The 136,199-nt window shown below is 51.0% G+C and overlaps 6 protein-coding genes and 1 non-coding gene across 15 annotated transcripts; 5 read left to right on the top strand and 2 right to left on the bottom strand.

The window, feature by feature from the left end:
• Positions 1-32,631: 32,631 nt before the first annotated feature.
• On the bottom strand, positions 32,632-52,232 carry ARMC6 (armadillo repeat containing 6). Its single transcript, XM_036315549.1, has 8 exons — positions 52,094-52,232; positions 46,313-46,481; positions 44,939-45,021; positions 37,498-38,071; positions 35,842-35,987; positions 34,858-34,989; positions 34,345-34,482; positions 32,632-33,355 (listed from the first exon to the last, which is right to left on the bottom strand). The coding sequence occupies exons 2-8, from the start codon at positions 46,437-46,439 to the stop codon at positions 33,143-33,145; spliced, it is 1,413 nt and encodes a 470-aa protein (XP_036171442.1). The 5' UTR covers positions 46,440-46,481; positions 52,094-52,232; the 3' UTR covers positions 32,632-33,142.
• Positions 48,646-48,752, top strand: LOC118659371. The gene has a single exon (XR_004968507.1). It is a non-coding gene; the product is annotated as a U6 spliceosomal RNA (small nuclear RNA).
• Positions 52,233-52,267: 35 nt separating the features above from the next.
• On the top strand, positions 52,268-86,880 carry SUGP2 (SURP and G-patch domain containing 2). Of its 8 annotated transcripts, XR_004968480.1 has the most exons (13): positions 52,519-52,612; positions 53,936-54,067; positions 58,148-59,752; positions 63,786-63,906; positions 64,738-65,225; positions 66,241-66,352; positions 71,808-72,328; positions 76,327-76,388; positions 77,306-77,338; positions 77,441-77,577; positions 78,273-78,393; positions 78,891-78,993; positions 79,262-81,040. XR_004968480.1 is itself a non-coding variant. In XM_036315547.1 (12 exons), the coding sequence occupies exons 2-11, from the start codon at positions 53,947-53,949 to the stop codon at positions 78,391-78,393; spliced, it is 3,321 nt and encodes a 1,106-aa protein (XP_036171440.1). In that variant the 5' UTR covers positions 52,519-52,612; positions 53,936-53,946; the 3' UTR covers positions 86,793-86,880. The 8 variants fall into 8 exon arrangements, 7 of the variants coding, with proteins under 7 accessions (XP_036171436.1, XP_036171435.1, XP_036171440.1 ...); XM_036315547.1 differs by lacking the exons at positions 78,891-78,993; positions 79,262-81,040 and adding an exon at positions 86,793-86,880; XM_036315545.1 differs by lacking the exon at positions 78,891-78,993 and having other exon boundaries at positions 80,796-81,040.
• Positions 86,693-88,727, top strand: LOC118658553 (PRAME family member 9/15-like). The gene is made up of 2 exons (XM_036314060.1): positions 86,693-86,764; positions 86,864-88,727. Exons 1-2 carry the CDS (start codon positions 86,693-86,695, stop codon positions 88,373-88,375), a joined length of 1,584 nt encoding a protein of 527 aa, XP_036169953.1. The 3' UTR covers positions 88,376-88,727.
• Positions 88,728-104,688: 15,961 nt separating this feature from the next.
• On the top strand, positions 104,689-112,164 carry HOMER3 (homer scaffold protein 3). Of its 2 annotated transcripts, none has more exons than XM_036312734.1 (10): positions 104,689-104,844; positions 106,494-106,575; positions 106,657-106,813; positions 107,045-107,176; positions 108,689-108,796; positions 109,496-109,620; positions 110,221-110,377; positions 110,671-110,781; positions 110,891-110,977; positions 111,670-112,164. In XM_036312734.1, the coding sequence occupies exons 2-10, from the start codon at positions 106,562-106,564 to the stop codon at positions 111,859-111,861; spliced, it is 1,083 nt and encodes a 360-aa protein (XP_036168627.1). In that variant the 5' UTR covers positions 104,689-104,844; positions 106,494-106,561; the 3' UTR covers positions 111,862-112,164. The 2 variants fall into 2 exon arrangements, with proteins under 2 accessions (XP_036168627.1, XP_036168626.1); XM_036312733.1 differs by having other exon boundaries at positions 110,671-110,796.
• A 574-nt stretch (positions 112,165-112,738) lies between these two features.
• On the bottom strand, positions 112,739-119,846 carry DDX49 (DEAD-box helicase 49). The gene is made up of 13 exons (XM_036312732.1): positions 119,691-119,846; positions 118,759-118,882; positions 117,706-117,791; positions 117,496-117,617; positions 116,984-117,171; positions 116,690-116,830; positions 115,935-116,010; positions 115,582-115,658; positions 115,307-115,404; positions 114,214-114,288; positions 113,514-113,602; positions 113,348-113,419; positions 112,739-113,261 (listed from the first exon to the last, which is right to left on the bottom strand). The coding sequence occupies exons 1-13, from the start codon at positions 119,803-119,805 to the stop codon at positions 113,034-113,036; spliced, it is 1,491 nt and encodes a 496-aa protein (XP_036168625.1). The 5' UTR covers positions 119,806-119,846; the 3' UTR covers positions 112,739-113,033.
• Positions 119,847-120,132: 286 nt separating this feature from the next.
• Positions 120,133-133,616, top strand: COPE (COPI coat complex subunit epsilon). Its single transcript, XM_036312735.1, has 10 exons — positions 120,133-120,305; positions 125,567-125,629; positions 125,842-125,942; positions 127,638-127,790; positions 128,839-128,892; positions 129,362-129,443; positions 130,570-130,725; positions 132,111-132,179; positions 133,223-133,297; positions 133,396-133,616. Exons 1-10 carry the CDS (start codon positions 120,180-120,182, stop codon positions 133,441-133,443), a joined length of 927 nt encoding a protein of 308 aa, XP_036168628.1. The 5' UTR covers positions 120,133-120,179; the 3' UTR covers positions 133,444-133,616.
• The last annotated feature ends 2,583 nt before the right edge of the window (positions 133,617-136,199 follow it).

The raw sequence follows: 136,199 nt of genomic DNA, 5'->3' as shown, positions 1-136,199 counted from the left end.
TTCTCTGTCATCATTGATGTTTCTCTTTCTCCCTCTCCCTTTCTCTCTGAAATCAATAAAAATATTTTTAAAAAGAAAATTAATCTTTTAATTTGATTTAAAGATTGTGTGGCTGCATCCTCTTCTTGGCCGAGTTTATAGCAAAGGGCCCTAGTACTTGAGGATTTCTCACAGGAAACCCACATTTATACTCTGGGTGGAAGTGCACGCAAAGCTCAGCATACTGCATGAGGGGACCACAAGGAAGAAAAGGAAAGGCAGGTGTCACCGAGATGCCACTGTGCACCGGTGCCCTTTGAGGTCTTGGTTCCCATGCTTTAGAATTATCCAATAAAGAAGGAGCATTTGAGAGCTTGCTCTCCAGTATATGTCATCAGTTTGGCTCAAATAAACTCAAAAACATTCTCTGCAGGTTTGGATGTTATGTTGATACCTCTATGGGAGCAATGATGGAAAAACAATAAAAAAATTATCTAAATCAATACACCTTCCTGTAAAATGCTGCAAAGGGTGCAGATGTGCCCTGAGCAGGCCGTGGAAGCCACATCAGTGCCAGTGTGGAAGGTTCTAGAAAGCAAAGTGGGATTCCACTCCAATGGTCCTCTGCCGCTATTTCCTACTCAAAACAGGCCTGGCTCTGGAAGAAAAGCAGCTTCCAGGGCAGAGCAGGAAACAGGGATGAGACGAGAGTACCCCGAGGTGCCAAGGAGAAACCCAAACCGAGGGGGTGTGATTATACCAGTTCTCAAAACTGTCAAGGTCGTCAAACCCAGAAAGCCTGAGACACTGTCTCAGCCCAGAGGAGCCTACAACACACTAGTGATGACTAAATGCTATATGAGATCCTGGGACAGAAAAAGGACATTGGGGGAGGAGGGGGGAGGAAATCTGAATAAATTATGGACTTTAGTTAATAATACTGTATCAGTATTTTGGAACAACAACAAAAAAAAACCACCCCCAAATAGAGCCACTTTAAATTGGAGCCAGAGTTGCCATCCCAGAGGAATCGCCTTGTGTATCTTATCCCTCAAACCTTTAGAATGTAAAACAGCAAAATAACCCTTGGACTGGGCCTCAAGAACATTGTGTCCCAGGCAACTGTTTGCAAGGATAACAAGAAAGCCAAGGGGACTAAAAATTAAAAACATTGTTTAGGCCCTGGCCATCTTAGCTCAGTGGTTAGAGCACCAGCCTGCAGAATGAAGGGTTGCAGGTTTGATTCCCAGTCAAGGGCACATACCTCAGTTGCAGGTTTGGTCCCTAGACCCTGTCAGGGACACATGTGGGAGGCAACCAACTGATGTGTTGCTCTTGTGTTGATGTTTCTCTCTTTTTACTAGTAAGCCCCCCAACTCTTTTCTCCCTTTCACTCATTCTAAAATTCAATGGCAAAAAATATCCTCAGGTGAGGATTAAAAAAACATTGTTTAGAATGTGTCAGTCACTATGTTAGCTTATCTGCACTAATAGAAATGCCTTTTTTCTATTGATGTAATTGTTCCTCTTCCTTTTATCATAAACTAGAGGCCCGGTGCACAAAATTCGTGCACTGTGGTGGGGGGAGGGGGTGTCCCTCAGCCCAGCCTGCGCCCTCTCCCAGTCCAGGACCCCTCAGGGGATGTCCGACTCCCAGAGCGGGCCTAAGCCAGCAGTCGGACATCCCCCTCACAATCCGGGACCCCTCACTCCTTACTGCCCGCCTGCTTGCTGCTCTTGCTGCTCCTTAGTGCTGCCACAGAGGCGGGAGAGGCTCCCGCCACCACCGCTGCACTTGCCAGTCATGAGCCTGGCTGCTGGCTGAGCGGCACTCCCCCTGTGGGAGTGCACTGACCACCAGGGGGCAGCTCCTGCGTTGAGTGTCTGCCCCCTGGTCGTCAGTGCGTGTCATAGCGACCAGTTGTTCTGGTCATTGCACTGTAACAGTCACTTAGGCTTTTATTATATAGACTTGGGACTCAGTGCACAAATTTGTGCACCTTGAAGGGAACTGTGGGCCGGGAGGCTGCAGTGGGCATAGGGGTGGGTCTCGGCCCATCCTCTCCACCTCCACCTGGCCCCTCCTGCTGCAGCCCTGCTCCCGCTGCCGCTCCCACGCACTGACGGTGCAGGCCCCACTCACACCCACTGATGGCACGGAGCAATTGGGGCTGGTGCCAGCAGCGGGTGGGAGCAGCAGCTGCTGCCCCAATTGCCCCTCGGGAGCAGGAGAGGTGGAGAAGCCCTCAGGGGCGATTTGGGCCAGCAGCCGCTGCTCGCACCCGCTGACAGCACTGAGCAATCAGGACTGGCGCCAGGCGCCAGCAGCACATGAGCAGTGGCTCCAGCTGCGGGTGCAAGCAGGGCCGGCGACGGCAGTGGGCGCGAGAGGGGCTGTCATCGGCAGCAGGTGTGAGAGGCAGATCGATCAATCGCCCCTCAGGAGTAGGGGGAGGTGGAGAAGCCCTCAGGGGTGATCGGGGCCAGCAGCCACCACTCATACCCGCTGATGGCACTGAGTGATTGGGGCTGGTGCTGGGCATCAGCAGCAGGTGCGAGCAGGGCTGGCGTCGGCAGCAGGTGCAAGTGCCAGGCAGGACCACAGCACGAGGGAGCAAAGAATTTTCAGTAACTACCAGAGGCTCGCCCTGATGACAGCGACCGGTTCCCCACCTTGGTCTGGCACCCCCGCTCACCTGCTCCACCATCCCACCACAGCCGACGCCTGCCATGTTCCGTGTGCATGCCCTGGTGGTCAGCGCACATCAGTGACCGGTTGTTCAGTTGTTCCGCTGTTCAGTCTATTTGCATGTTAAGGTTTTACATAGAGAGATACCCATTGCCTTGTCTTCTAATTGGAACACTTTGGATTTCTGCCTGAATCAGTGCTTCCTCAATAGTTGCTCCTTTTGGTCTCAAATAAATGCTTGTTGCCTCTCACTTTGGCCTTTATTTTTAGGTTAACAATTTGTTCATTAGTTGTGACAAATATACCATACTAATGCCAGATGTTAAAATTGAAAAAACTGGGTGTGTGGAGTTTAGGGGCTGTGTTACCTTTGCAACTTTTCTGTAAGTCTGAAACTGTTCACAAACATAAACCAGGCCTTAGCAGTATTCCCAAGCCCACTGCTGGGGTGTCAGCCTGTGGGATGCACTGAGACTGCGTTACCATCTCTAGAACCTGCAGCTGTGGCTCACACCTCCCAATACTCTGGACCCTGAGGATCACCCTTGTATCTGGCATGGACGGTGCTGCATCCTGTGAGCATGCTGAATAGAACCTTCTTGAGAAAAGATCCAGCCCTTTGTACACCTGCAGTGGATGAGGTGCCCTCGCCCAGGTCCTGCTCAATGTTCCCCAGGAGATCTCAGTTGTTTTTTGTGTTTTTTTAAAAATATATTTTATTGATTTTTTACAGAGAGGAAGGGAGAGGGATAGAGAGTTAGAAACATCGATGAGAGAGAAACATCCATCAGCTGCCTCCTGCACACTCCCTACTGGGGATGTGCCCGCAACCAAGGTACATGCCCTTGACCGGAATCGAACCTGGGACCCTTCAGTCCGCAGGCCGACGCTCTATCCACTGAGCCGTCAGGGCAGATCTCAGTTTTGTAATAAATAGTTCCCTCAGGTAGGCAGGTGCTCACAGGCTCAGACCCAGGGCTGCTAGAGGAGCCCACTGGACTTTATGAGGGCCTGCCTAGGGTATCTCAATATAGACGTCTCAGACAGGGGCCTCAGTGTGGTAGAAACGATCAGAAACAAAATCACCACACAAACTGGTGTAGACCTATAACAGCATGTCACTGTAGGTGACAGAGCATTGAGGCAGGTCACTGGGAAGGTACCTGCAAGGAGCTGACCCCAAAAGACATGTCTACTTAGAACCTGTGAATGTGATTTTATTTGGAAAAGGATCGTTGCAGATGTAATTTTATTTATTTAAAAAAAGTTTTATTGCCCTAACCAGTTTGGCTCAGTGGATAGAGTGTCGGCCTGCGGACTGAAGGGTCTCAGGTTCGATTCCGGTCAAGGGCATGTACCTTGGTTGTGGGCACATCCCCAATGGGGAGTGTGCAGGAGGCAGATGAATTGATGTTTCTCTCTCATGGATGCTTCTAACTCTCTATCCCTCTCCCTCCTCTTTGTAAAAAAATCAATAAAATATATTTTAAAAAAGTTTTGATTTCAGAGATGGTTTTAGAAACTATCAATGATGAGAGAGAATCATTGATCATCCTGGATTTAGAGTGGGCCCTAAATTCAAGGACAAGTGATCTGTTAAGAGACAGAGGGGAAAGGAGACACTGACAGGGAGAAGGCCCTGTGAAGACAGGCAGAGATTGGAGTGGTGCTCTCCTTAGCTGGGGCCACCAGAACTCCTAGAAGAGACAACATTACAATTTTATTGTCTATAGTCTCTCCCTCCTCTAGAGCAAGGGTAGGGAACCTTTTTTTTCTGCCAAGGGCCATTTAGGTATTTATAACATCATTTGTGGGCCATATAGAATTATCAACTTAAAAATTAGCCTGCTATGTTTGGCCAAACATTTAATTCACTCACCTCTAATGCCTCGGCACGGCCAGACTAAAGGATTTCACGGGCCTTATAAGGCCCCAGGGCCAGATGTTCCCCACCTTAATTTCAAACTTCTGACTTCCCAAACTATGAGGATGTTTCTGAACCTTGTCTTAAGACATACAGTTTTATGATTTGTTATGGCAGTCACTGGAAACTAAGCTAGGGCCCTTTTTAGGGAAGAACCTGGGGGTGGGGAAGGGGTGTGCGCCAGGGCCCCGCCACCCCAGCAGAACAGGTAGTCTCAGCCTGATAGCTACTTCCATCAGGGCTCCTGGGGCCCCTTGGATTGCAGGGTGAAGAGAACGTTCTTGCCCTGGGGGATTGTGGAAGTGGGTGGGGGTTGTCTCAAGATTTTGTCCCTCAGGCCAAAGGCTAATTTCTCTAAGAAATAAAGACCTCTTTGCTCTTTCAAATCAGTTAAACAAACAAACAAACACACAAACAAATAAATCCAAGACAAAATAAGGCCAAGAAACAGCCAGGTCACCAGAATGAAACAACTTAAAAATATGACAGGTGCCTGCCTGTGCTCATGATGGGGAGGCAGGTGTCACCCTCAGTGAGGGGCTCTTTGCATGCATGGGGCAATAATGCAACTGTGCAACAAGGTGGGGGTGTGTAAGGAGAGGGGCTGAGGGTGGCACCTCTGCCTTGGAATGTGTGTTGTGCCCCCAATATGTGAGCATGAAGACGTGTGGGCCAGTAAGGCCACCGCCAGCTGCTGGTCCCAGTGAAGGGGAAGCAGGGGGCAGAGGGAATATGTGCCCTGTGTCCCCATGGGAGAGTGCCACCTAGCTTTTTACTGATGGGTGAGCCAACCTGGATCCAGGTGGGGCACTGCCCAGATGTGAAGACCAGAAGCAGACCAGTTGTTCATAGTGTGTTGTCAACAGTTATGGAGACTTTTGAACGCAGCAGGGGCCGAGGTAGGAGGGGATCAGACTTCCCCCCAATGACATTACCATATTATATTAGTTTCACAGATACAACATAGTGATTAGACATTTATATAACTTACGCAGTGGTCCCCCTGAGAAGTCTAGTATCCATCTGACACCATACATGATTACAATAGTATTGTCTATAGCAGTGATGGCGAACCTCTGACACGTGTGTCAGAGGTGACACACGAACTCATTTTTTTGGTTGATTTTTCTTTGTTAAATGGCATTTAAATATATAAAATAAATATCAAAAATATAAATCCTCGTTTTACTATGGTTGCAAATATCAAGAAATTTCTATATGTGACATGGCACCAGAGTTAAGTTAGGGTTTTTCAAAATGCTGACAAGCCGAGCTCAAAAGGTTCGCCATGACTGGTCTATAGTCCCTATACTGTAGTATCAGAGCTTCACAGAATGAACACAAGTGCATTGCTGTCTTCTGTCTTCTCCGTGGCTGACTCAGCCTTCGGGGGGGAAATGCTGATGGCACAGGGTCGAGCTTGTTTCTCCTGGGTGCGCTCTGCTGAGGATGTTTGGGCTGCCTTCGGAGCCGCAGTGTCCTCAGCTGTCAGAAGGTGGGTGACGTGCTGATCATTTGTGTGGCTGTGGACACCTTTCCGCACTGCTTTCTTTGCTTCAAAGCCTTGGCTTTGGCTTTGGGAGGGGCAGGGGCTTCCTTTTTCACTTTCGGCGCTATCTTTGTAAAAAGGGTCCCCATGACTTTTTATTTTTATTAATTAATTAATTAATTATTATTTTTTAAAATATATTTTTATTGGTTTCAGAGAGCAAGGGAGAGGGAGAGAGATAGAAGCATCAGTGATGACAGAGAATCACTGATTGGCTGCCTCCTGCACGCCCCATACCGGGGATCAAGCCTACAACCTGGGCATGTGCCCTGACTGGGAATCAAACCATGAGCTCCTGGTTCATAGGCTGACGCTCAATCACTGAGCCCCACCTGGCATGGGTGCCCCGTGACTTTTTATAATTGTTAACTTGTACGCCTACTCACTCAGTAACAGAGGGAGGACACCAGCCATGTGTGGATAACCCCCCCCACCCCCCATACACAGCTCTCTTCTGTGGTCAAAGCCCCTCCTACTGCATTCAGGGACCACCCCCTCCATGCTCTCCACTGGCCCCCTCCCCCTAAGATGCCACATAATTCTGAATTCATGCGCACCTACCCCAGGGAGGCCCTATCTCCTACTGCCCTGCACAGGATCCATGTTCAGAATAGTTACCAGGTCGCTTTTACTGCTGGTGTGGGGACACCCTGGCCGGTCTTCTCTGTATGTGCCCAGCCCCCAGGTCGGGCCTCTACATCTATGCTCAAGAACATGGGCTCCTTGAGCATCGTCCGGAGCTCATCATCAGTTAAACAGTGACCAACAGCCCACGTGGCCCAGGATGAGGCCTAGAGCACGGTGAGCGTCCTCAGTTGGCACAAGCAATCCACATGCCAGAGCCACCTGCGCCCATGCCGACGTCCTTCAGTCCCTACAGGACCTGCTACCCTCCCCCTCTCCAGGGCAAGAGCCCAGGGTTCTGCACCACGGTAGGCAACTGGGAGAGGAAGTTTCTTAATGTTCCTTTGTTTCTTCCCTTGTCTCTAGTAATACTGAATTTCTTTCTTTCTAAAAATATTTTTTCATATGTTTACTAGCTGAACAGCTATTTCTTTTAAAAAATTTTTCTTCTTTTATTGATTTCAGAGAGAGGAAAGGAGAGGAAGAGAGAGAGAAACATCAATGATGAGAGAATCATTGATCGGCTGTCTCCTGCACAACCCCTACTGGAGATAGAGCATGTAACCCGGGCACGCGCCCTGACTGGGAATCGAACTGTGACCTCCTGGCTCATATGTCGACATTGAACCACTGAGCACCACTGGTTGGGCAACTGTTATTTCTTTTAAGAAATGTTTTAAACTAGGAAATACATTTTACATCATACATTCACTTATACTCACATACACTCATGCATGCATGCCCTAAAGAAAACAAAGTTTCAGAAAGTAAAAGATATGTTTTTAGGAGCTCCAGTAGCGCAATCGGTTAGCGCGCGGTACTTATAAAAGATATGTTTTTAAAAGTACTATTTGCTCTGCCATTTCCCTTCTCCTCTCTTCTATTTAATTTCAATAAAGCTGATCACAACCAACTAAATTTATGTCGTAATAATAGGACTCAACCAGCAAACTCAAACTACTGTGTATAGGCTGTGATTAAAAAGGCAACCTTTACCACTTTATTGTTTAAAAAAAGAGAGACGACAACAGGCCCAAAATGTAGTCACCTGTGCTAAGCCCCAAATCACCAAACTAAGACTTAATATCTAACTTACAGTTTCAACCTCTCCCAGGAGTGGGATATTAAACCAGTCAATCTGGAATCACCTGGTCAGCACTAGTGAGGTTATCTGCTTGATACACACTTGCTATCCCCTTAGGGAAGGTGATCTTTCCACAATCTGCTCTTTGCTATTAACCTTCTTGTCCCACTCCTTCTGCCTATAAAATTGTACAGCTCCTCAGGGCTTCTTTAGATGGGATGCTGCTTGATTCATGAATGTGAATAAAGTCAATAAGATCTTCAAAATTTGAAGTTGAATTTTGTTTTTTAACATTATATATTTTGTATGCACACAAATACACACATTTTAAGCTCTAAGGTCAGAGTTAAATCCAAACTTTTTAAAAAGTTTTTTAAAAAATTGATTTTGAGAGAGAGAAAGAGGGAGGGGAAAAGAGAGAAACATCCATGTGAAAATACAACTTTGATCGATCGGCTGCCTCCTGCACGCCCCCTACCGGGATGGAGTGGGCAATCCTGGCATATGCCCTGACCAGGAATCGAACTGGCAACCCCCAGGTGTACAGGAAGACTCCCAACCAACTTAGCCACATCGAATTTCAGGGCCAAACTTCTTTTTAAGGTAGTAATACAAAATGTCCTTTAGATAAATTTATGTTTTTAAAAAAACACCATAAAATAACTCCTAGAATGAGGGTGCAGCTTTTAGAACTGGGAGAGGTCCGGGGGATCTCGGAGGTACTGGGCCCAGAAGCTGCCCTCTTGCGTCACTTGTCGCAGCAGAAAGATGCTCTCTGGGGTCACGAGTGCCCTGTGTTCTCTGAGGCTGAAGAGCATGAGGGAAAGGAACAAGTCATGGCCGGACCCTGGGACAAGGGTTAGATGCTCCATGACAAGAAACTGCACACCTGGCCAGGACTTTTGGGAAGAGGCGAAACCCAGATGGTACCTTGCAGGCATCATTTTGAAGGGAACACAAGACCTTTAGTTTTGCTTCAAAACCCACAGTTGGCTTTTTCAAAACAAGTCATCCACAAGCTCAAAGATGTATTTTTATAAAGAGTATCTGGGCAGGGGGAAATGGAACATTACATTAAGCCAGTTGTAAATGTCTGCTCCTAAAAAACAACTTTAACTCATACAACTCAATACCAAAAACACGATCTGATTTTAAAATGGGCGGAGGATCTGAATACACGTTCCTCAAAGAAGACATACAAATGGCCAGTAGATAATGAGAAAGTGCTCAACATCATTAATTATTAGGCAAATCAATAGAAAAAAATATCAGCCCTGGCCAGGTGGCTCAATTAGTTGGATCGTCGTCCCATACACCAAAAGGTTGCAGGTTCCATTCCTGGTCAGGGCACATACCTAGGTTGTGGGTTCGATCCCAGTCGGGGCTCATATGGGAGGCAACTGATTGATGTTTCTCTCTCTCTCCCTCCCTGTCTCTCTAAAATCAATAAAAACATATCCTCAGGTGAGGATATATCAACACTACAGTGAGGTATCACTTCACACTTGTTAGATGGTAATATAAAAAAGACAAGAAATAAGCATTGATGAGGATTGGAGAAAAGGGAACCCTTGTGCAGTGTTGGGTGGGATTGTAAATTGATGTAGCCACTATGGAGAAAACAGTATGGAGGCTCCTCAAAAACTTGAGAATAAAAATACCACATGATCCAGCAATTCCATTTCTGGATATTTATCTGAAGGAAACAAAAACACTAACAAAAAGATATCTGTACCTCCATGTTCATTGCAGCGCAACAGTCAAGACATGGCAGCAACTTAGGTGTCCATGGACAGATAAATGAACTTTTTAAAATGTGGTACACATATACAAGGGAATATTATCTATAATAATAAAAGCATAATATGCTAATTAGACCAGATAGTCAAACAACCTTCCAGATGTCATTCTGGACAAAGCTGCAGCGGCAGGGGCCGAGGCAGAGGTGGTTAGGGGTGATCAGGCAGGCAGGCAGAGTGGCTAGGGGCGATCAGGCAGGCAGGCGAGCAGTTAGGGGCAATCAGGCAGGCAGGCAGAGTGGTTAGGGGCGATCAGGCAGGCAAGTGGTTAGAGGTGATTAGGCAGGCAGGCGAGCAGTGGTTCTCAACCTTCTGGCCCTTTAAATACAGTTCCTCATGTTGTGGCCCAACCATAAAATTATTTTCGTTGCTACTTCATAACTGTAATGTTGCTACTGTTATGAAACATAATGTAAATATCTGATATGAAGGATGGTCTTAGGCGACCCCTGTGAAAGGGTGGTTCGACCGCCAGAGGGGTCGCGACCCACAGGTTGAGAACCACTGAGTTAGGGGTTATCAGGCAGGCAGGCGAGCAGTTAGGGGCAATCAGGCAGGCAGGCGAGTGGTTAGGGGTGATCAGGCAGGCAGGTGAGTGGTTAGGGGCAATCAGATCAGGCAGGCAGAGTGGTTAGGGGCAATCAGGCAGGCAGGCAGAGGTGGTTAAGGGTGATCAGGCAGGCAGGCGAGTGTTTAGGAGCCAATGGTCCCAGATTGCGAGAGGGTGCAGGCCAGGCTGAGGGACCACCCCCCTCCCGTGCACCAGGCCTCTAGTATCTCAGTCTCCATATGTGTGGCAGTCTGTTTTACAGTAGCCACAGGACACTGACACAGGCTGTCACAAGGAAGAGGTGCAGCTTTTGGGGGTGAGGGCCCTGTGGACAGCTCAAGGGAGTCACAGGGAGGCCAATTCCAGGTCAATGTAAGACAATGAAATGCCAGAGCAGCCAGTACTGCCTGAAGCCCAGCAGCTGCCTAGGGAGGATGGTCATTCACAATCTCCATGCCAGGCACTGATGGCCATAGGAGCACACAGGTGACTAGGTACCTTGTCTGTCTTCATACAGCAAGCAAGACAATCCAGGGAGTGAACAAAAAAGACTGGGTGGCTGGGGCAGCCTCCCTGAAAGGGGGTGTTGGAGCTAAGGCCCCAATAAACAGGGAGTGGGCAGGGAGTTTGGCAGTGAGACAAGAAGTGTAAAGGCCCGGGGTTGGAGCTAGCTGACCAGTGAGAGGGGGAGAGACTGTGGGTTGAGGAAGGCAAGGGTCAGTCTTTTGGGGCTGTGGGAGGGGAGGGGTGCAGCAAGGCAGGGAGGGCCAGAGAGTGAGGTCTCATGGAGGGACTCCGGAGTCTGCCCAAGCTCTGCCTGAGACCTGCAGGTGGTGGGCTGTTTTCCAGGAGGGCAGGCTCGGATGGCACCAATGTGGGAGCAGTAGGCCCCTGTGTGAGGGCCTCACCCTCAACAGGATTCTAACTCATGACCCTGTAAGCGATGAGTGGCCTTTGCTCCCCGTCCCCTCCGAACTTCCCAAATGAGAAGTGGTTGTCAGCACTTCTAGAACCACCTGGTCCCACTGCACCACCAGGGAGGGTATGAGAGCAAAACATACAAAGCACCTAAGTTTACTTAAAAATACTCTCAAAACTACCCATGTGGTCACTACCAGGGGTCACTACCCTCACCCACTCACCCCTGCTTCATCATCCCCTGATAAGAAGGTCACAATGATCATCCCGATGGTTCCTCATGGCTCTAGAGGTGGAGGCCACACCCTGCCCTCCTCGTATTCACTGGTCAAAGAAATGTCTCCTTGTATAACTGGGGAGGCAGTCAAGGGTCAAGGCTGGCTCTGCCCCTCACCAGCTCCTGTGGACCTTGTGGCACCACCTGAAGTGAGGGAGCCAAACACAGAACCACGTTCTCTTGACTCATCCTGCCAAGGTCTGCCTATACCTGCCCAGGGAACCCAGAGTCCTCACACACAGGGAATGTAGAGAGGGTGGCCACTGTGCAAATCAGCCTGCAGGCTCCTAGTTGAATGTGGAGTTGTCATATGACCCAGCAATTCTGCTCCCGGGCACATGCCAAAATTGAAGACAAGTCTTCTAACAAATCTCTGTACACCAGGTTCACAGCAGCCAGTCACAATCACAAAAGGTGGAAACAGCCTAAATGCCCATCAATGGATAAACAGATAAACAAAATGTGGTCCATCCATACAGTGGAATATTACCCAGCCATAATATAAGGAATGAAGCACTGATTCATGCTGCAATGCAGATGAATCTCGGAAACATCACCCTGAGTGCAAGAAGCAAGACACAAAAGACTACTGACCCCCTCTAAGTGACCCCATCTAAGGGACCCCATCTACTAGTAAGTGAAATACACAGGCACTAACACAAGGAATAAAGCTCTGACCCATTTTACAACACAGATGAACCTTGAGGATGTTATGCTGAGTGAAATAAGTCAGTCATAAAAGGACAAATATGGTATGATTCCTACAGTAGTCATCAGATTCGTAGAAAGTTGAAGCTCTAAGGCAGGGGTGGGCAAACTTTTTGACTCGAAGGCCACATTGGGTTCTTAAACTGGACTCAGAAGAAGGAGCTGTGGCCGTGTTTCCCGTGTTGCCATGTTAACACTGCTGCTGGTGAAGGAGCGGAGGGGAGAGCAAGAGAACCCTCCGCTCTTTCGGCTCCGCAGGCCAGATAGAACAGCCTAACGGGCCGGATCCGGCCCGAAGGGCACTTCTTTTGCCTCTGTAACTTGTTTCCTGAGCCCATTTCTTCTACCTCTGTCACTTTCTATTTTTTTTTTCTTCATTTTTAAAGTTTATTCTTAAAGATGTTACTGATTGAGAAATGCTGAATATTTCACTTGCCAGCTAAAAGTTTAAGGTTCGGATTAAATTGGGAAAAATTATGTAATTGTGGTAACTAAATGCCTTTGCTTATTGGTCTGATTGAGAAGGGAGGATTGATTTTGTGACCTCAACTGAAGATTTTTGATGCAAGGACCATTTTAAATTTAATTGATATTCTTTAAAATGATTATAAAAGGTATAAACAGCTAATGAGATTTCTGTTTGTTTGCAATACAGCCACCATTTTGAGATGCATGACGTGGCAGCCACCATGTCAGCCACATGGCTTGCCGCTCCCCTGGGGGCCGCCATCTTGAAACAGCCAATTTTTTAAATATATATATATATATTTTTTTATTGATTTCAGAGAGGAAGTGAGAGGGAGAGAGAGATAGAAACATCAATGATGAGAATTGTTGATTGGCTGCCTCCTGCACACCCCACACTGGGGGGTAATTGAGCCTGCAACCCAGGCATGTGCCCTGACTGGAATCGAACCTAGGACCCTTCAGTCTGCAGGCCAACACTCTATCCACTGAGCCAAACCAGCTAGAGCCTCTGTCACTTTCTAAGTAAACTTTCTCTTATAGTTTGGGGAAAAAAGAAAAGAAAGTAGAAGGGTGGGTGCCAGAAGCTAGGGGAGGAGGATGGGAGTTAGTATTTAATGGTATCAGTTTCAGTTTTGCAAGATGAAAAGTCATGGAGATGGATGGTGATGATGGTGATGGTTGTATAACACTGTGAATGTACTTAATGCCACTGAACTGTGCACTTTAAAATGGTTAAGATGGTACATTTTATGTTGTATATATTTAATCACAATTTAAAAAATTCATACACAGACAAAACACATCAGTGACAATAAAGATCAGAATGGGGTTACCTTTGATGGTTATGACAGGGAGGGGCGAGGAGGAGCCAGTTGCAGGCTTGAAACGCCCTGTATCTTGGTCTGGTTACATGTGTAAACACGTGTTACAATTCTTTGAGTTGTACACTCAGGAGTTATTCAGATTATTGTATGTAAATTATACTGTAATAAAGAAATTTTAGCCCTGGCCAGTGTGGCTCAGTTGGTTGAGTATTCTCCCTTACAACGAAAGGTTCCATTCCTGGTTGGGGCACATGCCCAAGTTTCTGGTTTGGTCCTGGATAGGTTGTATACAGGAGGCAGCCAATTGATATTTCTCTCTCCCTCTCTCTTTCTCTCCTTCCTTCCTCTCTCTCTAAAATAAATAAAAACATACATTTTTTAAAAGATAATTTTAAACAGTAAGAAAAAACCACCCACACCTGCCCAACCCCTCCCAGGCCCACTGACCCTGAGCACTGTGTTCCTAACTCCCAAGGGACTCTAATGGTACCAGGGGGAATGTGCCCTAGTTGCTATCACTCACCTTCCTCACCTGTGGAGAACGCCTGCTGATGGTTTTGGCAACGTCTAAAAGTTTAGAGGGCTTTTAAGCTGGAAGGTGGGCCACCCTCGTAGAGGATGTCCAGCCCCCTTCCTAGTAACAGCACCCTGGGCAGCCACCCCCTCTACCCTCTGTCACCTTGAAGAAGGGGGCCTTATCCTCCCCTTGACTCCATGGTAACCTGGGGGACCCTGGCCAGATCATGAGCCTCATACTCCCGGGCTCAGGGTGCTGGATCCAAAGAGATTTTTGAGGGGGGGCCTTGGGCCAGGGAAGTCCTCTTTCCCCAGGGAGGCGAAGTAGGTCAGCCTGAGGGCAGTGACACAGAGCCAAGGCCTGGAGTGGGAAGGCAATGTCTGCAGACTGGGGATGTCCAAGGACCAAACATATGGGAAGAACCTGGACTCTTCCACCCTGGAGCCCATGAAGCCCCCTTTCTGATTCAGCCAGTTCAGGATGGGTTTCCATCTCCTGCAGAAGCCTGACCTGTATATTTCCCTTACCCTCCTCCAGCCCTAGGCAGCATTTCCAACCACAGACACAGCATCCTGTGGCCACAGTGGGCTCAGCTTCATCTCACTCTCCAGAAGCACCTTTGACAAGTACCATGAACTAGGATTCCGGTGTGTCTTTCCCAGAAGTGGATAAGAACCAGGGGCCAGCCCAGCTGGCGTGGCTCAGTGGTTCAGCATTGACCCATGAAGCAGAAGGTCATGGTTCAATTCCCAGCCAGGGCACATGCCTAGGTTATGGGCTCGATCCCTAGTGTGGGGCGTGCAGGGGGCAGCCAATCAATGATTCTCTCTTATCATTGATGTTCCTATCTCTCCTTCTCCCTCTCCCTTCATCTCTGAAATCAATAAAAATATATTTGAAATAAAAACGGGCCAGGTGCAATGGGGCCAACCCCCCCACCCCCCACTTGCCACAGGTGGGTGGCACTTGCAGACCAGCCCCAGTGAACATTTATATTTTCACATAGTATTTCTGTTCGGGAATCTTTCCATCTTTCAAACAAAAATCCAAAGTGAAGTGGGGTGGAGTAGAGGGCCACTTCAGCGATATAACTGACTCAACAGCACTATCTAGAAACTGTGAACCTGGGGTCACAGGATCTTAGGGAGCCCAGCCTGTGAGCCCCACGCTATAGCTGCTCCTTGGGCATGACTGTCCTAATAGAGTAGAACCTCGTTCCTCAACTTAATTTGTTCCAGAAGGCTATTTGAGAAGCAATTTGTTCGAAAACCGAATCATTTTTCCCCATTAGAAAGAATGTAAATTAATCTGTGCCAGACCCTCAAATGATTCCGTTTTAACCTTTCTTATATACAGTACATGTCTAATGCATCATTTAATCTAGAAATAAACACTTCTTTTCTTAAATCTATCAAACCACCCCTACTAGCCCTAAACGAACTTTCATATACCAAAATTCTATCATGGGCTAACTGCTTTTCCTTTATCCAATAAACAACAGTTTTCTACCTATTCAATTGCCTGTGATTGTTGTTTTGTGAGCACTTTCACACCCTTAGCAATATTAGCACTCTATGTTTTAAAATTGTGCTAATCATCAAAAGCATTCTCCCCTTTGTTGCCTGAGAGACACTTTCTGTCCTGCTGAGGTATCAGCATGAAAGGGTTGTCAGGTCGAAAATTGAAGTTTTGGCCAACAACCGAGATATTTTTTTCTGAGAACTGAATTGAGATGGGAGACATTCGAGAAATGAGGTTTGACTGTATGTACACGAAGATACACACAAGCACACATTTGCACACACATTCATGCCAGGCTCCCTTGGAAGTTTCTTGCCCAGGGCCACCGTTCATGCCCAGTGTGTGGCGGGAGCACTGCACAGCACTGTGCTACACCTCTTGGGACATGTTTGCACAAACAGCAATTTCTCGGTTGATGGAGTTTACAAGCAGCTGTGGAACAGATACCCTAATGTCTTGGTAAACAGAAACCAATTAACATCCTATCTGCCTGTTGATAACGGCCTTTCCTTTTTCAAGTTAATGGGCATTAACTTTCACCTAAGAGAGCTGAAGCATCTTACATAACCACTGCTCCTTGTTAACCCCAACCCAGTCAGCTGCTGTGTGTTTCTCCTGGCTGCATACACTTCTTTCACACAAACTCTGGTCACTGCAACCCTGTGCTAAGTCTCTACAGGTCAGACATACAAGCATCCGCATACAAAAAGATCCAGAACATTCTAAGATTAATCACTGTCCTTGGTCCTTGCATTCAGTGAGTACTGCCACACTTGTTGCCAACTGGGAGTAACCTAAAACAACTGAGGCACTCAGTGGTACTAAAAGGGTACACTTGTGTAATGGCCAAATCCCAAAAGCCTTTTATTCTTGCCACACAGAGCCTAGCATAGCACTTTCACCTACTTAATTATTTACTGGGTGAATGAATTAATTCCCTGGACATACCAAGTTCTGCTTTGGCTACACTCCCTTTATACCTGACAAATTCCTCTGCATCCTTCAAAGCCCATCCTAAACATTCTGGCCGCACCTCCCCAAAGTTAGTTGTTCTGTCCTTCACTGAACACTAAAAAGTTCCCTGCCACTTTTCATTTGCTTCCCCTGCCAGGCTGGGGGTCCCAGGAAGGCTGGGGCCTGGGTCATGCTCAGTGTTCATGCCTAGCAAGGAGGCAGAGACACACACCTATAGACATCATCCTGCCCCAGGAAGGGCACCTCCTCAATCTGCCTCATTCCCCAAGCAGGAGCCCATCCAGGCTTCTTGCCATGCCATGTTGGTGTTGTGAGAAGACAGGTTTCAGTGTGTGCCTTTGGATTAAACGTCTCTGGACCTCAGTTTCCCAATCTGTCACTATCTTCCCAGGCTGGTGCTGCTAGGGTGGGTCACAGGTATTAGTAAGTACTGTTTTGCCTAATAAGGAGTCAGATGGGGCTGGGTGGGAGCCCACATAACACCACCCAATCTCCCAGCTCTCGCCATCCAGCAGAGCACCGACCTCTGGAATCCAGCCCCCTAACTCTCCCTCCTCCAGGTTCATCTCTCCAAACTGTTGAACAAACTTGGACAGCAATGCCCCGCTGCCCAACAAAAGGAAGCGCCTGTTCCCCACCAAGCACTCCACCACTACTCAGCACAACAGTGGTGCCATCTCTGACTGACATTCAGGGCTGGCCATCATTTGCTCTGGCCAATGTACTCCAGAAAAAGGGGCCGTGAGAAGCCCCCAAACCTGCTCATTCTTCAAGGCCTGGCTCTTATGCACCCCCTTGCCAGATCGAGGATAGGCCAGCCACAGGCTAAAGTCTGACCAGCAGTGGGTAGTATCTCCCCATAGTGCTGCAAGCCAGGAGTACCACCCTGTCCCCTCCCCTCTCATGGCCACAGGGATCTGCCAACAACAGGGGAGGGGGAGGGTCTCCCACATTCTCTGAGCACCGAACGATTCCACCAGGTGTTTCCAGGAGTGCCCGTCCCAGAATCTCTCTAGTACAGGCTCCTAGTCCCCAGCCCAGACTGAAGTCAGAGCCACCAGAGTGAGGCCCAGGAATCAGCCCTTTAGACAGGATGAGGGGGAGACACATTGGGCTGACAAAACCGAAGACGTAGTAGGTCTTGGGTCAGCGTGGCTGTAATTAACCCCATTCACCCTGTGGCAAAGGCACAGGGCCTGGAGAGGGAGCAACAGCTCTGACATCTGCAGGTCACATTTCATCATGGAAGCCTTGAAACCCTTCTCAAGGAGGGTCTCCAGTCCAGGTACCCAAGTCACAGCTGGGAAGGCACAGGCCATCAGAGGTTCTGAGCCTTAGGTCTGCTGACCACTCCAGTCCACAGTGGCTTCAACCTGAGCATCTCCTCTGCTGGCTTTTCCTGCCTCTCTCATCAGCACCACAGACCAGGTACCTCTCAGGACCCTCTTGGGCTTCCCAACCCCTTATCTTTCTCCTGGGTGTCCCATGTCCAGGCTTGTTCATTTCCTCTGCTCACAACACCTTGCCATCGAATGAACTCCTTAATGGCTTCAGATCTTGGGGAACATTCCTGGGCCCCTGAATTAGTACCACAGCCTCTGATCAGGATCAATTAATTACAGTGCCCTAAACACTTAGTGAGGGTCTAATCCACATCCACGTACCCTTCCCTTCTGAGCCCAGTGTGTCTGCTTCCTCTGCACCTGTCCCGAGTCCTGGCACACAAATATTTAGGTTGTAGAATGAGGCTTTGAGTTTGTTCCACTCCTGGAGGCCATACTGATGGCAGCATGTGTTTAACAGCAACTGAAAGCACAGTGCTACAGCTACTTGTTTGGATTCAGACGGACCAGCACCTGTCTGGGCTCCAGTCTGGGCTTCCCCATGTGTGTCTCTGGACAAAAGCCTCCTCAAGCCTTGGTCTCCTTTCTGTAAAACTGGGAGGACCTAGGACCAAGCTATCAATCCAGTAAGTACTTGCCAAGGGGTGACAAGAAGCAAAACTGAGATGTATACTTTCACTTCTCCGGGTCCTTATTAGCTCTGGGCAGATGCCCCCACCTGAGGGAAGGGAGTTGGGTGATCAAGGGAGCACACAGGGGCTGCCCACAGGGGCCATCTGGAGGGGCTGGGGAATGTACTATGACCCTGCTGGCCTCACCTTGCTGGAAACAGCAGAGGCAGCTGGACAAGCCCTTCCTCAGATAACGCCCTGATGAAAATGCTGGCTTCAACAGCTGCAAGGGTTAAACGGGGACCAACAAAGTTCATATCCACCCAGAATTTCAGAAGGTGATCTTATTTGGAAATAGGGTCTTTGCAGATATAATTAAGGATTTTTAGATGAGAGCATCCTGGACTTAGGGTGGGGCCTAAATCCAATGACTGGTGTCCTTAGTAAATACACAAACACAAGGAAGAAGGCCTGTGGATATGGAGGCAAGAGATTAAGGTGATAGGGCTGCAAGCTAAAAAACCCAAGGGTTGTGAGCAGCAGCCAGAAGCCAGGATGGATTCTCTCTCAGGGCCCTCAGCAGGAACCAGCCCTCCTGTCTTAATCTGTTTGGGCTTATGTAACAGAATAGCACAGACCAGGCGGCTTATAAACAACAGAAATGTATTCTCATAGTCATGGAGGCTAGAAGTCCAAAATCAAGGCTCTGATAGACAGTGGCTGTCTTCTCACTGGGTCCTTCCATGGTATAAGGGTCTAGGGTACTCTCTGGGGTCTCTTTTATAAGGCCACTAATCCTCATTACATAATTACCTCCTGATACCATCATACTGAGATTAGGTTTCAACATATGCATTTTTTAAAAAAATATATTTTATTAATTTTTTACAGAGAGGAAGGGAGAGGGATAGAGAGCTAGAAATATCGATGAGAGAGAAACATCGATCAGCTGCCTCCTGCACACCCCCTACTGGGGATGTGCTTGCAACCAAGGTACATGCCCTTGACTGGAATCGAACCTGGGACCTTTCAGTCCGCAGGCCAACGCTCTATCCACTGAGCCAAGCTGGTTAGGGCTCAACATATGAATTTTTTAAAGAATATTTTTACTAGGGGCTCAGTGCACAAATTTGTGCACGGGTGGGGTCCCTCAGCCTGGCTGGTGTCTGGGGCCAATCAAGGCCAGCCAGCCAGCTGGGTGGGGAGAGGGACTGCAGGAGGTTGGCCAGCCGTGGGAGGCTGACTGTGGGAGTGCACTGACCACCAGGGGGCAGCTCCTGCGTTGAGCGTCTGCCCCCTGATGGTCGTTTGGTCACTTAGGCTTTTATATATATATACAGATTGATTTTAGAGAGGAAGGGAGAGGGAGAGGGATATAGGAACATCAATGATGAGAGAGAATCACAGATTGGTCGCCTCCTGCTTGCCCCACACTGGGGATCGAGCCAGCAACCCAGGCATGTTCCCTGACTGGGAATCGAATCATGACCTCCTTGTTCATAGGTCGACGCTCAACCACTGAGCCATACCAGCCAGGCTCAACATATGAATTTTAAAGAAAGACACAAATTCAGTCTATAGCCCCTGCCAACACCTTGATTTTGGCCTTCTGGCCTCTACAACTATGATGGAATAAATTTATGTTGCTCTAAGCTACCTAGTTCGTGGTAATTTGTTACAGTTACCCCAGGAAACTAACATGGCAGAGTCTCTGAGACCAAACCTCCCAATACTGGCTTGTCCCTTGGCTAGTGACCTGTCTCTGGCCCTGAGGTCATTGCTCTCCTCTCTGGACCTCAAGGGCACTCTCCTGGCAGAGCTTCAGCATAAAACTTGGCTTCAGGGGAACTTTGTTGAGACCCTGAAATCCCAGCACTCAGCTGCAGCAAAAGGTACTCAGTGAAGAAAAAAAAACGTTGACAAGTGTATTTTAAAAATAGCACAGTGACACAGTGACCAGGGAGGGGCTGCGGGACACAGGGAGTCACTCGAATTCTTGAGTTGAGTGTTAGTTTCATTATTCTTTCTACCTTGGTTCTTTCCATGTGTACACTGTATACTTTTTATTAAGCAATAATAAAACCCAAACAAGCCCAAATAAAACTCAAAGAAGCTAATATCTTTGATCGTCACAGTATTCCTCTAATGTCCAACTTCCAAAATAGAAAAGAACAAAAAATCAGGTAGCATGTGGGAAAAGGCCTGACCTCAGTCTGATGACACCCTCCACCAGGCGCCAATAATGGGAGATTGCCAACAACTGAATCTTGAGACAGCTTCCCAAATAGATTTAGCATTTGACTTCTCTCAATTTCATCTGATATCTTCTTTCTTTTTTGCTGGATCCAAGTGGAAAAAAAATTTAGCAACAGCTAAACAGTTATTCTAGCTAATTGTTCTTGTCAAGGTACCTCATGCTTGTCAAGGTACTTTGTGTCAACATCTCAGGATGTGCCCTCCTGGGATTCCGTGCGATGCCCCATCAAGCACAAGATTTCCTTCAGAGCTTTGCAGAGTAGGAACTCAAATATGTTTTGGATTGAATTCTACTCTAACTGTGAAAGAGAAACAGAAATCTATAGTTTAATTACCACCACATGGGCCATAATCCCTAAGAGATGTACAGGAAGTAAAGAAGCAACATTCCAAAGGATCTTGGGCTGTTTTTTACCTATCAGATTGGATACAGAATACTTGATAAAAAAAAAAACACCCTGGCTACCGGAGGAGAAAACAGGCATTCCAACTTTAGAGCCGAGAGACTGGATATCTCTGGAGGAACATTAACCATTTTAATGGACATGCCCTTTGGCCTGGCCACTCCTAGGAAGTGGTTGCATTGAATGTAAGCACCATGAAGTCAGAGGTTTCAAAGTGCCTGCACCACACACGTTCACTACATATTCGCTCACACATGAGTCTATTTGTTCAGTGAAGCTCGGTTTGTAAAAGAAAATATGAGTGACAACTTGGTAAAAAATACTGGATATATAATCAACATACCCATTGGATAAAATATGATACAAATTTACCAGTGGTTTGAAAGGGGCAAAGGATATACTCTCCCCTCCTTCCCTTGCCCCCGCCCAACACAGACTATCTCTGAAGGAAACAGAAGAAATTAACCATGGTGCCTCTGAAAGGGGATGGGGTCCAGGTATGGGAAGACCTGTCTATTTACTGTATGCCCTTTACAACTGTTTGATGATTTTTTTTACTATGTATATGAATTACCTTGTTAGCTGGCATATATATATATATAGATATAGATATAGATATAGATATAGATATAGATATAGATATATAGATATATAGATATATATCCATATCCTATATAATAAAAGGATAATATGCAAATTGTCCCCTGAGCTTGACCAGGGGGCAGGGCCAGCCTGCCAACCATCCGCAGCCCCTCCCCCAGCCGGCCCCTGCCCTACTGGCCCCCACCTGTACACGAATTTGTGCACTGGGCCTCTAGAATATATATATATCTGTATATATATATATATATATATATATACACACACACACACATATATATATACATATATACACACACACACATATACATATACATACACACACATATATTTTGTGTGTGTATGTGTGTGTATATATATATACATATATATATATAAAATGTGTGTACAGTATACGTATATATAAATGTGTGTATATGACCCTGGCCCGTGTGGCTCAGTTGGTTGGAGCATTGTCCCGTGCACCAGAAGGTCCGGGTTCAGTTCCTGGTCAGGGTACACACCCGGTGCAGGCTTAATCCCAGATTAGGGCATATTTGGGAGGCAACCAATTGATGTGCCTCTCTCACACTGATCTTTATCTCTTTCTCTATCTCTCCCCCCCCTTCCCCTGTCTCTGAAATCAATAAAAAAATTGTAATTAAATGTATATGTACATATATTTATATATGTATATCTGTTTATAACATCTACATATACACATACACACAGCTTTAAATGACTCCTTTTGAATTTGAACAGAAAACTCCAATAGCTTCGGTTTCCATAGGAAAAGCTGAAAATGACATGGCCCTCTGGAACATTCCAGCAACATCTTTGCAGGGAGAGAAAGGGTGGGAGCCAGTCAAAGGGGGGATGGAGTGGTCGTGTAAGAGGTTCTATGCAAGCCTTACAGGAAAGGGCACCTTATTGCTTTTTTAACAACAAAGCCACGGTCTCCTCTGCTGCACACAGGCAAATCATACTCCCAGAATTGAAAAGTTCCAGAAAAATCATTACCGCAGCACTACCCCAGGTTCCAGTTTAGCAGTTTAGCTCTAACTGTGACATTAGCTCTCTCACTCTGAAGAGTGTTTGCTTACTCTGGATGCATCGGCTTTAAGGGTCTAAGGAGCTCCCTTGGGTCAAGGAGGGGCTTCAGTCTGCAAAAGTGGGGGCCAGAGGCCCTGCAACTTCCTTCCAAGTGACCTTGCTAGAGGCAGCACCCCAGTATTGAAGCCACACTCCCCCAGCACCCCCATCCCCACCCCAGGACTGGCAGGCTCGTTTTCCAGCAGCGACCAGGGGCTACTCTTCCAGCTCAGTCTTTCTGGACCCAGTCAAAGACATGATGCCTGAAGAACAGCTGCAGAGAGGGTGGGGGTCCCCTCCCCTGCCAACCCTTCAGAAATAAACACAACAGATGGGCAAAATGGTGGAAGTCCACAGAGAAGGATCAGCAATGCTCAGGAAGGGGTGGGCTCTGCCTCCCCAATCCAAGTCACTTTAGGTTTGTTCAATTAAATTAAAATGGAAATAATTCTGGGTTTGTCTGGGATGGGATTATTCTAAGTCCATAAGTCACTTTATAGACTACCATAAATGAAAAGACAGTTTGTGGGTGAGCTTTTCTTGGGAGGGGGGTGCAGTGATCCTCAGATTTCAAGGTTTAGAATGTTGGAGCGGGGTGGGGGGCGGGGGGAGTGTTTTGAGGATTACAGGAGGCAAACACAGGGGCAAGTAGAAGAAAGTACCCGCAGGTGCACTGACTGGGGGTGTGAAGCGACTGTAGCGTTGCTTAGGGGTACAGGGCAGGTGTGTGGGGGGGGAGGGGGGTGGCGGGGGGGGGGGGGGCTGAAGGCCCTGACCCAAGTTGCTGAAGGGAAGGGCAGCGAGAGAGGCACAGGCCTGGGTGTCAGCAAAGTCAGTGAAGAGATACCAACGGGCCCAGATGTTAGTGGAGGCCCTGAGTTTGGGGTCACAGGCTCAGGTGTTGGTGTGGGAGTGCAGGCCCGTTGTGGAGGCGGGGTAGGGTGGAGGGTAGGAGGAGACAGCTCCAGCATTATCAAAAGATACAGTCTCAGGAGATGTGGGGTGTCCATGAGTGGGGGCGCGGTCAGGTATGTGAGGGGGTCCGTAAGCGGGAGCACAGACTCAGTTGCGTGTAGACCTAACTGTGCTGGGCGCCTGGGGACGCGGCCCCGGAGGATGGCAGCGAGGCGGACAGTCTCAGGTGTATGGGGGGAGGGGGGGCTCAATGAGACTGGCGCGGTGTCAGGTGTGCGTGGGCTGACGGCGAGGGTCTCAGATCCGGCTATGGGGACCCCCAGAGGACACCAGACGCTGGGTGACGGCGGGGGGGAAGGGGGGGGTTGGTCCTCTCCTTGCTCCCGTGACGCGGTCATTCCCCACCTCTTCCACCCCCGCCCCAGGACCCATGACTGGGCCGTGCCTCGCCCTGAACTCCGACGCCTGCGCCGCCGCGCGCCCCCCGCGCCCGCTCACCGGCTGGGACGCGTCCCTGTCACCGCCGCCGCTGCCGCCTCCAGCCACCACAACTCCGCCTCGCGTACCCCTCCGGCGCGCGCCGCGGGAGGGGTCCATGACGCGCCCAGATTGGTTGTACGAAAACCAATCAGAGCTGGAGATGGTAATGACTGGTGGGCATAAAGCAGACGGGCAACCCCTAAAGCCAATCGCTGCTGGGGTAGAGGCGGGACTGTTGTGAGAGACTCGGAGTGTCAAGGTGGTCCCGCCCAGCGGAGGTGCTGGGAGGTGAGGGCCTGGAGGCTGGCGAGAATTGGAGCACTGGCAGAAGACAAGCAGCCCTGTCGACCAATCGCTGGGGAACAAGAGCGGGACTCCGAGGTGGCTGGAGCAACTGGCTCCAGTGAAACAGAGGGAGTAGCCTGGAGGGCGACGAGGATTGGCTGCGAAGCCGAAGAGGGGTGGCCAGCCGCAGGGGCCGTGGGCGGTGTGCCACGGGCGGAGCTCAAGTGTGCAAGGTGCGGTCAGGCCCGGAGCATGGCGGCTAGAGGTGCCCTCCTACGCCCCACTTGAAGTCCCCTGAGACTGTGGAGAGCGAACTTGGGCCATCTCGGCCGAAGGACTCGTGGATAATCACTCCCTATTATTCCGCTGCAAACGACAGGGAGAGGTGAACTCGCTGGAGTTCACTAAGGCTGGCACTGTGCGGCTCCCGGTTGGTGTGAAGACGAGGAAAGAAGTGGAATTCTATTCGTTCGATTTGTGATTTTCTGGAAGTGTTGGACTTGTCCGAGTTCAAGCTTTCTGTCCCTCGATCCAAAGGCATCCCAGTCCGGCCTCTTCCCTGCTATAAGCCTTTTGTAATCTTAACCACAATCCCATGATTTTAAAGCTACCATTGGCTCCCTTTTACAGAAACCAGAGCATACAGAGGTCAAGCTCCTTGCCCAACACCGCAACGCACTTCAGTGGCTGGATCTGGGTGTGAATCCAGAAGTCTGCTTTTTGGAAGAGGATAAGGCAAGTGTCAAAGAATAGCCCTGGAGGCCTGAGAGACTCAGGTTCCAATTCCTGTTCAACCATTGACCCACCCACCGCACAACCTTGGGCACTTTGAGCCTTTTTCCTCATTGGACAATGATTCTTACACCTGGAGAATTTATTTATTTATTTATTTATTTTTAAATATATTTTATTGATTTTTTACAGAGAGGAAGGGAGAGAGATAGAGAGTTAGAAACATCGATGAGAGAGAAACATCGATCAGCTGCCTCCTGCACATCTCCCACTGGGGAAGTGCCCGCAACCCAGGTACATGCCCTTGACCGGAATCGAACCTGGGACCTTTCAGTCCGAAAGCCGATGCTCTATCCACTGAGCCAAACCGGTTTCGGCACACCTGGAGAATTTATATCCCAGCCCTTGCCTTGATCCTCTGGTGAATGCCTTTGACCCACAGGAGGTCACAACAGGCCTGTGAGCCTCAGCTTCTCTGAGAGGTGTGGTTCATGGAATTCTTTGCAGTCAGACACCAGCAGTTTAGGGAGCCATCTGTCATCCAGTGTTCTCCTGTCACTGGCACTTCCCCCAAGCCCACCTGTTCTTCGATTCCCTTAATCTCCAGGAGAGAGAGGGTTACAAATGTTCCCAGATACTGGCTCTTATTACGCCAGGTTCAGGTTGGGGGTTGGTGGAAATCCAGTTCAGAACCAGGAGTCCTGGGAGGGAGCAAGGCTGAGCTAAGCCTTAATAAGGGCTCACATTTCAGGGTTGTACTAGCCACTGGTAAGTGCTTAATCCATGACATCTCTTGGAGGAAATGACTGGGGCTCATACTATAGGAAGTCACTAGCCCAAGACCACCATCTGACTTATGATATTCCCATGATATCCTGCCTCCCCTCCCCTTCCATACCTCCTAGCTGTGGTTAGCTTCCCTGAAACTTCAAGACCATGGTCTCCATTCTGCCCTCCAGAGGAAAGGAGGAACCAGAGTCTGCCGAACACCTACTGAAGTGTCAGGTCCCTGCCAGGCCTTCCCAAACACCATGTCACATGACTTCCGGATTCTTGGAATCTGGGGAATGGGGGTGACAGTGCCCACTTTTCAGACAAGAAAACCTAGCCTCATGTAACAAATGCTCCTTGCTGGAAGAGTGCAGGGCTGGGTTTGATCCCTGCTCTTTCTGACTTGCTGGCCACAAGATCTTCAGCAAGTGACTCCAACTCCCTGCCTCAGTTTCTCCAACTACCTCCCAGGGTTGATGGCAGCAGTAATGAATTGAATGGAAGTCAAACTCATGTATTGGTCTGCGGTGAGAACTCACTGAACATCTGTGATGGACAAGTTGTTCTCAGGGACCCAGTTTCCTTTTTTATAAATAGCACTTTATGGAATGTGGATATAGACCAACTGTGAGTGTAGTCTGCCACCTGAAGAGGGAGATACTAATGCTGAAGGAGTCCTCACTCACAGTACCCATCTGCCAAGCTCTGTGAGGGAAGCAGAAAGCTCCTGGAAAGTCCCATGGTACCCCCAGGGACAGTGCCAACTGAGGCAAGGGTCAGGCAGCATCCTAGCACCAAGCTGCTCCTTCTAGTGCCAGAAACACTGGCTGTGCTCTGGCTTCTGTTTGCTTGTCAGCAAGCTGGCACCAGCCAACCTTCCTCTACCCTTCCAACAATGTCAGGCAAAGCCCCTTGGCATCAGCAACTGATAGATACCCCACCATGGGCACCTTGGTTGTGCCTGGCCACTGTGCTCAGGATCCTAGCTTTTCTGAGCCGGCCTGGCTGGCACTGGGCAGGCCACTGCCTCTTTGTCCCCTAGTTCCCTCTACTTCTCTGGGATCCTGGGAATCATCTCACACACCAGCAATGAACTAGGCTTAGGCACAAGGCTTAATCAACCGAGACCAGAGAGCCATTTGCCCAAGGTCAGGTTGGCAACAGAGGAGTGGCAGAGGCAGGCCAAGCTGGGTTCTCATCCTGCTTCGGCCCCCCAAATGCCAGTGAGTCTATTTCACATCTGGAAAAATGGGGTTCACAGGCTATGCCTCTCAGAGATGTTTGCAACCAAGGATCCTAGGCCAGTGGTCAGCAAATTCATTAGTCAACAGACCCAAAGTACAACGACTGAAATTTCTTTTGAGAATCAATTTTTTAAAAAAATATATTTTATTGATTTTTTTACAGAGAGGAAGGGAGAGGAATAGAGAGTCAGAAACATTGATGAGAGAGAAACATCAATTAGCTGCTTCCTGCACACCCCCTACTGGGGATGTGCCCGCAACCAAGGTACATGCCCTTGACTGGAATCGAACCCGGGAACCTTCAGTCCCCAGGCCGACGCTCTATCCACTGAGCCAAACCAATCAGGGCTAGAGCCAAATTTTTTAAACTTAAACTATATAGGTAGGTACATTGTTATTAACTTAATTAGGGTACTCCTAAGGCTTAGGAAGAGCCACACTCAAGGGGCCAAAGAGCCGCATGTGGCTCGTGAGCCACAGTTTGCTGACCACGGCCCTAGGCCCTTCCCTGGCTGGAGGAACACAACAGTGACTACAGCCATGCCTGACTGGTCTCAAGGCAATCTCAGTCTCCAGAGGCTGAGAGTCCTGGCTACTCATCCAAGAGCACCAGCAACAGAGGCACAGCCCAGACATGCTGGCACCTCCCTTGCAGTCATGTTCCCCTCAGCCCACGTTTTGATGTCATCAACAAGGTCAGGGAGTACTCCTTGATGGGGGGGGGGGGGGTACTGTACTTGGCACACCCCCAACCAGGCCTTGCAGGGAGCTATGGCCCAGTGCAGTGACAAACACTTAGTCCATTTTCAGTTGAGTCGGCCAAGGCTAACCTGAGGTGGCAGTGCAGGGACTAGAACCTAAGCATGGCCAACGTCTGGGAAATGTGGGATCTTCAGCTGGACATGGGATAACCAGGCTGAGGACATCTAAACAGTCCCTAAGTGCACCCCCTGAAGACACCCATTTCCTCTGGCTAAGGTGGGAAGAACTGATAAACGGGAGCCACCCATCCCCAAAGAGGCCTGCAGCTATAGAAAAGCTGGCAAAGAGCCCAGGAGTGAGCCCTGGGCTATGCGGGAGGCCTTCTCTCCAACCACCCTGTGTACTTATTAATTTACTCAGGTAAATGTTCAGAAATGTTTACAGGAAGCTGCAGCAGAGTGGGGAAGACAGGAACCTACCCACAGAGAGTGAGGGGCAGACACACAGGAAAACATACAAACAAGTGGACCTCAGATGGCATCAGAGGTCAGTGGCATAGCACAAGGGGTGATGGGACTGGGAAAGGGAGAGGACAGAGGGAAGGGTACTCCAAAAGGAGGGCAAAGGCCCTGAGGTGAGGAGGCTGGTGTGGCTGGAATCAAGATTAAAGGAGAGCATGAGGAAGATGAGAGTGAGGGTGGGCAGGGCCTGGAGTGCAGTTTGGTTTTATGGGGAGGTTGATGGGGAGCCATGGGCAGAGTGAGAGCTGATCTGGGGCAGGAATCACAGGGCAGCACTCAGGCTTCCTCAGAAACTGGCTGGCAGCATCCAGCCTCCCCACTCACCCCTACCCCACTCCTGCCCATGTGACAGATGAAGTAACATAAGGCTTACAGGGCCTGAGGACTCCCCAAGGTCACAGTGTTATAGGCATTAAGACAGACATGAACAGAGCAAGGACAATGGACCAGGTATAGAACGTCACCAAGACCAAAAGCCCTGGGTGCCTAGCAAGGGGCAAAACTAAGAAAATGATAACCTCACCCCCACAGTAACCTTTCCTTCCCTAGCATATTGCTGGTCATTCAGTTTAGACCCCCTGACCTTTTCCTCCCTAACGATAACAGCTAGGCCTCAGCTGTATTTCAGCTCCCGGCCCGCAATGGCAGCAAAATCAGACAAGTGACACCATGGCTGCCTCAGGACCAGCTGCGCTGACTATTGATGCCCTGCCCAGGCGCCAACCAATCAGTGGTGACCAAGACCCTGAAAGAGCACACCTGGAAAGCTGGTGAATGCCTCCCGAGACCTCCCCTAAGATTCCCACCTGCAAGAAATAAATACCACCAATGCAAAGGACCCAACTCATGCTCTCCCCAAGGGGAGCGTGCCTGTGCCATTCCCTTCCCCCGCTCCTTCCTCGGGCACGTTTCCCCTAAACTCTAAGGGACCCCACAAGACTTGCAGCCAGGGTAGCAGTGGGCAGCAGCAGCTCATCCTGGGCAAACTCCCTGAACTTGTTTCCAAGGCCCCCTTTTCTCTGACTTCCCAGTGAGCCAAAGCAGCCCAGTCTAGGCTCTCCTGTTGCTTCTACTATGTCCTTCCTTGTTTCACTGTCCTGAGTGTGTTTTTGCTATAGCCAACAAATTCTTGCTTGCTTTGCTGCATTGTGTCTCTTGCTTGAAATCTTTCCTTCAAGTAGATAAGAATTGAAGTCTTGTCTTGCTGGTAACAGAAGGACTGTCCCAAGGTCACACATTTGGCTGACCCAGAAATCAAAGTCAGGGCAACCTAAAACAGGCAGGGATCCTTCTCCTACACCCTTGCCAAGTCCCTGGTGAGGGGAGGTCAGGGCAGGGTCACTGGGGTAGAGGGTCATGTCAGCCCAATAGAGCAGGCAGGGCCCGCCCAGCTGGGGGCGGGGGAGACTTGGACACCACAGGGAGGTGGGGCCAGGGTGCTGACCTCACAGCTATTTGTATTAGCCAATTTCCATGGAAACCAGGAGCCTTCTGGGAAAAGGGCTTGAACTGATGTCAAGAGTGAAAATGAGTCCCTCCTTGCCCTAACTGGTTTGGCTCAGTGGATAGAGCGTCAGCCTGCGGACTGAGGGGTCCCAGGTTCGATTCCGGTCAAGGACATGTACCTTGGTTGCGAGCACATCCCCAGTGGGGGGCGTGCAGGAGGCAGCTGATCGATCTCTCTCATCAATGTTTCTAACTTCTATCCCTCTCCCTTCTTCTCTGTAAAAAATCAATAAAATATATTTTTTAAAAAAATGAGTCCCTCCTCAGGCTAGGGGAAGTGAATGACCAGTAGAGGAGTGTACTCCAAGAGAGGAGAGGGGCTCTGAGGTGCAGGCTGGAGGGGCCAGGCATGTGCCTGGAGCCCACCAGGGGTCTTGAGGCTACTCTGACCCTGACCAGGCCATTTGGAATGCATAAGCTGCCAGATGACCACAAGATGCCCCCTGAGAGTGACTACAGAGAAAGCTGGGGTCTGCCAGGCACTGGAGACCCAAGAACACTTGGAAGATGTAGTGGGCATTGGGGTACCAACAGTGATGTCCATCCTACAGATGGGGAAACTGAGATTCAGAAAGAGAAGGCATGCTGCCCAAGCCACCTAGCAAGCAAGGACCTCAATGTGGTCAGGAGGGGCAGTGCAAGAGTGTCCTCCTGGGTGACCAAGGTGAAGCTAAGACAATCAGGCACCTCCCATGTCTCAGCTCTGCTCCAACATTGAGGGTGAGCTATCACCCGCCCCCCCCGCCCCCCCCCCCACACTCCCTGTTTTATGGAGGATCAAATCAAAGCTCAGAGAGGTTATGTCACTTACTGCAGGCCACATAGTTGAGTGGGGGTTGGATGCTAAGCAACTCAGCTCCCCAGGGAGATGCACACTCAGAAGCAGCAACCTAGGTGCCTGCAAACCCCAGGCTCATGCCAACTGTGGCCCCAGCAATCTGCCTGTCTAAAAGCAACATCAGATCCTATATCCCAAGCTGTTCTCAAAACCTCTTCACTTTCCTCAGCAACCCCATGGCCTGCCCAAATGTCCACTCCTCCCATTATCTGAGACCATTGGCTGCAAAGCCCCCTACTCCTGCATAAGGACCTTGGAAGAGAGTCCTCCATTTGTCAACCAATGGTCTCTTTTTAAAAACAAAAAACAACAAAACAACAAAATATATATATATATTTCCTATCCAATAATAGACAAACATGGTAATTAACCATACCTCCAACACGCTTCCCATTGGCTAATCAGAGCAATAAGCAAATTAACTGCCAACCAAGATGGCGGCCAGCAGCCAGGCAGCTGAAGCGAACAGGAGGCTTGCTTGCCCCGGCGATGGAGGAGGCCAAGGTTCCCCGCCTGCCACTGCCGGCCTCTGAGCTGCACTCAAAGAAACAATGTTGCAATTCTAGAAGCTAAACAAACTCCAGAAATCTGCTTTCAGCCAGCGGGGTCTCAGAGCTGGAGCTGCAACAGTGTTTCAATTATAGAAGCCAAACAAACCCAGATACCTGCTTTCAGCAGCCGAGGTCTCAGAGCTGGGGCTGAGCCTCAGAGCTAAAGCCGGCTCTCAGTTCCAGTGACAGCCATAGAAGGTAAATAAATCCCAGAATAAAAGAAAAAGAAAAAAAGGAGAGGTTGGGAGCTTCAGTCACCCGCCAGCCTGAAAACAGCCCTCAGCCCCTCACCCAGACTGGCCAGGCACCCTAGTGGGGACCCCCACCCTGAAGGGGGTGTGACCAGCTGCAAACAGCCATCATCCCCTCATCCAGGCTGGCCAGGCACCCAAGCGGGACCCCCACCCTGATCTGGGACACCCTTCAGGGCAAACCAGCTGGCCCCCACCCGTGCACCAGGCCTCTATCCTATATAGTAAAAGGGTAATATGCCTCCCAGCACTGGGATCAGCGGAGCTGCGAGGCCTCCCGAACCCGGGATCAGCGGAGCCGCGAGGCCTCACACCCCTGGATCAGTGGAGCAGCGAGGCCTCCTGGCACTGGGATCAACGGAGCCGTGAGGCCTCCTGGCACCGGGATCAGTGGAGCAGCGAGGGCTGTGTGTGACAGGGGGGAGCTCCCCAACCCCCTGATTGACCCTGTTCTGTGCGTGACAGGGGGGAGCTCCCCAGCCCCCTGATCAGCCCTGCTTTGTGCGTGACAGGGGGCAGCGCCCCAACCCCCTGATTGGCCCTGCTCTGTGCGTGACGGGGGTGGCACCGCAACCTCCCCATCGACCCTGCCTTGAGTGTGACAGGGGGCGGCACCCCAACCCCCCAATCGGCCCTACCCTGAGAGTGACTGGGGGTGGCATCGCAACCTCCCAATCTGCCCTGCTCTGTGCATGACAGGGGGCAGCGCCCCAACTCCCCAATCAGCCCTGCTCTGAGCCCGAACAGGGGCTGTGGGGCAGGCACCTAGGGATTGGGCCTGCCCTCTGCCACCCAGGAGTGGGCCTAAGCCAGCAGGTCGTTATCTCCCGAGGGGTCCCAGACTGTGAGAGGGCACAAGTGGGGCTGAGGGACACCCCCCTTCCCCGCCGAGTGCACAAATTTTTGTGCACCGGGCCTCTAGTGTGTGTGTGTGTATATATATGTGTATATATATATATATATATATGTATGTATTTACTATTATTATTATTGAGAGAGAGAGGAAAGGAGAGAGAGAGAGAGTGAAACATTACCAATGAAAGACACATCAATTGGCTGCCTATTACATACCCCTACTGGGCAGGAAATTGAACCAGCAACCTTTTGGTTTATGAAACAACACTCATCCAACTGAGAAACACAGTCCAGGGCAAGCAAGGTCTTTTTATTACCACACAGAAATGGCTGGCCTGGGGCCCCAGAGATGGACCAGCCTCAGTCCCTGCCCTCTGGCCAGGAAAGGCAAGGTATCTTCGACCCATTTACAGGTGAGAAAAACAGGAGCAAAGCAAGAATGGACTTGAATAGGCAGAAGCGAGATCCCTGCCCCACTCTGAGACTGGCCAGTGTGTCTGCCAAATTTCAGATAGCCCTTCACCCAAGCAATGCTGAGAAGGTCCTTCTGGTAGGAAAGGGCCTGGGGGAGGGGCCAAGATGGGTAATACTAACACTGTTGGCTGGTGATGGGAGCACAAGACCCAGTGTAGATGCCTTACCAGTGCTCCCTTTCTACCCCCAAGCTTGTACCTGGTACCCATCAGAAAACAGGTCTCACTGAGTTGGGGGAGGAATCTGGGAGGCAGAGTAGCTGGACATGGATCTCCCCATTTCCTGAGTCACACGACTCACCCAGAGTCGCAATCTAGGAGGCTGGGTCAAGGTGCCAGGTTGCCCTTCTGGCCGGTCCACAGCTCTCGGAGCTCTACATGGCACCCCAGGTCCCGCAGGGCTGCCTTGGCCACGTCCTCACAATCTTGGTGAGCAGCACGGGCCTGCACAATGAGTGCTTCAGCCCCCAGGTCCAGGATGAGCTGTGAGAAGGCCTGGCTGCGGGCCACTAGGTTTCGGATCAGCATGCAGGCCTGTTTCTAGAAGGGAGAGAAGATGAAGGCTGTAGGCTGGTGCTAAAAGTCCCAAGGTAGGATCCACTCTGACCTTGGGGTTATCCTCATAACACAATGATGACCATAGCCATTATTCGATGGGTGCTATGCTATGACTCATCAGGCCAGATGCATCCCTTCACTTCATCTTCTCCACAGCCCAAGGCAAAGCTAATCTATTTCCCAGGGTGCCCAAAGGTTCAGCAGGTGGGGCTGATCACTTAGGTATGGATCTTTAGTCTCACAGAGAGTCTGGCAGGGCCCCCAAAGGAAGAGGGCAGCAAGAGAGAGGAAAGAAGGGGTGTGCACAGAGCCCATCTGTCAATTACATTGGTACTCCTTCAGTATACCCTGCATATCTGCCATGTGTGGGTACCTAGAAGCACCCCAACAAGGCTTCCACCACCAGTGGATGAGTAGGTGAAGTGTGGGGACTTCTGGCCAGGGTGGTCAGAAAAGGACAAGGTAATGGGCCAGCCAAGGGCATGATGTCCTGGAAGGGCCAGGAGAGCAAGGCCCTATAGGAACCACAGCCTGGGGCATCTAAGGATCATGAGGCCCCAGTGCTGGGGTGCATGTGAGAGGTGGGAGAACCGGGGACTGCAAGAAGAAGCGTGGGTTTCAGGCCACAGTGTACGCATAGCTCCGTGTATAGTTCAGCCCTGAAGACTCCCCAGTGAGGCGGGCAGAAGCATCCCAAATCCAAGCAGAGCCCCATCTGCTCTCCCCCATTCCTTCCTCCTCCCCAGATTCCTACAAAGAGCCTAAAAGAAAATATCAAACACAGAATAAAGGAGCAGGGACAGTATACTCTGGAGGATGGCATGTAGCTGCAGAACTCTAGGAGCTGGGAAGGAATAGGAACCTATAAGGCTTGGGCCATGATGGGAATGGGGACAGGGACAGGGACTAGGAGGGCCTGTCTGGCCCCCCTTCTGCATGTGGGCTTCTGCCTCTCCTACTTCCTTACCCACCTGCACACCAGCCTCCTTCGGGTGTGCCTTCATCGCCTCCAGTGCAGCCAAAGCACCACCGCCCTCTACAATAATCCGGCTGTTCTCGGGCTTGCGCAGGGCCAGGACACACAGGGCTGCACAGCTCTGCTCGCATACCTGCAGGATGGGTCACAGGAATGGCTGAGACCAGGCCAACAGACCCCCAGGTGAGTGTCCCAAGACCCCACTTGAACAGATCACTATCAGTTTAGGTGTGTACCGGACCAGCAATAGCAGGAACAGTATCAGGGTGACAAAAACATCAACCAAGCTCTTCTGTCCCACTTCCCGCTCTGCTTACCCTGGCTCTCACTCACCAGGCCCCCCTTCACCCTAACCTTGCCTGATCCCACCCCTTGCCCACCCCCATTCTCCCTGCCCCTACCCCTCCCTCATCTCTAGTTGAGGAAATGGAAAGAGCATCACACAGATATAGTGACTAAGCTGGGATTCCAGATCCACTGCCCCATCTCATAAGCCCCTTGGAGGTACCTGGGGGCTGGCCAGGTGCCGGGTCATGGCAGCCACAATGGACTCTGTCCCACCTGCACGGACAATGGCATCCTTCACATCATCATTGCCTGCAATGGCCCTCAGGGCACTCAGCACTTGCTTCACAAGGTCCTATATGGAGAGCACAAGGGGGTCACACCCTGGTGCAGCCAGCCCCCTTCCCCGCTGCACCAGGTGCTAACTGCTAAGTTGCTGTATTGTGGGAGGGGGTCTCGAGGGTAGGTTTGGGCTGTTCAGCAGTCTGAACAACAGCTAGTGCTGCCCTGGGGCACAAAGGCGGCACGTGACAGCTGGGTTACTATTCAGTGTATAGAGAAGGCAGGGGAAGTAGACCTTGTTGTTCCAATGACTTTTCCCCCATCCCCACAGAGGAAGCATTGGCTCAGGTCAGCAATCAGAATACCAGGTCTCCTTGGCCTTGGCTGCAGGCCCAGGGTGGGCAGTGATTGACTTGACCGGCTGCTGTCACTGGCCGGGTCAGGATCCCTAGCCTTAGGCTGGACATGTGGTGAGGGGGTTGATAAGTCACTGTTACATGAATTAATGAGGGTCAGGGGTGCTTGACCTGTTGTTATACAGAGAGAAAAGCCCAGGAAGTGAGGGGTAGGCCTCATTCAAGCATCACACAGCTGAGCTGAGGTCTGGGTTAGCCCTGGCGACACCCACTCCTGTCCCTCCTACTCCTGGAAGAAAATATAAAGATACTAGAGAACAGTAAGAAAGAGTGGGATGGGTTTGTCTGCCTCAAAACTTTAGTTCCCACCTATGGGTCAATGAGGAGTAGAAACACATTTGGTTTTGGAATCAGCACACGGGCCAGGCGTGTCCTCACACAGGCTTGTATGGCTGGCCAAAGGGACAAGTTCCCTGAGAGGCTGGAGACTTTCCCAGGCAAGGAGAAAAATGTCAAGTTGAAATCAGGGTGAGGGGACGTTGCACTTTAAGACAGCTCTGGATGCCCACCTGATGGTTGTTGCAGTTGGCCAATAGGGCCACCAGGATGCCAAGGCCCCCCAGGTCTACGACCTCTTGACAGAACTCGTTGCGAACAGTCAGGTGGGACAAAGTGCTGCAGAGCTCACTCAGGACGCTGGGGTTGTCAGGGAACGCTGCAGAGAGGGAGGCAGAGGAACTGTGGGGATGAGGAAGGAGCAGAGGACCAGCCACAGCTCCGAGCCAGCAGTCCTGGTTCGAATCCTGCTCCACCCTCTGCCTGGCAAGGTGGCTTCCTAAACCAGGAGAGCCCCAGTGAACACCATGGGCAGTATGGACCTGCAGTGCCCCCTGCTGGCAATTGAGGAAGACACTGGATGCCCTGCTCCCCCCACCTCTTCACCATGCCCCAGCTGAATACCAGACCAACTGATGGTAATACCTAAAAAAAGAAAATCATAACAATGCCATAATAAAACATCCAAGGCTATTTTTATGATTTTGGGGTGGGAATGACCTTTCTAAGTATAACAGGAAACCCAGAAACCATAGAGACATACAGAGTTGACAGGGCAGAACTGAACAGTTGTGAAGACCAAGCTCAGAGGCACAGGGAGGAGACTGCACTGCCTCTCCTGGGGAAGGGGTGGAGAGCCATAATCTATGCAGAGTTAATGTAATAGTCAGTTCGTGTGCCCCAGTGACTCCATGGGCACTAATCTGATGTGCCATGAAGGTGTTCTCTAGACATGGTGCTACCCATCTGCCTTTAAGTGAAGGAGTGGACCCTGGATGGTCTAATCAGTTGAAGACCTTACCAGAGAAACTGAGGTCTTCCTGAGGAGGAAAAAGCACCCCTGTGGAGTGTGGTGTCAGTTCCTGATCCAAGGATTTGACTTGAAAACCCCACATTAGCCAACTCCTTGCAATAACTCTTTATACCCACATATCCTACTGGTTATGTCTCTCTGGTAGAACCCTGACAAAAATGAGCTCCTGTAAATAAACAAGAAAATGCAAATGATCCCTCAGAAAAGCAGCCTGACTTCCAAGATGATCAAGATCTGTTTCCACTCCCTCCAAGGGTTTGGAGGGGAGACTGAGGGAGGCCCATCTCTCTGGCAGACAAGGCAAGAGCCGGTGGGGAAAGGGAACTCATTCTTCTAGCACCTTCAGTACACCAGACCAGACCTGTCAGGCCTTTTTTGGTGGATGCAGTGGATGGGAGCTGGTGCTTTGAGATCTGAATGTCAGTGTTACAAGCTCCCATGACGGGCTCATGGTTACCCTGGAGTCAGGAACACATATGTGCACAAGAATTTGTGGCCAAGTGTGAACCAAAGTGTGAAGTGCTACCTGGGACCAGCCATAGTGAATGCCAGCAATACTTCCCCCATCTTTGGGAAACATCCTTGTTTTCCCTTTGGGGAGCTCTTCCCCACTCTCAATCTCGTTGGACAGAGCTGAGTCCCCTCCCCAAATGGCTTTAGATATGTCCACAGGACTTGGTCCTGGCCAATGAGTGCTGGCTCTCCTAGACCAAGTAGGAGTCAGGATACTGCTCCATAAGGGCTACCATGCAGGTAGGATGAAGCCAAGGGAGGCAAGTGGAGCCTAGAGCCAGCCATGCCTATGCCTGAAGTAGCTCTAGGCCCTGACTCTAACTCTTACCACACCTGTTCCTACCTTTGGCAGCCTCGATGAGCACCTTCAAGCCTCCGTTCTCCTGCACGATCAGCTTTGCGTGGTCGTGGGCATTGCCGAAGGGCACACGAATGTCATCATCAAAAGTCATGATGCGGAGGGCCCAAGAGGCCTCCCTGACCACATCGGCACAGCGGCTGTGCCTGACGATGGCACCAGTTAATAGGGGCAGCACACCAGCCTTCACCAGACTCTGCCGATTCTGCTCATGTTTCAGGCAGGCATGGCGTATGCAGCGGATCCCAGAGCAAATCAGATCAGCTGCATCGGCATTCTGGTCCAGAGTGGTCACCAGCAGCTTTAGGCCCTGGGTGTCCAAGAGGTCGGGCTGGCCATTGATCAGTGCTGATAGGGCATTGAGGGCCTGGAGCAGAAGTCCCTGGTCACCCGCTGCAGCCAGCTTCCAGGCAGCAAGTAGAATGGGGTAGGCACCCTTCTGAGCTGCCAGAAAGCGGCAGGCCTTGTGCTGCTTGCATTGCTCACAAAAGCGGGTAAGTTGTGCTGACACCTCCTGGGGGTAATAGCAGGCCACGGACTCCTGCAGGTCTTCCAGGATCTAGAAAACATGGGAGAAACCTCAGTGTCATCTCAGCCCAAGGAGGGCCATAGTGACAGTGCTGTACCCCTGAGGTCTGGGCCTACACTGGAAGTTCTGTGGGGCCAGTGCCAGCCAAGTCAGCTTCTATGCCTGTGCTTTTAGGAGCCTTGAGTTTCATAGGCCACATAGAAGTCAAGGTTCAGGCCTCTCAGTGTCCTTGCCAAGGAGCCACACATACAAGTGCAGATGTTTTAAACATCCCAGCCCTGGCTGCCACTGCATGTGAGGTCCCAAGCAAAACAAACTGTCCAACTGAACTCAGTCAACCCAGTAGAATCATAAGAAACAATGAAATGGCTGTTCATTGGGGTTGCTTCTTATGCAGCCATAACTAACTGATATATCCTCCAATGGCCAGCTCTCCAAAAAAGGTGAAAGCCACCTTCGCTAGGCCTGCTCTCTCTCATTTACTCCACAAATATTTACTGAGCATCTGCCAAATAAAACCATACTGTACACACAGCTGATTCACTCAAATTCAACTCTAAGCACCTGGGGGAAATAATAATGAAAGAAAACAATCTGAACAGGACAGACAATCTAGCTGCAATTCAACTCTATGACCTCAGTGCCTGCCTGAACAGGAGCCTTAAGACAAACCCATACACGCCTGTCAAAATGGCTGTCATCAATAAATCAACAAACAAGTGTTGGTGAGGATGTGGAGAAAAGGGAACCCTTGTGCACTGTTGGTGGGAATGCAGACTGGTGGAGCACTGTGAAAAGCAGTATGGAGTTACCTCAAAAAAATAAAAAATAGAACTGCCTTATGACCTAGCAATAACACTTCTGGGAATTTACCTAAAGAAACCTGAAACAATAATTGGAAAGAATATATGGACCCTCATGTTCAATGTAACATTATTTACAACAGCCAAGATTTGGAAGTAGCCCACGTGCCAATCAGTAAATGAGTGGATAAAAAAGCTGTGGTACAACCTGGTCGGTGTGGCTCAGTGGTTGAGGGTTGACCTATGAACCAAGAGGTCACAGTTTGATTCCCAGTCAGGGCACATGCCCAGGTTGTAGCCTCAGTCCCCAGTAGGGGGCATGCAGGAGGCAGCCAATCAATGATTCTCTCTCATCATTGATGTCTCTCTTTCTCCCTCTCCTTTCTTCTCTGAAATCAAGAAAAAAAAATACACACAGACACACACACACACACACTAAAGCAGTGATGGCGAACCTATGACACGTGTCAGAGGTGACACGCGAACTCATATTTTTGGTTGATTTTTCTTTGTTAAATGGCATTTAAATATCCTATACTAATAAAAGACAAACATGCAAATTGACTGTACTTTCACTACACCTTAAGCCACACCCACCAGCCAATCAGAGCGACTATATGCAAATTAACCCGACCAAGATGGCGGCCAGCAGCCACGGAGCTGGAGCGAGCTGGAGGCTTGCTGCAGTGATGGAGGAAGCCAAGCTTCCCCGCCTGCCGTGGCCTGGCTCCGAGCTCCACTGAAAGCAACAAAGTTTCAATTATAGAACATAAACAAACCCCAGATACCTGCTTTCAGCCAGCCATGGCCACAGAGCTGGAGTGAGCAGGAGTGGGTTGCCCCTGGCGATGGAGGAAGCCAAGCTTTCTGCAGGCCTCAGCTAAAGGCAACAAAGTTTCAATTATAGAAGGTAAATAAATCCCAGAATAAAAAACAAAAGGAAAAAAAGGAGAGGCTGGGAGCTTACATTGCCAGGGTGCTTGGCCAGCCTGAAAACGGCCCTCAGCCCCTCACCCAGACTGGCCAGGCACCCCAGTGGGGGCCCCCCACCCTAAAGGGGGTGTGACCAGCCTGAAAACAGCCATCAGCCCCTCACCCAGGCTGGCCAAACCTCCATGAAGTGAGGGTCCCCATTGGAGTGCACAGCCTCCGAGGGGTCCCACACTGCAAGAAGGCATAGGCCGGGCTGTGGGTCCCCCCCCCCCACCCAGTGCACAAATTTTTGTGCACCGGGCCTCTAGTATAAAATAAATATAAAAAATATGTCTTTGGCCAAAACCGGTTTGGCTCAGTGGATAGAGCGTCGGCCTGCGGACTGAGGGGTCCCGGGTTCGATTCCGGTCAAGGGCATGTACCTTGGTTGCGGGCACATCCCCAGTGGGGAGTGTGCAGGAGGCAGCTGATCGATGTTTCTCTCTCATCGATGTTTCTAACTCTCTATCTCTCTCCTTCCCTCTCTGTAAAAACTCAATAAAATATATTTAAAAAAAAATATATGTCTTTGTTTTACTATGGTTGCAAATATCAAAAAATTTCTATATGTGACACGGCACCAGAGTTAAGTTAGGGTTTTTCAAAATGCTGACACGCCAAGCTCAAAAGGTTCGCCATCACTGCACTAGAGGCCCGGTGCACGAAATTCATGCACGGGCAGGGGGTGTCACTCAGCCCAGCCTGTACCCTCTCCAATCTGGGACCCCTCGAGGAATGTCCGACTGGGATTGGGCCTAAACGGGAAGTCAGACATCACTCACAATCCAGGACTGCTGGCTCCCAACCGCTCATTTGCCTGCCTGCCTGATTGCCCCTAACCACTTCTGCCTGGCAGCCTGATCACCCCCTAACCCCTCCCCTGCCAGCTTGATCGATGCCTAACTGCTCCCCTGCCGGCCCGATTGCCCCTAACTGCCCTCCCCTGCAGGCCTGGTCCCCCCCAAATGCTCTCCCCTGAAGGCTTGGTCACCCCCAACTGCCCTCTCTCCCCTACAGGCCTGGTCCCTCCCACCTGCCCTCCCCTGCAGGCCCGGTCACCCCTAACTGCCCTCCTGTGCTGGCCTGATCGCCCACAACTGCCCTCCCCTGCAGGCCCAGTCACGCCCAACTGCCCTCCCCTGCCAGCCATCTTGTGTCCACATGGGGGCAGCCATTTTGACCACATGGGGGTGGCCATCTTGTGTGTTGGAGTGATGGTCAATTTGCATATTGCCTCTTTATTAGATAGGATATTTTTAAAAAGGGCTGTGGTACAGCCCTGGCCGGTGTGGCTCAGTTAGTTGGGCGTCATCACCTGCACCATAGGGTTGCCGGTATGACTCTGGGTCAAGGCACATGCCTGGGTTGTAGGCTCGATCCCTGGTATGGGCATGCAGGACCCAGCTCATCAATGCTACGCTCTCGCATGGATTTTTTTTTCTCTTTTTCCCACTCCCTGACTCCCTCTCTCCACCAAAAATCAATAAAAATATTTTTTAAAGAGCCTCAGCTAGCTCTGTTGGTTGAGAGTCGTCTCAAGCAACAAAAAGTCACCAGTTAGATTCTCAGTCAGGGCACAGGACTGGATTAAGAGCTTGATCCCCAGTAGGTGGCATGCAGGAGACAGCTTATAGATATTTCTTGCTCTCTCTCTTTCTCTCTCTCTCCTTCTCCCTTCCACTCTCTCTAAAATCAATAAAAAACATATTTAAAAACAGTATTTTTAGGTTCTAGTCAAGATGGCAGTGTAGGTAAACGTGGTACTTGCCTCCTCCCACACCACGTCAAAATTACAACTACAGAACAACTACTAGTATATTCAGAACTGCCTGAAATCTGGCTGAATGGAAGTTCTACAACTAGGGAATTAAAGAAGAAGCCAGAAAGATAAATACCACATGATCTCACTCATTTGTGGAATATAAAGAACATTATAAACTGATGAACAAAAACAGATATAAAGAAGCATCGAACAGACTGTCAAACTACAGCAGGAAGGCAGGAGAGGGTTGGTGGCGGGGGTAAGAGATCAACTGAAGGACTTGTATGCATGCATATAAGCATAACCAATGGACTCAAGACACTGGAGGGGGAGGAGGTGAGGGCATGTGCTGGGGGCTAAGGGAGGCCGGGGGGAGGTCAATGGGGGAAAAAAAGGAGACATATGTACTACTATTTGTAATAGTTTAAACAATAAAATAAAATTAAAAAAAAAAAAAGAAGCCACATCAAGATTGGTAGGAGGGGCAGAGATGTGGGGTGGACATGTGGGGCACAGGTGGGGAACCAGCTGGCCCCACACCCACGTGTAGTGGTTTAAAATTGGAAGGGATTATCTTGGCTGTGGAGCTTTCCCTATTGGAGCGAGGGGTCTCAACCTCACACCAGGCCCCCCAGGCCAGGGTTCCAGTGCTATGAAGAGAAATCCCCATATTTTGGGGCTGTCAAAACCAGCAGGGCCTGTCTGGTGTGGCTCAGTGGTTGAGTGTCTGCCTATGAACCAGGAGGTCATGGTTTGATTCCGATCAGGGCATATGTCCGGGTTACAGGCTCCATCCCCAGTCAGGGATGTACAGGAGGCATCCGATCAATGATTCTCTCTCATTGATGTTTCTATCTCTCCTTCCCTCTCCTTTCCTCTCTGAAATCAACAATCAATAAATCAATCAATCAATCAATAAATAAATAAATAAAAATTTTAAACCAGCAGGGATTGTAGCTGAGTTACATGGAGGTTGCTGTAGACCTAGGCAGTTCCTCTTAAAGGGACCCCACACAGGGTAGCAGCTTGAAAGAAACCAGGGACATACAGGGAGGAACTAACTTGTCTGGAATCAGGGCAAGAGCTGGAGGGGCAGCTACCCCCAGACAGAAGTGCTGGCAGAGGCCACTGTTTCTTTGACGAGCCCTCCCTGCCACAGAGCTAACAGGCATTTTCTTTTCCTCTCTTCTCTGACTAAATATAGAATAATTGCAATACTAGTATTATGTGTTCTCAATGGCACTTGTGTCATATGCTTTTCAAGTTTCTTGTAGGGTTCCTGCTAAATGCCACAACCTCAGTTTTTGTTTTTTTGTAGTAAAATATACATAAAATCTACCATCTTAACCATTTCTTATTACACAGTTGAGTGGCATTAAGTACATTCACATCATTGGGCAGACATCACCACCATCCATGTCCAGAAATTATCTTCCCGAACTGAAACGGTCTCCCTTAAACACTAACTCCCCATACTCACCTCCGCTAGCCATGGCGATTGGCACCCACCATTCTACTTTCTGTCTCTATGAATTTGACTACTTGTGGAACTTCATGTAAGTGAATTTTGCAGTATTTGTCCTTTTGTGTCTGGCTTATTTCACAGAGCATAAAGTCAAGCATTTTTCATGCATCAGAACCACAACACACAAGCAGAGCTCAATGGTGCCATGGTATGTGAGAAGGGTTTGGTTAAGTTGCAAGGTGAGAACAAGGCTAGGAGATTCGAACCCCAATGTGTGTGGCACCACTCACAGGAAAGGGTGAGAAGGAAGCTGGTAGGATGTATAGGACAGGGACTTTCAGATTTTACTATAAATGCTTGAGTATTGCTTGAATTTTTTATATTTGTTTATTGATTTCAGAGAGGGAGGGAGAGATAGAAACATCAGCGATGAGAGAATCATTGATCGGCTGCCTCCTGTACGCCTCACACTGGAGATCGAGCCCGCAACCCAGGCATGTGCCCTTGACCAGAATCGAACCTGGGACCCTTCAGTCTACAAGCCGACGCTCTATCCACTGAGCCAAACCAGCTAGAGTTGCTTGACTTTTTTATGCCAAGAACATATTCACATTCTTCTTCTGTAATGAAGAATAAAACTTTAAAACTGAAATTAAGAATAATAAAAGAGCAAAGGCTACAAACAAACTAGTTTCCTACACTGCTAGTAGTAGACCTCCAAGCCATTCTCTGAGCTTGGCTTCCCCAGGAGAAGGACCTGGGTCTGGGTCCCAGCTCAGCTCCTCAATGGCTGTGACCATAGGTGAGTCATTTATTCTTGGGAAGCCTCATATTCCTGATCAACAAAATGGGCTAATCACAGATTGAGTTTTAACCATTTAGCACAATGCTGAGCACTTCAAAAGTACTCGATGACTGCTAGAGATCACTGATACTGAGATCCTTCATATAGAAAGGGCATCTACAAATCAGTAAGAAAAAATGATAAACCACCAAATAGAAAAACTGCCAGAAGACAAGCTCATTTTAAAATACACTCATCCTTACTAGCAAAGTCAAAAGAAAACAAGATGATTTTCACATAACCTCTATAAGGCAGGAGATGGTGAGGACTCTGAGGAAGGGAGAAATAATAAGCACCTTGCCCTAGTCAGAGCTGGGATCACACCCAGGGCTGCTCCTCCAACTTCTTCTTTTATCACTACACTCCCTTGCTGCCAGGAGAGTCATTTTACTCTCTTTGGATCTCAATTTCACCATCTGAAAAATAGAAATAATAATCCCAACCTTACAGGTGTCTTTGGGAGAATAACTGAGATAGCACAAAGAAAGCACCTTGCACAGAACTGAGTCCACACCCTGTTCTCAATAAACACTAGAACCTTCTGTTGTTTTACAACAGCTTACTACTGTTTGATGGATGACCTTAAGGAAAAGACTTAACCACTGTAAGCTATACCTTTCTTGTTTGGGTTGCTGGAGAGCCGGGGCAGGCTGAGTCTCCATTTCCCAGTCAGTAATTCAGGAACAATACCGCCTACTCTACAGGCCAGTTTTAGTGCTAAGGGGAAAGGCTGTAATGTTCTGGTAAATAGTCATAGATAACAGCCTTACTATGATCCCACTCTCTCTGAGCAAACTTGGTGGTTGGAAAGCTAAAAAGAGGCTCCTCCATGGTGCCCTCCACCCCCAAGAGGCCCTCAGACATGGACTCAGGGAGCCCTAGATGCAAACTCAGGCCCACCTGCAAACGCTGGGCATTCCCTGACCTTCAGAGCCTATATGTTCTGAGTGGAAACCAGGGAAAAAGTGCTTCTGACAGACTATTACAAGGTGACGTGTATGGGAACAGGCATGTAAGGTCAGCCCTGCCCACATGGGCCACTCCCTCCTACCTGCAGGATGTCGTGTATAGGCTCCTGAAGTCCATCTGCAGAGACTTTGGGTGCCATCTTTATAATGTTGCTCAGTTCGACCCCTGCAGAAGTGAGGAAACAAGTGACAGCCATCATCCCGATGGGCCTGCCAGGATCACACATCATGTCCCTTCTGTTGGTCCCCCCCACTCAGGAGAACTTCTGGGAGTTGTTTGGCCCAGCCAGGTGTTGCTCAGTGGTAGAGCATCAACCTATGAACCAGAAGGTTCAATTCCCAATCAGGGCGCATGCCTGGGCACTCAATTCCCAGTGTGCGAGGCAGCCCATCAATGATTCTTTCTTATCATTGATGTTTCTATCTCTCTCTCCCTCTCCCATCCTCTCTGAAATCAATTTTAAAAAATATTAAACAAAACGGGTTGTTTGTAGTGGTGTGGCTGGGAGGTTGGAGAACCTGTAAGCCACTGTAGGGAGCTCTCCCACCCCAGGACAGGCCACAGTGGGGGGCAAGGGTCATTTGACAAAGGGTGAGTCAGGGAGCTGGAAAATGAACGCCGGCTCTATCACTTCAGATTAAAAGTTGGACTTCCCATTGGCCAAACCCAGTGAGATGCCAGAGAGCAAGGGAGACCAGGTATTCAGCCTCAGAGGTCAGAGGCTGGTGTCCTGGGCACAGAGTGGGATATAGTCACTGGATAATGGCTGGAGGACTACCCATAAGTATCCTTCCAGTGAGAGCAGGGATATAGCCAGGGTGAGGAATAATAGGAGTCCCAAGGGAGAAGGCTGTGGGATCCCCTTCCCTCTTAGCCCACCAGGTAGAATGTGCCTCTCGCTGCAGTGATGGCATGCAGCCTCACTACTGTTCTCCCATTGGCTGGACAGGGCTGAGGAGTAAAGACCCACCCCCTTCACCTCGCACCTCCATATGGACATGGCTGCTAAGTCTGGGCCAAACAACTCTTCTTGAAACCACTCCCCTCTGTGGCCTGGTTTGAGCATGACACCTATTTCTACAGGTAAGTGACTGACACCCACTTATGCCTTCTTGAGCTCAAGCCAGGATGTGGGGAGGCAGGTGGCCATTTCTTGGGACCTGGTCAGGAAAAGTCTCTTCACTCAAGTGACAATTTAAATGAGACCCACCTTGAAGTATCCAGCCCTGCAGATGTCTGGGAAAGGCCCAGGCAAGTAGAGGGTAGGTGCCAGGTGAGAGCAGGTAGCCAGCCTGCCCAGGTCAGAAAATGGAGAGAGTACACAGCCCAGGACTGCCATGTCAGGTGAGGTGGGGCCACAGCAGGACAGCACTCTCACACATTAAGAGCAGTGGACCAGAGGGGACTGTCAGGCAAAGAGCTGGATCAGTGTTGTGACTGAGCCATCCCACCCTACCTTGTGATTCAAACTGCTCCACAGCCTCTGTCACTGCTTCCTCTGGCCCCATCTCAAACTCCTCGATGTTCTCACGAACAGCTGCATCAAAGGTCTCCTGGGTGATGCGCTTGGTGGCCATCTTCATCCCTTCCTCATGGGCTGTAGGCACCCAACAGATGATCCTGAGCTGAGAAGTTAAGGTGAGAAGAAAGCTTCTTTGAGGGCAGTTGGGAACCTGGCCACCATTTAAGGAGTATCTACTGGGGCTGCAGCCATAGGTACATCTGGAAAAATTTTTACAACCTGGATCACAGCATAGGGTGATATCTCAACACCCCTAGAACTTCTAAAAGTGCAGAATAGGGGAGGTATTACTATCTATATAATAAAAGCCTAAGTACTGTTACAGCGGAACAACCAGAATGACCGGTCGCTATGATGTGCACTGACCACCAGGGGGCAGACGTTCAATGCAGGACCTGCCCCCTGGTGGTCAGTGCGTTCCCACAGGGGGAGCACAGCTCAGCCAGAAGCCAGGCTCACAGCTGGCGAATGCAGTGGCAGTGGCAAGAGCCTCTCCTGCATCCACGGCAGCGCTAAGGAGCAGGAGCCAAGCAGTTAGGAGCAAGGGGTCCCAGACTATGAGAGGCATGTCCAACTGCCGACTTAGGCCCGCCTTAAGCCGGCAGGCAGACATCCCCTGAGGGCTGTTGGACTGCAAGAGGGCGCAGGCCAGGCTGAGGGACCCCACTCCAGTGCATGAATTTTGTGGACCGGTCCTCTAGTACTTTATAAGAAAGGGGGAATGTTGCCCTGGCCAGTGTGGCTCAGCTATTTGGAGTGTTGTCCTGAGCACCATAGGGTCACAAGTTAGATTCCACGTCAGGGCATGTACCCAGGTTGCAGGTTCCATCTTGGTCAGCGCCTTCATGCTGGGGAACATACAGGAGGCAACCCATCGATGTTTCTCTCTCTCCTTCTCCCTTCTGCTCTTTCTAAAATCAATAAAAACATGTACTTTGATGGATTAAAAAAATTTTTTTAAGAAAGGGGGAATGTTAATATAATGCATGTCCTTATAATAAAAAATAGTAACAATAAGTGTAAAATAGTAGCTTAATAATATTATATTAAAGGATTATATTATATAAAATAGTAAAATAGTATTGTCATATGTAATTATATATAATAATATAATCATATATAAGATTATAATGTTATATATTAGAAAATATGCTGGTATAACTATATATTACTTTATTATAGTTATGTCTTATATAATCATATAAGGCAATCCTATATAATAAAAGCATAGTATGCAAATTGTCCCCTCGACTGGGAGTTTGACCAGGGGGCAGGGCCAGCCAGGGGAAGGGAGGGAGGCCCTGGAGGTGGCAGGTGGCTGGGGGAAGGGAGGAAGGCCCCAGCGGGGGGCGAGGGGGAGCGGGGAAGGAAGGGAGTACCCAGCTGGCAGCCAGCAGCCACTAGGGACCCTACCAGTGCACCAATTTCATGCACTGGGCGTCTAGTATTTTTATAATAATATACTGTTATTATAATAAGATTTTTAAATAAAAATTAATAATGTAAATAAACAAAGAGGAAGACTAAATAAAAAACTAACAGAAATACTTACTTGAAAAGAGAGGCAGAGAAAAGGGTGCTGAGGACAGGACTAGAAGCTGGATTGTTCTCTCTGAATTTACCTTGTCTTACAGGTTTGAATTTGGAACCCATGTAAATGTTTTATGTGGTTAGAAAAAGAAATAAACCAATAAAAATAAAAATAAAAGCAATCCTAAAAAAGCAAGAATAAAATGAAGCCCACAAATCTAAGAGTGTATTGTGCTGATCAGACCACTTCATGTGATTTTAAAACACAGTGATATGACCGTACATTCTTATTAGTATATATGCTAAGGATAATATAAATACAAAAGAAAATCTACATTATTAATGTTATTATGAAACTATTGTAGGTGTAGCAAATAAGTAATAAGGGTTATGTCATTAGGTGCCAGTAAAAAAGAAAAAAGATTCTAAAATAAGAAAATCAAAGAAGTAAAAACTCAGAATTTTTACATTTGAACTGGAAGTATCAATACAAACTTATATATTCTTTTAAGTAAACAACCCCTCCCCATTTATATAGTTATATCAACAGAAAATGCCTAGAGGAAATGACACCACAGCAGCAATAAGCACTCCAAACACAACTGTGGTCTCAAACTACCATAACCAAGACTCCTGGAGAAATGGCTGATTCCAGTTCTGGACAGGAAATAAGCCAGGGGAAGCAGGAGCATCTTTTGAGAGCAGAATGTAAGGAAGCTTCTAAAGAAGTCATGTCAGTGCTCACTTCAGCAGCACATACACTAAAATTGGAATGATACAGAGAAGATTAGCATGGCCCCTGCACAAGGATGACACGCAAATTTGTCAAGCGTTCCATATTTTAAAAAAATAAAATAAAGAAGTCATGGCAAAGGACATGAGAGCAAACCCTAAGCGGCGCCCACTAGCTAAAGATGAGACAAGTGAGCATTAAAAAAAAAGTCCTGGCCAGTGTGCGCAATGGTTAGAGCATCAGCCTACTCACCAGAGGGTCTCAGACTCAATTCCCTGTCAAGGGTGCGTACCTCTCTCTCACATAAATGTTTCTCTCTCTCTTTCTTTCTCTCTTTCTCTCTCTCCTCATCCCCTCCCTTTCACTCTATAAAAAAATCAATGGAAAAAATACCCTCACTCCTCAGGTGAGGATTAAAAAATAACAATAATAAAATGTTAAAAGCCCAACGGATAGCAAAATCAAAATCTGTGCATTCATAATAGTACTAAAACAAACCCAACCCATTCTCCTGTAAACTGGCAAGAATTCAGCATTTATCCTGCTTCCCTCATACAATTGGGTACCAAGTTATAGAGGATGAAGGAAAGTTCTGCCTTATAACTGAATCTCAGCTAATTGACCAAACAGAACAGATCTAGACAATGATCCCTGAAGGCTGCAAAACAGGTGTAAAACTGATGAGGAACCTGACATCAGGTGCACAGTATATGTGTCCACTGTATGATTTCATATCAAAAGAAAAACCTAACACCACCTACCTCCTGCCCAGACGAAATGCACCTGTGAATTCATCCTACCAAAACCTGACCTGAATCTGACCATGCATCCAGTGGAACTCTGTGCAATGACAGAGTGTTATATATCTATGCAGTCCATGTGGGATTGAACAGTTGAAATGTAGCTAGTGCAACTGAGAAATTGAACGTGTACCTTTACTTACTTGTAATTCATTTTAATGTAAATAGCCTTAGGTGATGCGGGGCTGCCTTATTAAACAGCACAGCTCTAGATCTAACAGTCCCTGATCAAATTCCTCGATTGCCTTAATACCGTCTTTTAAAACAATTTGTTTCTGATCACAGGTCCAATCTAGAATCACACAACGCAGAAAGTGTGTTAGGAGGACAAAGATATAGGGGTAGTAGGACAATGGTACTGGATTGTGGCAAAAATCCAAGGGCAAATTGGGCTCTGTGGAAACAGGCCACCGTAGCCCATGCTCCTTTTTGCGGAGGTGGCACAAGATGTGAATATTCCATCTATGTTTGCGCAGACACGCCAGCAGGGAGGAGGACAGGCTCTGGGGCCGGCGGGGGGTAGCACTCAAATTCCAAGCCCTCCACTTAAACTCGTTCTTCAATTTCCTCATGGGTGATAGAGGGATAAATGCAGAATCTACCTCATAGGGCAATAGAGAAAATTCAATCAGTTCTTGAAAAGCACTTAGAACAGGATCTGGCACAGAGTAAGAGCTTAATAAATGTTACTTATTAGTCCCTTTCCTTTGCTGCCTAAGAGGTAATGTAGCCAATTTATTTGTGGAAGTAGGGAGTGGAAGGGCATCAAACAACCCACCTTGTTTCCCTCCCTTGCAGACAGTCCCCACTCCTTCCGCCCCAGAACAAGTAGTCTGTTCAGGCATTGCTAAAGTCAAAAATGAAGGAAAACAATAAGGATTTTTCTGTTTTGAGATAGTTTCTCAATGGGAAGTCCAGGCTAGTGATGGTGGGGTGTTCCATGGCCAGCTCCAAGGAACCAGAAACTTCCACGATTGTGCCTGCCACTCCTGGCTCTGCCATTTGGCATTGCTTCCATCACACTGGCCATGCTTCAGACCCTGCGGTGAGTAGCCACCCTGTCACAAAGGCACAGTTGAGAAAGGGAATACACACTGCCCTGGCCGGGTAGGTCAGCTGGTTAAAGCATCGTTCCGAGATTAGGGGTTCGATCCCCAGTCAGGGCGCATACAAGAATCAATCAATTAATGCATAAATAAGTGGGACAACAAATTGATGTTTCTCTCTCTCCTTTCTTTCTCTCTAAAATCAATTTTAAAAGGGGTGGGTGGGTGGAGGAAGAATGCATACTTTACAGACAAGGAATCTGAATCTTAGAGAGGGAAGAACCCACCAGAGGTCATACAGGCAACAAAAGGCCTGGCCATCATGCTCTCTCTCCTGCCCCATTAACATCTTTCCTTCACCTGGTCCTCTAGTCTAAGGAACTTCTAATATAGGAGAGGTACATGAGAATTACATAAATTACCGAAAGTCAAAGTTAAGTCAGGGGCCTCCTACATGTTGTTTGACAGAACTTGGCTGACCAGAGGTGCAAGTAGACCACAAAGAGCCTCTGGAACAAAAATATTCCTGCAAAGACTGATTAATATCTACTCAACCATACCTTATCATTTAGCCATACCATAAAAGAAAAAACAAACCACAGAATATACCTTGTAAAGGTTAAAGTTAATCCCATTTTTCCACTCTTTATTTCCCCATACCAATAATTTTCCATAGAAGCTACAAACATATACTAGTAAGCTCAACCTCTGGAGACAGGTAGGGGTCTCTCTTCCTTCTCTTTTAAGGAGAATCCACCACCCTGCCTGTGGAGTAGCTCTTCTTGCTTGTCCTCTCTGCTCAACAAAATTGCTTCTACTCTAACCTCCTGTCTGGCTCGTATCCTGAATTATTTCTTGTGCGAAGCTAAGAACCCTCTTGGCTCGGGTACCCTTTAGGAAGAGAAATAGCAAGATCCCATCTGACAGCCAGGGCTCTGCTCAAGAGCATGGTACATGGAAACATCAGAGACTTTGAATGATGCCTCATCTTCCTCCACCCTTTACACCCACCTTTATTCAGGCACGATCCTTCCCAATGGGTGGCCTGGCCTGCTTCCTCCCAGCCACACCCTGAGCATCTCCACAAAGACCACCTTCTTACCTGATCAAAATCCTGCAGTGGTGTCCCAACCCCCTGAAAACAAAACCCAGTGTCTTTACCAGCTCTTTTCCTACCTAGACCTCCTCACCTGTGCCTTCCTGCCTCTTTCTCATTCGTCCCAGCTATCCAAGGGACATCCTTCATAATCACTCTGGTTAGCAGCCCCTTTCGCATCTCTTTTATTATTTGAATATTATCTCTATCAAGGGCAACACGGTTCATTTATTTATTTGTTTGTACGGTCTAGCCTCCTCCCCAATGAAACTTAATCTCCATGAAAGCTGGGCCCAATCCGTTTTATTCTTCACCTTTTTCTCACTGTCTAGGGCACAGGCCTGAACCCGCGGAGGCCAGGGGAGGGGGCAGTTTTGTCCCTCGGCGGCTTCTGTAAGAGTCATTCCCCAAAACCAAGTCCTCAAGGACTGTCCACCGTCACCAGCCCGACCCTGCGGCGCCCACTCCCCGCCCCGCGCGCGAGGGGTCCCGGCGGCTGCAGTCTCTCACCCTGTCTCCGCGGCCACGTGGGAAAGGTGGGTCTCGCGTCTGTCACCGGCGGCACCGCCTCTGGCCCCTTCTGGCCGCCGTCAGCGCGCAGGCTCACTGGCGCCGCCTCGCCTCGGCCTTCCCAGCTAAGCGACCCGCACCCAGATGGGCCCAGGTGACTGCGAGCGCAAGTAAAGCCAAACAGGCAAACTGGTGTGCGGCGGCGGTGCCTCGGCCGCTTTTTCCAGGCCGCTCTCCGTCATCGGCGCCCCCTGCAAGGAAGTTTTTCGCCTTCGGAGCCTCCGCCCTGAAGAAGCAGGTAGCGCGCCGGTACGGGAGGGCGCGGCAGTGGCCACCTGCGCTTGCGCACCAGGGCGCGGGGTGGACCTGCGCCTGCGCGGCGCAGCGCTGCAGGGACCGTTGGCTCATTTGCATGTCCCCGCCTCGCGCGGCGGCGGCGGCGGCGGCGGGGGCGGCGGCGAAGGTGGTGGCTGAATCTCAGGCATCGGCGGGGGCGACTCCGCACTCGGTGGGCTCGGGGTGAGGCCCGGCCCCGCGCGTTGTCGGTGGGTGGGTCCCGGGGGCTCGGGGCTCGGGCTCGGCCCCAAGCGGGCCCCGTGTCCCCGCGATTGCGCCGCGGGCTCGGCCCTCGGGCTGCACGACGGCCGCGTCCCGGACGGGTCGGCCTGGTGGGGCGGTCTGCGGCCTCTGGGGCCCGAGGCCCCCTTTTCTTCGACCTCGGAGGCCGGGAGCAGGCGGACCGCACCCGAAAGGATTCATTCGTTTCCTCGCTCATTCATTCCACCCGAGCCCGAAGCGGCCTTTCGCGTGAGGCGATCACGGAGGCAGGGCGCTGTCTACGGCCCTTGGCCATTTTTAATGGGTTCAGTCCCTGCAGCAACCCCCATCATTGGCTGCCCCATCATTGATCCGTAGATGGTCAAATCGGAGGTATAGAAAGGTTAGATCGCTTGATTTGGTCCCGGGCCGCCTGGCCCGAAGACCCTTCCCTTCGCCAGTAGGAGAACAAGGGGCGCCCTAGGAAAAAGGACTAAAGGATGGAAAAGGAGGCGATGGTTACAAGGAAGACTTGCAAGGCAGGCGCAGGCTTGGGTCTTGGGTTGGAGGTTTCAACCCAAGTTGGAAGAGATGTCTTGGTGGTTAAGGACGGGCCACCCCGGGATTCCTCCGTGTTGCTTCTTGGCCTTTTTCTATTTAGTCTTCAGGCTTTGTCCCCACTGCTAGTGTTGCCTGCCAGGTTGCAGCCCTGGATGGTTGACCTTGGCTGAGTCACTTAGCTCAAGGCTCCCCTTTCCTCTTCTGGTTGATGTCATTCATAACAGGACCCACTTCATTGGGTTGTTGCAAGTAAATGAGGTCATGGGAGTTCCTTCCCTACAACTGTCACCAGCTCATTGTTACTAGTCAGGGGTTCCTGGAGGGTCGTTGGCTCTGTTTGGAAAACGGGAACAGCCACATCTTTCCTAACTGCCATGTGAGAGGGTTATGCTCCCACTCCCCTGCACTGTTACCCTCAGTTATGCGTGTTGCTTCTCCAAGTCCTCCAGCAACCCCAGGAGATGAGGACTTTTTTTCATAGAGCTTTCCAAGGATTCTGAGGAAATGGTCTTAGAGAAACAAAATCACTTGTCCAAGATCACCATGCTTGTCTTGCTCCTTTTTAGTCAACACACGCCTGTGAGCTTCCTGAGAGCAGAGGCCCCTAGAAATAATCGGACCTTTCTCTGAAGTACCTTGCTGGATTATGGTTACTGCCTCCTTACTTTGAAGATTAGGTGAAATAAAGAGCCGGCTCTCTGAGCATTCGTTGTCATTCTTAGTGTCTTTTTCCCTCTATTACAGGTCAGAGAAACATGGCTACAAGGCGAATTGCACAGGAGACTTTTGATGCCGTGCTACAAGAAAAAGCTAACAGATATCACATGGACCCCAGTGGTGAAGCTGTAGGTGAAGCTCTCCAATTTAAAGCTCAAGGTAAATTAAAGTGCTTGATTGGGAACCGAGGGGGGCGGGTAATGAGGCATTTAGGGTCAGAGCAGGAGGATTTCAGTCCCTATATTCCTATTTGTTAAGGGGAAATGAAGTTTTCTCTGGATCTGCCTGTTAAATCACTATGTAGAAGAAGGTATTATCATTACCAGGAGCTTCTCCCCAGAAAGCCAACCTCACCTAAAGAAAGGTTGTTGAATCAATCTTCTGGCTCCACCCCCACCACCACTGCTCAGGTTTGAGCTCTTACCAGTTCTGGCTTGGATTACTTCAGTAATCTCCTACTGAACAGTCTCTCAGCTTCTGGCTTCATTCCCCTCAAATCTGTCCTGACTACAGATCTATTCACGCCACCCTTGCTGGGCCAAGGCCCTGCTTGGACTCTCGGGGCTTCCCACTTTGGGGTTACATCCTCAGATAAGTGCAGGAGCAGGGAGGTAACAGTGATGTGTGCAAGACTGAAGGGTGGTGTAAGGGGTTGTGGAGCTGCTGAGCATAGGCCCTGCCTGAAAATGTTTCCCTTTGGAAAATTTTGAAACACCATGCCAGCAGAATCAAAAACGGTGCCCACACGATGACAGGATGCCATGGAGGTCCCTCACTACCACGCACAAGGTTCCCAACCCTTACTCTTTGCCTTGGGCTTTGTGTTTCAGTGATACTGTGCCACCTCTCTGTGCTTTGAATCCCTCCTCATCCCAGCTCTGCCTGGTTGATTCCCTCCGGCATGCCTTCTTCAGGAAGCCCCAGCAGGACTTGAGGTTGATTTGGTTGCCGTTCCCGGCCCCAAATACACTGTGTGCTCACTCCTCTGTTATGGGCTGGCCTCCTCCAGGCCTCATCGCTGGGCCTGTGCTGTTTGTTGCTGCACCAGCCCCTGAGCCAGCCTTGGCATGGAGGAGGGTTAGCATTGGTTGAGTGAGTCTTAAGTGCTTGCAGTAGGGATAACTGTTGTTACATGCTTTGGACCTGGAGAAACCATTTGATGGAGTTTTCAAAAATTATATGAGTAGTGCACAGAAACATAGCTGTTATAAAAGATTGGAAGACTTGAGAAATGGTTAAGAGTAACATGTAAAAGTCTTTTTAGCTCCTTTCTTAACTATATTTGCAGTAGTCTATGCATCCTTCAATTTTTTTTTAGCAATATGTAATCCAGAATACTTATGTGTTTATATATATACACACAGAGACATATACCTATATGTACTTATATATACATGTATATGTATATAGGGTGCCCCCAAAAATATATACATACACTTTGTATAATTATAAAGGCAGTGTGTATTAAAATACATTTCATTTTTGAAATTGAGCTATCAGCTGATTTTGTCATATTTTTGGGGGACACACTATATACAGAGACATAAATCTTGGTATCTTTATCTAGAGACTCAAACACCAAAACATACATTGTTACCTCAAGAAAGTTTGGGGAGCCCTAGCTGGTTTAGCTCAGTGGATAGAGCATCAGCCTGTGGACTGAAGGTTCCTGGGTTCGATTCCCGGTCAAGGGCACATGCCCGGGTTGTAAGCTTGATCCCCAGTAGGGGGTGTGCAGGAAGCAGCCAACCCTTGATTCTCTCTCATCATGGATATTTCTCTCTCTCTCTCTCTCTCTCTCTCTCTCTCTCTCTCTCTCTCTCCCCTTCTCCCTCTCCCTTCCATTCTGAAATCAATAAAAATATATTTAAAAAATAAATTAAAAAAAGAGAGTTTGGGGAGGGGTGAACTAGTAACCAAGCAGGTTGCTAGATGGTTCTGGAACCATCTCTTTGTCACAGAGCTGCATGGTTCATCAGTTGGACTTTCTCTGTCCCTGTTCTTCTCTGCACTTTTTCAATGCCTTGGTTTATAAGGCATCAGAAAATCCTGTTGTACAGAAACCAGCCACCACTCTACCTCTAATGCTACCTCCCTCACCACATCATCAGTAGTCATTAATACCTACATCATCCCAGTGGACTCCTTGCTGGAACATCGACATTCACTTTCTTCCCTTTTGGTCTATTGCCTTCACAATAGCCCATGAGATCATTCCTTTGCTCTGAGCCCGTCTGTGGCTTTCCATCTTACTCAGACTATTCCAGCATCCCTTTGAGGGCCAGGCTTGATCTAGTACCTTCCTTCCATCTTTATTTCCCTAAATTTGCTGTATGTTAGAATCATCTGGTGACTTTTTAAAAACCCTGATGTCCAGGTCACACCCCCAAGCTAGTTAGTTAATTAAATCAGGATGCCTGGGGGTCCCAAAGGGACTCCAATATGCAACAGAGTTTGGGAGCTTCCTTCTTACCACTTTGCCCTTCGTTCCCTCTGGTATATTCATTCCCTGCTGGTCATACATCAGGGATTTGTCCCTACACTCCCTCTGCCTAGAAGGCTCCCCCACAGTGTGGTCCCTCATGCCAGGCCTCCCGGTATATTGTTAACTTCAGTGCCTAAAGCAGTGCCCACACACAGTAGGTGCTCGGTAAGTACTGCTGACCAAATAAACTTGGATTTCTATAAAGATGTGGCTTCCTTTGGTTTCACCCCATTACTACCTCATGGCATCTCTCTCTCCCTTTTCTTTTCATTTGACTTTTGACTATCAGGTAATAGATTCTGATTTAAAAGTTAGAAAGAGCCTGGCCAGCGTGGCTCAGTGGTTGAGCGTTGACCTATGAACCAGGATGTCACGGTTCAATTCCCGGTCAGGGCACATGCCCAGGTTGCAGTCTCGATTCCTGGTGTAGGGCGTGCAGGAGGCAGCCAATCAATGATTCTCTCTCATCATTGATGTTTTTTTCTCTCCCTCTCCCTTTCTCTCTGAAATCAATAAACATATATTTTTTTAAAGTTAGAAAGGCACTCTGTACAAAGTCTCCCTGAGGCTCATAGTTTGCTTATGTTCCTACCTTCTTAGAGAGTTTCTTTGTACATGAATAAGCAAATGCAAATATGGCTTCCTATTTTCCTCATTTCTACACAGAGGGGAGAACAAAATCACATATTATTCAGTTCCCATTGTGGCCTCTCTTGATGGCTTGTTTAGCTTCTGCCTTTTCTCTTACCTGCTTTAGTCTCTGTTTTTTTCAGAGGATTCATTGGCCCAGTGGACCTTTCAGAGGGAGTATATCAGCCAGCTTTGGGTCATATGCTCAGCTTGTGGCCCAGTCTGCTGTAGTGGGTAGTGTCAGATGTGGCTTTTGCCTCGGTGACATTATGGGCCGAGAGTTCCTACTAGAAGGCAAGGAGGGTGGCAACCTCTAAAAAAACCTGTGTGCTTCATGATAGAGGTAGGCTCAGTGGATAGTGTCAGTCTGTGGACTGGTCAAGGGCACATGCCTGGGTTGCAGGCTCCATCCGCAGTAGGGGGTGTGCAGGAGGCAACCAATCAATGATTCTCTCTCATCATTGATGTTTCTATTTCTCTCTCCCTCTTCCTTCCTCTCCGAAATCAATAAAAATATATTTTTTAAAAATCCAGGTTATTTGAGGGCCAGACACCCTTCCTGAGTATAAAAAAAAGGGCTTGTAAACCAGATGCCTGCTGAGCAAGGGCAGGAGATCTGAGTGATTAAGGGGCACTGCTACTCAGCCTTGATGCAGTATCATCAAGATAGATGCAGGCCCAGTGCTTGTAGGTCTCTTTTTGAATAAAAAGTAGTAATTCCAGGTTTAAGGAAAACCACACACATTTTAAATAATGGCAACAAATAGGAATTTTTAAAATGCACTCAGGCAGCCCTGACTGGTTTGGCTCAGTAGATAGAGCATCGGCCTGCGGACTGAGGGGTCTCAGGTTCGATTCCGGTCAGGGGCATGTACCTTGGTTGCGGGTACATCCCCAGTAGGGGGTGTGCAGGAGGCAGCTGATCGGTGTTTCTCTCTCATGGATGTTTCTAACTCTCTATCCCTCTCCCTTCCTCTCTGTAAAAAAATAAATCAAATATATATTTTTTTAAAAATGCACTCAGGCAGATAAAGCACTTCAGCTGCTTGGTAGTCTATGGACTGTCCATTTGTACCTTCTGGTCTAAAGTACCTTTGTGTTTCCTTCTGGATTGTTTATTTCAGATCTTATAAGGACACTGCCAAGAGTCAGAGCAGATATGTATGATGACATTCACAGTGACAGCAGATACACTCTGAGCGGATCTGTGGCTCATTCTCGAGATGCTGGGAGAGAAGGCCTGAGAGGTGATGTATTTCCAGGACCTTCCTTCAGGTCAAACAACCCTTCTGTAAATGAAGACAACTACTTTCGCAAAGAATGTGGCCGGGATCTGGAATTTCCCCACCCTGATTCCCGAGATCAGGTCTTTAGCCACCGGAAATTGGGACATTTCCGTTCTCCAGACTGGAAATTTACACTCCGTGGCTCTTGGGAACAAGACCTTGGCCACCCAGTTTCTCAAGAATCGTCTTGGTCACAGGAGTATAATTTTGGTCCTTCTGCACTACTGGGAGACTTTGGGTCCTCCAGGCTGATTGAGAAAGAGTGTTTGGAGAAAGAGAGTCGGGATTATGACGTGGACCGTCCAGGGGAGGCAGACTCTGTGCTCAGGGCCAGTGGCCAAGTCCAGGGCAGAGGCCGAGGTCTAAACATCGTTGATCAGGAGGGTGCCCTCCTAGGAAAGGGGGAGTCTCAGGGCCTGCTTGCACCTAAAGGGGGGGTTGGGAAACTTGTCACACTGAGGAACGTGAGCACAAAAAAAGTACCCACTATAAACCGTATTACTCCCAAAACTCAGGGCACTAACCAAATCCAGAAAACCACCCCAAGTTCTGATGTGACCCTAGGTGCAAACCCAGGGACAGAAGATATCCAATTCCCCCCTCAGAAGATCCCTCTGGGGCTCAATCTAAAGGACATTCGTCTCCCAAGAAGAAAGATGAGTTTTGACCTCATAGATAAGTCTGATGTTTTTTCAAGATTTGGGATAGAAATAATCAAATGGGCAGGATTTCACACCATAAAAGATGATGTTAAATTTTCCCAGCTTTTCCAGACTCTCTTTGAACTTGAAACTGAAACCTGTGCTAAAATGCTTGCCTCATTTAAATGCTCCTTAAAACCAGAGCACAGAGATTTTTGCTTTTTTACTATCAAATTTTTAAAGCACTCTGCTTTGAAAACACCCAGAGTTGATAATGAGTTTTTAAACATGCTTTTAGACAAAGGTGCTGTGAAGACCAAAAATTGCTTTTTCGAAATCATAAAGCCCTTTGACAAGTACATAATGAGGCTTCAAGACCGGCTTCTAAAGAGTGTCACGCCCCTGCTCATGGCCTGCAATGCCTACGAGCTGAGTGTCAAAATGAAGACCCTTAGTAACCCCCTGGACTTGGCCGTTGCCCTAGAGACCACCAATTCTCTCTGCCGGAAGTCTTTAGCCCTTTTGGGACAGACGTTCTCCTTGGCCTCTTCTTTCCGGCAAGAGAAAATCTTAGAAGCCGTCGGCCTCCAAGATATAGCTCCCTCTCCTGCCGCATTTCCCAACTTTGAAGACTCCACTCTGTTTGGGAGAGAGTACATAGACCATCTGAAGGCCTGGCTGGTCAGCAGTGGGTGTCCACTCCAGGTCAAGAAAGCCGAACCTGCGCCAACTCAAGATGAGAAAATGGTTCCTCCTACCAAACCTGAAATTCAGGCCAGAGCTCTGAGTGGTTTAAGTGATGGTAAGGAAAGCGGCAAGTGTTTTTATTTGTTGTGATTTGTTTCTTTTTCATGGGTGGTGTTGTTGGTTTTTGTTTATATGGGTCTTGTTGGGGGGTTTTGTTTTTTTTTGTAATCCTTACCCGAGGATATTTTTTCCATTGATTTTTAGAGAGTGGAAGAGGGAGAGAGAGGGAGAGACACATCAATTGATTGCCTTCTGCACACACCGCTGGGGATGAACTTGCCAGGCATGTGCCCTTGACTGGAAATCAAACCTGCGATTCTTTGGTGCGCGGGCCAGTGCTCCAACCACTGAGCCAGACCAGGCACGGCTCATGGTGGGTGTTTTGTTTTTTGGGTTTTTTTTGGTAATATCTCTTATACTCTTTGAGATTTTACAAGAAGTTCTTTAGCCAACTGAAAACAAATCAGAATTTTAGCAGAAAACTTGCATTGGCTAGTATACATGTCTGTCTGCATTCGTTCCATGAGCATGTATGAGGAATCTTCAACTTACACAGTAGTCTTTAGACACTCCTTTGGGAATCTGATGAAAGCCACAGCCCTTACCATGAAAAATGCACATACAGCCCTTGCCAGTGTGCTCAGTGGTTATAGTGTCAGCCCGTGCAGCAAAGGGTCACAGGTTCGATTCCTGGTCAAGGACAGTATCTGGGTTTTTTTGGGTTTGCTCCCCACTCCCAGTCAGCAAGTGCAGAAGGCAACCAGTCAATGTATCTCTCACATCTATGTTTCTCTCCCCCCAAGACACATTTCCTCCTTTTCACACTCTCTGAAAAGCAATGGAGCCCTAGCCAGTTTGCCTCAGTGGATAGAGCATCAGCCTGCTGACCAAAGGGTCCCGGGTTCAGTTCCGGTCAAGGGCACGTACTTGGGTTGTAGGCTCCTCCCCAGCCCATGCCCTGGTCAGGCTCTTGCAGGAGGCAACTAATTGATGTGTTTCTCTCACATTGATGTTTCTTTCTGTCTTTCCCTCTCTCTTCCACTCTCCCTTTTAAAAAAAAAAAATCAATGGAAAATTATCCTCTGGTGAGGATTAACAAAAAGAAAAAGAAAAGAAAAGCAATGGAAAAAATATCCTCCGACCAGCCAGCGTGGCTCAGTGGTTGAGTGTCGACCCATGAAGCAGGAGGTCACGGTTCAATTCCCAGTCAGGGCACGTGCCTGGGTTTCGGGCTCGATCCCAGGGGGGAGCTTGCAGGAGGCAGCTAATCAATGATTTTTTTCATCATTGATGTTTCTATTTCTCCCTCTCCCTTACTTTCTGAAATCAATAAAAATATTTTTAAAAATATATCCTCGGGTGAAGTTTAACAAAAAGCACCACCAACATATATTTTTAACAATTTTACCTGCGTGTTCTGGAGGTTTCTACTATCCTGCAGCCAAGGTTAAAAAGCTCAGTTCAAACAGCACCACCACCACCACCCCGCCCCCCCTCAGGTATTCCTAGAAGGAGAAGGAAATGCTAGGCACTGTCTCTGAGAAGACCCCAGACTCCTGAAATCACCAAAATCAGCCCCTCCAATGCTGGGATTAAAGGGGATGTAGGAGAGGTCCCAGCCTGGGGAGTTAGGGAAGCCAAAGGGAGGCTGTATTTGAGCTGCATTGAGGGATGGACAACCTGGTTGATCCGGGTGACAGAGTCACCCACTCACTTTTCTAGACTGGCTAAAGGTTGACAGATCACTTAGGTACACCTGATGATCTGCAGTTAACAGCTGGTTTACTGGGGGCGGGGCGGGGGCAATAAGGAGGTAATAGACATGACTCACTGTTTGGTGTTCCTTGTCCCTACCCTACTCCTTAGCTCTCAGGATGACTGCTCTAAGCCTAAACCTCTGAGGGCTCAGGCACATAGGTAGTGGTCATGTCCTCTTTCCTCCTGACTTGGTTTTCCACTTCCATTGCCCCAACCCATTTGTTCCTCAATCTCTTCATTCCTCTATAGACTTGTGGAGCACCTACTGCACTGGCACTGGTAGGTCCCACCACAGGTGCTTGGCTACACCTACTCCCAGAAGCAGGCTCAGGGCCGAAACAGGCCCCCTTCCTCAGTACAGCCCCCAAGTGATGGAACAGAAATTCAGTGTAACAATAATACTGGAGGAAAAAGTCACCCGTAACTTAAAGTTGCTCACCACTGTTCCCTCGTGGTGCTGGTAGGCAGGTGGGTCTGCCGGTATAGTCCTGCTGTATTGAAAATACAGTGGGGCCTTGACTTACGAGTTTAGTTCGTTCCGTGACGGAGCTCGTAACTCAAATTACTCGTATGTCAAATCATAAAGTTAACAAGTGAGACACGTGATGCTGGGCTGATGTTGTGGCGTTCACTGGGACGTTCGCTGTACCAACTAGCAGTGGGGTATCTGAAGCTGGCTCGTAACCCGAATTTTAGCTCGCAACTCAAAGCAAAAAATTGGCCGAGAGATGGCTCGTATCTCGAAAAACTCGTTAGTCAAGACACTTGTAAGTCAAGGCCCCACTGTACTACCACCTACTCTTTGACAAGATTGTCAAAAGCCCTTCCTGTGTTCTTACAGCTCTCACTGCATCATGATATTAACATAAATTATCTCACCTTTCCCTTGATGTTGGACTCATGTTGCCTTTTACTACAGGCTTCTGAGGCTTAGCAGAGCTCGATCCCCTTGTAATTGGCATCTGGTAAGCCTTGGCTATCTGGACAGCTGGTGGACGCACCAGCACTGCCCCACCGCTGTTTTCATTACAGTATGTTAGAAACACTGGGATGACGTCTTTGGTTAATTTGTTCATTATTTCTATTTTAATTTTTATTTTTAAATCCTCCTTTAAAAGGATATAGTCTCAGGAGAAGGATTGCTGGGACCCACTTTCTGGCCCTTGCTATGGTCATTTTCTCTAGAGATGGTTGCAGTGACCAACTTACTGGCATTTGTTTCTGAAAGCTGCTGATTTAGAACTCTTAATTTTCTGTAAAATCATGTACAATTAGCAGTTCTATAAAATGAGAGCCAGTAACAAAAAGAAAGGAAAACAATTTCAAAAAGGAAATTCTTACAAAAACATACAGTTGCAAGATTGATTTATTCTGTGTAGGAGCTCCCACTGATGTTTAAAATAAACTCAAAGCTATAACTCAGACATAGGCAAGAACAGGACAATGCAGCCACTCCACAAAACAAACGAAAACCTCCAGTTCAGGGGTGGCTTTTATTGACTGAGTGAACAAGCAGTCCGTTCTGTCCTGTTAAAACTGGCAAATATCAGAAAACTACACAATCTTATTATTTGAGGACACACGTTCTCCTGTGTTACTGGTGACGTCGTAAATTATAGTCATATTGGAAGAAATTCACACTTTAAAGATGTTTTCATACATCAGCAAATATTTCTGTGATCACCTACTTTAGGGCCATTGACTTTTTTAATTGGGAAATTTTTCTTTGTAAATTTATATATGTATGTTTTCTGGTTACAGAACACATGTATGTTTATATTTTGTAGATAAAGCACAAAGAAAATGAAATCCTGATAAATCCACCACCCACAGATAACATGTTAACTTCCTGGGATATTTTCTTTTTCTGTGTCTCCATATTTATGTGTCTTTTCTTCCCTCCTTACTACTGGGAATCATAATTTAAACAAATGTCTTATATATTTTATACCAAAATACATGTTATCTCTTTATATTTTCCCTTAATATTGTGAACATTCAAGTTAAACGATACACAAGAAGTGGTATGGAGTGCTGCATACCATTTCCTTCTGTAGAACATATACATACGTTACTCTGTAGTGTTATTGTAAACCTGTAACTGTTTCTGCCCTGGTGGTTACGCTGTTACAGCTTTTGGGAGGATATTGTATATATTGGTTTCTAGAATAACACTCTGCTTTCCTCTTTTCAAAGCTGGTCTCTCATGAGTGGGAATTTCAGTTGCTAGTGCCTGCTTAGGCTCCATCCTAAGCCCCTGACTCTGTCCTGGTGTTCCCAGTCACCATGTGGTCCAGAGTTTCTCAGAAAAGCCCTTTTGTGTGTCCTAGCTGTCCCCCAGCGAGCAGATCACAAGGTGGTGGACATCATCAACCAGCTGGTCACACGTGTCGTTGGAGGCAGCCTGTCTCCTAAAGAGAGAGCTCTTCTCAAGGAGGACCCTGCTTACTGGTAGGTCTTTAAATATCAGCCCTCCGAATCCCTGCCGTAGAGCACACAGCAACATTTATGTCGCTCTGAAGGTGCCCAGAGCGAAGGGTAAGGTGTTTATTTTGAGCAGTGACGACCACTGAGAAGAACATTAGGGTGAATCAGGTTCACCAGGGTTCAAGCACCAGCCCTGCTGCAGACCTGCCCTGTGGCCCTCTCTCATTCAGTCTTGGAAGTCTGCATCCCTGCTGTGCTGGCTTAAGGGTGAGCTGCGATATACGTGCAAAGAATGAGTGTAAGATGAGGGATATGTCACAGCAGCTATTGGTGATTTATTGCTACTATTTGTTAAACTGTCTTCCTTTTGCCTTATTGCCTCTTCACATGAATAGAACTTTTTAAAATTAAAATGTTCATCATAAATACAATACTTTCTTATTAGAGTAAATGATATAGTTAAAAGGTCACTGAGCGCCCACCATTTCAGGAGTGTCACCTTCCAAAAATGGAGTCCAGGAGCAATGCCTGTCGTGTGCTGGCAGCAAAATGCTTCCATGGCTCCAGGGTAACTGGTTTGTGTAGCTAAGCCTCCAGGAGCTATGAGGTCCTTCATGGCTGCTGATGACAGAAATGGAGGAGGATTCTACCACCGCTCAAAGCTCCTGGTTGCCCTGCAGTCACTGGGCAAAATGGGTGACTTGGGACCAGCTCTGGATCCTTGGTGGAGCCGACTGGAACCTTCGACAGTAGAGAAGCCATCATGTAGAAAAGAGTTGCAGAGTGTATTTGCAGCAATGATGTGAGCATGCTGGTGTTTTAGCAATGTCCTGCTGTGCCTGTTTCGTTATATAGGTTTTTGTCTGATGACAGTAGTCTGGAGTATAACTATTACAAGCTGAAACTGGCAGAAGCACAGCGGATAAGCCAGACCTCGCCAGGAGTGGGTCAGAAGCCAATGGCTGCAGAGTGTGCAGTCCGGGCCATGCTGTACGCCCGGGCAGTCCAGAGCCTCAAGAAGAGGCTCCTCCCAGGGCGACGGCGGGGGCTGCTCCGAGCTCCAGGACTCCAGGGTTGGAAGGTGAGGAGAGCAACCACCGGGACCCAGACCCTCCTCTCCTCGGGCACCAGGCTGAAACACCACATCCGGCAAGCTCCAGGCTCCTTGCAGGGAAAGCCGCCCCAGCCAGATGGAAATGATGCTGCCAAGGACTGCCTACCAGACTCAGCCGGGCCCTCTCCTCAGGACCCGAGCTCAGAAGCTGCAGGCCCATCCCCCAAGCCAGCAGGAGCGGACGTATCCGAAGCCCCTCAGAGCTCCTCTCCCTGCTTGTCTGCTGACGGTGGGTGCTCACTCGTGTCTCCCTCTGAGCCCCAGTCCTAAATAGCCAGTCTCCAGGGGTCTCTGCAGAGTTGGGATGGCCTCAGTGGTCTGGGCAGTGGGCAGTGGACAGTAGCAATGGTGACCTGGCGAGGGTGGGTGTATGAGATGGTGCTTTCCCTCCTTTTGCTTCCTCAAGAGGGCAGCCTGAGAGCTCTGTTACACTCTTCCTGTCTGGAGGGTTACTGCCCAGTGACTGCTTCCCTACTGCTGACCATCAAGGTTATGCTGTGTGCCTGTGCCTGGGGCTTTGAACTCCTTGATCCATTTCTCTTTGTTCTTGCCCCGTTTACGTTCCATAGGGCCGCGCTGTTCTTATCCTGCCTCTTCTCCCTAGGACTCTATGTTCTCTCCTCAGCATTAGCTGACCTGCAGTTTCTTCTGAAGTCACCAACGTACCCCTTCTGTGTCTTCTAGCTGTTACTTTCTGCTTCTGCAACAGGCCTGCCCCTGACCAATGCTTCTCACTCAGCACTAGATGGAAACGTGCGGGAGGAGGGGTGGGGTGGAATCTACCCAAGTGCTGCTACAGAACAAGCAGCTCCAAACTGTGGCTTCACACAGGAGCTACCATAAGCCTAACCGGGCCCTCACATGTGTTTGTAGGCAGCGGCTGGTTGTCTGAGGCTGGTGAGGTGATCTGGGTGACTGGGATGTGCCTGTCATCCCCCAGCAGCCTGCTGGGGTGGTTCACCTGAGGTTGGTGTCAGGCCTCTGGGAGAGGCAGTGGAGGTGCTCGAGGCACCCGAGCCCAGGACTTCTGTCATACCTGTTGGCTAGCAGGAGTCTTGGGACCAGTCCCGGTTCAAGGGAGAGGAGAGTCCCCCTCTGCTGGACAGAGCTGCAGAGTCCCAGGGCAAAAGGCAAACATGCAGGAGGGGACATGAGGGACTGTCTTTATAATTAGTCTCCACAGCCCCATGATGTCTACACGGGAAGTGGCAGCTCTTACGCGTGACAGTTACTTTGTTTTGTAGTTGACTTGAAGACTATGGAGACTGCAGAGAAACTGGCCAAATTTGTTGCTCAGGTGGGACCAGAGATTGAACAATTCAGCATAGAAAACAGCACCGACAACCCTGACCTATGGTATGTACCCACCACACCCTTCTGGTTTGAGTGTATTCACCCCACAAATCTCCTGAGAGCCCAAAAGGTAGCCTGACAAACGCCTCAGGGGTCACACGGGATAAATTATGACTTCTGCTGAGCTCAGGGCTGGGAGGGAGGAGCATCTGTTCTGGGATATTGAGGGATGGGAAAAAGCTCCCCAGAGGGACATTTAAGCTGGATTCGAAGGCCAAATAGGAGTTTTCCAGGGCAAGAGAGAGAGCTCCCTGGGCAGAGGGGCAGTGTCCCCAGGACCTGAGCAGGGTCAGAACAATGGTGGAGTGAGGGAGGGTGCATCCTCACCCAAGGGCCTGAGGAGGAGGAGGGCACTGCCCCCTGGTCATACTGGCTGCTGTGGGCTGATGAGAATTTGCTGCTCATGGAGTGATAGTGGTCCCTGGTCTAAGTGTGGGCAACAAGCACTTCCATGCAGCGACAGCCTGGCACCCTCGGGCTTGGAGGTGCACCATTATCCTTCCCTTTTCTCAGACTCAGCACACACAGTCAGGGAGTAGCTCTGCCTCTGGGATACAGATTCTGTCCTTCAGGGTTCCTATTACTGAACCATAACCCTTTGGGCTCCCCTCAGAGCTAGTGGGGAGTGTATAGGGAGCAGGTAGGTTTCCTGCTGTGTACATTGTATCCTACAGTCTGCCGGGGCTCTGCCCTGCTCCAATGTGCTGCAGAGTTGTGCCTTAGTCTAATAAAGAATGCAGTTTAAAACTTCACATTAACTAGTGCATTTCTTGGACCCAGAGGTGACCGAGCATGCTCTTCTAGCTTGTTTTGGACCTTGACTGGGCACTGCGCTGAGGGTACATTCTGCTTCTTGGGAGACCCAGACCAGTTGCCTGGAGCACTGATGGCTTTGCAAATGCTCTGCCTGGATCTGCCTTTTACAGCCATGATGACCTCAGGAACTGTCACCTGCAGGCTTCAGAGTGAGGCTGCCTGTGGCATTTAGGATCTTGCCCTGGCAAGGCCAGTGAGGGGGACAGCTCAGTACAGGGAAGCTGGGAGTGTTTCATCAGCCCTTGTTTTGTTAATTCTCGTGTGAGGATATTTTTTTCATTGTTTTTTAGAGAGTGGGAAGGAAGGAGGTGGGGAGAGAGAGAGAGGAACATCAATTAGAGAGAGACATCGATTGGTTGCCTTTCATATACACCCTAACCAGGGCCAGGGATTGAACCTGCAATCCAGGTATGTGCCTTTGACCAGGATTCAAACCCATGACCCTTCAGTGCACAGGCCAACACTCAAACCACTGAGTCACAGCAGCCAGGGCTTTCATCAGTCCTTCCGCCCCATCCCCCATTAAAATTAAAGTTTGCAAGAAAACTGCATCATCCTGGGCACTCGGTACCAACTGGTCTTGGGGTTGTTCCTCACCCTCTACGCAGCCTTTTTGAGCAATGTTTCTCAGAACATGCTGTCCTGGGTCCTACAGCAACATCTGGTGGGGTAATGCATACTGTCCCCCAATACTCATAAAATAGTTTGAAACTTACTACACTGGGCAAGGCCAAAATGCCTTTGTGGGGTTTTTTTCCTTGAAAGATTTATATCTCTGATGTGCTCAGTAGTTTGCTCGAGTTGATTCATTTTGTATGTGTGACTGTGTCATCAATTTGACAGTCAGATTCACTTGTTTCTGTGGATATTCAGTTTTAGAGCCTTTTTTTAATTTAAATTTTTAAAAATATATTCTATTGACTTAAGAGAGGATGGAGGAGGGAGAGAGATAGAAACATCAATGATGAGAGAGAATCATTGATCGGCTGCTTCTTGCATGTCTCCCACTGGGGATCAAGCCTACAACCTGGGCATGTGCCCTAACCAGGAATCAAACTGTGACCTCCTGATTCATAGGTCGACATTTAACCACTTAGCCACACCAGCCAGGCTAAATTATTTTTTTTTAATTCTTACTGGAGAATATGCTTTTTATTGATTTTTTTAAAGAGAGTGAGAGAGAAAAACATTGATTAATTGCCTCCTGTATGCATCCTGACCAGTATTCAAACCCACAACCTATGTATGTGCCATGACCTGGAATCAAACCCACAACCTTTTAGTGTACAGGATGACATTCCAACAAACTGAACCATCAGCCAGGGCAGTTGTTTGGGTTTTTTTTAACTTTTAAAGTAAGTACAGCATTTGCAGTGTTGTAAAATTTATATATATAAAAGGCTAATAGCAAAGTGTCCCCTCAGGAGTTTGACCAGGAGACCGGGAGTTTGATCGATCACTATGATGTGTGCTGACCACCAGGGGGCAGTGCAGAACAAAGGAAGGCCTCGGCTGGTAGCCAGAATAGCCGGCCAGGCCGAGGGACCCTACCCATGCATGAAATTCGTGCACTGGGCCTCTAGTAAAAATTATAATAGGTAAGCTGAGAGAAGTGGGACCGCTGTATGTTACTCACCTATCCACCTGTTTGACAGTATTTGAGGTGTTTTCATTTTGGGATTATTACAGATAAAGCTGCTGTGAGCATTCATGTATAAGGACCTCTGTGGACACCTGCTTTTATTTCTCAGATAAATACCGAGGAGGGGAAAGGCTGGCTCCCATGGTGGGTCCACATTTAACTTTTGAGAAAACTTCCAAACTTCCTTTCCAAGTGACTCCATCATTTTGCCTTTTCAACAGCTTGGGTGAGAGTTCCAGTTCCTCCCTGTCCTCACTAGCACTTGCTAGTGTCCGTCTTTTTAATGTCCCAGTTATGGGAGGGGGCGGGAGTATCCCACTGTGATTTTCATTTCTGAGGACGGATGATGCTGAGCATCCTCTAGTGTGCTCATGTACTTTCCATATCTCTGTAAGTGTCTCTTCAGATCTTTGGCCCTTTCTTTTTACTGGGTTGTTTATTTTCTTAGTAATGAATTTTGAGAGTTCATTATGTTGTGTTTTTTTAAAATTGATTTCAGAGAGGGAAGGAGAGAGATGGAAACATCAATGATGAGAGAGAATCATTGATCAGCTGCTTCCTGCATGCCCCCTACTGGGGATCAAGCCCACAACCCAAGCCTCCTGATTCATAGGTTGACGCTCAACCACTGAGCCACACCAGCTTGGCTCACTGTGTATACTTTTTTTTATTATTATTGATACTTTACAGAGAGGAAGGGAGAGGAATAGAGAGAAACATAGATGAGAGAAACATCGATCAGCTGCCTCCTGCACGCCCCCTATTGGGGATGTGCCCGCAACCAAGGTACATGCCCTTGACCGGAATCGAACCTGGGACCCTTCAGTCCGCAGGCCGACGCTCTATCCACTGAGCCAAACAGGTCAGGGCCACTGTGTATACTTTTTAAGAAATATATTTTTTATTGATTTCAGAGAGAAAGAGAGAGGAAGAGATAGAAACATCAGTGATGAGAGAGCATCATTGATCGGCTACCTCCTGCACGCCCTCCCACTAGGGATCAAGCCACAACCTGGGCATGTGCCCTTGACCAGAATTGAACCTGGGACCTTTCAGTCCATAGCCAACGCTCTATCCACTGAGCCAAACTGGCTAGAGCTACTTTTTTTTTTTTGTATATCCTTCATACAAGTTCTTTATTAGAAATGTGATTTGCATACATTTTCTCCCAGTCTGACTTGACTTCTCATTCCAGCAATGTCATATATATATATTTTTTAATTATTATTATTGATTTCAGAGAGAGAGAGAGAGAGAAAAAAACATCAATGATGAGAGAGAATCATTGATCATCTGCCTCTTGCACACCTCCCACTGGGAATTGAACCCGCAACCCAGGCATATGCCCTGACCAGGAATCAAACCGTGACCTCCTGGTTCATAGGTTGATGCTCAACCACTGAGCCACACCAGCAGGCTCCAGCAATGTCTTTTGGAGGGTAGAATTTCTTAATCTTTGCCCTTTCCTCTGTTGGATTTTTTGGTCTTCTTCTTTCTTGGTTTTTTAAGAGCTCTTATCTGTGATGTAATTGTATATATTTCCTTCTTGTTTTGATGTTTATCTTTCACTCTGCCTATGGGTAGTTCTTCAGAAGTGTATTCAGATTCCTCAATTTTTTTCCTTTTATTACCCCTAGTTCTGAGTCATAGAAAGAACCTCCCCACACTCAGGTTATAGGCATGCATGTACTTTCTGACCTAACTTGTACGGCTTGGTTCCTACATTTATATCTCAATCTGTGTGGGGTTATTTGGGAGCAGGGGTTGCAGCATGGATCCAATTTAAATGTTTTTCTTAAAAGCTTCCCAGTTGTCCCAACACCACTTGTTGAAAAAAAAAAAACAACTCTTTTTTGGAGAGGTTTGAGAGGCCCCTTCATCAGATGCTGTGTTTCTAGCTCTTCTTTTGGTCTGTTTGTCGATCTATTCATGGACCAGTACTGCTTTTTTTGTTTTAATTACAGTTGACATTCAATATTATTTTATTAGTTTCAGGTATACAGCATAGTAGTTAGACATTTACATAATTTCACAAAGTGATCCCCCAATAATTCTGGCACCCACCTAGCACCATTTATATTTATTACAGTATTATTGATGAGATGTGCTATGCTGTACTTTACGTTCCTGTGGCTAATTTGCAGCTACCAGTCTGTACCTCTTAACCACAGTACCATGCTGTTTTAACTGTGGAGGCATCACACACCTTGTAATATCTGGTGGATCTAGTTCAGAGTTCTTCCAGAAGTCTTTGCATATTTATTTTTCTGTGTGGACTTTAGAATCATCTTGTCCAGATCCAGAACAAATGATGCTTTTATTGAGATACTTTTCAACATTAATATGTTAACTAGGGAAGAATTGACATCTTCATGAGGTTGAGTTGTCCTGTCCAAGAACAAGGGCTGTCTTTTCTTTGGTCCAAGTGTGTTTTGTATCTTCATGCATGTTTTGGTTTTTCACACCAGCCAACCCCCTCCCCCAGCTGTGACTACAGGTCTAGGTGGTCCTCGAACTCGAAGGCTCAGAGAGGCTTTATCACCACCATGTTTAAACAGATTCTCTGCTGAAGACAAGACAGGCAGTTCTGTGGGTGACACGCTTCCTCCCTCTTGTACCCGGAAACGTGAGAGGGACCCTAGAGTCACAGAGAGCACTCAAAGGTCCAGAGGGCTAGTGGCGTCACTAGAACGGGATGAGTGAGACCAAGTTGGATAGCCAGGCTGTGTCAGAGCTCTCTCCAGCACATTCCCTGGTCATCGCTGCATGCCTTGTTCCTCCACCTCCCTCCCCTGAAAAGCAATTAGGCCTCACATTCTGGCTCCTCGAACTTTCTATCTCACTGCAAAGCTGCACCATCAGCCACAGCTAGTAGAAAGAGGTCAGGTATTCACTCCCTGGTCCCACCCCCAGCTTCATCAGGTCCATTCAGACAGTTTCAGCAAATAAGAATGTTCAGAGAACTGTCTGGTTAACCAATGTGTATCATCTTTTTCCCAGGTTTCTACAAGACCAAAATAGCTCAGCTTTCAAATTCTATCGAAAGAAGGTATTTGAACTGTGCCCATCAATTTGTTTTACATCACCTTCGCTGACCCTCCATGCCAGCGAGAGCGCCCTAGAGTCTGTGGAAGGGGAAGGAGAGCTTGCGAATGAGCCTCCTCACCAGGAGGTTGAGCTGGAGAGCCTAGAGGTGATGCCTGAGGAGGAGGAGGAGGAGGAGGAAGAGGAGGAGGAGGAGGAGGAAGAGGAAGAGGGAGAGGAGGAAGACGAGGAAGAGGAGGAGGAGGCCCTCACTCCTGGAGGGCCCTCCAGGGCTCTAGGAGAGGCTGCCACTTCTGAGGGTTCTGAGGGCAGCCCCCCCACTGATGGTCTTCCAAGCGAGGCAGCCGAGGATGGCCCTGCTGGCACATCTGCCCTGTCACAGGCCTGCTTTCCCCGGAAGAGGGTCAGCAGCAAGTCATTGAAGGTTGGCATGATTCCGGCTCCCAAGAGGCTGTGTCTCATCCAAGAGCCCAAAGGTGAGTGCCAGCATCGGCGCAGAGCCCTGCATAGTCTTCTGCTTAGCACTTGAAGAGGACTTAGTGGTACTTGGTTGTGGAACAGGTAGAGACATTGCCTGCCTGTTAACCAGCTGACCCCTCTTACCTTTCCACCTCTGATTCCACCTGCGTGCCTGGACATTACCTCCCAAATCCTCCTCAACATAGGGTTCTTTGGTTTTGTGTTTTTTACCCTAAAACAGTCCTAGTAGTTTTGTATACCACTGCCAGTGTGTGTGTGAAACTCACTTTTCCAGTTGGTCTAATGATAGCGCTCTAAAGAGACTCTGCCAAGTAGGCTTTGGCTTCTAGCATCCCACATGTTGCCCAGGGCCTCCCTTGTTGCTCAGATTCCAGCAGGTTAGCCCTGGCTGTGGGAGAACTGGCCTGGGTCATCTCAGCCGTTTCTTGCCCATGGCCTTGGGGGAAGGAGGGGTACCCAGCCTTCTGAGCCAAGGAAGGCCTGGGGTAGTGACACTTGCTTTGTGACCGTGAGGTGGGAGGACATGGGACGGGGCTGGTCTCATGCATCCATTAGCAGGAGCCATGTGCTCTGTGGAGGTCATCTCCTGCTCTCCTGTGTTAAGTTTCTTGAGGTACAATTTGCCAGCAATAAGATGCATCTCTTTTAAGTGGACAGTTTGAGGAGTTTTGGTAAATGTGTATAGGCATGAACCCACCAGTATAGTTGAGCTGGAGCCTGTCCCCAGAAAGTGTCTGCAGTCCCCTCTCCTACCCAGCCCCCAGCAACCACTGACTGTTTTCTGGCCTTGCCTTGTCTAGGCTCAGTAAGTGGAATTTTATTATTTGTGGCCTTTTGATGTGCTGGTCATGGCCCAGGCTGCTCCTCATGGCCCTACCCATCCAAGTGTCCTCACAGCCAAGCCTGGGCTGTGCTTCAAGTGTGGGACTGATGCTGCGATGCTTGTGTGTAAGGTGGCGGTGGTGGTAAACAGTGCCCTGTCATTTGTCACCTGTGTTGTTCTGTGTTATTGAGACATTTACCCCCAGCAGTGTTAATATAGCTTCCCACTAGCAGAACAGTCCCGTGGTTTGTGTTTGTTAATTTTGGCATTGCAGTGGATTGCTAGCTGTTCTGCTGAACTCTTACTGAGGTGGTGGTAGCATATCCGAATGCTTAAGTATGTCCTTCCTGGGGGGAAAGTGGAGTCCTTTCTATTTCGGAATCTCTCAGTTCTTGAATTGAGTGTTTGATGAGACAAAACAAGGCCTGCTGATCTCCCCTTCATCACCAAATAATAATAACAATAATAATATGATTTGGAGCTTTGTATAAGAAGCACAATTGTTTTTCCAGGAAAGTTCTGTGTGGACTTTAATTCTTTTCAATAGGATAATCACAATGATACTGGAAGGCATACATAGCATTGCACATAGTTCATTTGTGAAGCAAAGTGTAGTCCTGTAGTCATAGAACATGATCCACGTGTTTGGTCCTTCATCATAAACATGGGCATCTTATTTTTAAGGACGTTCTCCACAGCAAGGAGCCCTCAGTTGAGCCCCTGTGTTCAACCTCTGTGCTCCATAGTTACACAGTTCCTGAGAGGAGCCAAGCCAAGCAACTGGCCTTGTGCATGTCATAGCCACCTTCTGTCAGCAGAAGGCCTATTAGCCAAAATTGTAGAACCCTAATTTTTTCTCAGAAATATGGGGAAAGCACATATCCTATATAATAAAAGCCTAATATGCTAAGCGTCCAACCGCTCAACAAGTTGCTATGACATGCACTGACCACCAGGGGACAGACACTCCGACTGGTAGGTTAGCTTGCTGCTGGGATCCAGCCGTTCGGGACGGGGCGAGATGGACCACACACTCCCTAGAGCCCCTAGAGCCCTTCCGCAGCCTCTCCCCAGCCCTGATCATGCACTGGCAGGGTCCCTTGGCCTGGCCTGTAGGGATTGGCCAAAACTGGCTCTCCAACATCCTTGGAGGGGTCCTGGGTTGCAAGAGGGCAGTTCTGAGGTGAAGCACCCCAGAATCAGGCCCCCTTCTCTATGGTTCTGGGTGTCACCCAAGAACCGCCACTGCCAAGTGACCGCAGCTCAGCAGCTCCTACGTTGAGCATCTGCCCCCTGGTGGTCAGTGCACATCATAGCTATGGCCAGTTGCTTAGACATATATGCTATCTAATAAAAGAGAAACATGGTAATTAGCGTACGACCGCTACCCTTCCCATTGGTTAATCAGGGCAATATGCAAATTAACTGCCAGCCAAGATGGCGGCCGGCAGCCAGGCAGCTTAAAGTGAACATGAGGCTTGCTTGCTTCAGTGACGGAGGACTCCAATGTTCCCCGCCTGCCGCTGCAGGCCTCTGAGCTGCAACTCTAAGCAACTATGTTACAAATATAGAAGCTAAACAAAACCCCAGAAACCTGCTTTAGTCCTTCGGGCTTCAGCCAGCAGGATCGCAACATTGTTTCAAATACAGAAGGTAAACAAAGGCCAGAAACCTGCCTTCAGCAGCGGAGGCCTAAGAGCTGGAGCCAAGCCTCAAAGCTAAAGCTGGCCCAGAATAAAAAAAAAGAAAAAAAGGAGCGGTTGGGAGCTTCAGTCACTCGCCAGCCTGAAAACAGCCCTCAGCCCCTCACCCAGACTGGCCAGGCACCCCAGTGGGGACCCCACCCTGAAGGGTGTGTGACCAGCTGCAAACAGCCATCATCCCCTCACCCAGGCTGGCCAGGCACCCCAGTGGGGACCCCCACCCTGATCCAGGACACCCTTCAGGGCAAACCAGCCAGCCCCAATCCGTGCACCAGGCCTCTATCCTATATAGTAAAAGGGTAATATGCTTCCCAGCACCGGGATCAGCGGAGCTGAGAGGCCTCCCGGCACCAGGATCAGTGTGACAGGGGGCAGCGCCCAAACCCCCTGATCACCCTGTGGCTCTATGTGTGACAGGGGGCGGGGCCACAACCTCCCTATCCGCCCTGCTCTGTTCGTGACAGTGGAAGGCGCCCCAACCCCCTGATCAGCCCTGCTCTGTGGGTGATAGAAGGCGGCGCCCCAACCCCCACCCCACGGGCCCTGCTCTGTGTGTGATGGGGTAAAGCCATAACCTCCCCATCGGCCCTGCCCTGAGTGTGACAGTGGCGGCGCCCCAACCCCCTGATCGGCCCTGCTCTGTGGGTGATAGAGGGCGGCGCCCCAACCCCCTGATCCGCCCTGCTCTGCGTATGAGACGGAGCAGTGCCCCAACTCCCCTATCGGCCCTACTCTGTGAGTGACAGGGGGAGCTCCTCAACCCCCTGATCGGCCCTGCTCTGTGCGTGACAGGGGGGAGCTCCCAACCCCCTGATGGGCCCTGCTCTGTGCGTGACAGGGTACAGAGCCCCAACCCCCCTGATGGGCCCTGCTCTGCGCGTGACAGGGGGCAGTGCCCCAACCCCCTGATTGACCCTGCTCTGTGCGTGACGGGTGGCACCGCAACCTCCCCATCGACCCTGCCTTGAGTGTGACAGGGGGTGGTGCCCCAACCCCCCAATCGGCCCTACCCTGAGCGTGACTGAGGGTGGCATCACAACCTCCCGATCCCCCTGCTCTGTGCATGACAGGGGGCAGCGCCCCAACTCCCCAATCGGCCCTGCTCTGAGCCCGACGAGGGCCTGCACCTAGGGATTGGGCCTGCCCTCTGCCACCCGGGAGCAGGCCTAAGCCAACAGGTCGTTATCTCCCGAGGGGTCCCAGACTGCGAGAGGGCACAGGCCAGGCTGAGGGACCCCTCCTCCCCCCCGAGTGCACAAATTTTTGTGCACCGGGCCTCTAGTATATATAATAAAGAGCTAATATGCTAATGTGACTGAACAGCAGAATCACCGTCCAGACAGCCTTCCGGACAACCATCTGGATGACCTTCCAGATAAAACCCGGGCTGTGAGGGGCTGCGTGGGCCGAGCCCTTTGCATGAATTTCATGCATCGGGCCTCTAGTATATATTTCTTTTGTCTTCCAGTTCACGAACCAGTTCGTATCGCCTATGACAGGCCTCGGGGTCGTCCTGTGTCCAAAAAGAAGGTGAGTGTGACTCTGAGTCCTCGTGTGAATTTGTCATAGTCTCAAAGGACACTGAGGCTTGTGATTAAGCTGTACTTATGCTTCAGACTGGGTGTAAATGTACAAAGCACAACAAATGCCTTTTCTCTTCAGCAGCTTTTTAAAACAATCTATTTAGCTTTGACCAAAGCACAGAAGGGTAGTCCATTTAACAGGTAGTTGAGGCTTGATATGTGCAATGGAATGGAGAGATGAACAAGTAATGTCTCGGTCCTCAAGAGGTTCAAATTTAGTGGGCTGTAATGTGTTTTTTTGTATTTTATTTTTATTAATCCTCACCCAACATGCTTTAACTAGAAGAAAAGAGAGAGAGAGAGAGAGAGAGAGAGAGAGAGAAACATTGATCAGTTGCCTTCCGTACGTGCCCCGACCAGGGATTGAACCTGCAACTCAGGTATGTGCCCTGACCATCCATTCACCCCAGCTGTTCTTTTCTGGGCCTGGGAGAGCATGACAGGCACCCCTTGTCATGTCAGTGGCAGGTTCCATCTCCTCTGTTCTTAGGTCATTTCCTGATGGTAGCTGGTGCCCCCAGGGCTAGCAGCTGCTGGCCATCATTCCCCTGGCCTTCAGGCTGCACTATCCCTCCTGCACTGCTGTTTGTCCCTTCTTCCTGCCCCAGCCAACATCAAGCTCCTCCCTCCTTTGCATCCCTCCTTTAATGCCCTGCAGATGGACTTCGGTCCATCATCCTGTCAAGACCCCCTCACCTCCCGGCTCCCCCAGATTCAGTCAGTATCTCATGCACATGCTTACACACACACACACACACACACACACACACACACACACACACGCTCTGCTTAATACCTCAGAGTGTACTTCCCTTCCTGTCACTGAACTCTTAGTGACTGTCTAGGTTGTTCTGTCCCTTCTAGGTTGAGAACTGGGAAGGTGACCATGGCTTGATGGTGAGTTGAGGGGGGAGTCAGGGTGTCAGTGCTGGGCCATGCTGGAGACTCTCGTTCTGGGCATTTGCTGCACCCACATGTTGCACTCTACTCTTTCCTTAGAAACCCAAGGACTTTGACTTCACCCAGCAAAAGCTGACCGACAAGAACCTGGGGTTCCAGATGCTGCAGAAGATGGGCTGGAAGGAAGGCCACGGCCTGGGCTCCTGTGGGAAGGGCATCAGGGAGCCCGTTGGCATGTATGCATCAGGCACTTGGGGCTGGGGAGGGAGGGGAGGTGTTGTGCCTGTGCCTAGAAGAGGCTTCCTTTGGAATTCTGGTCCTAAGTCCTTCACCTGCAGCCGAATTCTTGTTCCCCTCATGGTGAACATGGTTTAAAGTTGGCAGTTTTTTGGTGTGTGTGTGGGTGGGGAGGTTGTTTTATTTTTTGTTTTTAGCGAAGGGAGTCTTCAGATGAGATGAGAAGCAGACATTTCCATAGGCAATTGTTCACCCTGCTCCTTGCTGTGCTTGTGCAGACTTTTTAAATGGCTTCTTGGCCCCTGGCATTTTGGCCACGTTGTCATAAAAGCTGAGTGGTGATTCTAGGTAGTTACACCAAGGAGCACATTTCCTTTTCTGGAAACCCATATGCAGCCCTGCCACGGGGCAAGCTGCTAATTGGTTAAGGCCAGCAGGCATTTATTTCATTGATAACTAAGTTTAGCACCCGTAGGGGGTAGGGGGATGGGGACGGGGACGGGCTTTCTGCTGTAATCCAGGCTCCTGAGCACCTGCACAGGTGAGTGCCCTGTTCCTGTGGGGATCCCATCTGCACTTTCCCTCTCCTTTGCCGCCACATACTTCTGTCCATTCTGATTGCTCAAGCCATTTCCAGTCTCTTGGTGGCCAGGTCTGGGTGCAGGTGTGGCTAACTCTCCGTTTTGCTCCTTAGGGGTACGGCCTCCGAAGGGGAGGGGTTGGGCGCCGAAGGGCAGGAGCACAAGGAAGACACGTTTGACGTCTTCCGTCAGAGGATGATGCAGATGTACAGACACAAACGGGCCAACAAATAGGTATGTGCATGAGCTGGAACGTTGGGCATCCTGCCTACGCTGGCATTTTGATATGCAGCGACAGTTCCTCCACAAAAGTTGGTGTTTCCCACACTCCAAAACCAGACCTCAAAATACAAAAAAAAAAAAAATCAAAAAATCTTTGAGGGAAACGAAAGGAGTCTTTGGATGCGGATGTTGTCCCCCCTCTCACCTTCCAGGTTTGGCTGAAGGAGTGAGTGCCTCACTGGCCAAGCACAGCTGCACGTGGCCTGCTTGCGGGGCCTCAGTTCGGGACTCCCAGGCTGCCACAGGAGCGGCCTGTGTCCCACAGTGTGAGAGTGACCTGGAAGCTGGCCGCAGAGGACCGTTTCCCTCTCTGAGGGTCTTCAAATCCTTTTCCTTCTGAAGGGCCTTAGCCCTATGAATATCCTCATCTTTCTCTTCTCTTTTTAGTTTCCCTCCCCACCCATAATATCCAACTCAGTTTTGAACAAAATTGTTCTCTCCTTAAATAGATGAAAACCATTGGTGAGAAAGATAAGCCTTGAAGCAACAATTATTCTAAAAACGCCACCTCTGCCCCGGATCCACCCTGGAGCCAGAGCCCAAGTCAGTTCGGTGTGTACATGAAAAACAAATGTCTCTGCAGTTTTTGGTGCAGAGATTCTGCTGGCTTTTCTTTTTCTTAAAGAAAAAAGAATGCACCACTTCCAATCTGCTTTTGCCTTTCCTCTTCTTCCAACTGCTTTGGGCAGCAAGTCCTCTCCGAGTCTTTCCTGGTTCCCACAGAAGGTGGTGCTGCCCTGGCACATTGCTGTCCAGAAGTGTTCTGTTAGCAAATTTGATGCTGAAATGATTACCAATTGTGTCTTCTTATTGTTTCCAGAATTTAAACGGGATCTAATCTGTACTCTGGCACCACAGCCTGTCGGTGGAGCACTGAAGCTCTGAACAAGTGGAGATACTTGATTCCATGAATGTGTTATTTATGGAGTCTCATCTCTTAAATGCATCCCAAGAGACTTAACAAAATATAGCAACGGTATAATACAGCTGGATTCAGAGGGGAGTAGGCACCTCACTGATGAAACTTTCCGCAAATTTTTAATTCTCTTTAGAATCCACAAAGAAAGCTACAGTTTGTGTTTTCTTTTTAAACCACATATGAAGTTGCCTCCAAAGCGGTGGGGATAAACTCTTCCAGACTCTTCATTTTTTGCACGTGTGGCAGCGGAAATAATGTTCTGTTAGGGCCCTTTCACAGAACAGGGAGGGTCTTCTCGGGGTGGACTCCACAGCTGTTTGCTCTTTCGAGGTGTGCGATTGCCACCCCTTCCCGCTTCTCCCTGTGCTTTGCAACTACATGTTAAATTCTCAGGCTGTGGTCATCTCAACCCTTCTTCCTAAAACAGCAGTGTTGAAGTTTTAAATATGTGCTAAAATCTAGATAACTTGGTCGTTCTGATAGTACATGCTTGAGGAACACAGCAGTGAGTTACCTTGTGTTGGCTGCCAAGAAATCCTTGCATTCTCAGAGCACAGACCTCCCAGTTATAGTCCTGCTTCTCTGGTTCTGTCTTACCTATGTCCGTCCTGCCGCTCACCATGGCATATCGCCTGCCTGGTGCCCTCTCTCTACATGTCAGGTATAGCCCCCAGATCTCTGCCTGCTTCTGATCACTTCTATTGCTTTGGCATCCAGCACATCTTTATGGCCATGGCAGTGCCGGCGGCCCTTCAGCAGAGGTGAACCAGCCTGCAAGGGTGGTGTGTTTTGGGAGAAGCACACCTGTGGAAGTTCATCTTCTCCTCTCTTTCCTGTCCTTTCATCAGCCTTCCATGTTGGCTGTGGGTTGGGCCACAAGATGAACTCTGAGAACAGGGCCTTGGTCACCCATGGTACCTGTTGGTCACACAGTACCCGTTGGCCTGAGTGAGACGTGCATCCCCCAGCACATTTCTCTTCCTCTTTGAGCATAGCTCTGAATGTCATATTCGCTCTGTCCTAGTGTGTTCATTCTTGGCTTTCTCCACTTTTATTCACAAGTGAAATGCTTTAGGAATTCCCAGGATGTGAGCCTTGTCCCCACAACCTCCTGTCACTCCTCCTCCTGGGGACATCCCCCTTTGAGCTCACACTGTGAAGCTTTGACAAGTATTAAAGGAAACACCTACTTCTTGAGCCTGCAAAGTCTTCTGAGCACTTAAGTGACGTTTCTCCTGTGGAGTCAACATTGAGGCGTTGCAGGTGCCAGGATGGAGTATGGTGGAGTGTCCTCTGCCAGCTGCTGGCCGGGGACCAGTGCGTGCTGGCCCTCTGCAATCTTGCTCTCGGCAAAGGATGCTCTGCAGGGAACTTGTGAATGTGTGTGCGGGTGTGTGGCCTTGTCAAAGTCACAGCGTCTTTTCTGTCATTCTAGTTCCAGGGTCTCTCCCGTGAGGACAACAGGCATCCGGAAAGGCTAACGCGCCACTTCGGGTGCTTACTGTCTCGGGCTTGTTTCCATCACTGGAAATCAAATAGAGAATTTTAGTGCTTTTGGTCCTTGGTAAAACCTAGAAGACGTTTGTGATGTTACAAAATGGAAGTTTTGTTTGTGTTTTTAATCTAAGAAGTTGTGAATGTTAATCACTTAGCAGTTGCAATAAATGTAGAGGAACCCGATCTTCCATGGTCTCCATTGATGTATTTATAAAATCAGGCCATTGGGGTACATGGTAGATGTGGTGCCTGCATGGAACCAGGTCATAAACACCCTGCCTCGGGGCATGTCCTCTGCCTGCCAGGGTGGGAGTCTGGTCAGTAACTGGGAAAGCCCAGAAGGTGTTGAGACAAGGGTAGGTAGTGATCAGGACCCAGTACACCGGGGAGCAGGCAGGCTCTCTTGGGGAGAGGGGAGTGCTAGGAATAGAAACCTACCTTTGAGAGGGTGTCGTGACTTGGGAGCCCTATCTTAGAAGCCCATGACTGCCCACCCCGCACCCTCCTACCTCCCCCATCCCCGCAAGGCCTTGCTGACTCCCAGGGTTGGGGTTCCAGCTGCCAGAGATAGACCAAGGTGCAGCTAGACCTCCCCCTGACCAAGAAGCCAACCTGTGGGTGTCTTCAAAGCTCCGTGCTGTTCCTATGTGCTGTCAGCCTGTATCTGATTCCTCTACCAGCTACCCCTGGCCCTTCAGGTTGTGGGGGGGAGAGCAAACATCACAGCAGGTGGATGAACATATGGGCCTGCAGGGGCTTTCACCTGAGCATGGCACAGGCAGGAGTCAGGCTTCGGACGTACCCAGGGCACCAGGGAAGTGGGGAAGGGTTGGGGAGGGGATCTGTCGGCAAATTAAAGGGGGACAGATGAGACAAGGCGCCTTAGGAAGCTGATGTGGGACCCCTGAGTCTTCCTTCTCCCCACTGTGTCTTGGAGGGCACTCAGGAGTGGTGAGGGCCCATTTGACAATGATGGGAGCTGCTGTCAGCCCAGAACCTCCCAGACATTTGCCTTCATCTTCACCAGAGCCTGGGAGGTGAGTGTGTGATACGGCCTTAGCGCCATGCCCTGAGAAAGTCACCCAAAACCTACAACCCCCACCCACTCTGGGAAGGCTGGCGGTGGGGGATGAGCAGCAATCAGAATTGCTCTCCAGTAGCCCCACCAGCTCCTTTTCACCAGCAGACTGGTGGTGACTTAGACAAGGACATATGGTATGGGGGTCTCCAGCCTGGGACATGGCCTGGGTTTTGACCTCAGGCTGGTCATTCCACCTCAGGCCTCAGTTTCCCCTCTGCCATCTGGGAAGGATTCCTTTCAGTTCAGAAGGTAACATTTCCTCTGCTACCTTGGAATTTAGGGCTAACTGGGACCTAAATATGCCACTCTTCTCCTCCCAGCTTCCCCTCCAGGAGGCCTCCTGAGTGCCCCAGGGCACCGTGAGAAGCTGAGCATGCTGCTGGAGAGGCTCTAATACTTAGTTTTGTTTGGGGGTTGGGGTTTTTTTTTCCATTTTCACATTTTTATTGGGGGCCATAGGGGAGAGGGCCTGTTAGTGGAGGTGCTCACAGTCACTCCAACTTGGACCCTAGGGGTCCTGGGGATGTCGGGCATGTTTCCATCATCTCCAACTAGCACTGGGTAGTTGTAGGGTGTAACCTGGCTGATCATGGCCCCGTGCTTGGTGCAAGGGTTGAAGGGGGCAGAATAATACCAAGGCCTCCAGTGGTGAAGAACTCAACCGGCGCCGGCTCCGTGGCCCAGGTGTTCTTGAGGAAGGCAGCAAGTCTCCCGGCCATCTCGGTCTTGGTGGCCTCCAATCTTCAGTTTTTAAAGCCTTTGTTGCCCTGACCAGGGAGCTCAGTTGGTTAGAGTGTCCTGATACGTCAAGGTTGGAGGTTCAATCCCATATCAGGGCACTTAACAAGAATCAATGAGCCCTAGCCAGTTTGGTTCAGTGGGAAGAGCATTCAGTCCCTGTGGACTGAAGGGCCCCAGGTTCAATTCCGATCAAGGGCACATACCTGGGTTGCGGGATCAATCCCCAGTGTGGGGCATGCCGGAGGCAGCCAATAAATGATTCTCTCATCATTGATGTTTCTATCTCTCTCTCCTCCCTTCCTCTCTGAAATCAATAAAAATATATTTTTTAAAAAAGGATCAATGAGACATCTGTAATACTGTCAACAATAAAAAATTTTTAAATTACATATGTAATCTATAATAATAAAAGCATAATATGCTAATTAGAACAAACTTCCTGATGAAGCCAAGGCTGCATTATCTAACAAATGTTCTAAAGGATTGGTCCCTATACCCTACAACACTGTAAATAAAGCCCTAGAAATGTCATTTCTGGGGCCAAAGGGCTCTCCCTCCATAGCATGCCTGTGCAGTCCAACTTGGGAGCAGGGGGTAGGGGATTGACCCTGTCAAAGCTCCTGTTTTTCCCAACTGTGCCTGCGTGGGACATCATGGGAGCCACAGACTCTGAGAAGCAGTCTACCACAACCACGGCCATGGTGGAATTTTCACTCTTTACCTCACACATTTCTGTGTGGTTTGACATCTTTGCTTCTATGATTTTAGAATGACAAAATATTGTGGATGATAAACTCAGCCTTGGGTTTGCTTTCAGAATCAACAGAGATGAGAGGTGTCAACTTCAGAGCCCATAGCACAGGCTATAAACTGACATCTTCTGATAGTCAGTGGCCTCTCTGTACATTAATCCTTGAATCCAGCAGAAGCCAGCCCATTTCCCAGTGGAGAAACTGAGGCCCAAGCCAGTCTGACTCCACACCTGTACTCTCAAGGATCTCCCATAGGTCTCATCTGGTTTTGAAGCACATGCACGCATGCAGCCCATGCTTGTGTACCTACAGTTATGCATGCACATAACAAACACGTATGCACAGGCTCAAAGACATACAGATATGAATACACAAACTTGTATAGACACACATGCAGACACAAAGATATGTGTGTGCACATGTATGCTCAAGGATATGCACACAGACACCTACACGTGTACACACATACATCTGTGCACATACACATGCACATACTCAAAGATACATGTGTGCACATGTAGGCTCGAAGACACCTGCACACAGACATGCACACACAGATGTGCAAACATGCACCTGCAGGCTCAAAGACACAGGCACACATGTAGACATGCATGCACATGCACACACGTCGTTCCTATTTCCCACCAACCCCATGCTCATAGCCCTGGGAACTGACTCTCAAAAATTGCGGCTCAGGTTGAAACGGCCCTGGTGAGGCTGGGACAGCCCCAGTGAGGTTGAAACGACCCTGGTGAGGTTGAAAAGGCCCTGGTGAGGTTGAGACGGCCCCTGTGAGGCTGGGACGGCCCCTGCGAGGCTGCAACGGCCCCTGGGAAGCCGAGAAAAATACCATATGATCTCACTCATTTATGGATAATAAAGACCATTATAAACTGATGAACAGCCGAAACCGGTTTGGCTCAGTGGATAGAGTGTCGGCCTACGGACTGAAGGGTCCCAGGTTCGATTCCGGTCAGGGGCATGTATCTGGGTTGCAGGCACATCCCCAGTGGGAGATGTGCAGGAGGCAGCTGATCGATGTTTCTCTCTAATCGATGTTTCTAACTCTCTATCTCTTTCCTTTCCTCTCTGTAAAAAATCAATAAAATATATATATAAAAAAATAAATAAATAAATAAAAAATAAACTGATGAACAAATATAGATACAAAGGCAGAGCAGCATTGAACAGACTGTCAAACTACAATGGGAAGCCTGGGGAGGGTTGGGGGTGGGGGTAAGAGATCAACTGAAGGACTTGTATGCATGCATATAAGAATAACCAATGGACACAAGACACTGGGGGGTAGGGGAGGCCGGGGGAATGTCAAGGGGGAGGGGGGAAGGAGACATGTGTAATACTCTTTGTAATACTTTAAGAAAAACAAAATTAAATTAAAAAAAAAAGTAAAAAAAAAAAAAAAGAATTGCGGCTCTGCCCTGGCCAGTTTGGCTCAGTGGATGGAGCATTGGTCTGCGGACTCAAGGGTCCCAGGTTCGATTCCGGTCAGGGGCATGTTTCTCTCTCATCAATGTTTCTAGCTCTCTACTTCTCTCTGTAAAAATCAATAAAATATATATTTTTTAAAGAATTGCAGCAATTTCTCTCCCGGGCTCCGAGATCCTAAAGTGCTGGGGTCCAACCCCAGAAGGTCCAGGGGTTCCCAAAGGTATGGACGGAGTCGGTGAAGAGGGAATGACACGGAAGACAGCGTTCAGTCGATCATCATGGTTGGGTTCTCTTGCCTGGTTCTATCCAGGATCTCCAGCCAGGTTCTGTCTCCAGCATCTCCTGCCAGGTTCTGTGTCCAGGTTCTCCAGCCAGGTTCTGGCCAGGTTCTCTTGTCATGTTCTATTGCTAGGTTCTGTAGCCAGGTTCTCCAGTCAGATTCTGTCTGCAGGTTCTCTAGCCAGGTTCTCCAGCCAAGTTCTGTCTAGGTTCTCTTGCCATGTTCTCTCGCTAGGTTTCTCCAGCCAGGTTCTGTCTTTATTGTCTTGTTACATCTGTATTTATACCAGTTGATTTTTATCCTATCAATTTCTATTCCAAAGGTTAGGGCGTTTCTTATCTCCATTCCAGGGAGTAAAGATTATGTAGCTTAAGGGCAATTGTTCCTAGTTAAAGTGATTAACTACCAGCCTGGCATTTAATTAAGGGGTTTTATTCCCTCCCTAACTTCAGGGGAAAATCCCTACCTGGAGAAACAACCTTTCTCAGAGAGGTGACCTTGGTTAAAACACATAGCGCCAAGAAGGTGAGCAAACATATTAAGAACAGTATGCCGTATACGCCAGGTCCCTTGAAACATGCTGTGCAGATGTTTCTTCCCTGCAGCCACTGTGTCAAGCAGCAAGGACGGCCCGGCTTCCGGCTCTAAAGAGCCCATGCATCTGCCTTCAGTGCCTTTCAGGCTTGAAATGTCTAACTCCCAGGTCTGGCCTCTTTCCCTCTAATCACATTCTTAGATTTAATCTTCTCCACCCAGGTGCTGAGCTAATCCCATCTTTCCCAGAGGAGACCCACCCTTTCCTCCTGGGAGGGACAGAAGTTGGAATCTCTCCCTTTGCCCTCTAGGATGGCACTGTCTCTACTCCAGCTTGTCTCCTTTTAAATCCCAAATTCACCCAGAGAAGAGTCTTTCCATCTCTCTTCTTTCCAAGAAAAAACACCCATCTTTACTTGGCCCTGGGTCATAAATAGGGTTCCACTAGGATGGCCCACCCCCACCCTGCCCAGCCCTGACCCTGCTTCTCATGGTGATTTTTACCTGACCTCCCTCAGAGAAGCCTTAGGGTCTGAAGGGCCACCCACATGCTCAATTGCCCACCCCTTGATCCCTGTGGAGATCATGATCTGCTATGTCTCCTGACATAAAACCTTACTTGATGCACAGACACATTTCATTTGTTTTCTTTGGGGATGACACCAAAGGTGTCAGCTGTGGGCGTTGGCTGTTTTAACTGTGGATACATTTGGATTAGTTAGTCTACTGTGGCCAAAGACCCTCAGCAACCACGATCTCAGGTTGTGCTTTTTCCTATTTAACATCAGGAAACCATTACACCTCCACTGTCTCACACTGAGGAAAGCAATCGGGGGCCATCAGTCAACCTCAGTCAATGTCTATGAAAGGAATCAGTGAGCCAGGCCTCAACCTTGTCCCTCCCTAACTTTCTCTCAATCCATTAATCTGGAGAGAGGAAATAATCCCAATAAGATTAACGGATGGAGACAATAAGATTAAGGGAGGTTTCTGATTGGATGTTATCATTTGAGAAGGTGTATAAAAACCTCAGGCACCAGAGGAGAGATTCAGAGTCCTCCAGCTCTGCAGTCAGTGCCCTGGGTCTTTCTCCACCAGGTCTGAGATCTGAGCCCCAGCCAACCCAGTCACAGCAGACATTTCTGCAGGACTCCTTCTGAGCCTTGAAGATGAGCATCCGGACCCCACTCACACTCCTGCGGCTGGCAGGAAGGAGCTTGCTGAGGGACCAGGCCTCAGCCATCGCAGCTCTGGAGTACCTTCCCGCAGAGCTCTTCCCGCAGTTCTTCATTCAGGCCTACTGTAGGAGAATCCCGGAGCCCCTGAAGGCGGTGGTGCACGCCTGGCCCTTCACTGTCCTCCCTCTGGGCTGCCTGTCACATCTGTCCCTGGATGAGGTCTTCAAAGCCGTGTTGGATGGGCTGGACGTTCTGCTTGCCCAGGAGGTTCGGCCCAGGAGGTGGAAACTGCAGGTGCTGGATTTAAGGAACACGGGAGCCAACTTCTGGAGAATGTGGTGTGAAGACAGCACCCAGAAGTGCTCACGGACAGGGCCAGTGGCTGTGCACAGCTCCAGTCCCGACATGCAGCACCCCTTGGCTCCCTTGGAGGTATTCCTAGACCTTAAATTCAATGAAAGGGACGGGGATGAGTTTCTCAAGTACATCATCCAATGGGCCAAGGAGAGGGAAGGGTTACTACACCTGTGCTGCAAGACGCTGAGGATTTCTGAGGTGCCCTTCCAGAGGGTCAGGAGGGTCCTGGATGGGGTGCAGCTGGACTGCATCCAGGAGGTGGAAGTGAACTGCACCTGGGACCTGCCCACCCTGGGGACGTTTGCTCTTTACCTGGGAGAGATGAGTAACCTGCAGAGACTCTCTTTCTCCCACATTCACGTGTTGACAGAGGAGGAGAATGGGGAGGAGGAGGAAGAGGAAGAAGAACAGGAGGAAGAGGAAGAGGAGGAAGAACAGGAGGAAGAGGAGCAGGAGTGGGAGGAGGAAGAAGATTGGGATAGGAAACAGCAGGAGGAGCAGCGATCCTTTTCCCAGTTCCTCTCTCAGATGCTCAGGCTGCGGCACCTTCGGGACCTCAACATGGCTTCTCCCTCCTTCCTCAGAGGCCGTCTGGACCAGATGCTCAGGTGCCTGCAGACCCCCTTGGACAAACTCTCCATAATAAATTGCCAGCGGCTGACGCATTCAGACCTGACACACCTGTTCCAGTGCCCGAACCTCAGGCAGCTGAAGTCCCTGCATCTGTTTGGCCTCAGGCTTGCGGATTTCAGTCTTGAGCCCCTCCTAGTTCTGCTGGAGGCAGTGGCACCCACCCTCGAGGACTTGGGCCTGGATCATTGTGGGATGGTGGACTCCCAGGTCGAGGCCGTCCTGCCTGTCCTGAGCCGCTGTCGCCAGCTCAGGGAATTCACCATGTCTGAGAACAACTTTTCCGTGGCCTCCGTGGAGAAGCTGCTGCGCCACACAGCCGGGCTGCGCAGTTTAGAGATCGAGCTGTACCCCGTCCCCCTGGAGTGTTACAGGATCCAAGGGACTGTCAACCAGGAGAGACTTGCCCTGATCCAGGCTGAGCTGACAAGGACCCTGAGGGAGTTAGGACAGCCCAGGAGCATCCTGCTTGCCACCAAGCACTGCAGTGAGTTTTATGACGTGGCATTTTCATGACATGGAGCCCGTGATGTGACCCTGCTCAGTGGGTGCACCCAGCAAAGGCTTCTTTCTGGGCCTTTGGAAGCTGAAACCTCGGACCAGGGTGCGTTAAGCAGGGGGCACCCGCGTTTCAGGTTCATGCTCAGCTTGAATGGGGAAAGGGAGGGACCAAGCCCGGGAACAGGATTGCAGGGGCCAAGGTTGGGGCGTTCCTGGGACCTCAGGGGGCAAGTGTCCTAGAATCAGAAATATGAATCTGATTTGCATGGGGAGCGGTGAGGGGTATTTGGGCTCCAGCTGCATGTGTGGGAGTTAATCCTGAGGCAGATGATTGTAAAGGAATGATCAGAAATAAAGACAATTTCAAAGGCCAAATAAATAAATAAATAATAAAAAAAAGAATTGCGGCTCCATGATGAATCTGGCACCAACCACTTCCCTCCGACCCCAGGAGGGGGACCTCACAAGTTGACCTTTTGCTTGATTTTTCTCCAGAGATTTCCCAGGTTGTCTTGGGAGCACAGTCTCACAGTTCCTGGAATTCCTGGTCCGGTAGTGAGTTTCCACTTGGAGATTTCAGCATTTATGTTTTGATGAGTTGCTTTTACCCAGAGAAAGCTCAGAGCAAAACAGAATTTGAGGGTTGGAGTCCTCAGCCTTTGCATGTGCTCACTGTGCTGTGTGACCTAGAGCAAGTGACCCACCTCTGTAGGCCTCAGTTTCCTCACTTGTGAAATGGGAGAATAGTAGCATCTACTGCCAGGATTTTGAGAATCGGTGCCAGCATTCCATGAAGCTCACAGGTGTCAGATGTTCCATTTCCACCATTCTGTGTCACTGGGAAGCTGTCACTGAGGTTTCCTATCAGCCCAATTGTCTTCCTAAAAATAAAGTTCCCAAGTCCTTACCTAAACACCGTGACACAATGGAAGGCCGCCATGGATGACCTTGCAAATTCATTTCACCTCTTAGAGCCTCAGTTTCCTTGTTTGTAGCATGAGGATGTTCTTCCTGTCCAGTGTCAGCTGAGAAGAGTGTATGTGACAGGGACTCAGAGGAAAGCCACACAGGGAAACAGTAAATACCCAGCAGCATCCCGTCACTGACAAGAGCCCGGGGAAGTGTCAGAATTGCTAACACCTGTGTGCTGGCTTCCATGAGGACCATCCAGCCTTTTAGTTTCTCTCTGATGTGAAACGCACATAACAAGATTCACCTTTTTTTTTTTCTTTTTGTATCCTCACCTGATGATCCCTTTTCCTTGCTTTTCAGAGAGTGTGAGGAGGAAGAGAGAGAGAGAGAGAGAGAGAGAGAGAGAGAGAGAGAGACATTGACTGGTTGCCTCCTACACACACCCTGACAGGGCAAGGAGCAAAACTGCAACCCAGATACATGCCCTTGACCAGGAATCGAACCTGAGACCCTTCGGTGCGAGGGCAGATGCTCCAACCACTGAGCACACTATCCAGGGCGAATTCCCCATTTTTTAAAGTGAACAATTCAGTGGCATTTAACACATTCACAATGTTGTACAACCAGTTCCTCTACCTACTTCCAGAACATTCCATCACCCAAAAAAGAGACTTCGCTCCCATAAGCAGTCACTTCCCATCCTCCCGCCCCAGCCCCTGACAAACACTACTCCCCTTTCTGTCTCTATGGATTTGCCTGTTCTGGGCATTTCATATAAATGGGGTCAGACAACATGTGGTCTTTTGTGTCTGGCTTCCTTTACTTGGCATGATGTTTCGAGGTCCATCATGTTGTAGCATGTTTCAGTGTTCCAGTCCTTTTCATGGCTGAGTAATATTCCACTGTGTGGATGGACCACATTTTGTTCATTCATTCATCTGTTGATGGGCATTTGGGTTGTTTTTACCTTTTGGTGATTGTGGATAGAGTTGCTCTAATTATGGTGCACAAGTTTTGGTTTTCTCCCCTGTTATAAATCCTCCTGGGTCTATACCTAAGAGTGGAATTACTGAATCATATGGTAACTCTGTGTTTTACCTTTTGAAGATCACCAAGCTACTTTCTACAGAGCTTGCACTAGGCTCCAGCCTTTTTTCACCCTAGCTGGACCGGTGCCTTTAAACACTGGTGCCCCTCTGCTCTGTGAGACAAACCATGGGAGTCAACCCAGGGTGTGAGTCCTGATGCCCACAGATGTGTCAGGAGCCTTGCTGTGCTGGTGAACCCCTGGGGCAAAGCAAATAGAGGGGAGGAAGGGAAAATGTGAGGGGACTTTGGATGTGAAACATGACGGAGCTTTGGAGAAAGGAGTTTGATCCAGGAGGATAAAAGCAAAGTAGGGTGTGGTTTTTGTAGAAATGTTGGAAAATGTAGACAGATGCCCAGATACAGGGACTTTCAGCTGTATTTGAGCAAAGAGAAGGCAGGTCTATCCAAAATGTCTGCCTGGGAAAAGGGGTGCTCTTCCTGCTCCTCCCCAGCCATGTGCCTCATTACACCGAGACAGCTCGCCAGTGCCGTTTAAAAAGAAAACCCATTGAAGAATATTCAAGGGAAGTGAAAATGAAGCACATGCTGGCGGCAATTGTCGGTCTTTGTTTCAGAGGCAGCTGTGGTCTTAGGAGAAAAAAGAAAAAAAAGCACCAGATTTGAATGGAGACTATTTCCTCCCAGATCCTGGCTCACAGGCTGCCATGAGTCCCTTCAGTGTCTCCCTGACCGTTTCTCAGTAGCCTCCACCCATCTATCTGTTGGTTCACTCATTCATTCACTGGGTGACCCTCCCTGAGAGGGGGAAGGGTCAGCCCTGTACACACCAAGATGCTGTTCCCAGAAGGAGCAGGAACAGACCCAAAATCAAGTCTTCACCTCTGAGCTATACACATCTTGCTTTTGACCAAGACATTCACCCCTTCAAACACCTCTGGCTTCACATCACCTTCCATCAGGCCTGGGGAGCACCTCTGGACCTGCCACTGAGTTCCACTCCTGCCCTCTCCGCTTCCCTCTGTAAGATGGGCCACAGGTAGAGAGCATCTTGCACTCAGCAAACAGAGGTCACGCTGGTTCTACAAAAAGCAAGATCCACATTAAAAGTGCAAAGAAGAGACTTTTCTGAGTGACAATGGGGTCCACGTTGGGAGAGGTGTCAGGCCCAGGAGTCAGGACTCCGCAGCAAAGGTACAGCGGGTACCAGGCGCTTAGGAACGGCTGGGGGCACAGCAGAGATAGACCATGTGGCTGTGGGCCCAGCACGGGGAGACCAGCCTCTGAAGCTGCATTCATCTTCCCAGGAAAGACACAATTCTCTTTCCCCTCAGCACCCCCACCCCCCACCGCACCCCCTCTTCCACCCTAGTTTCTTGTTTACCCATTCAGGGTCATGATTTATTTTCAGATGAGAGTGTTGTTCTCCTCACTCTCTGTGGCAGCCCGCCAGCGACATGTGCCGGCCACAGGGGAGAAGCGGCCAGATCGAGCCCGGCCTGAATGGGAGAAAGCAGGTCCTGGGGAAGGTCCTCGGTCAGGTCTGGCCTTGACCTTCTGTTATCCGCATGGGCACCAGCTAGGAGTGCAGGGGGCCCGAATGCTCCGATTTCTCCGTCCTCCTGAAGAACAGAGGGGCTGACATGCGGTTACAACACTGTCGTGGTGGTGGACAAGAACAATGTCCTGAAGCCGGGAGTCAGCCGGGAGTCAGCCTGGGTGAGCCCGGTGTGGTTCACGGTGGGCTTCGAAGGGCCCAAAAGCAAACACTCCTTCAGATCATGCAGACAAATGAGTATGCATTCATTTTAGTTTTTAAATTATGTTTATTTTATTGTTTATTAGATTTTATAAAGTTGAGTTCACTATCCGTTCCCAACTTCAATTTGGAAAACTCCTATTTCTCTCTAAAGTCAATGAACATGTCCTAGGGCGAGGATAAAAAATAAAAATGAATGAAAAATGATACAGGCTGCCCTGGCTGGTACGGCTCAGTTGGTTGAGCATTGTCCCGTGCACCAAAATATTCCCTGTCAGGTTGTGCATGTGTATGGGAGGCAACTGATCGATGTTTCTTTCTCCCTTTCCCTGTCCCTCTCCCTGTCCCTGTCCCTGTCCCTGTCCCTCTCCCTGTCCACTCCCTGTCCCTCTTCCTCTCTTTCTCCCTCTCCCTCTCCCTTCCTTTCTCTCTAAAATCGATTAAAAAGAAAAGTGATACAGGCTGCACATGGATGAATCTTAACAACACGATGTTGAACGAAAGAAGCCAGACATAAAATAAAATAGCACATATTATATGGTTCCATTTATATGAAATGCCACAAATAGGCCAATCAACAGAGACAGAAAGTACATTAGTGACTGATACAAGGTAGGGGGAGAGGAGAATGAGAAGTGATTGCTAATTAGTGGGAAGTTTCTTTTCGGGGGTGGGGGACGGTGATGAATATTTTCCGGAATTAGATAGTGGTGATGGTTGTACAACTTTGTGAATATACTAAAAACCCATTCAATTGAACTTTAAAAGGATGGACGTTAGCCCTAGCTGGTTTGGCTCAGTAGATAGAGCGTCGACCTGTGGATTGGTCCTGGGTTTGATTCCATCAAGGGCACATGCCCGGGTTGCAGGCTTGATCCCCAGTGGGGGACGTGCAGGAGGCAGCCAATTAATGATTCTCTCTCATCATTGATGTTTCTATCTCTCCCTCTCCCTCTCTGAAATAAATTTTAAAAAATATAAATAATAATAATAAATAAAACTGCTGAAAAAATGAGTGAAGAGATCTGGGGTACCCTTTACTCCACTTCCACCCGTGGGAACACCTGCATGAATATAGTACATTATTACAACCAGAAAATTGAGAGCAATACAATGGACAGACTTTATTTAGATTTTTCATGTGAGTGCCTCATAGAATTTTAAAGAAAGAATAATAATAATGGCAGTAGCCGTTTGAGTGCCAGCTGCACAACAGGCTTACTGGGACCCCATCTCACAACAGCTCTGGGAGGTGAGGACCATCTCCCAGAAGAGGCTCAGAGTAAGAAAGTCTTTACCCAACACTGAATTTTTGTGGGTGGTGTGAGGTAGGGACCATGTGTTTTGTTCCACATGGAATCTGGTAGCTCCCGAACAATTTCTTGAAAAGCGTTCCTATGTCCAGGCTCATACAGGAAACCGGAGATTCCAATCCAGAAACAGCTGACTCAACTGGGAACCGTCTCCACATCCCGTGTGGGCCTGAGTCCAGCAAGCATTGCCTTGTCAGCACGATGCAGTGACTTTTAAGAGCGTTTGTCAGAGGAAGCAGGGCGGGGAGGTGCAGGCCAGCTCGAACTTGCTTCCTTCCCACAGAATGCTGAAACGTCTCACTCAGCCTTCTGCCCACCCAGCCCCGCCTCTTTTAATTTTTCCCTTTTCCTGCCTTCTTCTGGGGGGGAGATGGACATCTGGCTGTTTGTGTGTGTTCCTGTGCACATCTTCGCTAAAGAAGTTCAAGGTCATGGGAGGTGTGAACATGAGTCACCAGGGCCACCCTCAGTCCTGCCCAGTACCCTCCAAGTCTCCCTGAATCACAGAGGAACTCTGCCAAACATCTAGGAGCCTCCTAGACCATATTATAGCACATATTATATGGTTCCATTTATATGAAATGCCTCAAATAGGCAAATCAACAGAGACAGAAAGTACATTAGTGACTGATACAAGGTAGGGGGAGAGGAGAATGAGAAGTGATTGCTAATTAGTGGGAAGTTTCTTTTCGGGGGTGGGGGCCGTGGGCAAACTACGGCCCAAGGGCCGGATCCTGCCCGTTTGAAATGAATAAAACTAAAAAAAAGACCGTACCCTTTTATGTAATGATGTTTACTTTGAATTTATATTAGTTCACACAAACACTCCATCCATGCTTTTGTTCCGGCCCTCCGGTCCAGTTTAAGAACCCATGTGGCCCTTGAGTCAAAAAGTTTGCCCACCCCTGTCCTAGACTCTTCTTCTCCTTCAGCCTCCAGAACATTCTCCTCAAACCCTTGACCAACTTCTCATGATCACTTCCCCCACTCAGGCAGGCCATCAGTGGCCCCCAGAGGCTGCCCAACTCATCTTTGGTTTCCCTGACATATCACCTCCAAGTGCCTTTTCCCAACAACAGCCACAGGAAGGATTCCAGAACTTATAAACTACACCAAGTTACTCCCCAGCTCAAACTCTCCTATGATTCACATCATCCTATAATAGAACCTACTCCTGTGATCCCTAAGGAGGCCCAGCCCCTGCTCATCATCTCCCTGGCCTCCTCCCCTACCCCTCCCTCACATTCACCCTGTTAGAGCTTCAGCATCCTCCTTGATGTTCCTCGAACATGTCCAGCTCCTTTCCACCCCAGGACCTTTGCACATGCTGTGCCCTCCACCTGGGACACCCTTCCTCCTGATCTCATTGTGCATGACTCCTCCTCTTTCCAATTTCAGCTCAAATGTCACGTCTTCAGAGGGTGCCTCCCTGTACAACCAGGAGACAATAGGGCAGCCCCCACTTCACTCCCCCACCCTCACCCTCATTTGCATGATCTCCAGGCCATCTCTGCTTCCTGACTGATTTCCTTCTCAGTACCTATGACCATGTGACCTCTCCTTGTTTATATATTTACCTTTTATGCTTATTGTAACTCCCGCACCCAGCAGAACATAGTTAGACCTCAAAATATCTTTGTAAAATGAGTGAGTGAAGGGATGAACAAGTGAATGGACTGAAGCAATTAAGGGACCAGAAGTCACAAGAACTTCTTCTGACGTTCAGCTACTGTTTACACAGTAACAGTATAACAGTAACAGTGAGGGAACTGTTTACACCTTCCTCAATTCAGAGAAGACCCCAGCAATGGCCACTGGGCATCTCTAGAAGGAACCAGGGCGGGATGGAAATGGGGATACAGCCCAGCCCCATACTCACCTAGCTTGGTGCCATGGGGCAACCCCAATGCTCTGAGCTCTAGCTTCCTTCCCTGGAAAATGGGCCTGATGATAATTGTGAACTCCTCTGTCGAATGGATGAATGAATGAATGAATGGAACTATGCCAGGGAATGATGAGAGCTTTGTAGACAAATAAGAGGACAGATGGAAAGTGCTGGAAGGGGCATGGTGGGTTGACATGGTAATGAGTGGAGGCTCCCTGGAGGAGGTGACACTGAGCAGAGTTTTGGGGTCTTTCTGGAAGCCAGAGATTCCCCCCGGTTGTAACCTCAGATTTTTTTAGTTGAAGTAAAATTTGCATAACACAAAATAATGATTTTAAAGTGTATAATTCAATGGCACTTAGTACATTTACAATGTTGTGCAATCACCGCCTATTTCTAGTTCCAGAACATTTGACCCTTAAGAAGTCACTCCCCAACCTGCCTTTAGGAGCCTCTGATTTTAATCCACCTCTTGCGATGCCAGTGTCTGTAACATTTATTTGCAAATGTCAGATGTTCAGCCCTGACCAGTTTGGCTCAGTGGCTAAAATGTTGGCCTGTGGACTGAAGAGTCCCTGGTTCGATTCTGGTCAAGGGCATGTACTTTGGTTGTGGGCACATCCCCAAGTAGAGGGTGTGCAGGAGGCAGCTGATCGATGTTTCTCTCTCATGGATGTTTCTAACTCTCTATCCCTCTCCCTTCCTCTCTGTAAAAAATCAATAAAATATATATTTTAAAAAATGTCACATATTCAGGGAAATGGACAGATGTTCAGAGATATGGCGTGGTATGGAAGGCAGTATGGCCCTAGGTGTCCATCGAAGGCCTTGAAAATGTGTGATTCCCTTATTTATTTGTTTGTTTGTTTATTTATTTATTTATTTTAGAGAGAGGAAGGGAGAGGGATAGAGAGATAGAAACATCAATGAGAGAAAACATCAACGTTTGATTGCCTCATGCACGCCCCCATGTGCCCTGACTGGGAATTGAACCAGCAACCTCTTGGCTCATGGGTTGACACTCGACCACTGAGCCATGCTGGCACGGCTGTAATTCCACTTTTAAGGCCAGGCCCCAAAAGCATCCCTTGAAGAAGCACCCTCGATGCCCAACCATAGGGGATCAGTTTAACAAATCATGGAAAACCCCTGATAACATCTTTCAACACAAGAGGGCAGACTGATATTAATCGGTATGGAAAGTGGGCCTCCACTGAGAAGTCATGTACAGTATGATTGCATTGTGGCTGAGAAGAGGCGAAAAAAAGTAAAAATCTAGAATGAAATAGATCATCCTGTTATAACAGTGATTTCTGGGCATTCACTTTGTTCTTAAATTTTCGTTCACTCAACAGATGTTTACCTAGCACCTGGAGTGTGCCAGCCCTCGCCCACGAGGACAGGGATGGCATCTGAATTTAGTTTGTTTTCTGTGTGTTTTTAAAAAAATATATTTTTATTGATTTCAGAGAGGAAGGGAGAGGGAAAGGGAGAGGGAGATAGGAACATCAATGATGAGAGAGACTCCTGCACGCAACTACACTGGGGATTGAACCCGCAACCCAGGCATGTGCCCTGACCTGGAATCGAACCGTGACCGGGTTCATAGGTCAACACTCAACCACTGAGCCATCCGGCCAGGCTGTGACAGTGTGTTTTAACTGATCAGTGAACACCAGGCACATTGTAAGTTTGGAACAAAAATGCATTCAGGGAATTAAACACTATGACAAGGGACCTCTTTACATTATTTACATTATGCTTGTCTGTGTTTCCTCTGAAACAGATTTTACACTGAGTACATATCACTTTGGCAATCAGAAGAGAAAATACATAAAGCTAAACATGTTAGAAAATGTACACATGGCCCAGCATCAACGTATGAACTAGCAGTTCACAGTTCGATTCTCGGTCAGGGCACACGCCGGGCTGCCTGCTCGATCCCCAGTGGGGTGGCGTGCTGGAGTCAGCCAATTAATGATTCTCTCTTCATTGATGTTTTTATCTCTCTCTCTCCCTCTCCCTTCCTCTGAAACCAATAAAAATATATTAACAAAGAAAAGAAAATGTATGCATGTATGTCGCCGCCCTCCCCCAACCCCTAGACCACTGAGGCCACAGCAGCTCCTGGCTTCTCACCAAGAATAAGATAGGTACATCCCAGCTTCTGAGGTCTACTCACCAGGCCACTAGCCACTCAACACGCTTGCCACTGTCTCAGGAGGTGGGAGGGTCCCCATGGGCCCCTCAGCTCTTGGCACATCTCCCTCCCTCTCTCAGACGCAGTTTCTGCAGCTGTAGAAGGTGGCTGCGACAGCTCCCACCAGGGCCAGCTTCCGAGTTTAACACTCTGATGTCACTGTCTTAAAGTTCTGAGTAATTTCAACAAGGGCCCCTGAATTTTTCTTTTGCGCTGGATCCTGCAAATCATTCAGGCTGCCCCTGCTGGATCTGTCAACAGCTCTTATCCTGAGCTCGGCCATGATTCCCTGCCTGGGAAATGGGCAGCCTGCACATACTGTCTCCCCTGTGTATGCAGTTGGTGCCTAATGTGTGATCCTTTCTCTTTCCCTCAGTAGTTCTCTTCCCCCAGCCTGGGGGGCAACAGATTCCTCTACAGGAAGCAGATGTTTCCGTCCAGTTGGAGGCCTGGAATTTCAGTGATAAGAGGGCCTTAAGAGAAAGAGAGAGAGAGAGAGAGAGAGAGAGGAAGGAAGGCCAAACAGGGCAGAAAGGAGGTTATTTGGACAGGCTTCCTCTCTGAGGTCCTGGGAGGGGTTCGAGCACAGAGCCTGTGGCCAACTCCAAAGATAGAATAATCCTGCTGATAACAATGCCATTTGTTTATCAAGTACAAACCGGGGTACCCTCTGCATGGGGATAACCAAGGATGAAAGCCTTAAGATCACCTTCCTCAGGCCATTTGTCATGTGGACTCTGGTGAATTTTATCTGCAACATGGAAACGCAGGTCATGTCCCTTTCCTACTCTAAGCCTTTCATGGCTCCCCAGGGCTGTGAGTGTGAAGTCTACATTCTTCCTTGTGACCCAGCCGATGGAGTTCCCTGCCCATCTGGCTCCCCACTCTCCTCCCAGCCACCCTGTTCCAGCCACACCTGCCTCCTCGATGCTACTCCAGGGGGCTGAGCACATTCCCACCTCAGGTCCTACGCACACGCTGCTCCCCTGAACCACTACCTCCTCTGAGCAGCCTTCACCAGCCACCTGTCTTTGTGTTGCTTTGTCTGGTTTTCTCTCCTTTGCAAAAAGCTATCAGAAGTCATCCTACTTGATCCTTTATTTGTCATCCATCTTGTCTACCAGGTAGCTGTGCTCTCCCTCAGGGTAGGCCCCCCACACCCCCCACACCCCCCCGCCAGTGCCCAGACACAATCAGTGCTCAGTAAACACAAGTGAACAGGTGAGGAACCCCAGTCTTACAGAGGAGGAAACAGGCCCAGGGAGGCCCCCAGTGCATCTATGGAGATGGGCTGTTGGACTCTTGGAGTCCGAGCCCAGATTGTACCAAATTCCTCTCCTGTAGGTAAATAAGGTTCCAAAGGCTGCAGGGAAAGGGCCAGGCTTTCCACCTGTCCAACTTTTGATTTGGGGAATCAGCCTAAGCCTCCTAAGTCTCAGTTTTCTCTTTTATAAAAATGATGTTAGAGGTCAGGTCCATGGGGTCCTGCCTTGGGCTGCCACAGCAGGTGTCCTGCACCCCAGCACCCCCTTTGTGCCCTCTCATACTGGGTGGCACTGGGGCCCTGAGAGGTCTTGACCTACACCTGGACTCCAAGGAGCCCCAGTTTGAGATAGAAGCAGAGCCAGACATGGACCCCTATGGGGTCAGGATTAGGGGAGTGGAGGGAGTCTGAGAAGGCTTCCTGGAGGAGGAGGTGTTGGAACTGAGTTCAGAAGCTCAGATGTGGGGTCCAGCAGCATAGCCAATGGTGATGAGAAGCTGGATTCTTCCTCTGAAGCCTCCAGGAGAGCAGGAAGGTGAGCAATGCAGCCAGTTAAAGAGGTCCTGGGGGGCAGAGGGAGGGCTGTTTTACGGGGTGGCCCAGAGAGGCAAATCCTTACTCCAACCTGTGTCTGGAGACCAGGAAAGGCCTCCCTGGCAAATCAAGAGAAGAGGCTGCCGCATCTGAGTCACCCAATTCCTGCAAGAACATTCGGCACTGGGCGGCCCCATGTGGGCCGCCACCAAACAGGAACACGGCCCCCCTTCTCCCCAGAGCCCCTCCTCACTGTCTTCCCCGAGGCCTCCTGCTCTCTGTTCCCACAGCTGTTCCTTCAAGGCCACAGAAGGAGAGTAGGAGGAGAGGGCAGGCAAAGGCGAGGCCATGTAGGCTGCTCAGCCAGAATTCAGGAACTTGTGGAGAGGGGAGCTTCCCTGGCTAAAGGTCCAGTGTGTGCTGGGGCTGTCTGAGCCTCAGAACTCTGTCCAAGATGTGGAAACTGAGGCTCACAGAAAAGGAGGGTCTGCACATGTACACACCCCGGTTCTCTCCTAAGAGCTAAATTTCAGCCTGGAGCCTGCAGTATAAATCTGATCACATCCCTCCCTCTCTGGGTCCAAACTCTCCCAAGGCTCCCCAGTACCTGGAACAAAACCCACACCTCACTATGGCCCATGAGGCCCTATCTGGCCCCTCAGCCCAAAGAACCCCCTACTCTCCTCCCACTCACTCTGCTTTGGCCACCTGGCCTCCCTCCAATGCACCCAGTCCATCCCTACCTCAGGGCCTTTGCACACACTGTGCCCTCTGCCTAGAGCACTCTTTGTGAGTTATTATCCCTGTTTAATCTGTCAAGAAAAGTGCAAAGAGAGGAAGTCATATGCCCAGAAACACACAGCAGTTCCCACCCAGGCCCATCGGACCAGTCCCCACCCCCAGCCATCTCCCACCAATGGTGCCAGACCTCCAGAACAGCCCACCTCAGAGCTGATTCTCAGCCCCTCCAGGTCTTGCCACCTCAACTATGTGCCGAACACCCTCAGGCCTCAGGTCCAAAGTCCCTGCTCAGGGAGCTCCTGGGCCAACCCAACCCCCACATCTCCCAGTGTCCCTCCTGCTGCAATTTCTCCGCCCCAATTTCTGCCCTTCATTTGGGCAGATGCTGGAGCCCTCAAGGACGGCAAAGCCAAAAATAATCGGGCGACCTACCTCCCAAAAGTGGAGCAGCCCCGCCCAGCCACCTGGCACAGAGGAGGTAATTAGTGCACGAGGCAATGAGGGTAATTAGGTCTGTGGGATCCAGACCACAGATCCATGTTAGGAGGGGGCTCTCCTGGTCCTGGGAGCTTGAGTCCATAACCCAGCCCATGAGCCCAGTCCCCAGACCCTTTGTTCCTGGGCCTAAAGGTGCCTGGCTCTTACTTCCTGGGTGCTGTTTGTTTAGTGAATTAACCTTGGCTTTGGGTAGAAATTGAGTTGAATCTAAATTTAAGGCAGGAGACTTTCACACACACACACACACACACACACACACACACACACACATTTTTGTTGTTGTTAATTCTCACCCAAGGGTATTTTTCCATTGATTTTTAGAGAGAGTGGAACGGAGGAAGGGAGGGAGAGAGAGAGTGTGTGAAACATCTTTGTGAGAGAGACACATCGATTTGTTGCCTCCCACACGTGCCCTAACCAGTGCCAGGGATTGAACCTGCAACCCAGGTACGTGCCCTTGACTAAGAATCAAACCCATGACCCTTCAGTGTGTGGGCAGACGGTCTAACCACTGAGCAACACCAGGTAGGGCCACTTTCACCAAGACTGGGTCATCAAACTCTCCTCTGCCATGATCCCCATATATCCACCCAATGCTGGGAGATGCAAAACCCAAGGGAAGCCTCAATCCAGCCCTTGAGGTGCCTTCAAGCTTGGAAGTCAGTGTTAGACACAAACATCCCCAGCCCCTTGGGGTCAGGATTGGATCAGAAGGGGGGAGGGTGTTGGGGAGGTCTAGAGGAAGAGGAGGGAGGGCTTCTCAGAGAAGAGAACATTGAAGATGGGGCTTTGAGGGATGAGCAGTTTTCCCCAGGCTAAGGTGTGATGCTGGCTCCCCTGGCATGGCTGTAGGGGAGTGAGAAGGAGGAGGATGGCTGGAGAGGCACATAGGAGTTCAGAGCTAAAGATTTAGAGGACATCACGCCAGGTTGGACCCGAGCTCATGCCGTGTTGGGACCCTTCAACCCTAAAAAAGAATATTCTAAGAACTTTGCTCTGGATCGAAACCACATGCCCAAACACTCAAGAATAAATGTGTTTATAACAGTGAACATTACTAAGCTCCTGGGCCCATGCCCTCTTCACTCAAGGACTCGTTGGATTCTTACTGGAAACCTCAGAAGTGAGCAGCATTCTTACGCACATTTAATAGATGGAGAGACTAAGGCACGGAGAGGGAGACTGGCTTCTTTAAGGTCACACTGCTGGTGTTAACATAAAAAACATTCAGACCTGTAAAGAATTTTTGTGAGTTTATTTGAGCCAAACTGTAGACAATTGCTGGGAAGCAGGGCCTCAACTAATTGAGATAATGCTCCGGAGAATGGTGGGGTTTCCTCTATTTTTATACACTGCAATCAAAGGAGGGACGTAGGTGGGTTACATGAAATCCATTGGTGAGAGAGTAGAGAGGCGGGAGAAAGCAAAGGGGGGGGAGGGGCGGGGGGAGGGGAACCCCTGGGATTGGATAAAAAGTAAAATGATAAACACATACTTAGGTGGGTACAGGAACAATTAACATGATAACAATGAAGGAATGTGTGGTATCTGTCCCCAGGGGGTCCAGAAAAAGGGAAGTTATAAGTTACCCAGACATTTCAAGGATATGTCATCATAGATGCAAAAAGACAGTTAGGCTCAGTTAAGGTAAAGGTTGACCTTGTCAGTGAAGATACCAGCCTAGGAGGTGACTACCCACCATAACTGCTTTTAGCTAAAGTTTCATTTCAGACCATCCTTTGTGGTTACTTTAGGTCTTTGAGTTTGCCAGACTGCCATGCAGGCCTTCCCTGAGCTTGTCAGGTTAGCCAGGGGTGGGCAAACTTTTTGACTCGAGGGCCACAATGGGTTCTTAAACTGGACCGGAGGGCCGGAACAAAAGCATGGATGGAGTGTTTGTGTGAACTAATACGTGTGAACACTGCTGCTGGTGAAGGAGCGGAGGGGAGAGCAAGAGAACCCTCCGCTCTTCGGCTCCGCGGGCCGGATGGAACAGCCGAACGGGCCGGATCCGGCCCGCGGGCCGTGGTTTGCCCACGGCTGGGTTAGCCTGTGGCCCACACTGGTAAGAGGCAGCAGGGCTGGGAATCACTTTCTGGCTCATGTGACTCTGGAGACAACCAAGGACCAAAACTGGAGCCTGGGGATCCGTTTCTTCTGGAAGCATTTACCGCGTTCCTGCTGCACGTCAGGCTTGCTCTAGGTGCTGGCGCAAAGCTGTGTAAGAGGTGGGCAGTAGCCAAATGGTGCCATAACAGATCTGGGTGGCCATGGTGACCCACGCCATGTGGTTGGGCACGTGGCTTTGGGGAAGAATGACAGACTTCGGCTGATCGGATAGGACAGGAACCCTCCAGGGAGCAGAGAGTATTTAGCCTTAGCTCAAAGGTTGGGTCAGATTTAACCAGACAGAGGTCCTAAGTTCACTCAGCAAAGTGCTTCCCTCGAGCCAAACAAGCCCTTTTAGTTCCTTTTTGGTCCCTCCAATGACAAGTTGCTCGTTCCCTCATGTCCTTGTTCAACCCGAAGGGAAAGCTGTGGCTTCTAGTCAGCCTCTCTGCCCTGCAAGGAGAAGGGGCCTCAGTCTGTGTCTACATCCAAGGGATAGTGAGGAGCTACTGGTGTCACCTGGATCCTCCCTGCCTCCTCCCCCACCTCAGCCCCGAGAGCATCAGCCCATTCTCCAGGTGAGAAAAACTGAAGTCCGAATTGACAAAGCCACTCCCTCAGTTTGGACTTGACTAAGACAATATCAGGTTAGGGCTGCTCAAGGCCAGCACTGTCCCAGCCCCTCCTAGAGCCAGAGGGGAACCCAGGAAAGGATTCACCTCCCCACTTTCTCTCCTGCTGCTGCCTCTGCCCACACAAGGAGGAAATTTGGCCTGGGCCCCTCCCCACAGAAAGGCCAAGTGGCCCTAGCCACCGAGCCATAGCAGCCCGGCATTCAGCACACCCTGGTTCACTTCCAGAAGCCTTGGCCCTGCCGGCACCTTTCCAGTTACTTTTTTTTTTTAATTATATTTTTGGTAATAAGGAAAAGTCACTCTGCACAGAACAGACGGCATTCTCTTTGTTCATGCATTTTGTGGCTTCGGGCCTGCGAGCAAAGCCAAATCTTTTGCTGGTGCAGATGCCTTTGTGAGTTAAAACCGAGTCTGTGCTTCCATTTCCCCAGTGAGCCTGGGGGTCCAGGATGTGCCCGCCCGCCAGGAGTGCCCAGATCTGGCCACAGTTGAACAAATAAACAGGTAACGCACATCAGGGATATCACAGAAAGGGAGGGGGGCCTGGGGCAGGATAGGGTGAGATCCTTTCCAAGCCCAGGTTGGTCTGAGAAGCTTCTAGAAGGAGAGCGACCATGGAGCCAAGCCTGGAAGGACAAGGCAGATATGAGTCTGAAGGAAGGGTGTGCCTGGTGGAGGGAACAGCGTGGGCAAAGTCCTGGAGGGAGTAAACTCAGATCTTGGCCTGAGAGTAAGTCTCCAGAATTCACCTAACGGCAGTTTGAAGGTAGCTACTAGCTCAGATGTGTGATTCTTGTCAGGGAACAGAAATAAAAGAAGAGGGAAAGGAGATGTGACAGAGAAGACAGAAAGCAAAAACTCTGAGTGGTCAGAAAGCTTAGCTGTGGCGAGGCTCAGAGCTTCAGGCATGCAATGGCATCCTGTGACTTGGGGGGGGGGTGTGATCACCATGTATAAGATCATGTGCTCCTGACATGTATGTGCAGGGGTGCACTGCCTCCGACCAGAGGAGCAATCCAGTCATGCGGACCTCCAGCTGCCTCGCCCATGTGGTGGGAACTGGACACCGACATTCATTCCCTCCACCCTGGATTCCGGGACCCTAACACACGTCCTCCAGCCGTCGCTGGCATCGTCACAGTTGTTTTGCCACATAGTTACAGTTCTCTGTCTGCCGGTCTCTGTGTCTCTGCCTCTCCCCCAGTCTCTCTGTCTCTGGGTCTGGGTCAATGTCCCTCCCTCACCCCAGCCCCCTTACCCACCCTTACTCCCCGCCCTCCCGGCCCTTTACCCATTGCACCGGGCTCTCCGACCTCCTTCCCCCGCCCCGCCCCGCCGCGGAGGGCCGGCAGGGGGAGCTGCGGGAGACCTCGGGGATGTGGAGGGGCGGGGAGGCAGGGAGGCGGGGAGGCGGGGCGGCGGGGCGGGCGGCGGCTGCGTCGGGACCCGTTGCAATGGGACCGGAGGCGGCGCAGGCGGCAGCGGCAGCGCAGACAAAGGCGCGGGCGGCGCGGAGGGCGCGGGGAGTCGGCGCCGCGGGCCGCACCCGACTCCGCCGGGACACTCACGGGGAGCCCAGCCGGCAGGGTGAGCCTGGCCAACCGAGATGGCGTGCTGGCGCGGGGGGCCCCGAAGTTCCCGGGCCGGGAGAGGGCGCGGGGAGCCCCGAAGTTCTGGATACGGAGGCTGAGGGCGGTCCGGGAAGCTCCGAAGCACCCGGTCTTGCGGGGGCTCAGGGCCCCAAGTTCCGTAGCTCGGGTCGGGAAGGGGACAGTGAGAGCTTCCCAAAGTTCCTCGCCCCGCCTCGCAGGAGGCTGCGAAGGTGTCTCCGAAGTTCCAGACCTGGGGAGGGCGCGAAGGGACCCCGAGATTCTGGACCTGGGCATGGAAGGGGGCAGAGGGTCCCCAAAGTTCAAGAATCGGGGCGGCGCGGAGGATCCCCGAAGTTATGGGGTTGGAGGAGGCAGATAATATGGTGCCGAAGTTCTGGACCCGGATCCGGGTCGTCACGGGGATCTTGGAGTCCCAAGGTTGGGGACCGCATATCCCGAAGTTGCGGCGCGCACTGGGCGCCCCACTCCTGACGCGTGTGGGGACTCGATCCTGACTGTCAGGATCCTGGACCGGGCCACCTGGGTGGGCTTCGCCCGCACAAGCGATTAAGGATCCCGGGCACCGGGCGGGGTCGGGCCCCCTCCGGGCGCCTCGCGGCCCGTGGCGTGAGGGGCATGACTAGTTGGTGAGTAACTTTTCCCAAACGCGCAAGTCACAGCAGGAGCGCCCCGTCCGGAAGGGCCGGAGTTCCTGGGACCCCGGAGCCCCAGCCTGACCCAGCACTGCCCCCAACCTCGGCCGGAGCTGTCGCCCCTCCCCCACTAGGGGCTCGGGTTTCAGACCCCGTGACCAGGACAGCAGCTGCCCAGGACTCGGGTGGGGGTGCAGTCCCCCTCGGACCACGGAGACCACTAAGCCCGGGCGTCCCTTCCCCCAACTTGCCTCCCCTCCCCCAGGTCCCTCCTGAGTCCCCCTGCAGATACTCTGGATGCAAGTTTGAGGGGCAGGGGGAGGGTCAAAAAATCCCCCCATCTCCCTGCCCCCCGCAGCTATTCCTGGCTTCTGTGGGGTGGTGGCTAGAGAGAGGCGTGTGGGGAGTCCATATTCAACCTTGGTTCCACTCAGCCCCCTTGGTATTGGGAGTGAGTGGTGATGGGAGATCTGGTAGTGGGTACCAGGGCGGTCCTGTTTGGCTGCATCTTGACTTTTTGACAAGGATGGGGGCTCCCTGATTGGACTTTGACACCGAATCTGTGCTCTGGGAGGCCAGTGGGGATAGGTCTCCCAGTAGCACCCGGTGGTGCCAGTCTTTGCTGGAGGCTCTGGCTTGAGGAGCGATAGGTGAATGTGTGGAAAGTACTAAAGGGGAGCTGGCTTTGGCCTCCTCAACCCACCCTGAGACTGAGGGGGCTTCACCAAGGTTTTAATAACCCAGATGAGGCTAGGAGATGTCAGAGGCCACCTCTCGGACTCCTCTCGGACAGCCATCTCTTGCCCAGGATGTTGTCGGAGCTTCTCCAGGTGGAGAGAGGCAGGGTCTCCTTGATCTCAGTGATCTGATTCTCTCACCTTTTTGGTTGAAATTCCATGAATGGTGCACCTGGTGGTGAGTCCTGAGGTTGGACCTGCTTGGCCTCCCTCAGCCTGTCCTGGGGGACACTCACAAGTCCTTTCTACCCCAGAGGCCGAACCAGCAGCTCCTGCCACCTCTCTGGCTGTCCCTTGGAGCCCACCTAGCCCAGCCTGACCAATGTCCACAGCCAGGTGAGCCCCTGCCCCCACCGGCTTGGCCCTGAGCCCTCTGGGGGGTGCCTAGTCCCCACTGAGCACCCTCTCCCCATGCAGGGAGCAGCCCATCTTCAGCACCAGGGCACATGTGTTCCAGATCGACCCAGCTACCAAGCGGAACTGGATCCCTGCGGGCAAGCACGCACTCACTGTCTCCTACTTCTATGATGCCACCAGAAACGTTTACCGAATCATCAGCATTGGGGGTGCCAAGGTCCTGGCAGGGCCTGGTTGGGGTGGTGGGCCTGGATCTGGTTGTTGCCTTGCTGTGTGCCCAGGGACAGGTCTAGAGGGAGTCCTGACCCTTTCTGGGCCCCAGTCTCTTCCTTGTGACATGGCTCTGACAAGGACCTTGGAGGCACTCATATAAAGTGATACCCTAGTTGCTCTCATGTTCATTATTTAACAGTTCCATTGACCTTGAACTTTCCGCTCCTTTCCCCAGGCCATTATCAATAGTACTGTCACCCCCAACATGACCTTTACCAAAACCTCCCAGAAGTTCGGACAATGGGCAGACAGTCGTGCCAACACTGTCTACGGCCTTGGCTTTGCTTCTGAACAGCATCTGACCCAGGTGGGCCTCAAGGGTACATGGTGGAAGGGACAGGGCTGGGTCTGTGTCCTCTCTTGGGTGCACTGGGGCCCCTGGTCAGGTGCTGGGCCTCCACCTTTCCAGCTGCAGAAGTGGAAAAACCAGAAGCCCTTCCCTCTTCCCTGATTCACATCCCAGCTCTGCAGGACACCTCCAATTTCAACACACCTTGCCCCTCTCTGGGTTCCAGGAATGGGCTGGGTGCTTCCCCACACACACTAGCACTGTATCATCCCTGCCCTCCACCCTCTGCTGTCTTTAGACGTCAGTATTGTTTTATCCATTGTTTCCCTGGATGGTTGGTTTGTGCTCTCTGAGTCCCGCTGAGGGCATGACGATTTTCTTCTATTAGCTTTCGTTTTCCTTTCATATTTAGGTCTTGAATTTACTTCTGTGGGTAGTGTATGGTAGGAGTATTTATTCCCACAGTAGTATCCAGTTGATCTTGGGTCATTTTAAAAAATATATATTTTATTTATTTTTACAGAGAGGAAGAGAGAGGGAGAAACAGAAACACCACTGCCTCTTGCACACCCCCTACTGGGGATTGAGTCCACAACCTGGGCATGTGCCCTGACCTGGAATCCATAGGTCGATGCTCAACCACTGACCCACACTGGCCCAGCGATCTTGGGCCATTTTTGAAAAGACCATTTTCCCCAGTGAATTGCGCCAGCCCCTTTGCACAAATCAAGTGGCTGTATAACTGTAAATATTTCTTTTATTTTGTTTTTTAAAATATATTTTTATTGATTTCAGAGAGGAAGGGAGAGGGACAAAGAAACATCAGTGATGACAGATAATTGTTGATGGGCTGCCTCCTGCATGCCCCACACTGAGGATTGAGCCAGCAATCTGGGCATGTGCCCCCAACCAGAATCGAACCTGGGACCCTTCAATCCCCAGGCTGACGCTCTATCTACTGAGCCAAACCAGCCAGTGCTAAATATTTCCTTTAAAAAGTATTTTCAAACTGCCCTAGCCGGTTTGGCTTAGTGGATAAAGCGTCGGCCTTCAATTCCGGTCAAGAGCACATGCCTGGGTTGCAGGCTCTGAAACCAATAAAAACATATCTTAAAAACAAACAAAAATTAATGTAACAAAAATGAGAACAGGACAATCACTTTCTTGCTGGCTAGGGCTGAGGTCCCAAGACCTGCTTTCTCTTTGTCATACAAGGATATTTGCATGTGTTCCACGTATTAAAGACAGATCAGCACCCACCTGAGGCTCTCCTTGCTGAAATAAGCTCGATGGAGAGGGAAAGGCGATTCCTTTCTCAGGGTGGCTCAATGTAAGCCTCCCCCATGAACATCCCACCCCCTGCTCTCAAGCTCACTCTGCCCTTTGGGACATCATTTTCCAAGCCTTCTTCCACTTTCCCGGTTCATGAGATGAGGGGCTGCAGAGTTCCCTTTGTAAGTGACAGGGATGGGGCCCCAGGGGAGGGGGCCAGGGGTTTGTTGACTGACTGTTTCTGTCCCCCCTCCTCAGTTTGCTGAGAAGTTCCAGGAAGTGAAGGAAGCAGCGAGGCTGGCGAGGGAGAAATCTCAGGATGGCGGGGAGCTCACCAGTCCAGCCCTGGGGCTGTCCACTCATCAGGTCAGTACACCCTGTCCCATGCCTGCCCAGCGATATGAGGGGAGGGGGTGGGGTTAGGGTTCCTGCGTTGTGATGTGCTGGTGCCCAGAACCAGATGCTCACAAATTGTGGCGGGGCCATGGAGGAGGAGTGTGGGTGCCATGGAGCATGTCAGGGGGAATGTGGCCTCCTGGAAGTTGAGATGGCTGAGGGGGTGGAGTAAAGAGCTGTTCCCGGGCAGTTTCCCCCATGAATTTACTGTGTAATTTATTAGCCACCTACTGTGTGCCAGGCCCAAGGCTGGACTGGGGTTACAGAGATGAAAAGGCAGGCTGGCCCCTGCCCTCAAGGCTCCTGAGGTGAAGTCATAACAAATTCAGCTTAGTGGAGAGGGCTTCCTGAAATGGATGTTGAAATCTGGCCCCAGAGGGGTCCTGTTCCTAAGGTTTCAGATTGCTCCCCATGCCCCCCAGGGCAGATTTCGAGCATCTCTGGGTTTAGACTGACCTGCGTCAGGTTTGCTGCTGGGGAATTGGTGAGAGCTCAGGCAGGCAAGGTCCAGGGGGGCCACGGGGAACCATGGAGGATGGGTGAGAGGGGAAGGGCGCCTGCTCTCAGCCAAGACCTCAGTAACATCAGCCCTGAGGCTAACATGATCTTCTAACCGGTCCTTGACTGACACCCCCCCTCTCGTGACCCCGCTTCTGTCCACACCCTTAGGTGCCCCCGAGCCCCCTCATCAGCACCAATGGTCCCCCCAGCGATGAGAAGCTGTTCCGCAGCCAGAGCGCGGAAGCCCCTGGCCCCGCCGAGCGAGAGCGGCTCAAGAAGATGCTGTCCGAGGGGTGAGGGGGGTAGGGCGGGGCACCGGGACGCGGCAGGAGGTGGGGCTGCGCGAGCCGCTTCTCAGAAGCCGCCCAGCTTGACCATGGACCCAAAGCCTGGGACCCGGAGGCGGGTGACCCCAACAATCCTGCCCCTTCCGGAGTTCGGGAGCCGACCGCGCCCTTGCACGCGCTCCGCTTTGGCCACGCCTTCCGAGGGATGACCCTGCCCCCGCCCCGCTCACGCCTCCTCCGGATAGTTCTACCCCACGGAGCCTCCCAACCCCACCCCGCCTGGCTGGGTCCCCGTGGGCTGACCCGGGCTCCTGCCGCATTCCCTTTGTCTCTGAACAAACACCCGGCGCCTGTACTGACCCCGCCTACGGCAGGGATCGTACCGCCCAGTCCCATTCACTCTCCGGCAGGACCCGCCTGCCCGGACTTCCGCGCCTTGGCTCCGCCCCCACGCCCGCCCCGCCTCGGCCCATTGTACAGTTTCCCGCACTGTCCAGCGTGGCCCCGCCCCCCAGCCATAGCCCCGCCCCAGCCTAGCGCGGCCCCGCCCCTAGCCTAGCGCGGCCGGGCTGGCTCGACCCGGCGCCGACCGCTGCGTCCCCGCAGCTCCGTGGGCGAGGTGCAGTGGGAGGCCGAGTTCTTCGCGCTGCAGGACAGCAACAACAAGTTGGCGAGCGCCCTGAGAGAGGCCAACGCGGCCGCCGCCCAGTGGAGGCAGCAGCTCGAGGCACAGCGCGCAGAGGCCGAGCGGCTGCGGCAGCGGGTGAGGGCACCCTTCCCTCTCAGAGACCCTGGGCCTCCGGCAACTGTGGAGCCCCTGCCTGAGCATGTCCTGTCTGTCCTGGGTTCACCAACTGGCTGTGTGATCTATAGGTTACTTCCCGGAGCCTTAGTTTCACGCTCTGTAAAATGGGTCTGATTTAGCGCCCACCTCAAAGGGGTGTCAGACCCTAAAGTCTTCCCTGCCAGGGGTGGGGTGGTAACTCCGAGCAGAGGGGGCGGGACTGAGCAGAAGGCAGATTCCCCAGAGAGATGCTGAACTTTCTGTCCACCCAGGTGGCTGAACTGGAGGCCCAGGCAGCCACAGAGCCGACCCCAGTCAGTGAGAAAGAGGGGCCAGGCCAGGCGCTGGAACAGCTGGAGTCCTTAGTGCAGACCAAGGACCAGGTGAGCACAGAGCATGTGAGTATGTGTGTTCCCAGGCCTCCTCACCTTCCCTGACCTCCCATGGGAGAGCCAGGACCCCCAGAACACCCTGGGAACTCTTCTCCACTAGGAGATCCAGACACTCAAGAGCCAGGCCGGTGTGCCCCGCGAGGCCCCTGATGCAGTGGATCGGGAGGAGACGCAACAGAAGGTGCAGGTGTGTGTGGTTGCCAGGAGATGGGGTGACTGCGCTTGGGCAGCCAGCTTCTGGTGTGACACAGATTTGGTCTCTTCCCTTCCTGGCTGGTCCCCTTTGGCACGTTTCTCCATCTGTAAGTGGGGTCAGGAAGACAGCTACCTAAGGTGAAGGACTGGAAAGAGCAGATGCTTGGAAGATCTGAGGTGGCTTGTAAACGGTTGTTCTTGGTACAACGTTTTAGATCCACTCAACTGGCAATTTTTTAATCCCTGCTGAGCTTTCTTGACTGCATCAAGTCCTCACACCTCCCCAGCCTGCATTTGAACACAGGTCTGGCTGGCCTGGGTTTTGCTAAAAACTTTATCCAAGAAACAGTCATGGGGCATGTCCTCAAAAGCCCTGAGATGGGGAGGGTATCAGTGTGTCTAAGGAACCACAAAGCCAGCGAGGCTGAGTTGGAATGAGAAAGGAGGAAGGGGATGTGTAGATTTCATCCCCAGCCTGTTGGGTCACAGGCGGCTTTCAGGAAGAGGGCCATGATCAGTTCTATGGTGTTCAAATTGGCTGGGGGAGCAGGGAGTGTCTTCAGCACAGGTGGCAGGGAGATCAAGAGACGGAGGGGGACTTGGTCCACAGTGGGAACTGTGGAGATGGCACTCAGAAACATGCCCCCGTCAGGGCTGGTAACCCTGCCCACCCTCTCCCTGCAGGACCTGGAAACCCGCAACGTGGAGTTGGAGCACCAGCTGCGGGTGACAGAGCGCAGCCTGGAGGAGGCTCGGGCTGAGCGGGAACGGGCAAGGGCTGAGGTGGGCCGGGCCGCACAGCTGCTGGACGTCAGACTGTTCGAGCTGAGCGAGCTGCGGGAGGGCCTGGCCCGCCTAGCTGAGGGTGCTCCCTGAGCCCGGCCTGGCCACCCGTCCTTGTAGGAGCTGGAGCCTATGGGAGCAGGTTCTACACAAATGCTTCCCATTTGGGGCATGGGCTGGCCGCAGGCGGCCCAGCAGGCCACTTGCCCTGGCAGGGACCAGGGCTGACAGCCAATAGAGGGCTTGGCTGCTTACAGCTTAGAGGCTATTGGGGGCTTTTCATTGTGTAAGATTTCTAGACTCTCCACCAGGGCACATGCTGGTGCCCAGATTACATTTCTAAGCATGACTGTGTGTGTGTGGTGGGTGGACACTAAATGTTGTCATTGGACCTTCTCCTGTCTCCTCTCCAATACATCCTAGCTGTCCTCTGCTCATGTAGGGCTGGAAAGTCACTCGAGGCGAGCAGGATGAGGCTCAGAGCCCAAGTGTGTGTGTGGGGGAAGGGGGGGGGGCGGAGTTGGGGAGGGGCTAGGCCACACAGCTGCCTGGTCCTGCTGCCCCCATCCCCTGGGGCTCAGCCCATGTTGTCTAGACCAGTTTGGACTTAGGTGGCCTTGGTTCAGCCTCCCTTCACTCTGGCTGCAAACCCTAGATTCAATGAGGTGGGCAGGCATTGAAGACCACAGCCATGTTCTCCAGAGAAGAGGATGACCTCACCAACCTCATGGCCGCATTTGAAGAGGTGCAGTTGCTATGTCCACTTACAGATGAGGAAACTGACCCTGAGGGACTCACCAACCCAAGGTCACCCACCTGGAACAGCCAGCACTGTAGTTCAGTTTGGGGCCTGGCCCAACAGGAATGAAGAATTGGGGGGGGGGGGGGGGGTGAGGAGAGATAAGGTCCCAGGGGACTTAAAAGGCGCAGGAAGCCATACCCTCCTCTCCTACTCCTGTGCCCCGAGGCAGACTGGGCAAGTCAAAAGACCAGTTTATTATCTCCTGCAAATGACACACCTTCACTTTTGGGCCCACAGCACCCCCTTCAGTGACCCTGGGCTGGAGTCACTTTATGGAGATGGGCCCAACCACATGGCCAGTGTTCTTCCCTTGATAGCTTGACTTTGGGCCAAGGCTTAGAGAAGGAGCCAGTTGGGGCCACAGAAGAGGAGCCATGTACTGCACAATGTGGGCGTCCATGGGCTCCACTGAGGGGGACTGGGCAGCTTGGGAGGGGAAAACTGCCCTCCAACTCTCCAACCCTCAGTTTGATGAAGGAGTCTTAGGCTGGGCAGGTAGGGGCCGAGTGGGCCTTAGGCCAGGTCCTGGGCCTGAGCGGGCCTCCGGTCGGGCTTTGGGTAGACGGCCCCTGTGGCCAGTCCCACCGGCCTTCTGCCGCTGCAACGCGTGCTCCACCTGCTCCTTGAAGCGCCGGTTCTTCTGCTTGATCTTGGCCAGCTCAGCCTTGCGCTTGGCCTCCAGGTCAGGGTCCTGGCTCGGGGAGGACAGGGAGATGGCTGAGCTGGTTACTCCCTACCTCAGGAACCTTGCCTCCCACCTGCTGGCTCAGCCCTCACCTTTCCCTCCAGGATCAGCTGCTTCCGCTTGTTAATTTCCTTCTTTTCATCAAAGTTGGCTGCCTCAAGTTTCTGGGGTTGGGGAGAGGGAGAGGCTGTCATGGGGGGTAGTTCCCATCTCGAAGGGAGCACCCTGGGTCCCAAAGATCAGCTCCTGGACACTCACAATCTCGCATTCCCTCCGCACCACGTTGACCTGTGTGAGAATCTGCAGCACCTCAGCCTCCTCCACCAGGAACTCCTCCAGCTTCTTCTCTGTGGGGACAAGGGTGGGGGGAGGGGGCAGACATGACAGGAAGAGGAATTTCAGCCAATACTGAGTTCCCAGTGTGTGTGTGTGGAGGGGGGGGGGGGGGCCATGCAAGGTGTCTGGGGGTCTTAACAGATAAAAGTCAGGTGGGCAAGATCTGGGATTTCAGACCTAAGTAGGATGTAGGATACAGACTGCTTCTGTGTGTGTGTGTGTGTGTGTGTGTGTGTGTGGTTACCAATGCTAAGAACTGGATTGGGGGGGAAAGTACTTTTTTGGGCAGTGTTCTCTAAAGTCAAGCTGTTTCTGAATTTGAGGAGTCACTGGTGATTAGACATGCCCTCGTGGTTCTTGGTCTTGGCTACACATTAAACTACCTGATGGGGGTTTTAAACAGACTCAAGCCTCATCCCTAGGGCCTTGGACCTATTCACAGGGACCACCCACACAAGGTCTCAGAAACCAGACCTTGCCCACCAGATGGCCATTATGGGGAGCTTCTCTTTCAATAATTGGGCAAAAGAAACTTCTTTGGGGGATGTATAGGAAGGAAAGTGGTTTAAGTTGGCTCGTGTGAGAAGGCAGGTGGGTATCCCACTCCTGCCCCCTTACTCACTGATTTGCTCCTCGATGGCATGAACCAGGTGGATGTCATACTGTGTCACCAGTGTGATGGCCTGTCCCTGCCGCCCTGTAAGGACATACCAGTTACCTGCTATGTGCCAGGGGCCAGGATGAGGGGTCAAGAGACAGGTCAGGACTCCTCTTGAGAGGAACAGAACTTGGTGAGTAGGTGGGGGCAGGTGAAGGAAGCCTGGGTTATCAGGGCTTGACCCCCAGCAAGACCCGTGTAGTGGGTGATCTGCCCCAGGGGAGCTGAGCTGCAGGACGGCAGGGAGAGGTGGCTCTCTTGCCAGCTTGGCCCTAATTGGAGCAGGTGATGTGGCTGACTCCCCTTTTGGCATGGCTACCAGGGAGCCCAGGCTGTTATGGCAGCAGTAAGCTGTGACAGGCCTCAGCCCAGATTTCTGCATGCCAGTTTCTCCGTTCCGTTTCTGTGACAATGGCTAGTGCTGGACCAGCGCTGACAGCTGACCAGGCCCATGATCCTTGGAGCAGCTTCAAACAGACATCATGTTCTCGTTACCCACCACTTGACAAAGCAGTAAGGTCCAGAAAGCTGATGTGATCTGCCTGAGGCCACAGGGCAGGAGAGAAGGGGCAGGACCAGTACAGCCCCAGAAAGTATCTCTCCACTCCAGGCATGACAAAATCTCACAAATGCAGCACCCCTCCCTGTTAGAGCTGGGGATCAGGGAGATGGATGTCTCCTTGGCCACTGGCTAGGGTCACAGTGAGGGGTTAAACTTGGATATCAAATCCCATAGACAACACCACATTCACCAGGGCTCATGCACCCACTCACTGCAAGGTGCCAATTGGCAGCCCGACAGTCTAAGAGGACTGAAGTGAGGCAACAGGGATTGATGAGGATTGGGGCAGTATATGCTATGTCCCCAGAGACAGATGTAGGTTCTATGAAAAAGCCAAAGTACCCCCACCTTTGCTTTTAAAAGGACAGTTCCCCAGCAGCTTTCACCTGGGGCTGTATCCCCCCACCTGCCCCACTAGCTCATGACTTTGGCTCCTCATGGTGTGGGCAAGCTGTAGGGATGGCTCCCCAAAGGCCATCCCACCCGTCTACTCACCTGCACGGGCTGTCCGGCCAACTCGGTGGATGTAGATCTTTGGGAGCCCGGGGGTATTGTGGTTAATGACCACCTGCACCGTGGGAATGTCCAGGCCCCTAGAGGCAGAGGCCGATCAGCACCACTGCCCACATGGTAAAACCGGTGCTGGGACTCACCCAAGGTCACTCAGCAGTGAAACGGGCTGCCCAATCCTGGCCCGAGGCCAGCCTCCCCCTCTGGCCCCTCTGTGGGGTGTCACCGGGCCAGCACATAGGACGGAGTATTCTGCTCACCGAGAGGCCACATCTGTTGCGATCAGGATCCGATAGATGCTGGACTTAAACTTGGCCAGGGCAGCAAAGCGTTCTTTCTGAGCCGGATCGGGGAAGAATTGGGGGAATGGGGATGGGGGTCGGATACCATCTTAGTCAATGAGCACTTATTGTATGAGGCCTAGGACAGGGCTGGGGCCAGGATGGTCCTGCCCTCACAGGGTGCACAGTCCAGGGAGGGAGATGACTAAAAAAGCCAGAACGGGCGAAGGGGGGTGGCAGGAAGAGTGTACCAGGCAGAGGGAAGAGCCTACGCAAAGGCCCGGAGGCTGGGAGGAATCACAGGCAAGGAGAGCAGGTGGGGGTCTCCTCACCTGTTTCATCATAGAATGCAGAGCCACAGTGGGGAAGTTGAACTTGCGTAGCATCATGCACAGGACCTGGCAGGTCCTGGTGGGAAGAATGCACTTTCAGCCCCTACAAAAGCTGGGGTCCTGGGAAAGTGCTCTTTGCCCCCCTGCCCCCCACCCTGCCTAGGACCCCAGGCAGGTGACCCTGCACAGACAGGCAGGGACAAGCTGAGGTGCAGGGTGCCTTGCCCACTGACATCCTCTCTGCTGACTCCTCCCAGCCTAAGCCAGCAAGAGTCAGCCCCAAACCCAGACTTTTCAGGTAGCCAATAAGTTCTTCAGGTCCCATCGATGTGGTATGGACTGCCCGCCTACTGGCTCACGTCAGAACAGTCTACAGCCTCTTGACAATCCCTGCACATGCTTCAGAAGAGTCAGAAGTCCCCTGGGTCTATGGGGAGCACAGCCCCAGGTGTGGGTGCTGCTGCACTGGGCCTCAGGGACCTTAGACCATAGTGAATAGGCTGCTCCAAAAATGGGGACAGTCTGGCTTTCATGTTAAGGGCAGATCTGAGGAACCCCCATTCCTAGCTCCACCTTCAGAAGATGTGATCCTGGTGAGTGGCTTGTTCTGAGCCGCTTTGAGCAAATCTCACAAAACCTCTGGTCTGAGCGAGGCCCTGGAGTGCGGAGACTGGCTGTGTGCCTCCCACCTGGGACCTCGGGCCACCTCTTGGGCCCTCATGGAAGTCTGTGGGAAGCGGGCCCACCAAGCTCACTTGCATGTGTTGGTGAAGATGATGATGGACCAGTCTTCATGCTCATCATGGAACTTCTGGATCAGGTGGACCAAGTAGGCGTCCTTGACCTTCTCAGGCACCAGCAGGTAGCGCTGGTCTAGCTGTTCTACCGTGCGCACCCTGGGAAGGGGTAGGCCTCAGTTTCCCCTTCTGCTGAATTCGGCCAATGCCCTGCCCACCTATGGGCAATAATCTCCATTGGGTGTATTGGGTGTAACCCCACCACCACCCCTGCCTGCCCCCGACACCCCGGGAATGTGGCTGTGGACTCACGGGGCTTGAGCCTCCCAGAAGAAGGGCTGGTTGGTGGCCAGGCCCTGCAGCTCCTTTAGTGTGTCAGTCAGGGTGGCACTGAAGAGCAGCGTCTGCCTGCGGGCCGGCACCGCTGCCAGGATGGCTTCCAGGTCTACGGTAAAGTCAGTGCAGCCCTGCTCCAACAGCCGGTCTGCCTCGTCCATCACCTGCAACGCCAGCAGCAGCGGGTAGTGGTAGTGGGTTTGGGGTGAGTGTGCTGTCCAAGGCTGGCCTGCCTCCCCCATGTTCCTCCTTCCCAGCTCTGACCATGAGCCTGGGAGCACGCTCCCTTGAGGTCTTGGAGGTCCTGCTCCATCACCTGTCTCAGCTCCAATGTCACTTCTTTAGACAGGCCCTGCTCCCAACCACCCCCACAGGTACAGACTCCCTCTTGTGGGTCTGAGCTATCCTTGTCACGTTCCTAACATTCTGCTGGATGGCCTGTGGGACCCGTTTTCCAAATGGATGAATCAGTGCCCAGGCCAACTCACCAAGAAGCGGATTTTCTTGATGCTGAACGTGTTGGAGCTGCGGAGGTGGTCAGCCAGGCGCCCTGGCGTGGCGATGACCACATGTGGTTTCCGGGACAGCTCCAGGGCCTGGGCCACCATGTCTGCAGGTGGAGGGCAAGAGGTGGGGCTGGGCAGGTGGTCCAAGTCTGCAGGGGTCCCATACCCAAAGCCTCCCTGGGGCCCCCGTACCCATGCCGCCAACGATGATGCAGTCTTTCAGGCCCAGAGGCTTCCCCAGGACCCGGAACTGCTCTGCGATCTGGTAGGCCAGCTCCCTGTGGGTGTGAAGGAGCCGGGCTGGGTGACAGAGGTTTTGTACCTGTCTCCCATCCCCATCTCCACCCCCAGGGCTTCCCGACCTGCTCTCCTCTGTTCACACACCCTCCGTGGCTTCCAGGCTTCTTTGGACAAAAACTCTGACGATTAGCGTCGGAGGCCTGTGTGGACCCTTCCCCCTTACCAGACTAGACCCCAGAACAGCCCAGGGCCCCTCCCCTACTGGCCTCTCCTCCTCCCATGTTCTCAGCAATGGCCTTGACACCAGTCACCAAAGCCTGAAACCCTCCTGCCCTGGGGGTAGCCAGTGTTCAAGTGCCCTCCTCTCTGCCCCTTGGCCCTGGCTCCAACCAGGCCTTTTCTCAGCCCATGCCCCCAATTCCTGGCCTCTTGTCTCGCCCTCTCCCTCAGACCCAATTATAACCTGGCATTCAAGGCCCTTCTCAAGCTGGCTCTAATATGCCAGCCCCCGGTGCCCTTCCTGTTCCCTGCCCCTCACACCTCTGCATGAATGTACTCGCAGTTCACTCTGCCTAGATTACTTTTCCCCCAACTTGTCCCTTTGAGAGACCCTCCTCATCTTTTAAGGCACCCTGACTGAAGCCTTCCTTGACACCACCCATTCCCAGGCCACACTCTCATAGCATGCAGTGCCTACCTCTCCTGTCATTAAAAAACTAACCATGTCAACCACCACATCTTTATGACCAAGAACAAGAGAGATGCCTATTCTTAAGCTACAAGGCTACTGACAGTTCCTGTCTGTCCAGTGCTTGCCCTGAGTCAAGCTCTGTGCCAAGCATTTTCCACACACTATCTTGTTTAATTCTGCAGCACTCTGAAGAGGGGGACTTGATTTCTGTCCCCACTTTGCACACAGGGTGAGTACGGCAAAGAGAAGGAAAGCTGCTTGTCCAAGAGAACACAACTGGTTAACTCACCCAGGAGGCCTATGGGGGGGCTCACCTGGTGGGCGTCAGGACAAGACAGAAGATGCCATAGGGATCCTCAGAGAGCTTCTGCAAGATGGGCAAGACAAATGCTGCCGTCTTGCCACTGCCTGTCTTAGCACAGCCCAGGCAGTCCCGACCTGGGCAGAGGGCAAAGCAACATCAACAGTTTAGGTGTGGACAGGTGTCCATTGAGCTGTTACTGATACCAGCCCATGCCCTTTCCATTCCAGGCATACCGACAAGTTCTAGGAAGGAGAGACCATTATCATTCCCATTTAACAGAAGGGGGAACTGAGACTCAGATTTGCCCAGAAACACAGCTGATGAGTAGCAGGCTGGACTGGAACCCATATCCATGACTCAAGATGCTACTAACTAGTACCTCATTTTGACAACCCTCCCCCCCCACCACCACCATCATCTGAGCCCGGGGAACTTAGAATGCCTTCCTCCAATCTGCATCTTATGCTCCCTATTGATTCTTTCACCTTTGTTTATTTAACCCGTCATCTTGCCACGGCCTAGGCTTCCTGTGGGCATCTCTGCAATGGCAAACTGGTTTGGGCCAGAAGAGTGGGGAGAAGTGCAGTCACGGAATCAGAGTCCTGGATCTACCAGTAAACTTGACAGCCTCAGTTTCCATTTATAAAATGAAGACAGTAGTGCAAGTTCTATTCAATTTTCCCAGTACTATCGGTTAGTCGTTCACCAAAACCTCCCTGAGTTCTGAGACTATAGACGTTTCAGGGTTACATCACTTGTGCGCGGACACACAGTGAGTCGTGCAGCCTAAACGTTAACAACACTGCCATGTCTGCCTCCGGAACCAGGCTCCCCGAGACGCCCGAGGCTGCCCCTCGCCTCTCGGGACCAGCATGGATAAAGGGAACGGAGGAGGCACAGGAGCGGAGATGCCTCGTGGGGAAGAGGCCCGGCCACACTCACCTTCCAGGATGGCGGGGATGCAGCCGAGCTGCACGGGTGTGGGCTGCTTCAAACCCAGCTGCCGACACTGTTCCACGAGCCACGAGGACAAACCGAGCTCAGCGAACCCGGCCATCCTCGCTGCCTGCCGCTGAGCGCCTGTGAGCCGCGCTTCCGGCGCGTGCCAATGACGTATAAAATGTCCCATTGATTGGTTCCGACTCCTGCGTGATTCCACCGTCTTAAATTCTCTCTGCCATTCCCAGTCTCGACCATATCCTTACCATGTTTTCTCCAATCCCGTTGGTTCGCAGGATTAACTCAAACTACAATTCCCGAAATGCCCTGAAAGACGCACTGCGTCACCCGTCCCTTTACTTTGGTTTAGGAATCTCTCATTGGCTCATCTTCAGGCCGGAACGAGTAAACTACATTTCCCGGCGTGCCCCGCGGTGACTCCCTGCTTCCTGTAGACGTGTCCCTGCGGAAGAGGAGTAACACCAGAGCGACATGGCGCCCCCGGCTCCGGGTTCGGCTTCCGGCGGCTCTGGAGAAGTGGACGAGCTGTTCGACGTGAAGAACGCCTTCTACATCGGCAGCTACCAGCAGTGCATCAACGAGGCGCAGCGGGTGAAGGTGCGGCCGCTTCGGGGCCGGGGACTGAGGTGGCGGCGTTCCTGCTGCCGCGGGTCGCGCTCTGTTTTTAAAAACTTCTGGCGGCGTTTACCCCCACGCACCTCTTCAGAGGCGGTGAGGAGTAATCCTCCCATGACAGGACCCGAAGCAATAGCAGTTTTTACTCTCAGAGCGCCCGCTCTGCGTCCTGGAGGGCGTTTGAGTTGGGGGTTTATGCTCTATAATAATAATGGCCGTAGTTTCGTTTGTTGGGCGCCCACACTGGCCGCCGTACCCTCAATCCCCGTGAAGTAGGGACTGCTTATCTCACAGGTGAGAATACCCGCTCTCAGAGAGGAATGACGTCCCCAGCGTCACCCTGCCCCACGAGCCCGGCTGTTTCTCCCCAGACTCCTCATTCATTCATTCATTCCTCTGAGCATCTGGGGGGGTCAGGCAGAGTGTTCGTGCTGAGCTCAAGAGAATGACAAAATAGACAAAACTGTCAGCTCTCTTTTGGGAAAGAGTAAACAAGTAAATGAGTACGCAAGTCAGGAGGTGGTGTGATGGAGGAGGAGGGAATGAGCTGGCAGTTTGAGCTGGAAAATGAACCTTCATGGCAGGACCTTTAACAGAGGGACATGGACCTTCTGTCACTTTGTAAGAGTCGGGAATATGGCAGGGTCTCTGCCTGCGTCCACAGCCCCGTGTTCCAAAGAGAGGAAACAAAGAAGCGAGTGAGCAGTACAGCGAGCCCTACGTGTGGGCAAGGGGAGAAAAAAGAACTCCCTCCAAACTGGGGAAGGGTGGCTTCTGAGTGTGGGAGTGGGCCAGTCAGGCCTGCCTTTCCCATTGTCCTTTGAACCTGAGACTGAACTTTGAGAAGCTCCTAACCCCGTAAGTTACTGCAGAGGTGCTGTGGCAGGTGTGAGCCCGGGGTCGTCAAGGCAGGCGCGGCCCGTGTGGCAGAGGTAGGGGGGAGGTGCCGAGGGGGAGGATGGAGAATGGTGTGGGCAGGGTGGGAGGCAGCAGGGTTTTGGATTTTATTCCAGACTGATTAGGATTTTATTCCAGACTGATTAGCATTTTATTCCAGACTGATTTGGTGCCATCAGAGCACCAGAGAAGGGAGTGGCAGCCATCTTCACAGAGGCAGCCAGATGACTGGGAGGAATTTGGACTCTGAAGTAGAGAAGGCTTGCTTTCCATGCCTCTCTTCTTCGGCCGTGAACCTGATGCCTCTGAGCATCTTCGGGAAGCTGTTAGGGTTTGTTGAGCTAACATTTGCACCATTGTGTTAATTTTCTGTGGCTTCCCCGACAACTTACAACAGAGTGCATAAAACAACACTACTTTATTCATCTCTCGCCGTTCGTTCGGTCAGAAGTCCAGTGTGGCGCTCACCATGCTACATTCAAGGTGTCGTCCAGGCTTTGTCTTTTCTGGAGGTTCTAGGGAACAGTCTGCTTTCAAATGCAGTCAGGTTGTGGGCTCTCCACCAGGGGTCACGCTTAGCTCCTAGAGCCGCGGTTCTCAACCTTCTGGCCCTTTAAATACACTTCCTCATGTTGTGACCCAACCATAACATTATTTTCGTTGCTACTTCATAACTGTAACATTGCTACTGTTATGAATCCTAATGTAAGTATCTGATATGCAGGATGGTCTTAGGCGACCCTGTGAAAGGGTCGTTCGACCGCCAAAGGGGTCGAGACCCACAGGTTGAGAACCGCTGTCCTAGAGGCTTTTCTCCAGCCTTCGACCTGCCTGCGTATGCTCCACCCCATCCCCAGTTCCCATCTTGGAACCTGAAGTTCAGAGACTTTGCCCTTCTGCTGCATTCCTTCTGCCCAGTCTCTGCTTTTAGGGCTTCTGTGATTAGACGGGCCCTCCCGGGTAACCAGCATACTCTTTCTATTTTAATCATGTCTGCGAAGTCCCTCTGGGCAACCTCATTTGCCCACCATCAGAACTGTATGTGCCTCCTTGCCAGGGTGGTCTAGGCTGTGAGAAGATTGAGATGGACCTGGGCTCAGAGTCCAGTTCTTCCATGTTGTCTCTGCAGCTAGGGCTGAGCTTCAGTTTCCCCTCCTGACACCTCTCAGTAGGGCCACTGTGAAATTCAGCATTGTACTCTCGTTCACCTTTTGGCTTCTGCCATGTGTCTGTGCTGCTTACATCATAGCAGTGTGTTATTTGAGTCTTCTCACATCATAATATGCAAACTTTACATCACTGCTGACGGAACCAGTGTGATCTGCTATACGTAGAGAGTGACTGAAAACAAAGGAAATCGTACCAGTGATCACTCTGGCTGGAGGCACACACAACCCAGCTTCTGAGCCACAGGCATTGCCAAGACATCTCTCTGAGGCATCCAGGGAATGGAAGCACTGTCCCTGCTGAGCCATCTAATGTCAATGAATTCTGGTCCATTGGAGCACCTAAGCCTCTTAGGCAGCCTGTGTTGCATTGAATGCTACCCCAGAAAGATACGTCCAACCCAGAACCTATTAATATGACTTATTTGGAAAAAGGGTTTTTTCGGATGTGATTCAATGAAGGATCTCTAGATGAGATCAGCTGGGATTTAGGAAGGCCCTAAATCGTGTAATTGGAGAGGAAGGCAGAAAGGTTTGAGGCAGACAGAGAAGATGGAGGCAGAGGTTGGGGTGATACAGCCGTAAACCAAGGAATGCCTGGAACCATCAGAAGCTGGACGAGGCAAGGAATAATTCTCCCCTAGAGCCTTTGGCGGGAGTGTGGCCCTGCTGACACCTTGATCTTGGACTTCTGGCCTCCAGAACTGTGAGAGAATACGTATCTGTTGTTTGAAGCCCCCAGTTTGTGGTAGTTTGGGACAGTGTCCCAGCAACCTCAGATGGGCAGGACCTGAGGTGGTTCCAGGTGGAACACAGGTATGTCCTAGCACTATGTCACCATCATGTCCCTGTTTGTTGGACATTTTTTAAGCGCCCACAAGATGGCAGGCACACCAAGGTATTGGGGACAAAACAGAAGAAAGCCTCAGGAACTGACATCTAGTGTGGTCAGGTGACTCTCATGGACAATAGGAGAGGGGATGCAACCCCCCCCCCCCCACCCATCACTCGCCTCCCCAGATAGTACCTCTTGCTCTCAGGCTTCACTGCACCTGTCCACTACTGGGGGCAGGTAGACCACCTGGTGTCAGACAGCATTGACAGGCTTGGGCCTTCTGGCTTTGCTGGTTTCTGAGTTCCCAGGGAATTCGCATGAGCTGTCAGAACTGGGGACCCACAGTCCCACAGAGCGCTCAACTCACCTGGTGCCCCTGGTCTGTACATCTGTCGTTTTTGTTGGTTTTTAGAGAGATAAGGGAGAGGGATAGAGAGAGAGAGACATCGATGAGAGAAACATCATCAGTCAGCTGCCTCTGGCACGCCCCCTAATAGGGATCTAGCCTGAAACTGGGGCATGTGCCCTGACCTGGAATCGAACTGGTGACCTCTTGGTTCATGGGCCTATGCTCAACCACTGAGCCACACCAGCCGGCTGTCCTTGTTCTTACGCCTCTCAGAAGCTCCTCTCTTCCCGACTGATTGAGAAGCTCCCAGTGTCCACGTGTGGCTTTTGGTAAGACCTTGGCGGTCGTGCAGAGTTGGCGATGGTGGTGCCCATTTTACAGATGGGCAGGTTAAGAGTTTCCTCTGGGACTCAAGAGTTCCCCTCAGGTTCCCCCATTGTGTCCTTTCTTCAAAGACACCAAGAGCCAGCATGTCTGTTGTTTTTTTAATTTAATTTTGTTTTGTTTTGTTATCCTCACAAGAGGATATATTTTTCCCCATTGCGTTTCAGAGAGAGTGGAAGGGAGAGGGAGAAGGGGAGAGAGAGACACACCAACTGGTTGCCTGTCGCACATGCCCTGATGGGGTGGGGTGTCGGGGGAGGTGGCATCTCAAAACCTAGGTGCGTGCCCTTGTCCGGGAATGGAATCCAAGACCCTTTGATGCATGGACCTTGCTCTAACTGTTTAGCCACACCAGCCGGAACAACATGTCTGTTTTTCTACTGAAAGTGGTGTGGGGCCCCATATGGGCTGTCCACACCAGTACCCACCTCTGAGGGTCATTTGAAAGTCATTTATTTAGCAGATGTGTTCCAAATCATGGTCAGACCCCCAGCCTGGTCTCCAAGGTCAGAGAAAGCCCCTGGGACCCTGCAGTGAAGTTGGCCTGAGTCAGGCTGGGACTAGGAGCCCGGCCTCTTGTTTGTGGTCTCCCTTGGCCTGAGTGGAGGACACTGTCGCTCACCAACCTCACCCCTCAGGCTGGGGAGAAGAAGGCATGGTGACGGGATCTGGTTGTCACCTGGGGGAGGGCAGTCCTGGTGTATCCAGACCCTGTGCTGTGGCAGCCATATAGGCCATCTCTCTGCGCTTGCTGGAGAGGCCACCCCCGGTGGCTGGGCCCTCTTCCCACCTCATTTTTCTCTCCCAGCCCCTAGGGTAGCCTATGCCAGTGCCCCCACACCCTCTGGACTGTGCTGCTCTGTGTCCACCTGTCCTAGGCATCACAGGGCCTCCAGGAAGTTGGCCGGCATCCTGGGGTCCAAAAGCTGTTCTCCTAAGAGAGGGTCCCTCGCCTGCCTCCAGCCTCCCGGGCCCCTCCGCAGTCCCACAGTGAATGCTGTATGAGGTCACCTCACGTCGGCTCCTGGGCTCTCGGTAGTGGTTAGGCCGAGGCGGTGCAGTGCGTGGGCCTCGTCACCCAGTGCAGGGAGGTCCCCGAGGTCTGCCTGGCCCAGGCTAGACACAGCTGTCATTGTGCTGGGGCAGCAGAGCTGGGCTCTCCCAGGAAGGTCTTTTGCGTGAGGCAAACCTTTGTCTCTTCTGTGTGTCATGTTTAAAGAGTGTTTTAAAACAAGAGCAGGACCGGAGCAACCTACGTGGAAATACCTGTCACAGAAAGTAAAGTCCTCGTCACACATCTCCACCTGGGTCCCATTGTTCTCCAGCATCGCCTGTCCCCTTGGCTTGTGGCTAGAGCCGTTGTGGCACTTTTGGTGCCCAGTTCCGTACCTGGATGAGTGGCTGACAATTGAGCCTCGTTCCGGGGTGATGTCAGGATGGGACAAGATCAGGGCCCACCATGCTGTGTGCCCTCAGGGGAGGCTGCTCTGCTGCTGCCCAGGGCACAGGAAGTGGAAAGCCAGAGCCTGGACTTCACCTTGTCGGCTCATGGCCTCTGAGGGCCTGTCAGGCACATGGCCCTGTGGGTCCTGACCTGCCTCTGTTTCCACAGCCATCGAGTCCGGAGAGAGATGTGGAAAGGGATGTCTTCCTGTACAGAGCGTACCTTGCACAGGTGAGCATGGGCTATGACTCTGACACCCCTGGGATGGGAGAGTAAGGGACAGTGCTAAGTGGGGGTTGGGCACCTGGCAGGATGAGGAGTCCCTGGGGGTGGTGGGTGTAAGTTCTAGGCATGGAGCTTCGTTAGGGTGATGCTGGAACCCTGAGAAGCTCTGTGTTCCAGGGAGGGCGGGTGGAGCTGACCGCGTGCTTGTCTCGCCCTAGAGGAAGTATGGCGTGGTCCTGGATGAGATCAAGCCTTCCTCCGCCCCTGAGCTCCAGGCTGTGCGCATGTTTGCGGAGTACCTGGCCAGCGACAGCCAGAGGTGAGGATTGGCGGGCGGGGGGCAGTCCTTCCTCCCTGCCCCCTCACCTTCCTGTGCTTCGGTTTCCCCTACCTGGGCAGTGATGGGTTGTCCTGGCACCCAGAAACTGAATGTGACTTCACTGGAAATGGGGTCTTTGTAGATGTAAGTAGTTAGGATCTTGAGATCGTCCTGGATATAGGATGGGCCCTAAGTCCAGTGACGGATGTTCTCATAAGAGACAGAGGAGAAGACAGGTGCAGAGATTGCGGTGAAGTGGACACACCAACAACTGCTGCGGCCGCCAGCACCAGGAGAGACCTGAAACTGACTCTGTTAGAGCCTCCAGAAGGAGCCAGCCCTGCCCACACCGTGATCTCAGACTTCTGGTCTCCAGACCTTTGAGAGAGTAAATTCCTGTTGTGGTTCCCCAGTTCTTGGTGCTTTGTGCCGACAGCCTCAGGATACAGAGACAAGCAGCCTCCTGGGGCCATCGTTTCTCCCACTCTGTACTTCACTAGCCAGGGCGATGAGCCCCGTGCTCATACGGAAGGGGAGGTAACCCTGGGGGCCTTCCAGGAGCGATGGCTGCTGCAAGCATTCCAGAAAAGAACCCACAAGAACACAGGGCATGGGGCGAGTGCTCCGGGAAACAGTGGCACCTGTGCAGCCATCCCTTCAGCACACACTGCTGCCCGTGCAGGCAGCCCAGAGCCCATGAGGCTAAGTATAGAATGTGAGGAACAGCGTCCCACGCTAACGTCACAGCCACAACAGCAGGCAGCATGTCCACACCCTGTGGGCCAGGAGCCAGGCAGGAAGCTTCCAGAGATGGCTTCCGGGGCTCCTCACACTAATCCCATGACCTTTGTACGTGATCCCACCATGCAGAACCGGAAACAGGCTCATGGGAAGGCCTTTGTCCTTCACCTCCTTGGTGTGGACAGCGACGGGCATGTCCCTACCTTCCAGAGGCCCTCAAACACATGCACTTGGCCAGTGGCCCCCCAGCACCTGTATGGCACATGCATTTGAAGAGACTGGACCCTAAATAGCAGTGGTGATGCAGGGTGGACCCACACTTCCTTTCTCTTGTCAACTGTAGCAGCCCACGACCCCCTTTAAAACACAGGGTCTTGGCTCCATTTTCCAGTTAAGCAGAACATGCCTCAGGCCCCCCTGGGGCTGTGGGGTGTTCAGCTGATCCTTGGTCCAGTCCTGGTTCCAGGTGGGCTGCCAGCCCCTGGCCCAGCACGGCGCCCACCTGTCAGAAGTGGTTTGCGAGCTGGGCCGGGACACAGGACTCCTCAGGAAGGCAGCAACATCACTGGTGTGAAATTCACTTGTGCAGCCACATGTCCCTGCACAGGCCCCCCTGACGCGTCAGCCTGTCCCTCCGTGTCAGGGGCACAGCGGCCTGGTAGCTCTGAGGGCCAGGGCACTCTAGGCCTGGACCATCATTCATGCTGCCTGGTGGGCACGGCCCCTCCTGCACCACATCTCCCCCTGAGGCCTGGCACACCCAGCCTGGGTTTCCTGTCTGTGTGAGGGTGAGAAGTGCCTCGTGGGAAGTTGGTGAGGCTGGCATGCAGGGTGCTATGCAGAGAGAGCTGGTACTGCTCTGTCCCTTCGCTGCTGTGCACCCTGGGTATGTCTGCTCTTGCAGCAGCCAGGCTGCTTCCTGCCGCCCTGGCCCTAAGCGCCTTGTCTTAACAGGGACACAATCGTTGCTGAGCTGGACCGAGAGATGAGCAGGAGTGTGGATGTGACCAACACCACCTTCCTGCTGATGGCTGCCTCCATCTACTTCCATGACCAGAACCCGGACGCTGCCCTGCGTGCCCTGCACCAGGGGGACAGCCTGGAGTGGTGAGTGGCCCCCGTCTCCGGACTGCTCAGAGCCTCTTTGTCTGTTGTCATGGGGATGGTGAGGTGGAGGCTGCTTTGAGAGATCTGCAGGGTCCAGGCCTCCCATTCAGGCTGCAGTTCCCATTCTTGGTCCCTTCTGCATGGCTGGGCCACTGCTGAAAACCCTGTTCTGACAGCAGAGCAGAAAGCACCTTTGTCTTTGCCTGTGGTTTCTGCATCCACATTCCCTTTGTGTTCTGGCCCTGGCCTTTCCACAAATTCCCTGGGCCCCCCAGCCCTCCCCTGAGACAGACCCTTGTTTAGGGCTGGGGCTCTGGAGCCCAGCGCACTGTGTGGTCAGCTCCGCCCCCACTCCAGGAGGGCATTCTGGACCTGCACTGTATCCAGGGTGCAGTGTCCAGAGCTCTGGCCCGAGGTTGCAGCTGCCCTCTCCCATGAGCTCTCTGGTGCCTGCCTTCCCGAAGTTAGTTGGTCACCACATTTGTCACATATCTGCTTACGTCCCAGCTCACTCCAGAAAGGGGTTTGCACCAGCTTAGAAACAGGTGTGGACCCTGTAAGTGTTTCTCAGGCTCCTATGAGGGCTGCTAGGTCACGTTCTGGTGGATAAACTTGAGAATGAGCAGCCACGTAAGTAGTGGACAGTCACAACTGTCTAGGGCCAAAAGGGAGGAATGGGTTCGGGAATTGTGACTGAATTTGGGAAGGGAGGTGTGCGCCATGGGTATGGTGTCCAGCCCAGACAGAGTGCCCGTGGGCCTGGAGTCTGTACCCTTGGGACCCCACAGAAGCTCCCAGCCCAAGCGTGGTGAGTGTGAGATGTGGGAGCCAGGGCCCTGGGGGGTGGAGCGGGGCTTGGCCCAGTGAGGAATGCCCAGTTCTAATCCAGCTCTGCTGGACTGGTGGCCAGCCTCAGTGTCCCCCTCTGCAAGGCAGGGCTGGTGGCCTGAGCACTCAGAAATGTACTGGGAGATGGCACCCACATGGAATGAGCCCTGATGAGAGTGGGTGGGGAGGGTGTCCACTGACCATCTGCCCTGTCGCACAGCATGGCCATGACGGTGCAGATCCTGCTGAAGCTGGACCGCGTGGACCTCGCCCGGTAAGCCCCTCTGTACCTGTCCCCACCTGGGGCTGCTGGGCTGGGGCCTGTGCATCAGGTTGTCTGAACAATGACAAGCCCACGTCAGGACCCCATGGTCCTCTGCCCTCAAGGGGGCACTCAGAATGGGGACGGTCCCAGAACCCACCTCGAGACCAGAACATGGCGGCATGATTGTTTCTCCAGTTATTTCATTCCAGCCCCTTGCATGACACACCATCCGTACCTGCCTTTCCCTGCAGGATTGCAGGGTGGCGATGTCCATGCCTGTTTTCCTCTGTGATGTAGGTGTTGGGTGGGTTTTTTGAGTGTAGTGGAGCTGGCATGTCTGAGCCAAAGGTGGGGGGGTGGCTGGGCCAGAGACCATGAGCCAGCATGTGTGTGCACCCCATGAGTAAGGAATAGGGGTGTGTTGGGGACCACCAGCCATATCACTTTGCTGCCTCCCACCTCTCTCCTCCACCCCCAGGAAGGAGCTAAAGAAGATGCAGGACCAAGATGAGGATGCCACCCTCACCCAGCTGGCCACTGCCTGGGTCAACCTAGCCGTGGTGAGCCCCTGGCCACGTAGAAGCATCGGAGTGCCCGGAGGTGGCCCCTGAATCCAGAGCTGCTGCTCCCATGGGGGGAGTACAGATATGGGGTTCCATGGGTACACTGGACTGATGCTTATTTGGGGCCAGGATCCCATTTCCTAGAGGAACCCCCGCTGCCCAGGCCACCCCTGGTATGTTTCCCACTTTACTGAGCCTCAATCTCAACCCCACTCCGGGCTTCTCGCAGACAAGTGGCTCGGCCAGAGTAAGAGTGAACAAACTGGGGGCTCAATCCAGACTTGGGGCACATCTGCCCACACGCCTCTCCGGGGATGTGCCCCCTCCTCCAAGATCTGATCCTGTGCCTGGAAGCTGCTCAGCTTGCTCTCTGGGCTCCTAGCACTGGGTGGTTGCCAGTGTCCCCCTGGCACCTTCCCTCGTGCCCAGCCCCCTCCTCACATGCCTGGGCACCCCATCCTCCGTCTCCTGGCAACAGCCCTTTTTCTGGTTTCTGGCACTTGGCTGCTGTTACCTGAGTTGCTCTTTTGTATGAGCCTTTAAAATGTGCTCCTCATCTGTGTCTACACTGCCCTCGGGGGTGAGGCCACCCCCAGGCAGGTTTCTAGCATGTGTTCGGTTTCGTCGGAGGAGCCCTCTGACAGCACTCTTTGGCAGCCTTGCCTGTTTTTAAAAGCACACCTTGGTCTCAGGTTCCCTTGCAAATGTGGCCCTGCACCTTTAGCAAGAGGACAGACCTCAGACCCTGGTGGGCAGGGGCAGCGCTGCTGGTTACAGAGAAGGGGCCACCCTTGACAAACCATGTGACCCAGTGGTGTCCACTTGACCTCGGCCTGGATGCCCATGGGCTAACTCTCCCTTTGGAAGCTTCAGCTTCAAGTCTGTAAACTGAGGGCTGGGGAAGCCAAGTGTGAGGTGGCTTCTTGCTGTTTTGGCCCCTTTGGCAGAGCCCAGGCTGTGTGGGTCTCTGCACAGGGTCAGTGTCCAAGGAATGACTGCCATGGGCTGGCCATGCCAGAACACCCATTGCAAAATGTTAGAATTGCTCTGCTCTGAGGGAGTGGGCTGGTGTAGGCCCAGGCAGCAGCCTGACAAAGCAGTGATGTCAGAACTGTCCCCACAGGGAGGTGAGAAGCTGCAGGACGCCTACTACATCTTCCAGGAGATGGCCGACAAGTGCTTGTCCACTCTGCTGCTGCTCAATGGGCAGGCGGCCTGCCACATGGCCCAGGGCCGCTGGGAGGCTGCGGAGGGTGTGCTGCAGGAGGCACTGGACAAGGTAGGGCGGGCCCAGCCCATACCCCTGGGCTCCTGGAGAGGAGGCAGGTGACATGGGTCACATGGGGATTTCATTGCTGAATCAACTAAAACTCATGATTGCAAACAAAAATCCTGATTCTAGCTTCTCTTGGAAACGGGAGGACCTTGTCAGCTGGGGTCTGAGTTGGCCTGAGCTGAGCGGACAGCCATGCCCCGGCCCTTCCTTGCTGTTACCTTGGCTGCCTGGTCTGGGGGCCTCAGTGTGATGCCTCATCTCGGTCTGTATTTGGAAGAGACACCCAACATTCACTCTGAGGGAGGGGAGAGTGGGCTGCAGACAGGAGGTGGTGCCTGGACCTTTTCAAGAAGAGGAACCAAGAATACTCCTCTGGGGTGGTCACAGGTCTCTTCTCGCCCCTGACACCTGAGATCTTGCACTATATTTTATAACCAGAAAAGATATCAAAGCTCCTTCCATTTTTAGGAAACATCTTTTTTATTTTTGTTGTTGTTAATGCTCATCTGAGGATATTTTTCCATTGACTCTTTTTTTTTTTTTTAGAGTGGAAGGGAGGGGAAGAGACGAGAGAGAGAGAGAGAGAGAGAGAGAGAGAGAGAGAGAGAGAGAGAGAAACAACTGAGAGACCTTCCCCCGTCGTCGATTGGTTGCCTCCCACACACACCCCGAGAAGCTGGGTCTCTGCAAAGAAGGGCAGCATGGGTGGAGCGGGCCTGCAGCGGCCATGCGTCCTGGGTGGTGCGTCTCTGCCCCAAGTGCCCCAGCAGGGCTCTCCCCCACATCCTTGCCTTATAGCCACCAGGCGCTCTGGCTGAGGTTCCTGGCGGAGGCATTGGCTAACCGGCTCCCAGAGTTCCCTGTGCCTCAGAGCCCAGCATGAGCCAGTGGGGTGATGTCACCCTCCTGGAGCTTCTGGTAATTTCCCAGCCACTTCCTGCCAAGACCTCCAGGGAGCAGGCGGGGCGGGCGGGGTCTGCCTGCTGTCTCAGACCCCATCCTCCAGCAGGAGGGACAGCTGGCTGTGGCAGCACTGAGGCTGCCTCTGGTCGGGCTTTGTTACTCTGAGGTTTGAGATTCTTGTAGTAAATGGTTCCCGGCAAGGGGGCACTGTTCTGGTTTGATCTGATGAGGCACCAGGTTCAAGAGGGAGAGCAGGTGGGAGGACCCTGAGGTCACCAGCTGGCAGACTGGCCAGAGCGGGGAGCACTCAGGGTCTTGGGGCCTTGAGCCTGTCCCACCTCTAAAGGTGTGGCCTTGTGCAGGTCACAGCCCCACCCCAGGACGGTGGGGGAGGGCCATCATCCTGCCCGAGATGGGGGTGAGCAGGTCGAGTTCGGGGCCTAGAGGTGCTGACCCTGCTTGCCCTGTGTCCCCGTGTTTTTTAGGATAGCGGCCACCCGGAGACGCTGGTTAACCTCATCGTCCTGTCTCAGCACCTGGGCAAGCCCCCTGAGGTAGGTGCCGTCCCCCAGCCAGGTACAGGAGGGTTGTCTGGCCCTCACGAAGCCAGCCTGGGGCAGGTGGGGGTTTTGGTGTGGCCTCAGCTCCAGAGGAAGTTCGGGGCCTCAAGGTCTGGACTTCAGGGTTGGCCTGGGGTTTGGGCAAAAAACTACTCCCCATGGGCAGGTACACTTGCCATTGGGGCCTGGGAGGTTGGAGTTGCAGCTGTTCTCCCAGGACCCCCACCCTGGCCAGGGCCACAAGTCACCTGGTCCCATGGGTCCTATGAACAAGTGGGCTGAGGCTCAGAGAGGGCAGCAGGGCTGGGACCCTGACCTGTGCTACCTCAGGGTGGGGGGTAGGCAACAGGTGGAGAAGGGGCTCAAGGGAGTGATCCCCACCTTGTCTGCGGGTCGGGCGGGAGGAGGCTGCTGGAGCACTGCTCATTGACTAGGTGGCTGGTGACTGGCCCAGCCGGCCAGGGCCCAGCCAGGGATCCGTGGTAGTCGCTTCCTGGCCCTTACGGAAGAGATCTTGGGCAGCCTCAGCTAGGGTGGTGCAGGACAGCTAGGCTGACCCTTCCAGGCACCGTAGAAACAGACCCAGACTCCTAGTCTCAGGGAGACAGACAGACAAATGCCCCAGCCCCATACAGTCAGGCCTGGCCTAGCGGGTGGGGCAAGGCTGCCAGCAAAGGTTCTGCTGGGGCCTATGTTTCAGTCCCCAGGCCTCGGGGTTCCTCAGACTCATCTTCCTTCCCAACTCCATTCCCCCTGACCTACCTCCACTCTTCCTGGCCCCCCACCCTCTGTCAGGGCTTCAGGTCCCTGTGTAGTCCACTCCCGTGAACACTGTGGTACACCCCCATTCATGTGCCAAGCCTGGACACTGTTCCAGGGTGGGGCAATGGAGGACATGTTGGGAGATCCGGGCTCCTGGCAGGGAGTGTGCTGAGGGGCCCTTACCCCCCCCCCCCCCCGCCCCCACGCCTGCCCTGCAGGCCAGAGCCACAGGGGGTCCCTGTGTTCAGTTAACCTCAGTCTCACCTTCCCCACAGGTGACAAACCGCTACCTGTCCCAGCTAAAGGATGCACACAGGTTCCACCCCTTTATCAAGGAGTACCAGGCCAAGGTGAGCCCCAGACCCCCCAGGCCCACAGGGAGGGCTTGGAACTCAGGTTTTGACTCACATGTGTTTCCTTTCTCTTTTGCCCCCATTTCGTGTTGAAGGAAAATGACTTTGACCGGCTAGTGCTGCAATATACTCCCAGCGCCTGAGGCCGGCCCCAGATGCAGTTTCCTCAGTGGGAAGGCGAGGCCCAGCCGTGCTGCCCTCCCCGCTGGGCACCCGCCTTCTACCATCCTCCCTCACTTGGGCTGGTCAGAGCAGAGGCTGGAAGCCCAACCCCCTTCTGTCAATAAACGTCTCCACTCCGGGCTCCCCACCTGAACCATGTTTGCGCTAGCCGTTTTGCGAGGGGCGTTTGGGAACCAAGGCTGGGACAGGAGGGGCCTGGCACGGGGTCCTGGAGACCAGGCTCTATGAACAGCAGCTGTAGGGACTCCTTTGCTCCTTAGAACAGCTGCCCCGTACTGCTGAGCTGAAGGCACAGCTGTGTCCCCCGAGCCCAGTTGGCATCCAGGGAAACAGGCACAGAGAGGCCACAGCCATCAAGAGGAGCAACAGGGTTCAAACCCAGGACCTCCAGGTGGTCGGTAGGTGGTGAGGGGGCTGGAAGTGCTCAAGCCTCAGCTTGGCTAAGCAAGGAAGGAGTGTATGGGGTCCTTGTGGAAGTAAACATCCGCCTCCCCAGGCCCCTGCTCCTTGGAGTCAGTCAAGTTTGAGACCTGCTGTGATTAGGGCCCTGGGTGCTGGAGCACAAGGGTGGAGAGAGAAAGGCATAATGTTTGCCCTTGGAGATAAGAGGAAGCAGGACAACAGGGAGGGGTGGGTAGGTGGGTTAGGAGGCCTCTGTCCACCCAAACAATAAGAAGTTGCTGCCTAGAGAGAGGAAGGGAGAGGCACAGAGAGATGGAAACATCGATGAGGGAGACATCCATCAGCTGCCTTCTGCGTACGCCCTACTGGGATCGGACCTGCAACCAGGGCATGTGCCCTGATGCGGAATCTAACCAGGAACCTCTTGGTTCATGGATTGATGCTCAACCACTGACCCACACCAGCCAGGCCAGAATATCATATTTTAAACTATATTTTTTAAAATAGATTTTTAGAGAGAGAGAAATAGAAACATCCATGAGAGAAAAACATCAACACCTATTGGCTGCCTTCTGCGTTCCTCCCTGCTGGGGATTGAGCCCACAACCCAGGCATGTGCCCTGACCGGAATCGAACCCTGTGACCTCCTGGTGCATGGGATGCCGCTCAACCACTGAGCCACACTGGCCGAGCACTTACAGAATATCTTAAATGAAGCTTGCTTTGATTATTCTGTAATATTAGGGCTCATGTTTTGGCTTTTCTTTTACATTTTAAAATGCTATGACATTGATGTGTTGCTAAAGGTATCAGTTTGGAAATATTATAGTCTTTCCCTATTTTATAAAAACCAGCAAAAGTGTAAACTACAAAAGAAGTGATTCAGAAAAGTCTTTTAATAAAAGTTTAAAGTCTTCAAAAAAAAAAGAAGAAGAAGTTGCTGCCAGGCCAGGTTCTGGGGGACAAGCATCTTAGGTAGTAGGAATAGTCCATACAAAGGCCCTGAGGCCATACTGGGGTCCATGAGCTGGACAGGGTTTCTTGGCCTTTGTCCCTGGACCAATCTCTGGTTCCTTCCCAGGAAGAAGATAAGATACTTGAGTTCCCAGTGTCTGGCCTCATCTGCCGTAGGTAGCTACCCAAACTCAGTCCCTGGTTGCCAGGACAGGACACAGAACAAGGGACCCCCTTCAGTAGAGCTGGCCCCTAGCCTTTCCCTGACTGTGGAGCTTAGCCGGGGAGAGGTGCAGAGAAGGCCTCCCCAGGCAGGGGCATCAGTGGGGAGAGAGGAGGCCTGCCCTCTCAGTTGGGGCAGGAAAGCAGCACCAGCCATGGGACTTCAGCAGCCCCTTACCAGGCCCTGGTGCCTGGGAGCCCTGGTTTCCAACTGCCAGCACCAAGAGCTACTTTCCATTCCTGCCCTGCACCCACCTGTTGGTAGCCTTCTATCTGGGCCCTGCCAGAATGAAACTAGAGGCTGGGCTGGGCTGCTGGGCAGGCCCTCTCCCATTACTGATGGACACCAGATAGTGCTGGGTGGTTGGGAAGACCCAGGGCTGCTCCACAAGCTGAGCTGGACCTATGGGGGCATATCCAGCCAGCCCAGGACCTCTGAGCCTCTGCCTGCCAGGTTGGCTGTGGAATTAGTCATCCAATGGGATGGGTGGAACTCCCCTCCCCCCCTCTCCCCTGTCCACGTGCACATTCAAAAATAGTAGGAGGTACAGCAGGACAGATGGTGACAAGTGCTAAGAAGAAGACTTGGGGTGGGGGGGGGTCAGGGAGGTACACTGAGCAAGTGACATTTGTAGGTGAACCCTGAAGTTAGAGGAGGAGGTACCCTGCCATTACCTAGGGGAACAATATTCTGGGCAGAGGGAACAGCCAGTGCAAAGGCCCTGAGGCAGAAGTGTGCCTGAGGTATTAGAGGACCAGGGAGGAGCCCGGTGTGGCTGTAATGGAGGGAGCAAGGTGGAGAGGAGGGCAGGAGGGCAGGTGGTGAGTCACAGGAGTTGGGCTTTCACTGTGAGTAATGGAAACCATGAGGACTGTGAGCAGAGAAGGTTCCTGCTGACCTCTGTGCGGGGTAAGGAGAAAGCCAAGGTGTCAGGAGGCAGGAGATGGCCCAGGACCACATGAGACTGTGCAGGTGTAGAGAAGTAGCTGGATTCAAGAACATCTGAAGGTGGGGCCACAGAATGTGCTGCAGGACTGGTCGGAGGAATAAGGTGAAGAAATGAGGGCCCTTTGACACCGACCTGTTTTCACCTGTATACCTGAAGGTCAGATCAGGCTGGTGGCTGCATGGGACCTA

This window comes from Myotis myotis, unplaced genomic scaffold, assembly GCF_014108235.1.
Source record: "Myotis myotis isolate mMyoMyo1 unplaced genomic scaffold, mMyoMyo1.p scaffold_m19_p_6, whole genome shotgun sequence".
Taxonomy (NCBI): domain Eukaryota; kingdom Metazoa; phylum Chordata; class Mammalia; order Chiroptera; family Vespertilionidae; genus Myotis; species Myotis myotis.
Note: the sequence above shows the minus strand (reverse complement) of the source record. Positions and strands in the feature narration are given on the sequence as shown.

Coding starts and splice junctions, on each gene's coding strand:
- ARMC6 (XM_036315549.1), bottom strand. CDS start 46,439: ATGAAGATGGCCACCAAGCGCATCACCCAGGAGACCTTTGATGCAGCT. Junction 34,990..35,841: donor CCAACTGCAACAACCATCAG/GTGGGCATCCAG, acceptor CTCTCCATATAG/GACCTTGTGAAGCAAGTGCT. Junction 34,483..34,857: donor GGCACCTGGCCAGCCCCCAG/GTACCTCCAAGG, acceptor CCCATCCTGCAG/GTATGCGAGCAGAGCTGTGC.
- SUGP2 (XM_036315547.1), top strand. CDS start 53,947: ATGGCTACAAGGCGAATTGCACAGGAGACTTTTGATGCCGTGCTACAA. Junction 66,353..71,807: donor ACCGACAACCCTGACCTATG/GTATGTACCCAC, acceptor TCTTTTTCCCAG/GTTTCTACAAGACCAAAATA. Junction 77,339..77,440: donor AAGGTGACCATGGCTTGATG/GTGAGTTGAGGG, acceptor CTCTTTCCTTAG/AAACCCAAGGACTTTGACTT.
- LOC118658553 (XM_036314060.1), top strand. CDS start 86,693: ATGTTATCATTTGAGAAGGTGTATAAAAACCTCAGGCACCAGAGGAGA. Junction 86,765..86,863: donor CAGAGTCCTCCAGCTCTGCA/GTCAGTGCCCTG, acceptor TGAGCCTTGAAG/ATGAGCATCCGGACCCCACT.
- HOMER3 (XM_036312733.1), top strand. Junction 106,814..107,044: donor TCAGCATTGGGGGTGCCAAG/GTCCTGGCAGGG, acceptor TCCTTTCCCCAG/GCCATTATCAATAGTACTGT. Junction 108,797..109,495: donor TGGGGCTGTCCACTCATCAG/GTCAGTACACCC, acceptor CCACACCCTTAG/GTGCCCCCGAGCCCCCTCAT.
- DDX49 (XM_036312732.1), bottom strand. CDS start 119,805: ATGGCCGGGTTCGCTGAGCTCGGTTTGTCCTCGTGGCTCGTGGAACAG. Junction 118,883..119,690: donor CATCCCCGCCATCCTGGAAG/GTGAGTGTGGCC, acceptor CCCTCTGCCCAG/GTCGGGACTGCCTGGGCTGT. Junction 114,289..115,306: donor TGGCCGGACAGCCCGTGCAG/GTGAGTAGACGG, acceptor ATGTCCTTACAG/GGCGGCAGGGACAGGCCATC.
- COPE (XM_036312735.1), top strand. CDS start 120,180: ATGGCGCCCCCGGCTCCGGGTTCGGCTTCCGGCGGCTCTGGAGAAGTG. Junction 120,306..125,566: donor ACGAGGCGCAGCGGGTGAAG/GTGCGGCCGCTT, acceptor CTGTTTCCACAG/CCATCGAGTCCGGAGAGAGA. Junction 132,180..133,222: donor ACCTGGGCAAGCCCCCTGAG/GTAGGTGCCGTC, acceptor CCTTCCCCACAG/GTGACAAACCGCTACCTGTC.